At 48.3% G+C, this 144,179-nt stretch overlaps 1 protein-coding gene and 1 pseudogene across 9 annotated transcripts; both read right to left on the bottom strand.

The window, feature by feature from the left end:
- Positions 1 to 48,116: 48,116 nt before the first annotated feature.
- LOC128845001 (U6 spliceosomal RNA) lies at positions 48,117 to 48,217 on the bottom strand (annotated as a pseudogene).
- Positions 48,218 to 57,766: 9,549 nt separating this feature from the next.
- TLE3 (TLE family member 3, transcriptional corepressor) lies at positions 57,767 to 103,948 on the bottom strand. 9 transcript variants are annotated; one of them, XM_054041645.1, is made up of 20 exons: positions 103,220 to 103,948; positions 102,809 to 102,909; positions 102,104 to 102,167; positions 100,897 to 100,941; positions 86,584 to 86,646; positions 85,879 to 85,983; positions 74,389 to 74,593; positions 71,426 to 71,442; positions 68,408 to 68,527; positions 68,061 to 68,111; positions 67,209 to 67,361; positions 66,656 to 66,788; positions 65,980 to 66,170; positions 64,895 to 64,971; positions 64,081 to 64,330; positions 63,626 to 63,873; positions 62,757 to 62,904; positions 59,715 to 59,865; positions 58,755 to 58,831; positions 57,767 to 58,207 (listed from the first exon to the last, which is right to left on the bottom strand). In XM_054041645.1, exons 1-20 carry the CDS (start codon positions 103,241 to 103,243, stop codon positions 58,100 to 58,102), a joined length of 2,331 nt encoding a protein of 776 aa, XP_053897620.1. In that variant the 5' UTR covers positions 103,244 to 103,948; the 3' UTR covers positions 57,767 to 58,099. The 9 variants fall into 9 exon arrangements, with proteins under 9 accessions (XP_053897620.1, XP_053897622.1, XP_053897621.1 ...); XM_054041647.1 differs by having other exon boundaries at positions 65,995 to 66,170; XM_054041646.1 differs by having other exon boundaries at positions 74,389 to 74,590.
- Positions 103,949 to 144,179: the final 40,231 nt, after the last annotated feature.

Below are 144,179 nucleotides of genomic sequence, written 5' to 3'. Positions count from 1 at the left end.
TCTCCACCCTCCCAGGAAAAATCTCCAGGGCAGAGTGTGAACTATTTATTTTGAAAATGCTTTCCCATTACCGACATGCTCAGAAATAAATCTTTCAATGTAGAGACATATTTTTTCCCTCATTCCTCCTCCGCTTTGGATCTGTCCCCATGAAAACATTTTGTACTTTGCACATACTGTGTCAGATCTTCAGCTGGTATAAATTGACAGAGCTCCATTGAAGTCCAGGATTAGGCCAAAATGTTCATAGTTTCATAGCATTTAAGGCCAGAATGGATCATTAGATCATCTAGTCTGACCGCCTGTATAACACAGGCCATTAAACACCACCCCGCACCACCACCAAGCCCAACTACTAGAAGAGTTACAGCCCTCAGGAAACTAAATTCAGCAAGCAGAAGAGACTGGGGGGCACTGGTGCCCAAGACCCCTGCCCTGAATATGGTGATCAGTTTGACCCTGAGCAAGAACCAGTCAGGTATCTAAAACAGAGGCTGTTCAGTACCAAAGCACTTTTCCACCCCAACCAGTATCCTGCCTGTAGACATGGCAAATCTCTCCTGCTTCAAAGGACAGCAAAAACAAACCAACAAAAATACAATTTTGCATCCGGAAAAAAAATCCTTTCTGACCCCTTCCGGCAACTGGCTGAAGCCTTGAAGCATGAGATTAGATTACAGTAATTATCGTAATAGTTGGTAACTCAAGTTATACTCCTAAACCCATATTTACATAAAAATGGCCAGACATACTGAGTACTTGCAGTCAGTGGTTCAAAGCTTCTGTCTGCGATCTGCATGCCAGTCAAGGAGTTCCAGGGTATGGGGACCACTGTTCTGCATGTAAATGCCAGTGTATGTTGACAGCAATGCTTGTGAAGCCATATTTATTTTACATTTATTCCATGTGAATCACAATGGCGTGAACCTCTTTATCTTTGCAGGCCTTGTTCAATCTGCTAAGAGAGAAGATGATTTTCTAGCACTAATTTTAAAAAATACCCCCGGCGCTCACTGGTACCACCAAGCCCTTTGTTGTTCCTCACGTAGGCTCTGATCCAAACCTAATGAAGTCTTTCCACTGACTTCAATGGACTTTGACTCAGACCTTTACAACCAAATCCCACACAGCGTTACACATGTGCTTACCTTTGCACACAGTCACCCCAATGGCATTATGCACAGGTCATTAAGTTGAGCATGTGCATAAGTCGGGGCAGGATTGGAGCTTCACATTGCAAAGTTAGAACTACATTTTGTTTCCTTCTGTGAAGTGGTCCCCGTTAAACACTGAGACATTCTTGGCCATCCCACCTAATTAATTTTGGTTTGTGTTGGGGTTTTTAACAGCAAAGCCCTTTTGGTCACATTAGTCAACTGTAGGCTTGAAATATAACTCCTGAGTTCAAAGGTTACAGGCACATAATTCCTCCGTGCATTTTAGGATCTGGTCCAGCAGGAAGGAGCAGCTCTCAACCCCGACTTTAAATTATTTCAGGGGATGGATTATTACCTCTTTTGTACATTGCAAATTTGAGGTTGTTTTTATTTTGAGGGATTAGTCATCATTTGTAAGGGGAACATAAAGGGTCAGTCATAATAATGTGGGTTTGAATTAAACTCCTAAACTTCAAACCCCTAAGCCTAATAAGATTAGAATGTGCATACCTCAATACCACATTAAAAGGTCATGTTCTCTGCCTAGAATACTCCAGCCACATGCACTTCAACACATTCTGGTGGCATCCTGGGTGAACTTCCAATCACACCATATTAAATTGGATATTAATGAAAATTTCCAAGGGATGTTTATATTAATTCCAGAGGAGAAGCACAAGACACACCTCAGACCAGAATCCAAGTTTTTTTTTTTTACTTAACTATTCACAGCTTTTTTGTATTTGAAACTGGGCAAACCATATTCTGCTTTAAAGAATACAAACTAGCACTGCAGTGACTTGTTGGGGGAAAGAAAGACTCTTTAGGGATTAAATTCCCCCCCATGCAACCGGCTTGCACAATTTATGCCCTACTTTGAAGGCTTAAGTGAGGCCTTGTGCTGACTCTCTTGCTTAGAAATTATTGCACACTGACATATTTACCTGGGAAGGGCCCAGGTTTGTTACCACTCTGTGTTCGCTAAGGCATTGGCTTAAACAAGAGTTCTGCACATGGGGCAACATCGGCACTGGGCCCTGAGCTTGAAATGCTATCTAAGCCTGGAAGCTACCAAGGTTTTTTATACTAATAATGCTTTTCCATAGCACCTTTTATAATTTGGGATCCTAAAGTGGTTCACAATCTTTATACATGCAGTTTTGCCACTAAAATGCAGCCATCTATGGTGTGGATGCCATCAATAACAGAGGCGGGAGATGGGAATTTGGGTCAAGGACATTGGAGCGAATACTTTCTTTTTAATGTTCACTGAGCACACTGGTCCTCATTATTAAGGTTTCTAGTGGATCTCATCTTATCTACCAGAGATGGCTGACAGGCTGACTTGCTCGTGACAAGATTTATTTATTTGTATCCTTCATTTTTCCAGTTTCCACAAGGTGCTGAGCTCCATCTTCCAAGGCACCAACACAATCCGTTTTAAAACACATGTGTTAATAATTTCTGTTTACACAGTGTCAGAAGGTGACACATCAAGGACCTCCAGCTAGAAAAATCACTTGAGTAACTAGATGAGTCTTTGCAGGTTAGCACATTCAACCTTGTCAGACCCAAGGCTGAAGGAATTTCCAGAGTTGACCTTTCCAGTGCTCGCCCAGTGTCATAGCCTTGAGATGAGTAAATGTAGGGTTTATAATCTCAAGTAACCTCAAATCTAGGGTGAAGCACAAAGCGAGATTCGGTCTCAAGGTTCCACACATGGATTTACTGATAAAAAACAAGACCTTCAACTTCACCTGAAAAATCACTGGAAGGCCATGCACACTTGAAAGCATAGGTGTAAAATGCTTTCTGCATGAAACCCTCTGATATTAATGGACCATTGGCAGAGAATCCTTGTACCAGTGCTGCATGATGCATTTCCTCACTTTGGACAAGTAGGCACAGTAAAGTAATTCTAGTTTTGTCCTTGTGCCACTGTCCCACGTATGCACCCAAGCTCCAAAATTATCCTCAAATCCTATATGAAAGGTATCTCCACTCAACACTGTTGAATGCTTTCTCTTGCCACTGTGCAAGGACCTCATTTTTCCTAATTGCTTTTGGGGTTGAAGACAGGTTTCTCATTTTTCCTAATTGCTTTTGGGGTTGAAGACAGGTTTCTCATGTTTACAAATATAAATCATCATAGATGAACCCCAGTTGACCGTGTATCCAAGATGGTAAATATCCTTCTGGGTTCCTGACCAGAAAGTGTTGAGCAGCCACTCTCTGAAAATCGTGTCCCTTTAAGTGGTCTCAAGTTGGACCCCAAAATCACTAGTCACTTTAAAAACTCTCAGTCACATCTTTGGGATTTTCTGATTCCTCCTCAATCCATGTATGTGAACAATCCCATTTACATAACTGCACTCCGTCAAGGTAAAATTTAGGCTTAATCCCCAGATAATATTTTTTTTTATTTAATTTAACCTATATTCAAAGGCAGCACAGGAATTCATCAGCTATGTTTTTTCTTCCTGTCAACTAGATTAAGCAGATTAGTGTGCTGCAAATCTGATATAAAAGATTTCTTTTAAAGGCATTGATGGATCTCAATGCATAATGAGCTCAGTGTCCAGGCCTGCTTCACAGAGATATTTGACTATGAAACAATTTAAATGGCTGCTACTTAAAAATCATTTAAAAAGCTTACTCCAATGTACTGCAAAAAAAAAAAACAGAACAATAAACAAACCAAACATAATACCTCTGGGGAAAAATCCCCATAATACCTCTGGGGAAAAATCTGAAGTTCTGCCTACAGGAAGAAGAAACATTTTAAATTGCTATCTAGTCATACCTGAGTGCACAAGATTTTTTAGCTGCTAGTTTACATACATTTGCAGCAAGAGGGGCTGTATTCGATGCAGAGAGCCAAGAATTTGTGTCTTATTTCTGTGAGACAAAACAAATGTTATGAAAGTGTTTTCATGCACAGTCTGTGACTTGCCAAATGGTCCAGAAGGGAAGAGACAAAACTAAACTATTCCTGCTCTAGGCAGGCAGGAAAACATAACAAATACAAAAGGCATCTTTTTAAGCAAAGTACATAGAGGTGGATTCCCTCTTCAAGAAAATTAAGAGTGTCACTTGCAATCAAGATCAACACCAGGCATTAGCCATGGCTGGAGCAGTGAGAGTTTCTCTTGCTGTAAGAGACCCACTGAGGCGAGACTCATGTGAATAAGCAGGACTGGAAAGGTTAAAAACTAAAGCTGAAGGGCTAAGAAAGTGGTTATGCTGCTGGAGAATAATTCTTGAGTAAACAGAACTTGATACGGTTGCTCTTCCTAACTGCTCCCTTTGACGTCTTCCTCGCCTGGTGTTGCTATCTCTTTGATGTCACCTCCTATGTTTGGAACAGCTTCCACTTTCCCTGTGCAAAGAACCATTGCTTCCTTCCTTCCTTCAAATGCCTCCTTGGAACCCATTTCTTTTGCAGAGCTCTTCAGAGCTGACCTTATCTCACACAATGTCCCTGCACTTGTCTCCTTGCCTGAAATATTGTCCAGAGTATTATATTTATCTCTTTGAAACTGTGAACATTTTGGAGCCAGGACCATGTCTTTGTATGTGTTCAGTACAGTTCCATTCAGCTTCCTGGTGCTATATGGGAAATAATAATATTAATGGGGTGGGTGTTCCACTGCTTTTTGCTGCGTGAAATCAGAACTTTCATCTGTGTGCTATAGCCCCTACACTGCTTAATGCTAATTAAGATTCTCCTTGAACACAAAGAGCAGCCTGTGCTTTTGGAGCAGAAAGGTTTGAGTTCTATCCCCAATGACACTGTGAAATTTCAGGTGGCCAGAAGACTGACCAGTAAGTCCTATATGGACAGTGGATTTGGCACAAAACTATCACTGCTTTTCTTACGTTTGAACTTGCTGAGAGAGTACATAAAAGAGGCACGTGTGCGCGTGCGCGCACACACACACACACACACGAGACAGAGTGTTCAGCCTCTGTGTTTGCTACTAGCACTCAACAGTGCTGGGAAATATTGACATTGAGCACTGGAAGCATATGCAATTGATCATTTCCATCTCAAATTTGCAGGTAAAAAAAATGTTTCGTCTAAGGTACTGGCATGCAACAACAAGAACAAAAAACTACACAGAGTGCCCTCCCTTCTCCAACATACTCTCCTGCCACTCCTGGGTGCAGTCCCCTCTCCAGCATGTACATTTACACACCGGAACAGGGTGTGCCCAGACCAAGTGTGGAATGCTGCACATCAGTCCCAACGTGGCATCCAGGAGGCATTTCTTGCTCACAACAATGTCATAGCAGCGCCAATGTCTTGAAGTCTGGGAGCATGCGAGACCTGCTCGCTCTGAATAATACTAGACAGGCACTAATGGTTCCCCTGCCAGGCCTGCCTCCAAGGGGGGTTGTGAGGAGAATTCACTCCTATTTGGAATGGACTTTTGGAACCTTGGCTGAAAGGTGCTGTTGAAGAGCAAAGCATTACCATCATTGGGAGAGCTGAGAGACCTTTTGGTTTCTTTACCTGTTGTAAGTACTTCTCTGACCCACTTCATGATATTTAATGGCTTTATCCTCACAGCCCCCCGACCTCCTGTGAGACAGGACAGGGCTATTATGTCCATTGTACACAGGGGAAACTGAGGCCCAGAGACACTAAGTGACTTGCTCAAGGTCACACACGGGGAGTCTGTGGCAGAGCAAGAACTGAGCTCTGGTCTCCCAAACACCAGGCTAGCGCCCTCGTCACTGGACCATCCTTCCTCTCTTCCTTTTGCTTAACTCCATAGCTGGAGGACACCACTGCTGTGCCCACCCTTTTCTTGCTGTTTCCCCATCCCTCTTTCACTGGTTCAGTGTGAGGTCCATTTCCCTCCGTGGCCAGGTTCTCTGCGACAGGAAGGGCTTCCTGTGCCCGGGAGTAATAGAGCACAATAGGCAAGCCGCTGGTGAGTCCCCTTTGTACCATTTACGACGTGTTCGGATTTCCTGTGTTATACTTGGCAGAGGGGAGAGGATGCTTTGTAGTGCTTGCCTGCTCTGCCCGCTCCCAGGTGAGGCTTTGCACACCAGCTGCTAGGAAATGCCGGCGCATGAAAATATGTTTTGTGGACTTGGTGCGCGTGCATTCCTAGGAGTGCATCAGACAGAAAGCGGCCAGCAGTGTGATTTAACAAAGCCTTTCCGGATATCTGCCTTTATGGCAACTGCCCGACTGGGGGCTATTAAGCACTTTCAGAGTAATTTTTAAAGGCTGCTGTACTTCCGCTCTGGCATTCAAAAGACCTGACTCTCCACGAGGGACGCTGAACGCACACATGAGGATGAAGGTAAGAGCTTAGAGTCTGCACGAAACAACTGGCTGCAACTCAGCAAAGCTTCCCAACCGGGGCATCCTTAAACGCATGGATAAGAACAAGCCAAAGAAGGTGGAAGGAGCAGCCATTGTTGCAATGTTTGGGGCCTGTCTGTTCCCTCCCCACCCTCTCGCCCCCGCCCACAATGGCCTTCCTGCCCTGTAAACATACGTCACCCCCTGTCTGTATTATGTGAGCAGTGCTGTGAACGCCAACCCTCCTGCGCACTTCAAACCCAATGAAATCAACAAAGGGGTTAAAGGCCCTTTCCGAGCCCTCTTTGTTTTGGGTCTCTGCAACATGGAATGTGGTGCAGCACCAAACAGACTAATTTTTTCGGTCTCTGACTTAAATCTTAAAACTCCAGAAACAAATGTGGACTTTGTATAAAGGCAAACCAAAACACGCTGCTAAGTAGTACTTTGGCAGAGTGTGAAGGGAGTGGGGCTGTTCTAAGGTATCTCCTCCTGGGAATATGGTTGGAAATGTAATCTCCGGGGCAAAGTAAAGATCAGCTCCTTGGAAGAATCTTTATGAGACGGAGATGAAAGTCATGGATGGTTGAGCAGATTCCGGAGAGGAGCAGAGCGCCGTTCTTTCCCTCATTCCCCCAGCCACACACAGATCCAAGCAAGTGAAAAACAATCATTTGACCCGTTTTTGGTGCAATGGGCAAATCCATGACAGTGCATGCAAATTCATTGCCTATGCAAACCCCCACATGGGTGCACAGGGGCATTCCTGGAAACAGATCAGGAAGATGCACACAATTATGTCTGCATGTGCATTTTTGGAAACATGCGCTTCCTCTGACCAGTTCTGTGGCAGGCCCAGGAGTGGTTTTGCATCACGGCTGCAGAATAGCGACGTTCTCCCTTTCTGTTTATGGTTCCTTTGTTGAACAGGTGTCCATTCTAGCCTCTCTTTTAGCTAAGTCTGAAACTAAGCTAGCCAGGAACCTTCAAGACATTCCAGTCTTTGAAGACACCTCCAGCCAGCAGAAACACAATGAAGAGCACACACTGCAGTGTAGGGCATATTTTGTTTTAAAACACTTTTCTGCAGTGCCTAGGAAGAAGCATCATTAACAACACTTTGCATCGCCAAAGAGCATGGGATCTCAACCAGAGGGTCACGACCCCAGGAAAGTTGTGTATAGATCCGAAGGAGAAGAGATCAGCCTAACGTTCCTAAGGTTCCTGAAACATTTTCCTTTTCTAACATGAATGGAACCATTGCCATCGAGTAACCTGCACTAACTGAAATTCACTCACTAGGCAGCCAAGGTTTTGCAGGAAGATTGAGCTGAACAAGAAGAATAGGTCACTCTGGACACAGTCCGCTTGGATTTTTGTGATACCTCCAGGGCTTGCCAACGACTTCAGTGCATTTAAGTGATTGTATCTCTTCTTCCTCATGGGCAGGAAAAAAGCCTCTACCCTGGGTACAAGACCCTGATATAGTACATCAGAGGCTGGTTCACGTTTGGTATCCAGTAACATGCTGTCTGTTCCAGAAGCCATGGTAAGTCTGGTGGTCAAGAAGTCCTGACAAAGGGCATCTGCAGATTTTTAATTGACAAATGTCTTTGTTCCCCAAAATATAACTTACTGTACAGTGAGATTTAGGCTCCATTATTCATCATGAGAGATGACCCCGAACCAAACTCCAGATCTCACACTGAGCAAGCAGGTCTAAAGGCCTACCTCTTCTGCTTTCCAACTGAGGCCACGTGGGTTGGCTGAGTCTTGTGGCAGGAAACCAAGTGCCCGATGACAGGGGGAGGACTCTGCCTGGGGGAAAGGAGAAAAGCCCTTCCCCAAAAGTTCCCATATGCCTTGGCAGAGGCAAGCGGAGGAAACCCTCAAATGTCCTGGAGTCATCGTGAACAGCTTGTGGGCTGTGTTCACCAGCTGCACACATAGCTCCTTCTCATTGTTGTCAATAGGAGTTGCTTTGTATCGCTGGGAAGTTGATTAGCTCCCCAGCACACTGTCTTAACAGGGAAATAACTGGAAGAGTAATTAAATGTTTAGAAGAAATGAGACAACAGAGAAGGAAAAGCATCTGCAAGGTTAAAGCCTGTCTGCTTCTTCACTCTAGCTTTACCCTTTGGAATTCAGCCATTTTCACTACGGTGGTGATCAGCGTTCGTTTCTCTACGTTACCCACAGATAATGCGATCACACGCCTGGGGGCCCAGGCAGCTTGTGTCCAATGTCTTCCGGTAAGCGCTCATCATCACGCCACGGCATCCGCTGCTGCATGTTGCGTCGTGGCAGCAAGGAGATCGGGTTCTGGTCCGGCTAAAGCCTGCGTCCGTGTGCACAATGGAGATGGCGGAGGATGCGGCATGCGAGTGGTGTCCAGTCAGCCAGCTGCAGCACTGTAGATGGGCAGGGCCCGATTAGCATGCTGTGCCCATACAGGAAACACCGTTCGGCATGTGACTGGCCTGCAGCCCTGCAAAGTCAGCGTTGCTTGGTGGGAAAATGGCAGGGGATGATAGGAGATGATAAAACCGAGGACCGCAGGGCAGTGGACAGCTGGCATTCCTGGTGGAGTGGTAGCTGCGTCCATGACAGGATCATTGGGCATGCTGCCTACTGGTTTTAAAGGGGAAATGTGAAGGGAAGAAAAGTTGCCTTGTGCCCGTTCCCATGTAGTGATGGATAAAGGAGGCCTGGAAAGGGCTGGTTACAGTGTTAAAAGCGTTTTTCTTCTTGTTTTTTTATTATCAGTTGAGGACTTGTGTGCCTGGGAAGACCCGCTGGTGACTGGACAATGAGGGGAGGCGACCGAGCAATGAAGAGAGAGGACTCCAAGCCAAATGGAGCCCAGCCAGCCAGATGCCATCTCTAAGCCCTGCCTTGGGGGACCTCAGGATCATATTTTGATCATCTGCAAAATGCAACGTGTGTGGCCCTCTCATTTTGCTGCCTCAGGTAGATGGTGTTTGGTTTGTAGGTGGCGCTTTGAAGAGAACTCCCCGGTTCCAGGCCTGCTTTGTAACCCCCCAGCTACAAGGCGGGTGGGAGGGGCTCGCTAGAGCTGGAGAGAGTGTGGGCTGAGCAAGTCTGCAGGAGGAGTGCTAGGAGCAGCTGAGCCCAGGTAGGAAGACTGAGCTGAACGTTGGCACGGTATTAATGATTTCTCCATTAGCAAGGCCGTACTTCAGCAGTGGTGATAACCCAGACTCTGGGGGGAAGCCTCTAGCCCCTCCTGGGAGCTGGTTCTGTGTGGGGAACAGGGAGTATGCACAAAGACTTTGTCCCTTCCAGAAGTACAGTGATGGGGAGACAGGAGATTTGCAGAGACCACAGGGTCTGGGCTTACCGAGGTGCACTGGCCAGAAGAGGCTTATTACTCTGAGCACTCCAGGCTACCATATGGAATGAGGGCCAGGAGAGGGTGACCTGGTTTGGATAAAATAATGTAATAATTACAGTTAGTAATAATCAGCCCCAAACCTGAACATTCACTGATTATAGGAGCTGAACCTGTTTTGAATTTCAAACATTTTGTAGAGTTTAATTTTTGAGATTTGTGCGTCCAGCCGAGTCAGGAAGCAGAAGCGTGAGGCAAAGACCATCACTGTGATAAGTGCCACCTGGCTGCAAGTGGGATGCCCCAAGAACCTCACGGAACAGCCAGTTCTTGAGGGATTTCCAGGCACAAAGGGTTCAGATGCAGTTCAGAGAAGTCTCCGCACATTCGGGTGCTTCTCTGACACTCTGGAGATTCGCCCACCCCTGAGCACCTTCCCAGCACAGCGGCGACTGTGTTAACCAGCATCCCACTGTCACTGATACATAACTGTGATATAGGGCATCTGTCAAGAAAGGCCAAGCAATCTCTGGGACTCGCAAAGGATTCAGCAAAGGTGGAAAGTTATTTTTTTAAAAGAACTATTCAAAGGGAAAACCCTTCTCCTTTGGCCCCTTTGGCTTGATTTCCTGAGTAATTTATGTACAGCACAATCTATTAAATAATTGCAGTCCAGCACTATTCCCTTCCCCTTATTTAATAGCCTAATAAAAGGAATTTAAAATCTGCTTCCCTTGAAGCTACGTCAAAGCTCCCGTTTTAACAAGGCAACCTTCAAGGGACTGTATCTTGGAATCCTACCAGATGTCAACAGACCTAACGTTGGTTTTAATCGATGCCTCTGGACAGCCCTTGCTCTCTAGACTAGTTCTTACTCACAGGAGGAGTCGCACTGATGATAACATGTGAAGATGTATTTGTGGGATTGGGTCCTATGGCCCAGATCCCAAAAGGTGTCGAGGCGCCTAATGCCCTTTTAGGAGCTGGGCCTATGTGCTTGCATTACATCACATTTGTTGGTGCCAAGAGCAAATCAGACACAGACTAGAATAATTTGTGTCGATTTCATGGCCTTTGCAATTCCGAGCTTCCCTTGGGATGGCGCTATTTCTCCAACATGCTACTTGTGGTGTCCACCCCCTCATGACTCAGACCTGTTATTTAAAACAGCAATCCCCGGTGAGAGGGACAGAGCTAATTCTGCTAGCTTGCTGACCCACATTTAGTGGGATAATGAATGTTGCATTCCTGTAGGACCTGTCCTAATATTAAAATGATGCCATCCTTCTGTTGATTGCCATTTTGGAGCTGTCAGTCCAGTCCTTCCCTCCTGTCACCAAAGGAAAGCAGTTACTTTTAAAGGAGACGTGTTTGCCTGAAACACACAACTTTGCAGCAAGTGTTGGTCTTGCTGAAAAAAGGTTACGTGAGTGCTGCTGACTCACTGAGGCAGGTGGCTGTTTCTCCAAACCAGCTCTAAGGGAGGTAGCAGAGGCTGTCTAGGGGAGTGAAGAACTAGGGTGTGGGTTGAGCAATATAAGAGAGGAACTCTAGGCGCAACCAAGCCTAGGGAGAAGGTGTGAGCTGAACTTTGATATACTACTGTTAATTACTTTGTTAATAAAACCAAATGCCATGAAGGCGGAGAACTTTAAATCAACGCTGTGCGGGAACTTTGTTGAAGAACCCCTTTAGCAAAGGCTCCTGCTCGCAGTAAGGCCTTTCTTTCCTGCTGCCTGACTCAGACTTGGGTAAATGAAGTCTAGTTGTTAGGCTAGCAGGAAAGGGCCCTTATTCTTTCTCCGTGATAACAGGGACACACGCTGGTCTAATCTCCTCGGACTGCAAAGAGCTCCAGAACAGTGTTTACAAAAGTTTACCGTCATTTATTCTGCTGTGCATCAAAGAGTACATGCTGCAATTTATTCCGCTGGGTCAAATCTATTACCAAAACAGCTTGCCCTAAACACGACAGTGTATGTGAACCTAGAAGTGGGGGCTGACTAATTTTTGATTTGCAAACTCAAACTGATTACCCTGATAATCAATGACTTCCTTCCCTTTCATGCTCAGGATATATTTTTTTAAAGGACGCGTCCATTTCATTTTCATTTTAGCTTAGATTCCCCCAAGGAATTTATAGCCTCTCTCTACTTTTATTGTTGATACAGATCTTTATCTGCCCTGGACTTATAACTGACATTTAAATTACACTGCAAACAATGAATCAATATTTATGGATTACTGGGCCAATACATTTGCCAAACGAGTTGTTATGGGATTCTGTCTCCCGGCAAACAGGGCAATGAGGTCAAGGTCAAGGCTTTGTCTAATGAGGAATAGGAACAGACAACAACTGCCAGCCTGATATTGACTGTTTAATAGGAATGCATTCATGTTAGTCATTTAGTTTAACATATTGAGCTCCTTGTTGATTTTCTCATTCTTATTTTCCCACTGGTAATCATTCAGAATTTGAGACAAAAAGCATGTTTTTCCCCTTCCACAACCACCCAGAAAATCACTGGTATTTATTAAGAAGCAGAAAAAGGACAGTTTTTCCCCATCCCCTCTCTCTCTCTCTCTCTCTCTCTCTCTCTCACACACACACACACACACACACACACACACACACACACACACACAGCTGTTCACAATATAAGTTATGGAGAATAAATATGAATAACTGTTCCCAAGTGGTGTTTATCAGTCAACACTGTCCGTAAATTTAACCTGAAGAAGAGCACTGTGTAAGATTGAATGCTTGTCTCTCTCACCAACAGAAGTCGTGCCAATAAAAGATATTTCCTCACCCACCTTTTCTCTCTAACAAATTTACCCTACAGTTCAGAAAACAAGACAAGCAATCTCTTCTACCTAGATTGCTACAGACATGTCCTGGCTTTGGAATACTCAGATTTCAAATGTTTGTTTGTGTAGTTGCTCTCATCAGCTGAAATCAGATGTCAAGCTGGCAAAAGAGCACTTGATTATCTTTTTCTGTCCCGCCTCTTGCCTAATCGTTCAGCATGTTTGTTCAGAGGTGGCTGCTGATCTTACATCAGCAATAGCAACAGGGCTGATAATTAGTAGTTTGAGCTTTTTATCTGAGGATCTCAAAGCATTTCGCATCAAATAGTTCATGTGAGGTAGGGAATTGCTATTCTCGCTGTCTCGATGGCGAAACTGAAGTACGGTGAGGTTAAGGATCTGAGTTTCAGAATTAGGCAAGTGCAATTATGTGTGCAAAAATGTGAGTTTAATAGTGTGCTTAATTTTCTGATGTAATTTCTGCACACACTCATCCAAATCAGGTAATTGCACATCTAGCCATATATTTGCATTTGCAATTACCCAATTTACTTGTACAATCATAGTAACTAAACACATAACTCAGGTGTGTAATTATATGCACATTTTTTACTCAAAATTATGTGTGTCTGATTTTAAAAATCAGGCAATCGATGACTTACCCAAGGGTGGCTCCCAGACTTTGCTGGGGCTAGGACACAGATCCCCTGGTATTTACTTCTGTACCCAGGGCCGGCTCCAGGCACCAGCTTGGCAAGCAGGTGCTTGGGGCGGCCACTCCGGAGAGGGGCGGCAGATCCAGCTATTTGGCGGCAATTCGGCGGACAGTCCCTCACTCCTGCTTGGAGCAAAGGACCTCCCGCCGAATTGCTGCCGCAGATCGCGATCGGGATCGCGGCATTTTTTTTTTTTTTCTTTTGGCTGCCTGGGGCGGCAAAAACCCTGGAGCCGGCCCTGTCTGTACCTAAACACAAATACCATTTTTTCTCCCACACAGTGTGCGCTTTTATGTGTACATAGGTATATAGATAAGCCAATGGCAAAAGATACAGATAAACCCCCAGAATTTTGGATGCTTGTCCAAACCACATGAGGATGAAAATCTCATGTAAACAAGGCTCCCACAAAATGTACAGTACCTCTTATGTCCAGTCATGGTGGAAGAAAAATGGTATCTTGACAGAACAAGGAGTAAAGGTCTCAAGTTGCAGTGGGGGAGGTTTAGGCTGGATATTAGGAAAAACTTTTTCACTAGGAGGGTGGTGAAACACTGGAATGGGTTACCTAGGGAGGTGGTGGAATCTCCATCCTTTGAGGTTTTTAAGGTCAGGCTTGACAAAGCCCTGGCTGGGATGATTTAGTTGGGGATTGGTCCTGCTTTGAGCAGGGGGGGTGGACTAGATACCTCCTGAGGTCCCTTCCAACCCTGATATTCTCTGATTCTAAGCTTGAGTCCAGTAAAAAAAAAAAAAAAAAAAAAAAAAGCAGAAGCAGCAAAATGATGGGGCAGGGGAAACCTACCTACAATTAGTTTTAAAATCTGAACAATCAGCTACGTTGGGGAAAGGTTCTGTTTGGATCTACTGCACTCAGCACCAGGTGGCCCATACGTAGAATCCCCAGCCTGTAACTAAACAAACTTGTCCTGGTTTACAAGGGTGTTTTTACAAATCTATCCCAACATTAGCCTTGCCTGGTCTCCTACAGCCAAATGCAAGAGCTTAGTTCAAAGAGGGCAACAGATGTAATAAAATGAAAATGGGGGTTTCAGTTTCATGACACTCCTTTAAAAAGATGTGTTTATCCCGCTTGTTAAATGCCAGATGAAAAAGTTTAAGGCCTAAATTAGTTTTGCCCTATCCCATTCATTTATTTACATTATAATAATCCACTGCCTGTGAATTGTGTCAATTATTCTTTCCTCTTGGCAAGCCAAGAATTCTTTGTTCTTCCCTGGTTTACAAAAGTGAAATATAGGTGAGGTTTAGGACCTTTTAATCCTCCTATGTAATTATTGCTCCCTACAGACACCGCAGCATTTTACAATTGCTGTGTGGAGCTGCTAGGCTCAGATTAGGCCTCAAAGTCCCTTCACTTCATCAAAGGTTTCCTTATCTAACCAAGGCAGCAAAACAACAAACGCTCCCCACGTCTCAGCGGACCCAGTGTTTATTGACCACCGCTGAAATAAATAAATTTCCTTTAGACAAACCTGCAAAGGACTGGAAATGTCCCCGAGAATTCTGGGTTTGGCAGTCATGTGGGTGGGAATTTTTGAGCGCATTACGGGGGTGCTTTTGAAGTGCTTTTTCCACATTTTACGAGCCCAAATGAGGATGAAACTAAAATGACATGAAGAAATAATCCTTCATTCAGCCCTGAAAGGATTATTCTAATTACTTTGATTATTAAAGATCAGACAGATTTTTTTCAGCATATGAGCATAAGTAAACCCAACCAGAAATACAGATCCTCACTGGGAATTGAAGAACGTCTTAAGTAAACAGAGGGAACAAATGAGCTCTGTGACAGATATACAAGGCTTCTGTCTACAGCCTTAATCAGACAGGCCTACCCCTGGTTTACTGGAGGGTAGGCTTTTGTGAAAGCTTGAATAGGGGCTAAATATCCCTTGAAATCAGAACTCTTTGGCTTCATGAGTGTATAGGCCATATAGTCTTGCTCTTTTCAGATGCAAATGCAAGTGGTTTTCTTCTTTATCTCTGTAGTAAGATGCTGGTGTCAAGCTGGGCCTAGATGAATAAAACGGAGAATTTATGCTTTATTGAGATCTACTTTTTTTTCCCACTAAGCCTCATTCCTCACTGCCTCTCTCTGCAGAAAAAAAAGAAGCACAGATGGTCTCTTCTGACCTGCTATTTATCATTCCAGCAAAAGCTTAGTCAGTATAACGCTCCACAGCAATTCATTGAAGGACTCTGTTTGTTTCTGCTGATGAGGACTGTTAATTTGCACAGCAGTCTCATTAGGCCTAAACCACCAATTAATTTCTTTTGTTCTCATTAAATGGCTGATTCCTAAACATTTCTGCAGCAACAATGGACTGCTCAAAGCTGCAATTCAGCCACCCTTCATCTATTGGCCGAGTATAGATTGCTGTGTAGCAGGTAATTCTTCTGAAGAGCGCTCCAGAGGGCCAGTTGGTAACAATGGTTTCAGTTAATTTTCTCAGGCCCAATCCAAGCATGCAAAACAGTTCATTAAATACATACATCTTGCCAGCAAACAAATAGCTAAGCCGAGAAACAAGTGTTCTTGAGTCCTTTAGGTTGCAATCACCCAGGCTTGGGGTGAACAGGAGTAGAATCAAGAAGCCCTTTTCTAACAGACAAGGAGACCAAAACAAAGGATTTTTCCAATCATTTCAACATGTCTAAAATGAGGGGGTTTTGTCTCTGCTCCATTATGGGTTTGTCTGATTATGGTGCATGCGGGCCAAGAAGATCTTGTGGTTTGTATTTTCCAGCTTAGTCACACAATTTGCAGCCACTGTGAAGAGTCCTTGACTGTCTCTTAGCGATTTAGTGCATGAAGGTGTCGGTTTTTGTCTGACAGTGATGCTAGGGCAACTATTTAACCTCATTTGACATTCCTACAGTTCAGGCTTTCTTCCGAGGGTAAAATACCCAAGGTGAGGCTACAAACCAGCTTCCCAAGGAAAGAATTAAATCAAAATCCACACAACCAAGCTAACCTCAGTGCAACCATCTTACATCAAAAACTACATTGCAATCAAACTGCTTTCTAGAGTATTATTTTCTCTCGCCATACATTGCTAGAATTCATTTTCATAAGAGATTTGGAGGTGGCTTGGAAAAGACTAGCTTGGTCTTATACAGCACTTCCGTAGGTCTCAATGTGCTTTACAAAGGAAGTCAGTATCATTATCCCCATTTTACAGATGGGAAAACTGAGGCACAGAGCGGGGAAGTGACTTGCCCAAGGTCATCCAATGAAGCAGGGGCAGAGCTGGAAATTGAAACTGGATCTCCTGAGTCCCAGTCCAGTGCTTGTTTTAGGCTGTTTGGGCTTTGCACGCGCGTGTGTGTGGGGGGGACACTATGAGGAGCATGCATGAAATGCAGGTAATAATTGTATCTGGTTTGCTACAAACAATGATCTCTTGCAATGTAGTATAAATATGTTCTCCTCTTTTCTATGTCCACTTTTGTTCCTTTCCCAGGAGTTAAGAGAGCAGGGACTCAGCACTAGAAAGAAGAAAGAAAGAAACAGAAATCCTGCCCCTCTCTGCCAGCTCATCACTTGGCTGGATTGTCGCCCCATGACATTTTGGATGCAGCCACTGAACTTTTTCCCATCCGCCGCAGATTATTTTTTTTACTAGTGTTAATGCCCAAGGCTTGCTAGACTACCGTTAACAGCTCAAACCAGGTTAAAATTAGCCAGGTCAGAACATTTCACTCTACACAGCTTTCTCACGGGGAGACCATGGCTGTATTGCCCCTGCAGCTAGCTGGAGTGTGGTTCCCAGTGACAGCTGGTAGGAGTACTTACTGCTTTGAGAACCCTGCCAGGCTGCTGAGAGCTGAAAGGTGTTGGTCTTGCTCCCATTGAAGTCAATGATAAGACTCCCATTGGCTTCAATAGTGTAGGATGCAGTTTAACCACTTGGAGGAGGGTTTCTTTGTCTGATGGGTGTGGCCATTACTGGCAGCATCCCCAGCTCTTTCCTAGCGCTGGGAATTGAGTGCTCAGTTAATCCCAGCTGTGGACAGTGGGTCCCACTATCATCCTACTCCTTGCATTCCATGTCCATTGGAATGTATATGCAGAATAAACCCGCGCTCCGTTTGTGCCCCTGATGCTGTAATATATAAAGTAATAATCATCTTCCCCACTTCCCTTACAGGGGTAGGTTATTTATGCCTGTTACACAGCGTAGGTCGCTGTTATTTGGCGTCAGACTGCACCTTCAACGGGTGGGAGCGGCACGAGCACCAGCTACCTCTGAGGTTGGCATCTGGTCCTTCGCATTTCCCGGCTCCGTTCAGATTGCACATAGCCCATCTTTGATGAATGCTGTAAAGGTACAAAAGTTCAAGCATGAAAAGTCCATGGAAGAGGGGGAAAAAACTCATTAAAATGCAAATCTCTTTTACAAAGTCATTTTGTGATTCAGCCCTGTGAGCCGAGTTTCTTCTGCCTTGACCCAAATGAACCTCACTGGGCAGCTGACGGTGACTAGAAAACATCCACTGCCTCCGTCTCTTCCTGGGCCTGTCAGAAGAGAGACCTAAAGGGCAGCCTGCCCTGGGAGAGAACCCAGCTCAATTAGATCTCATTTTTCCAGGTGCTAAGAGCACTTACCATCATGCTATGACCTGCCAATATTTAGTTGAGCTGCATAGCTTTTATTTTCTCTTTGAGTGTCGGGTGTGAATTTACCTCAGCAGGCTTCTCTGAGCTTTCTCCCTATTTAACAAGGTCTCTTCTTTAGGGACTCTTATGCCAGGTCACGTAGGTCCTACCCAGAAATGAAGGGTTGTCTTGAATGCATCAATTCCCAGTGATTTCACGGGCACTTGAATGTCCAGCTTTAAGACAAGAAATCAAAATACGCATTCATGTCAAAGGATGTGTTACAGTTCAGGCTCCTATGGAGTGCCTGTGAAGAACGGACATGCACTCACGGCCAAAGTTTGGCATGAGCTATCAACGGAGGTCTGAGATGTGCATCCCCAACACTGAAGTAGCACATGCTGCTTGCAAATAAGACACGGTGTTTTGGACAATTGCTGCAGAACCCTGTAATACTTTGCCATATGGATGGGAAGGTTCTGATCAGGGAAGAGATAACTCTCAAATGTCTTGAACAACAACATTTTGAGAGGAGGTTGGAGGAGCCAGACCAGAGGTAAATGACACAGAATATGTAGCATACTTCTGATAACACTCTAGCTGATGCTGCTAACTGTGGCCTTTTGTATTTTGAAAAGCCAGGAGGAGTTAATGTCCTCTCTTACCATTTGATTTCAGGAGAAATTAGTTGGCTCCTTAAAAGCTGCAATTATTGTAAGAAATCTCACTTGATTGCAATTGTTTGCTAAGCTCCTGCATTTGACACTTTCCCTGATTTGGGTGGAGTCCAGCTGAAGTGTTTTATTATGCACAATACCAATTACTTCTAGCAAAGTGGATCATTCCCTTTTAAGGCTGTGTCTATACCAGGGGTAGGCAACCTATGGCAGGGGTGCCAAAGGCGGCATGCGAGCTGATTTTCAGTGGCACTCACACTGCCCGGGTCCTGGCCATTGGTCTGGGGGGCTCTGCATTTTAATTTAATTTTAAATGAAGCTTCTTAAACATTTTAAAAACCTTATTTACTTTACATACAACAATAGTTTAGTTATATATTATAGATTTATAGAAAGAGACCTTCTAAAAACATTAAAATGTATTGCTGGCATGTGAACCCTTAAATTAGAGTAAATAAATGAAGACTCGGCACACCACTTCTGAAAGGTTGCCGACCCCTGGTCTATACTATGTCATTTACAGTGGCACAGACGCTCTAAGCTGACGGGAACGAGCTCGGCTTAATAACGCCAGTCCCCACGAGCAGCGAGAGCTACGTCTGTGGGAGAAACTCTCCCACCAACACAGCATTGTCCACACTGGCGCTTAGGCCGGTGTGACTTATGTCTCTCAAAGGGGGTGGATTATTCACACTCCTGAGCAATGTAAATGATACCAAAGTAATTTGTACGTAGACATAGTGATAATTTACCAACCTCAACGCAGGCCCTTCCACTCTGATTGAACCCTGTTGAGTCGGGGAGACATAAATGGGTAACATTTCCATCCGTTACTGCACCTGACACCGAAGGTAGGAAGCTGATGGGAGGAAGGCTGGGAAGGCAGAGGGAAGAGGGAAGAACTGTCTGGGTTCAAGGGAGGGTGTTGAGAGGCAGAGCAACAGAAGTGAGTGGGGAGGGAAGCTGACCCTATTTAAAATGGCTGCCACCATGAGCTTAGCAGCCATTTTAAATATCTGCTATTCCCATGTCTAGTGCAATTACAAACCTGCCAAGTTTACCAGGTATGCCGAGAGACTGGGTCCAGGGAAATGACATGTCCCTAGTTCTCCCCATCAGTAGCTAGAATCATTGAGTCATAGATTTTTAAGGCCAGAAGAGACCATATGATCATCTAGTCTGACCTCCTGCAAAACACAGGTCATAACATCTCCTTCACCCTATGATCCCTGTATCCAACCCGGTAACTGCAGCTCGAACTAGAGCATCTCTTTCAGAAAAACAACAAGGAGTCCGGTGGCACCTTAAAGACTAACAGATTTATTTGGGCATAAGCTTTTGTGGGTAAAAAACCTCACTTCTTCAGATGCATGTCTTTCAGAAAGACATCCCACCTCCATTTAAAAACTCCAAGTGATGGGGAATCTACCGCATTCCTTGCTAAACTGCTCCAGTGGTCACTGTGAAATTTGTCCACAGCTGAAATGAAGAGGCGTTAATATCCCATCAGAGAGGTCATTAGCTATAGCAACAATCCTTTTCCACAGAGTGACTCAGAGGGAAGCTCATGTTCTCGGATGGAAGTATTTCATGAAAGAAAAAGACAAACACTCTGCAGTGCTGATCATGTTCTGAGTCATGCACTGCAATTACCTACCACAATGATGGGACATAATGAGTTTACAACCCAACGGAAGGTAAAGCGCATTTCATTATAATAAAAAAACCCAGCTGTTTATTTCAACATGTTGTATGTAGTGTTGTTGTAGCCATGTCGGTCCCAGGATATTAGAGAGACAAGGTGAGGTGATACCTTTTATTGGGCCAACTTCTGTTGATGAGAGAGACATGCTTTCGAACTTACACTGAGCTCTTCTTCAGGCCTGGGAAAGGTACCGAGTGCCACAGCTCAATACAAGCTCTAACAGATAGTTTAGGGGAAGTCTTCTTGGTAGTCCATCGATCCGATGATGACAAATCTGTGCAAAGCATCAGTTGTTGGTCTTATGGTGTGCCCTCTGATGGCTATACAAGCCAATGCTAGATGAACACATTTTGCTGCAGATGGTGCATGGGAGATTCGCGATCAGTGGATTGTGCGCTGCTGATGCTCTGTGATGTCGTTCGCGTGCCTCTTGTAGACACTGGTAAGTAGTTAGCACATATTCTAAGGGGCCATTCAAGGTGAAGTTAACACGCCTGTAATCATAGAACAAAAAGAAGGGTTAGTGGGTTACAGATTGTTATAATGAGCCATAAATCCGGTGTCTTTATTAAGACCATGATTTTTAGTGTCTAGCTAAGTTATTAATTGAATCTGTTAGAGCTGTGACACTCAGAGTACCTTTCCCAGACCTGAAGAGCAGGGCTGTGTAAGCGCGAAAGCTTGTCTCGCTCCCCTGCAGAAGTTGGTCCAATAGAAGATATTACCTCACCCACCTTATCTGGCTAATTTATTTCAGCAGTGATTTTTGGGAGGGGTGGATGGAGAAGACTTATCAATGAATACATCCATAAGTATAATTATATGTTTGTTGTGGTCAATTTGTTTGCTGTACTAAATAAATGTAAAAAGAGCGAGGAGTACTTTTGATTACACAGTTGGGAGGAGGGTGCTCTAGGAAAAGCTAGACGGGGATGGGACGGTAGATAAGTAGATACGTACATTCAAAGGAACTGCTTACACCCACATCCTGAAAATACTTCTGCATACCTTTCTTTCTGCAAGAACCCCCATTGACTTCAGCGTTTGGTCATGTAAATATAGTTAAGCATGTGTGCAAGGGTACGTCTGTACTACCTGCCGGATCGGCGGGTAGTAATCGATCTATCGGGGATCCCCGAATCGACGCCCGTACTCCACCTCGGCAGGAGGAGTAAGCGGAGTCGACGGGGGAGCCGTGGCAGTCGACTCGCCGCCGTGAGGACGGCCAGGTAAGTCGAACTAAGATACTTTGCTGAAGTTGCGTATCTTAGTTCGAACCCCCCCGCTAGTGTAGCGCAGGCCCAAGTGTTTGCAGGATTGGGGCCCATAGGCTGGAAGGTAGGGATGGCTACCTCAATAATGAATAACACCGATGGACCTAAGGCACTGAATGCAGATCTGAACTTCGCCAAACACACGCTGGGGTGTTTGAATCCTACGTTTTGACTCAGGCCTGTTCTGAACAGGCTGGAACATTATCGCAGCGGAGGCACACGCCAGACCAAAGCAATTAACCTTTCTGATGTAGCTGTAGCCGCCTGTGGGACTCTATTAGCACTCAGCTAAGAGCTGTGGGTAAATATACAGCCAGGCAATAACCCAAGCCTAAGGAAAGCAATATCTGGCCTCTCCCCCTACTAGCAGTGTGGAGCCTAGGTGACCTCCAGTGCACGGTTATGATATAAACATGGGTTACGGCTTAGGCCTCCAGCCACTGCCTTGCCAGGGGGTTGGGGGAATTGCCTAATGATTAAAAAGGAGTTGATGATGCTCAATAACAATTGCTTATTGTTTCTGTTGGATTTGTTAGGATTTATGGTGTCATAGTGGCCTGACAACATAAGCAAACGGCTACTAAAGAGCATACCAACAATGAGTACCCAGCTGCAAAAGAAAGGACCGTCAGTTCACTGGAAATGAATGACAAAAAACAATCCTACAATTCAGTAGAGATAACCAAACAAGATTTACATGTTCTTTGGTGCCTCTCTGGCTCCTTCCAGAGACAGAGAAAGATGATTCCCTAAACAAAACCAAACAAGAGGGAGAGAGACACACACACACAGGAAATATGTATGGGGGGAGAGGGGGCCTGGTTCTTATACTGGTGTAAGCCAAGAGTAACTCCACTAATGTCAGTGCCTTTACACCAGTGTGAAACTGGTGTGAGATCAGAATCAGGTTTGAAAAGAGAGATTTGCAAAGGCACCATCACCAGGGATGACGCCAAGGGGTGGCAAGAGGGGGTTCTCCCCCACCCCCTTCCAAATGTATCCTGCTATCCCTTCTGCTACCCCAGCTGACATTATTTATCCCCATTCTGTAAAGTACTGCATGCCCTCGTGCCCCCAAACTAGTCTAGCGTCACCAATCATACAACATTCTTGTGGCAATGACAGCAAATGCTTACATGGAAAAATAATATCAGAGATGTATTTAATGCGCCTGTCTTTTAACACAGTTTAGCAGATGGAAGTAAGAAGGCGGAGCCAGTAGCATGTGACCATCTGGCTCGGCAGACTCCTCCGTGCTATAGGATATTTCGGTGAGGAGGCGTGTAATTCTATTGGCTGGTGGAGTCTAGATGTTTCCTCCTCTCCATGAAGCCTGGTCTTGTTTTAGGGCCCAATTGGGGAGGTAGTGATGATTTTTAAATCCAGACTGGATTGTTTTTTAAAAGAGCTATGCTAGGATTTAGTTTGGGGAAGTTCTATGGTCTGTGTTACACAGGAGGTCAGATGACATCAGTGGGGGCTCAAACGTATTTGATCATGTCCCCCCTTCTTTGTGTCTGTAGTCATTTGTGCCCCGCCCCTTTCCCGCTCCCACCACGCAAGTGCATATATTATCGCCCAGCTCTGATGGCAGAGTGGGGAGCGGTGGCTGATGGCCAGACACCCAGTTCTGAGGGCAGCGCCGCTGCCAGCAGCAGCACAAAGGTAAAGGTGGTGTGGTGTGGTATTGCCATCCTTACTTCGCCGCTGCTGCTGCTGGCGGCGACGCTGCCTTCAGAGCTGGGTGCCCGCCCAGCAGCCACTGTTCTCTTAAAGCCTCTCATGCCCCCCAGAATACATTCTGACCCCTCCCCTGGTGGGGGAGCACCCCTCAGTTTGAGAACCCCGGAACTAGATGATCCCCCAGTGTCCCTTCTGGCCTTGGAACCTATGAATCCTCTGAGGTGCAGCCATTCCTCTAAAGAACCTGACATCAATAGACGCAAAGGCTACTCAGCTCAAGATGGACAGCAGGGCTGACTGTCGAACCACCAGCAGAAAGTCCCAAGGCTAGCCATTCTCTGAGAGCGAAAATGGCGTCAGTGAAACTATGTTGTGGAAACAATTAAATCTGGCCTACATCCCAGGGGCAGACCCAGGCCAATCAATCAGAACTACAGTTACAATTGCGTGCAGTTTTTAAAAGGAGACAGTCACTGAATTTACAGCAAGCGTTACTTACACGGGATTAAGTGCGATTTACATTTGTCTCTATTACATGGAAGAACTGCATAATGACCCTTGAAAAGGCCCCTTGTTGGGCCACAACACCATCCCTTCCATGTAGTTCCTGCACCTAATGAAGACAAATGAATGTTGGCGCAATCTGTTCAAGCAATTGCTACCGTGAATTTGGGGGCTGGGCTTGTGACTCGCTTTGAAAATGTACATTAACCCTTTATTTAGAGTGCAGCTGTCATATAGAAAATACAGTTCTTTGATGACTCCACTGGCGTTACTGGAGAATCCCAAAGCGCCTAAGGGTTTGATTCTGATCACAGTTGTTAGTATTTAGATTACTGCAGCACATAATGGCTCCATGGTGCTAGGCGCTGTACAAACCTGGAACAAAATGATGGTCTCTGCCCCAAAGACTTTACAAGGCAAGTATAAGAAAAGAGACAACATCTGGCTGCAGACAGCCTGATGGGGAGCCCAAGGAAACAATGAGCGGCTCTTGGTCAGCAGGACAGGCCGGCTCAGCACACCAGGGCCTGGTCACAAGGGTTTTTTGGTAGGCATCCTGGCACAGATGAGTTTTATGGAGGGATTTGAAAGAGGCCCGTGAGGTGTCTTTGTGGCTGTGTATGGGGAGTACCTCACATGTGTGAGGGGCCACGTGGGAGACAGCAGGGAGGTTCTTGCTTGTTTACCAAGTGGGGGACGGAGGCTGACATCCTGTGCTGAACGGCGCTCAGAGTCTCTCAATCCAGCGTGAGAGACAATAGGGAGGGTGGAGATTTCTGCTGGTTTTACATTAGTGGACCACACCTGTGATGGCGTCACACCTAATTTACACCGAAGTCAAATTAGGCTGTGTCAGCCGGCTATTGGAGGGCTGAGGCTGGATTTCCAGGCGGCGGTGGGGGTGCTGAGCACGTCTGAAAATCAAGTCAATAGTTCCTTAGAATCAGGTTCAATGACCTAATGCAGCTAGATTCAGTAGCAGTGGCCAGGAGAGATACTAGTGTAACACAATAGAAGTAAACACATGGGGGTTCTCATTAGTATCCTGCCCTGTGACTGCAAACACAGGTAAGATAGCACATGCCGGGCAGGGTCCCCATATAACTGTATGGGGAAGAAACAGAGCAGCAGAATTTTCCCTTCGACATTCTGGGGTCTACTCAAAGACCCATCGACGCAAAGCTGAACTCTGCCCAAAGACTGAAGGCCAGTCTCAGCCCTAAGATGCATGTGCAGTTATGCGCCCCCTTGATTTCAGTGGGCCTTGTTGGCATGCCCAGAATTTAGTGCCAAGTCTCGCCGCCTCCTTCTGCCGAAGCATACAAAGAAAATGACACTAGAAAAATGCTAACGCTGAGCCCTATTAAATCAGAAACAAACCATCTGCTTGCGTGTATCTATGCAGAGTGGAGAACTGCCACATATGCTCCCAGCACTATATAAATAACCAATTGGTGCAGTAAACCCACCCACACTGACTGGTTTCCTCCAGGCATCTTTTCTGCAGCTCCCCCTTGTCTTCTCTCTTCCAAAGCTCAGGAGGGCCACTGCAGTCCCAGGGACATTTGCCTGCTCCTCCCAACCCCAGCACAGGAGCAGAGGGCCAGGCTGGTGCACGGTCAGTGTGTTTCTAGCACGGCCTCTTGCGCTTCACTCTGAAAACATGGTTTGGCTGAAAGCGGTCAGCTGATTGTCCAGCACAGCTCTCCCAGAGGCCATGCTAGCAACACCGACAATGGGCAAGGGGTTGTGGAGGAAAAGCTGTGGGCCCCGCACGGCTCAGTGGCCATCGTTTGAGAAACGTTCTGGGAGGGGCAAACCAAGGTCAGGGGACAAGTGCTCCTCTTCCCCCCTAGTGCCCGCTGCCCCGGTAGCCAGGCACCATGGCCAAGCCGATGGCTTGCTGCTTGATGCTTGGGTAACTACTGTGCGTTGTCTCTGTGCCACACCCTGCTGACTCGTTGTATTGCAACCAATAGGAGTGCAGGATGCAAATGAGCGGAGGGATCACTTTACGATGGGCTTGTCTTCGCTGCACTTTTGTAATGGCCAATTAACGATTGCGTCTCACCAAGCAATTCCCAAAGGCCCATCGCCTTCGGGCAGATCGAGCACCCTGCAGCCGTCCTTAAAACGGTCTGGCTTGGCTGCTTAGCAATCTTAGTGCACCACCAACGTGCTTGGTGACTCTGTAATGCCCAGCCACGTAGCAGCATTCCCTTGGGAAACGCACTTGGTAGCTCATTGGCTTCCAGTCTAATACTATGTTGGTGCCAAGCAAGGCAATTAACAATTAATTTTTGCCAGTTAACTCAAGGTACTTAACACGCTTGTATAGGGTGGTGTGAATGCCACACACGTGTTCTGGGTTCTTTACCCTATGGCTCAGTCTGATTGGTACTCAAGGAATCTGGAGGGCAAAAGTCTAGTGAAAACGTTTGGTGCATGTGTTTTCTTAGGTTGTTTTATGTCCCAGCCATCACTGCATGCTATTCCTGTAGGTTTATGAATATTCAACACTGTACCCAGGAGGGGATTGCCCAGTTCTGCCGAGCACACACAAAAAGTGCTGCTACACTTTAGCTCGGGCAAGACTAAGGAGTTGGCCCCCTCCTTTTTATTGTCCTGGTATCTGGAACACTGGCTATCTAGACTGATGCTATCTAGGCTGTGTAGCTCCCAGAATGCAGTTCTGTGCAACCTTTTATTGAAAGTATTAGGCAGGTGATAAAAATGTCATTGAAGATTTGCTCATGTTTTCTAAACTGTCATTAAAAATTTATAGTCAGGACAAACTGTAGGGGGGAAAAAAACCTCATGATTTAAAGCAAGTATCTCCATAAATTAAAGAGTTTTGCTTTTTGAGGGTGGTCCATACGACTGTTTGCCAAAGCGCTGGGTGTTCAAAGAGTGAAGATCACAAGGTTAAGTGTTAGGAAAAGACGACACAAGGAATGTGTTTAAGAACTCGGGGCAGACGGCGAAGCAGTTTTCTTGCCTCTGCCCCTGTGTCTGCAAAGTCATCTGCAGTGGAACTGTGCTGGGTGGGTGGTGGATGTGCTGGTTAACCCGAGCTGGCTCCACTGGGATACAGAGCAATGGTTTTGAGCTGAGGAATTTTCAAGTTCCTGTGCAGATAAAAATCACTTAGCTTGGCAGCTGTGTGGGTGCAGGACGGTGTCACAAAGGCACAACCAGGGGGGAGGTTGTCAAGCCTACTACGGCCCCTTTGCTCCACAGTTTAGGCAAAAATGGTGGTGCGTGGCTGGCAGAGCAACACGATAGCATGCCCAGCCTTGTCTCTGACAGGGGTCAGGGCGGAGGAAAAGGGGCAACAGGACAGGGATCTACTGTCTGTGTGTTTTCTGTGGCTCACCAAGCGCTCCGGTGGGTGCCATACAATGAAGACTGCTACCCATCCTTCCATACTGATTGTCTGACTCCAGCCCGGTAGGAGATAGTGGGAGCCATATTTGGAGAAAGGCGCAGGACTAAGCAATGGCCTTGTCACTGAGGGCACAACCAACATTAACTTTAATATACTGGGCAAATCTGGCCCCATACAAGACCAGTGGAGTTACAGCTGCTTCCACTGTGGCTGAGTTTTGTCCATTGGGCTAATTCCTCAACACTCAACTATCAGGTCGGGTTCCTTAGGGCTAGTGGATTCTAGTCCTGGCTCTTCCATTGGCCTACTGGGTGAGTCACGTTCCTGCTCTGTGCCTCAGTTTCCCCATATGTCAAATGGGGTTCATGATACTGATCGCCTTTGTAAAGTGCTTTGAGCTCTCCTAATGAAAAGCACTCTATAAGCACTAGCTCTTATCAACACTTCTCTGGCACACAAGCCTGAGAGGAACATTTATTGGATACACAGCATTGACGTCGTTATGTTGCTTTCAGTTGCTGCAGCCCTTTGGAAGGTATGTTACCCATCACTCATGTGGAAGGAACATTCAAATAAAGGATAAGAATCAATATGTGCAACTGCAAAGAATAAAGCTTAAAAAAAAAAAATGTTGTTAAACTGCTGTAAATTTTCTCTTCTACTTTTTTCTCTGTTACGTTTCAATCCCCTGAATTCCCTTCTGCCGTGTTATGCCTGAAAACACGAAATAAAGTGAGCAAAACATGCGTTGCGAGGTGCTGGATCTTGGACCAATGGTAAGCCATGATTCCTGCCTCTTTCTGGTGAGCCTTCCTCTGGTTAGTGGCTGCTGATGGGAGAAGTTAATTGATTAAAACATCCAGCAAAAGGGACTGAGTGAAGAACTATCGATGCTGAGTGCAAATTGATGCATTATGGCACCTCTGCTTGGGAGTGGGGGCAGGAAGAGAAAAGCCAGTGGAGTGTTAGCGGCTAGTGAGACCAAGAGAACTCTGCAAAGAAAATGGGGGGGGGGGTTCAAAATATTTTTTCCTTATGGAATTTATACTGGCGGGGGGGAGGAATTTCCCATGAATTTCTCACTCTCTGGAAGCCCCTGATACTCAAACATTAGAGATCGTACTTTGTCCTGCTTCTAGGAAATAACCTAAAACCCGCAGTAGCCAAGAGCTCACAGGTTGCTGGGAATTAGACCCCCCAACTGCTTTGTGTTCTATCCTAAAATCAAGACCCTCTTCCCTGGCCCTCTTCTCCCCCCGGTTTTTTCAATGTGTTCTAGATTTGGCAAAACAAGTTCTTCATTCAAGTTCTCCAAAGTACATGGCGAAGGCAGGAAATTGCCCTTCGCAGAGTCCCGCCACTGGGCATTAGCAATGCAGCGTTCAGGGTCACTGGCTAGGCTGGTGGTGAAGGTCCATTTCGATTTTGCTCAGAAGCAGCAGTAAGTCAGTCATTGACTGGATGAAACTTTTTACTAAGTGAGCTTTATTTTCTGCACTAGATCAGGCAATGCCTGTCCAGTATGCAGCAAACATTTAATCGCCGCTCTAATGTCCCCAATGCATTACCCTCAGGGTGCTTAATCTTGTTGATTATGTATATTTCCCAATACACACACACATTCTGGGTTGCCTTTACATCTCTGTCTGCTCTGCTCCTCCGCATTCATGCTGAGTGCGGCTAATGAAAGGAATGGCCACGCTGTTCACTCCTGTTCGTAATTTTTCTTTTATAAAGAGAACTGTAGTGAAAAGAAATACGACCCTACAGCCTCTAGCACGTACATTTCAACCCAGCTCCTACTACACTGCAATCTAACCAGCGCTGGGGTACATTGGTATGAGAACCCTCACTGGGGGTTGTTGGAAGAGTAAGCCAATGAGCATAAGCAGCTAGTGAATGCTAATATAGCTTTTGAATAAGACTTAAAACCAAGGTCATGTGCAGTTTTCAGAGAATGCCTGGTCATTTTCACTAGACCAGGGATAAAAAGAACAGGAGTACTTGTGGCACCTTAGAGACTAACAAATTTATTAGAGCATAAGCTTTCATGGGCTACAGCCCACTTCTTCGGATGCATAACTTCTTAGACCAGGGATGTTAGCCCTGGTGTCTTCCTGGCCAGATTCCACCCTGCCTACTTACAATTCCCCCAAAGTTTACATTGTATATTGAACACCTGACCTAAAAGGGTTTTGTATTTCTGGTGTGCGTGGCAAAAGAGCATTCTACCCCAGAAGTGGGTGCACTTCAGATACGGCCAGAGTGATTTTGATTCGAGCTTCAAATAGAACCGCCAATCGAACCCCATTGCAAACTTTTCTAAGGGGGAAGGGTGGGCAAAGTAGATGTACATCTGCCTCTGTGGTGGGGTCTCTGGATTAGAGTCAAAACTATCATGGCTCTGGCTTCCGATCCATTTTGGATCAAGCACAAGGGGCTGGAAGTCTGGCAGGGCCAACTGCTGTCCTGAGAGTATCTTGAACTCTCTTATAGGCTAAGCTAGGTCGAGCCAGTTCCAGGTACCAGGCAAAGCTGTCGTCGTAATAGCACGTATTTGTCCGTCCAAGAGCTACTAGGCACAGAGAGGTGCCTAGAAGCTGCTTCTGCAGCTGTTTCGATGTCTCCCCTACGTTTTGAAGAGCCTCGTCTTTGTTTCATGAAAGTTACGCCTGGTGTTCAGGGATCCAGTGGTGCCCTCCTTAGAGCACAGCCTCGCTTGCAACACGCCCACGTCTCACATGCGCCATTCCCGTTAACTGACACACACAGCTCGAAGAGGAACAGAATCCTTGTGTCTCATTGCCCAGTGCAGGGCAATCTTTCATTAGGTTACTTGACTGTGTCCTTCTATCATGGCTGAAGGGCGAACGGCTCCTCGGACCCCCTTTCACACCCTCTCAGGCCTGGCTTCCTGCACCGCCTTCTGGGTGCAACCGCTTGGCCCAACCACTCTTCGACTGGGCCTCTGGGCTGCAGCTGCCTGTGTCTCAGTGCGTTAGTGTGACAGGCCAGTGGCGTGTGGTACCTGTGAGCCCTTTGGCTCTGGGGGCCTGTGTCCAGCGGCTGATTAACGTGACTCAGAAACACTGCTTTCCAAACAAAGCATTATCAAGTCCGTCCCCCACAGGTAGCGCTAAGGGTTAAACACCAACAGGCCTCTAGGCCTGGGTCTGTCTTACACCTTCCTCTCTGCAGGCCAGCTTTCGTAAGCGCCCCAGAGCCCCGTTAACCCCCAGCTCCATCTGGGAGAAGCAGGCTGTCCTGCTCCTTAGCCCGCTCTCTGTCTGCATGTCCTCTCGCCAAACGGGCCCCCCCTCTCCTTTTCTAGGCCCTGCCATCCTTTGGTGAGTTAGCGTTCCCTTTGCTCGCATCACAGCCTTGGGGCCTCTTTGTGGCCTGTTGTGTTTGCCTCTTTGTTGGGCTGGCTCAAGGGTTTGGGTTCCTTAACACCGTTCACACTACAGTAGGTGACCCACCATAACCATACGCAGAGGCGTGCCCCATCGTCAGCACAAATAATCCAGCAAGTTCCCAGTTCTTCACACCTTCATGGACCTGAGAAGGTAAGTGCGCTGTGCTCGGCCTAGATACAGGCTGTTGTTATTTAAAGCAGCACGGAGAAACCTTCCGATGGGTTTGAGAAATCGAATCCCAGGTGTCAAGAGAGCCTGAAGCCAGGGTCTTCCCCAAGTCTGCGGGGTGAGCGAGAGGGGTTGGGCTGGTCGGAGCTGCACAGCTGAAGACGAGCACTAGGCGGACGAGGCGAGAGCTGTGCGCGTGCTGGGACGTGTCAGAGACAGAGAGTGAGTAGAGGTCAGGGAGGAAAACCAACAACCACCAGCCCCTAAAAGAGAAATGGGGGGGAGCCTTTTCAAGAGCTCCCAGGTGACCTAGGAGCGAAACTCCCTTTGGTAAGCAATGAGGCTTGTGCTCCTAAGTCCCCTGGGCCCTTTTGAAAATCCCAATCAACCTCTTTTCCTTAAGAAAAGCTCTGTGGGGGGGGGAGGGAGGGGGGGGAGGGCCGGGGGCAGAGGAGACAGCATCCCCCTGATGGTATTGCCTTTTGAAACCATTGGTTTCCAGGGAAGAACTGGTTTTTAGGTGATGCTCACTTACTATTTGCAGCAGTTTGTCGAGCATTGCCTTAGAGACACAGATACGATGCATCTTTAAGCCCTGAGCCAGCAGACAAGCATGCCTTGGCCATCTCACCTGGTGTTTCAACTGTGTCCATGGAAACAACCCCTTTATTCCTGCGCTTTTTGCTTTTCCCCTTCCAATTGAAGGGAGTCTGTTCTTCGTGGCCCTCTGCATGCACTCATTACCCACTTCCCTGCAAGAGCCGGGGCGGTTTTTTAATTCTGCTGAGTGACACCAGGACGGCATGTTCAGCAGAGTGAATCCAACCAAGGAGTCCTTTACAAGAATACTGCACAGCACAATGGAGCCAGCAGCTAATAAAACCTGACTCTGCCTTTGGCCTCATTGTAACACATGCTGTAGTAAACAGAGAGCATTAAAAAAAAACCCCTACGTTAATGCGAAGGGAGACAATTGCACACGGGATTAGCCATAAACTGCACAGAACGTCTCGTATCCAGGTAACATCAAGGGTAAACTCTGGCAGAGTCCAGCACAGCGGTGTGGAGAGCACATCTTCAGCCAGAGAGCGTCACTCCAAAGCCCACTGGAGTCAATGCATGGCAAGCCTCCCATTGACATCAGTGGGCTGAAGATCTGGGCCTAATTGCTGTGTTGCTCATAGGCCCAAATCAAACTTCATTGGGCTCCCCTCACATGCTGGAAGTTAAGTAGGTGCTTGTGAACCCCGCTGAACTGGGGAGTGTACGGCTCATCTGAATAGTGCCCACCGTCTATCCGCCCATGGCTTGCTGCAGTGAAACTGGGAGGACGGGGAGCATATTGCACGAGTGTTGGTGGTTTCCTGTGGCAGACAAAAATGAGCTTGATGTTTGCCGTCGCATCTATTTGAAAATGCAAAAGCCCACGCTGGCATGTGTAGAGCAGATATTCCTGTGCCTCATTACCCATTTTCCTTCTGGTCCAGGCAAATGCAGGACTTTGGAAAACGTTGGCCCTAAGCCTTTCCCTACCAACTTACCCAGCTTTCGGTGGGCTCTGTGTGATGGCTCGTACAAGGAAAAGCACTGTGCACACCCAGGCAGGCATGCCGCGATGCTCCACACACCACAGATGCTGACGCTGGGGAAATGAGTGACCTCCGTTCCTATTAAAATCACGGCTGCAGCCTTCAGAAAAGATTGGCTTATGAAGATCATTACATTGAAAACAGCAGCTATGAGCGGATGTTAAATCAGGGAGCTGGACGCCTTCAGCCCTGGCTCTGCGTACTCCTAGCCAATTCCTAGGTAACATGGCACCATGGTATTCTAGCGTCTAAAGGCGTCTCCCGCTCCTGGCTCTCCTGACCCCCCAACACCCGCATTCAGCGGCACTGCCGTTTGCCCACTGCTGCAGCCTTCCCCTTTGCAAGCGATCGCAGGCGAACGAGCAGTGCAGGGGCTCTGCACCACTCCTGCTTTTATCTTGGCTGTGATATTACATTTTATGCTTTGACCTTTCAGGCTTTGATCTTTATCTTTCTTTGAAATTCTGTGTGTGTTTTTTTTAGCAACATATTGACTTTTTAAATTTCTTAGCCTACCAGAGCCCAAGTTGAAAGCAGTCAGTGCCTTCACGGTTTATTCAAAGGTAATAGGAGGGCATAAATAATCCAAGTGTGCTGCGGCAGGCTGTCCTTACAAGGTGAAGACAGCGGCTTAGAGGCCGGCTTTCATTGTGCTTGATGGACAGCCATCGTGTTCACTTACACCCATCCCCCCTCCTTCCTTCTACCCGAAGAGACGCTCGAGTCACCCTTCCTTTGAACGTTTATACCTTTTCATCTATTTTTAATAGCCACGCTATCAGGGAGATATTAGCTGCATGAATTTAAATAGCATCTGTGAACAAGGAGCTCTCCCGGGTTGTGCAGCCAGTGCCCCTCGTTGCACTCGGATAACCAATATGAGACGCAGATTGATCATGGCTAGCTGGGAAAGTGCCACTAGCCAAATGGATTCCTTTGAGGGGAAATCGGCCTGAGGAGACGTGTTGCTGAGACACACTTTTTTGGTTCCACGTTATACTGTATTACAGGGGTAGGCAACCTATGGCACACGTGCCGAGCTGATTTTCAGTGGCACTCACACTGCCTGGGTCCTGGCCACTGGTCCGGGGGACTCTGCATTTTAATTTAATTTTGAGTGAAGCTTCTTAAACATTTTTAAAACCTTATTTACTTGACATACAACAATAGTTTAGTTATATATTATAGACTTGTAGAACGAGACCTTCTAAAACGTTAACATGTATGACTGGCACGCGAAACCTTAAATCAGAGTGAATAAATGAAGACTCGCACACCACTTCTGAAAGGTTGCTGACCCCTGCTGTATTATTTGCATTACAATAGCACCTACAGGCCACAGCTGAAAACAGGGCCCCAGTGTGCTAGGCGCTGTACATACTCATAGTGAGCCATAGTTCTTGCCCCAAAGAGGTAAGCAGACAAACCAGAAGGAGGAGAAACAGCAGCATAGAGAAGTGACTTGCCCATTGGGGCAAAGACAGCGAGAGACCCCAGACCTGCCAAGCCCCACTGCAGTGTGTTATCCACAGACCACGCCGCTTGTCCACAGGCTACCGCCTTGGTAACGCATGGATGGATTTTCCATGTTCTTGCCGTTCCAAGTCAGCCCATTGGTGGCTCAGGGCTAGACAGTGTCGTTTAGCCATTGCCCCCGGCGATGGCCTGCTGGGAGGTTTTCTGTGCGATGCCTCCAGGATCTGTACACTCACTACTGCCCCCCCACCTCCCCTACGTGGGGCTCAGCTTCCTGCCCCGTGCCTAGCCAGCCAGCCCTGCTGCGGGCTTGTGGATGAGGGGGCAACCATGGCCCCCATCGTGTCTTTGATGGGGGAGTCACAAAGCTTTTCAGGTGCCTAACTCTCACAGAGTGCAATGGGCGTTAGGCACCTAAACCCCTTTGTGAATCCCATCATTGCAATTCTCCCTGGCCTGTCCATGGGCTGGGCAAAGAGGGGCAGCGCCTTGCAGTCTTCCCCCAGGCCACGCACTTGGGCCAGGCCCCGCAGAGCAGCTAGTGGGGGCAAGACACGGTCGCTCATCCCGGCACTTGTTGTGTTTAGTTACCAGTGGAACCAAATTCCCACTAGGCGCCAGGCCCAGCCCATTATAACAGGGCCTGCAGGGCCCACACAAGCTCAGGCCCCTCTGCTCTGCCTTCGCTTCACTCAGGCTGAGTGTACGTAGGGCCCCACCTTGCCTATTTCCTCCTATGGCCCCATTTCAGGAGAGCATGTGCTTAACTTCATGCTTATGCTTAACTCCCACTGAAGTCAATGAGACTAAGCCCTGAGGGTTACAATGAAGCACACGCCTACGTACCTTGCTGAGTCAGGGCCTAACACCTAACCTGTATTCTGGCTACTGCCTCCAATGGGCGCTTGGTCAGAGGCTGGAAGGTGAGAGTAAAAGTGAGCGGGGCCATCAGCATCTGGCCCAGAGGGGAGAGAAGGGGCCCTTGATCCAAACCCGGCCTCACCCCTCCAAACTTGGAGCAGGTTCAGCCCGAAATCTCATGGCTCTGGTGCCGAGCAGGAATCGGGATGGCTTAGCGACAGCTCACAAGCGTTCATGTCTGAAGGCACAAGGACTCTGGCGTCCCCCGCAGCAGGGCTTGCAGTGAGCGGCCGAGCCGGATGGTAGCTTTTGTAGGCCTGGCACCTTGGCACTAACGCCCTCTGTATGTTCCTTGGGCATGCTGGGGGCAGTTGCCCCTGCGCTTATGCAGGGTTTTATCCAGCGTGCGAGCAGTGAGTGCCCCGCAAGAGTCTGCAGCTGCCCTAGGAACAGGTAAATCTGTAGAACTTTGGTTCTGCAGCCTGGGTGCAAAGTGCCTTAGTGCTCAGAAGTGAGCAAAACAGAGGGGCCCAGTCTTAGTCCTAAATACCCCACAGAAACCCTGCTAAAATGCCAGCAAACCTACACATTTGCACTCTCCCTCTCCCCCGCTGAGGACGTACACCACCTGTCTTTTTTCTAAGCCAGAATAGGGGCATGTAACAGCACTGGAAGAAGTTGTAAGGGCCCCATGCAATGATCAGGGCCCAGTTGTGTCAGGTGCTGTACATAGAAATAACCAACAAGATGAAGTTGGCCCCAGAGCGCTCACAAGCTAGGTGTCACACAAGACACAACAGACGACAAACAGCATGTGTGCATGGCGGCAGGGCGGGTAGGGAGGCTAAGGGCACAAAATACAGCATTAAGCCGACGCCCCCAGCTCATCACATATCTAACCTGTAATAAACACACCCCTCACCGCTGCTCCTTGATGTCCCGTGCTACTGTTGTGCTTTATCTTGCTGGGGCTCCTGCCACAGACCCAGGATTTAAACATACCCTCAGCTGTAGGAAAATGTGTTCTGGTTCGCTCGGAAATCGTTTCTTAGCACAAACCCATCGGCCACTTAAATGTGCAGAGTTCCACAGTCACTTAAACGCACCAGCCACTTAACCACACAGTGTATTGCCCACTATTAGATTGCGGTAACGAGCCGTCATCAATAACAGCCAGTCGCTCTGGCTCTGGAGGTAGGCTAGGCAGCGGAATAATATATTTCTCTACAAGTGAGGGGTAAGGCCATAAGTCCAAGTGAGCATTAATGGATTACACCCCTGCAAGCCAGTGCCTGGTCTATTTATACAGCAAAAATTGGGATAATAAAACAGCTCTTAGTGTCAAAATGTAATTAAACCACTTCCATATGCCTTGAGCTCAGCACAGTTGCTGTGTGCGGCCATAAAGCATTTTAAAACTGCTGGGCCATTGGCTTGGGTGCTGTGGCGCAGACAGCGTCTGTGGGGCTGGGAGGGTGACGCGCTCAGCTCACAGATTAACTGTGCCGTCTTTCCTCGTATAAACACACGGCCAAATTCCTCGCCCACGTACACGCCCGCTTGTACCCTCACCGCCGCGGTGCAGGGCAGCATGCGGTGCACTAGCTCTGCAGTTATACATAATGGGCATCGACCGAGCCCGGGCACTGGCGGCTTTACGCCACCTTTGCTCCCTCCTGAGCGTTGGCTGCGCTGGGGGGCTGGAAGGGACCCGCCTAACTTAGCCCTCTCAGTTCCAGCAGCTGCGCAGTGCTGCATGCTATGGCCCCACCAATGACAGGTCCTTGCCCAGGCCCATTGAGAGACATTTGGGGGCCTGGCCCATCATGTTCGCTGGTGCCCTCCCCCGCTCCCAGGTCACTGTAACTGCACAGAAATAACAGCCTTTGAGGGCAGCCCGGAGTTTGGGGCCACACTACAAGTCCCCCGTCCCCCCCCCGCCCCTGATCAGCCCCACGGCCATAACCCTTCCTTTCACACACCCACTGCAGCATGAGCACCTCCGCAGCGGTGCCTGCACCAGCGGGAACCTCGCCAGCCCCCCTCAGGGCTTTTAGGGGCCCTGTAAGCCACTCTGCTCCTGTGACAGGGTGTGAGGGGCCTAGGGCTGGGCACAGGGTGAGGGCCACACCCCACGGCCTCACACAGCTAAGGAACTGCTCTTGTTGCACAGCGGGGTGAGTGGGTCACCTGGGTCACTCCCCTTTGTACTCGTTGCATGCAGCTTCTGCTATTTGGGGGGTGCCATAAAGCCGCAGCACCTGCAGGCCAGGGAGCACACGCGCAGCTCAGGGCTCGTTACACAAGGCCAGGGTCCAGCGGGGGGCGGGGGGGGTGCAGAGAAAAGGTTGGCTCCAGGAGCCATGTTGAGCCAGCTGCAGTGGGATGGCTCCACAGGGCTAGAGTGTGTGTATTGGGGGGGAATTTCTGGGGGCGCCCCTGTCTGGAGGCTGGGGGTTGGCAAGATTGGGTCTGAGCTCTGCTACAGACGTTGGTCGCAGACATCCTAAGCAAAGGTGTGACCATGGTTAATTTACCTTCCAGGACTTTCGAGGAGCTGGGGGAGACGTCAGTTATTGTGTCTGAGGGGAAAGTGAGCGAGCGTGAGGCACTCTCAGCTGCGCATGTGCGTGGTCTCACCAAAGCCACGTGTGGGTCACGGGCTTGCTTCTGCTAGAGAGGCAAGGACTTCAGGCCGGTTAGCCTGCCCTGCAGCCTTCGTTAGCTGCACCCTGCTCAGCTCTGGGTGCAGAGCGGCGGGGTAAGACACGCTAGTCGCTAATTGCTAGGTTTAAGTACAAGACGTGACGTTAATTGATATTTTTAGCATGGCGCTCAGGGGGGCGTGCAATGAACCTCCACCACATGCTGCCGTGAACGTGCAGTGTTGGGTTTGGCTGCATGTACAGCAATACTGCACTGCACTGCGCCACTGTCGCGCCGTAATGGAGCCGCTTCTTACATCAGTGGAGGGGGGTTTCCACCTCGCCGAGAGGAATTCTGCCAGCAATGTAACTGCATCTAAAGCGGGGGTTAGGTCAACTTAACTATGGCGCTCGGGGCACAACATTTTCCCCAGCACCGAGCGATGGAGCTAGACTGAGTACAGTTTGATGTGTAGCCCAGGCCTCAGAGTACGACCCTTTCAATAGACTCGTGTTTAGTACTTGCATTGGATAAATGCACTATTAATTAACCTCTCAGCAGATGCTGTCAAATTGACATGCATGAAATCCAATTATCAGCCAAGGTAGTTCTTTATTAGCATGCTGCCTTGCTTAGGCTCTTAAATGTGTCTTACAGTAGCGTTAGGGTTGGTCTCAACAGTACAGCAGCAGAGATGTGGGACATTACTGTCAAAGGCAACAGGGAAAATCCTCTGGGGATATGGCTTCACTACCCGCCGGATCGGCGGGCAGTGATCGATCCAACGGGGATCAATTTAGCACGTCTAGCCTAGACGCGATAAATCGACCCCCGAGCGCTCTCCCATTGACTCCTGTACTCCCGCGCCACGAGAGGGCAGGTGGAGTTGACGGGGGAGCGGCAGCAGTCAACTCACTGCGGTGAAGACACCACGGTGAGTAGGTCTAAGTACGTTGACTTCAGCTACGTTATTCACATAGCTGAAGTTGCGTAACACGGATCGATCCCCCCCTACAGTGTAGACCAGGGCTGGGAGTGTTACCATCTTTGCTCTTCTCCTTCAAACATTAATTCACCATCCATACCACTTGTGGGTCTGACACCCACCACCACCACCACTTTCTCACGCCTTTAAGAGCCTTCAGCATCTCTTCCATGGCAGATCTGCCTTCACTATGGCTCATCAGGTCTCAGAGACGGCTCTAGTCCCCAGAACCCATCTAAGTCAGACCCGCCCCATTTTCAATACGCTTGACTGCGTTACGTTTAACACGAGAGAGGATGTGCATGAGGAGCAGTGGACAGCTGGGGCTCTAGTCTGGAGTAATTAAGTTAGACTATTTCCCTGAAAACCACACGCTAATGAGCTAGAGTTGTGTTTCTCCTCTTCGTGCTTCCCATGATAGATGCAAGTAGCTAATGCGCTACTTGGGTAATGAGCTAGATTTAAAAAGACAGAGTGGTTATACATGTGCGAGAAGCATGACATTCTTATGCCAGAGACTTTGCAAGTCAACATAGGCCAAACGCCATGGCTTAAACACTGTGGGGCCATTGTGCAGAGTGACTCAGGCTTGGTGACTGTGGCAGTGTTGTGTATTCCTTCGACGCTCAACTACTTCATTCTCAAAACTCAGTCAGGTACACGGAGACTTGTGGACTCCATTTACAGCAGCACAGACTAGTTTTCACTCAGCCTTGATGGAGAGAGTGTTATGTTCCTGTCACCTTTGCTGGGAAATTAACCCATTAGGGAAACGAACCAGCACTGTCAGCCAACCCTGAAAACCTCTCTCCTGATGGTGTTATTCCACCGGCGAGAGCTGAGTGGCACGATAGGGGCCAAAAGGATTTTTCAGAAAAGGCTGAAGCCTTTTTCTCAGGAGCACCGCCAGCTTTTTTGCCACCCTAGGCAGCAGAAGGTCCCACCCCCAAAATACCGCCCCTGACAGAGGGGGGGAAGGTCCCACCCCTGAAATACCACCAATGACTGGGGTGGCCGAAGAGCTGGCCACCGGGGTCGCCACCTCCCCAAATATTAGCACCCTAGGCGACTGCCTAGGTCGCCTAATGGGTTGCGCCGGCCCTGATTTTTATTCAAGTGATCTCGGTGTACAATTTGTAACACTCTTACCACCAAGAGCCAGCCAGGACTGTGTGTAAAGTAGGCTTTGTGGGTGTAGACACAATGCTAGCTTCCCCACACAATTTAGTTAACACACTTTGTTATTGAGTTGCAGCTCTGAGCAGCAGCATTCCCAGATGCTGACTCTACCCTTGGGGAAGGAAACAGTTGGGAAAGAGTGGGAGGAGAGGCCCTACGTTTTTCCTTGGTTTAGGGTTAGTTGGAAAAAAAATAATGGACATTGGTTGATCAGTTTCAGTAATGATTACACAGTCATGTGCACAGCTATCTACTAGGAACTGTGCCGGCATCAGAATAAGGAAACCAAGGAAACCCAGGTACTCTTTGTCGCATATTCCTAAAAGTGTTTCCTAAGCTCATAGTGGCAGGGTCAAAGCACCCTGATCCCGCACTCCCACACTATTCTAAATTAGTATAGAAAATGACTAAAGGCAACGCCATCAAAAAGAAACGCTGAGAGGGATTTTCTGTGCATTGGCCACTAGGCTTAAATTTGTTCGAGAAACGATGGCAAGGCACAAGGACACATGCCTGATATTGATGGCAGCTTACTGGTGCCCAACACACGTGAGGAATGGTGCGCGGTAAGTTTAGTCTAATGGAAACAGTGCGGCTAACTGGCCACAAGAACCAGAATGCCCAGAGGTTATCTGTTGCCTAAATGACAGTCAGGCCCTCAACATCCAGAAACCACGTCTAACCCATTAACTGGTGTCATTTGAACTTTTGCACCCTGTTCTTACCCTCTTTCCTTCCTCTCCACTGTCTTCCAACCTGTGCACACTGCCAGGGTAGAATAGCAGGGGTGTGTCTTCTAACACAGCCAGATTAGGAGATCATTGTCTGTTTGAGTGACTAGTGACTACATGTCAAAATGGGGCCAGACGATTTGAAATAAAAAATAATGAGGTTCCAAAGTACAAATTCAAGCTATTAAATACCTGTCCTTTCCAGGCAAAAGCCCCTGAATTTTAGAATGCAGAGGGAGATTTTTCAAAGACACAAATGAGTGTTAGACACCTCATGCCCACTGAATGTCAGGGTGAGACCTTCCCCCGTAAATCATAAGAACAAGACAAAAGTAATGTGGGTTTCATGATCCTTGCTGTCATTATTAACCAAACTGCTGTTAATTTTGTGCACTCACCGTTCCTGCAACAAATGGGTTATAGGCCACTTTCTCAGCTGGGTCTCTGCTCATCTTCCACTCAAGAATGGGGCTATATGCTACCCAGCTTTTATGCTGACATCTGCCAGGGGGGTTTACAGGTACAAATTCTAACACTTGTGCATGCAGAAGTGATGGAAGTGTCCAAGGGGACAGCCACTGCACCTGCAAGACGTGGATGCATGTAGGATACGTATAGTTTTGTGTGGGCTGGAAAGTTACACCTTCAGCCATAGGAACAATACAAAAAATGGACTTTTGCACAACAAGAAATGCAAACGAAATCCAGCTTTGGTGAACTCCAGTCAGCTAAGCCCTATGCAAACAAACACCCGCTCACCTTCAGCTACATGAAAACACAATCCAAGTTCCCGTAAACCAAACACACTGTGAATTGCAAACTTAGTCAAAGCAAACACCGTCAGAACAGGCTCTTACACGGTCAACAAAGTGAGCACACTCCACGCATCGCCAAGGATGAAAACTTGGGCAATCCTGCGCTGAACGCTCTGAAACAGATTAAACAACGCAGCCGTGAAACGGCTACTAGTGGGAAAAGGATTGGAGGAAAGCAGAAGATACCCAAGTAAAACATACTGTTAGAAGCCTGCCTGAGCCTGAGGCGATGTCTACACTTAAAATGCTACAGCTGCAGCACTTCAGAGTAGACGCTTGCTTCAGCGAAAAATTCACCCCCCAGCCCCCAAGAGATGTAGTTAAGCTAAACTAATCCCCGGTTTAGCCAGTACTAGGTGAACAGAAGAATTTTTCTGTCAACCTAGCTACCGTCTCTTGGGGCGGTAGAGGACCTACGCTGATCGGAGAACCCCTCCCCTTGGCATACGTAGCATCTACACTGAAGCACTACCGTGGTCCAGTTGTGCCATTGTTGTGTTTTAAGTGTAGACGTTGCCTGAGTGAGCACTGAACCAGTGTGATGTTAGAGGGAACTGTACTGGGTAGAGACTGGCCAAGGGGCAATTTGTAGGACAGATGTAAACCACAGGTCCTGACTGCTTGGGCTCACTAAAATGCTAGATTACATGTCACAAGAGGGCCTTGGCTATGCTTGGTGTCTTCCAATTCCAACATGGGGACTGAAATTCACCTGTGATGTGTTTAAGCTGTTGTATGCCACATCAGAGGGGGCTGCTGTCTAGTGGTGGGTGAAATGTCTGAGCGCCTGCTAGAAAGAAGTAACAATGAGCTTCATGGTCTCCGCGCCTCTGGCTTTTCAGCTCCCAATTTACTCCAGAGGGCGAGCAGCATTTTGATAATTTTATCATACTCCTTCGCTGCGCCCAGTGTTGAGGAGGAGTGAGATTTCAAACACACCTAATGGGACTTTCAAGGGGACATGAGATCTTAGGGTACATCTCCACAGGAACTAGACACCCACGGCTGGCCCATGCCAACTGACTCGGGCTGTTTCACTGCTGTGTAGACTTCCGGGTGGAGCCCAGGCTCTAGGACCCTGTGAGGTGGGAGCTGGAGCCTGGACGTCTACACAGCAATGAAAGAGCCCCGCAGCCCAAGCACCAGGCCACAAGCCCAAGTCAGCTGGCACAGCTCAGCGGTGGGCATCTAGTTACTGTGTAGACGCAGCCTTAGGCACTTTTGAAATGTGTACCTGTAAACTCAGGCATGTGACCAGCTAGGATGGCACCTCTCAGCAGAACACACCAGCGAGGGGGCAAGTAGAGCTGGAAGAGAGCCAAGCCCATTGAATGAATAAACTATGTGCATTGGGATTTCAAGGGCTTGACTGGGTAGGAGTGGGACAAGACGGCATTTATCGAGGCCAGAGAACAGGATGGTGCAGTAACTGAGATGCGAGATGATGAAAACTTGGATGAGTTTTAGTTGTGTGGATGGTCAGGAAAGACCATATCATGGCAAGGTTATGCACAAAGAATCAGCAAGATTTAGACATAGCATGGATGTGAGGCCCTAGAGAGGTCTGAGGTGATGCCCAGGTTGTGCCTGGGGGACAAGCAGGATGATGGTGTTGCCCACGGTAATCGAGAAAGGAGGTAGCAGCAGGGGTCTGGAGAGTTTAACCATGTTGAACTTTAGCTGGTGGTGTTGGAGCGACGGGGCCGAGGTTTTAGTTTGGTCAGAATGAGGTGGGTCTGGAGTACAGAGCTGTGAGTGGTCAGCACAGCGGTGGTAGCTGAATGTGTGTTTGCAGATAAGCTTATCCAGGGATAAGATGTGGAGGGAGAAAAGAAGGGGACCAACGGCAGAGCCCTGTGGACCTCCACAGAAGGGGTCTGGAGAAGAAGCCTCCAGGGGACACGCCGAAGGAAGGAGCCGCAGTAGGGGGCAAACCAGGAGAGGAGAGCCACAGAAGCTCAGGGCGGAGAAGATTTCCAGAAGAACGTGGTCAATCAAAGGTGGCTGATGGGTCAAGGAGGTCGAGGGTGCAGTGCTGGTTCTAAGCTTTGGCTAGGAAGAGGGCATTAATGACCTCGGGGAGAGCAGGTTCAGAGGTGTGCGAGGGGTGGCATGGGAGCAGAGGAGCCCCATATGGTGACTGTAGACAGCATGTTCAGTGAGCATAGAGCTGACAGGGAGCTGGGGTGGTAGCTGGCGAGGCAAGGGGGTGAAGGGTGGGCTTTTAAGATGGGAGCGATTAGAGCATCTTTGTGTGGGGAGGGGAAGAGCCAGAGGAGGGAGCGATTAAGGAGAAGAGCAAGGGAAGGGATGACAGTGGGCACGAGGCAGACCAGGAGATGGAACGGGATGGGGACATTGAGGCAGGTGGTGGGGACAGAGCAGATGAGCAACTTCTGCATGTGTGACAGGAGCCAAGGCGAGCGTTGTAGAAGGGGAAGGAAAGGGAGGCGAGCCGCAGGGGAGGGGGACGTATTTATAGGGATAGTTTTGCCGATAATTCAATGTTAGCACCAGTATAGCCAGCTGGGGTGTGGAATCCAAGACTCCTGCCCAGTTCCCCACTCATGAGACAACCCGGCCTTTTTCATTACAGTACCTACCTTGGCTTTACAAAGAGAATTGGGATTTTCCATGGACCAAACCATCCACTCTATGGACCAGCCCATCGAGCCCAATATTCTGCTCTAGACTATGGCCAAGAGCTGCTGCTGCAGAAGAAAGTGAAAAGGGCCCAACGATGCACCGACCCTCCTCCCACCCTCCCAAACACCCCTCCCCGTCCCACTTTTTGGCACGCCTCTGTGCCTTACATAACTGATAAAGAGCTTACTGTGGGCTTGATGCTCCATATGGTCTTTTTCTTGTGCATATAATCACAGGGCTAGTGGAGCCTCAGGGTTTGATTAGTTAAGTCAGCAAAACAATCAACAGCTTCTGGGTGTTCTCCTAAACTGCTCCTCTCACTAGAGCTATTTTTAGCTGTGTTTAGGTTGGCAAGTGTTTGACCATTTTCAGTTTCAGTTGTGTGCAAGCATGAGCGAGTCGTGTTATCAGCTCGCCCATCACAAACCCAGGGTGTGGAGGGTTTTGCATTTTGACTTTTATGTGCAACAATAAAAACTTGCATCGTAGCAGAACGTTGGCTGGTCAGAATTAGACACTTGAATGCCGAAGGGTTGTTTCATCTCCGCTCAAGAGCAATAATGACTCTGTTTTTTACAAGACGAATTGGTGACCAGCCAACTTCCTCTGGGGCAATTCCTGTGTCGTGTTGAGCCCGCTGGAATTTACCTTTTAAAAAAAATAAAGGCGGGGGGAGGGGAGTAATAGTCAAACAGCCCCATTCATTACAACATGCTCGTTAGTGCAGAGAGAGAACCAAATTGTTCATCAAAAAAAAGCGCTCACTTTTTTTTCTAAGCCAACCACAGCCTAAAAGAAATATTAGCTGCATACAAGCACATCCTCTTCTAAAAGCCCAGAAGAGTGATGGACGCTCTCGAAGAACAGGGCTCAAGATCTAGCTTAAAACAAGAATTAATACAATCTCAGCCTCTGCCCCCAAAATGAAAACCCCCCCTGAGTGTGTGTAGTGACTGTGCTCATCTCTCTCACGTCCGCTCTCCAGCGCCGCTGCGTGTGTGTAGTCACTGTGCTCATCTCTCTCACGTCCGCTCTCCAGCGCCGCTGCGTGTGTGTAGTCACTGTGCTCATCTCTCTCACGTCCGCTCTCCAGCGCCGCTGCGTGTGTGTAGTCACTGTGCTCATCTCTCTCACGTCCGCTCTCCAGCGCCGCTGCGTGTGTGTAGTCACTGTGCTCATCTCTCTCACGTCCGCTCTCCAGCGCCGCTGCGTGTGTGTAGTCACTGTGCTCATCTCTCTCACGTCCGCTCTCCAGCGCCGCTGCGTGTGTGTAGTCACTGTGCTCATCTCTCTCACGTCCGCTCTCCAGCGCCGCTGCGTGTGTGTAGTCACTGTGCTCATCTCTCTCACGTCCGCTCTCCAGCGCTGCTGTGTGGCCCACCAATTGTCGTTCAGAGTTAGCCACAGCGGCCCGGGAACCTGGCGAAAGCACAGGGCAGGGACTCGAAATGGCTGGGTTTTGAGGGAAATTGCTATTGAAAGGCTCGATGGCCAGCGAGGGTCTCGCTTTAACCAGTGCTGAATGGGGGAACCCCTGCCACGTTAGGGGCATTAGCAGCGTGTGCAGAGAAGTTAGGGGTAGCGGGGGGGAGCCCCATGGCACGGGTAGCACTGGTTTAACAGCTCATCCATCCGCCAGTGGGGTGCTGGCTCATGCGCTTGTAAGGGGGTTGGGCACAGTGTATTAAGGACTAGAGTCATAGCAGGACTTCGGTGTCTAATGACCACGTCAGGTGCCGGAATCCCAGAGGCAGGCCCCAATGGGATTCACAAAGGTCTGCTCAGCTACCACTGAACCCTGACTACGCCTAAACTCTCTCAGCGCCTACGTGCTTGCAGTGAAATTCCCAAGGCCCATACGTTTCTTCCTGTGCCCGCATGCAGTGCCGCCCCACGCCGGGCAGCCAGACGCCCAAGGCCTGGAGTGATTCGCGAACTAGGGGAAGAGATTTCAGAGTAGCAGCCGTGTTAGTCTGTATCTGCAAAAAGAACAGGAGTACTTGTGGCACCTTAGAGACTAACAAATTTATTAGAGCATAAGCTTTCGTGGACTACAGCCCACTTCTTCGGATGCATATAGAGTGAAATATATATTGCGGAGCTATATATACACACACACACACACAGAGCATGAACAGGTGGGAGTTGTCTTACAGGGGAAGAGAGAGGTGCTCCTTCGCCAAACTCGCCGACAGGGCCCACACTCAGACCTCGCCTGCCAGCTTGGGCCCCAGCCAGGGGAGCGGGCAGCGGAGGGGGACCTCCCTCAGGTGAGGGCCCAAGCCCCTGGGCTGTGGCAAATGCTACAGTGGCTGCCTCGGCCTGGCCAGTTGAAGCCGCTCTGCTGAGGATAGTAAATAAATAAAAGTCATGGAGCAGGGGGACTGTATCCTGGGTCTCCCCCACCCAGCTGAGTGTGCAGATGACCAGGCTGCAGCTTGTGCGGGCTCTCTGGCACCATGGCGCTCTCTGTATTTCTCCAGGGTGGAACAGCTTCAACGGGCGACTGAGGCAGCCCCTGCAGAATATCCCATAGCCCACTGGTTGCAGCACCGTTCCACTCCCTTCTCTCCCGGAGGGGGAGGGATTTGAACCAGGGCTCTCCCCATCCCAGGCGAGTGCCCGAACCACTGGGCTACAAGTTAGGATGGAGCTCCATAGACTTCCTCCCCTTCCAGAGTTCTTGCTCAAACAGCCTAGGTGCCGAATGCCAAGCGAGGGGTTGCATCCGAGAATCCTAACTAGAGGGAGGCGCCTGGATCAGCACACACCCCTCAGCTTGGCACCTCCCGTTGGCTAGCCTAGGTGGCCCCTTGCCTGGTATGCTGGCTGTGCAGAACTCCCAGCATTTCAAGTGGCTACAGCAGGATGCAACTGATCACCACCAGTCCCTGTGGAGCCATCCCCGCTGCACCCAGCAGCTCCACCGCCGTGTGTGCACTACGCTCCGCCTTGGCCTTCCAGCAGGCTCCCCTGCAGGCACTGAGCATGCTCAGGAACGCTGAAGTCGCTGCTGTCCTTAACTCTGCCCGTGCCACGCCAGGTTGATTTGTGAATCTAGTCCCTTCCACCTCCAGCATCTCTGCCAAATTCCTTCTTTGCTGATGGGTTTTTCCAACAACGCACAAAGCATCACTAGCGGCAGGACTCATGTGGCAAGGGAAATGAAACTGCCCAGAAATAGCACTGGTATGAAATTAATAAATACTGAAGAGATAAGCCTGACAGCTTCATTACTTGACTTTGGCTGTCCACCCATTATTAAAAGGTGGGATTTCACTCGCAGGGAGGCATAGTGCTTGATGCTCTTTGGTAAGGAAGCTGTGTGCCCTCGGAGTGCTTGTCCTGGGAAGAACAGAGATCACAGACCCATCCCAGGAGAAGGATGCCAATCACGTAGGACTCCTTAGAGGAGGCACAGCTCCCTCTCTCTGTGTCAGTGGGGGGATGATTTCTGAAGGCATCCGCATATGTGGCAAAACCAGGACCCACATTAGGAAAACTGCAAACTAGCAAATCTTGGAAAATGCAAAGAAATCAAGGCAGGCATATTAATGGTAGATCTCAAATTCTAATAGCCAATAGAAGGCAGTGAATGGGGGCCCAGCCCTGCAAAGAGGGGGTTACTTACCTGTAACGTGGGCAGGAGGCACAGAGCTTGAATCCTGGTGTCTTCTGCATAATCCAGATACTAGTGTGGGTAATTGGGTTGGGAGGTGGGGGCAGAAAACAGATTCCCCCAAAGTCCAAATCCTACAAAAACTCCTACTAAAAATGAAAACTACGTAAGAAACAGTCGAATAAAACCAAACTCTATACAATTTCTAAAACTTTTTTCTTTTAAGTGTGTCAGAGACAAAAGGACACTAGTCATTCCAACTCGGACCATGCGGCGGAGAGAAGGAACTGGAGAAGCAGTCCGTCTTCCCTGCCGTTTAGCTCCTCGGACAAAACCCTGACGTGAGGCAAGGGCATGTGCACGGACCAACAGTCACGGCTCCCTTCAAATCCTCCAGCTCGGGCCACATAGTGCGCATGTGTAACCCCTCAGTGGAGTACAACAGAGACCGGAGACCCTTTCCTTACATTAGCAGGCCTTCGTCACATTACCACTCCGATTTCCCTCTGTGGCACCAGCGGTAGCCATCCTGAAAGCCCTAATATAGGCAAGGCTTCTGCAGCCATTTTTAACGCCATAGCGAATAAATATATGGAGATATACCTATCTCATAGAGCTGGAAGGGGCCCCGAAAGGTCCAGCCCCCTGCCTTCACTAGCAGGACCAAGTACTGATTTTGCCCCAGATCCCTAGGTGGCCCCCTCAAGGATTGAACTCACAACCCTGGGTTTAGCAGGCCAATGCTCAAACCACTGAGCTATCCCTCCCCCCTAAAATACGGAAGGCTTCACAAATTTGCGTGTTATCCTTGCGCAGGGGCCATGCTAATCTTCTCTGTATCATTCCAATTGACTTGCTCTGAACAGGTTTATTGGACGCCATGTTGAAAGTAGCTGCAGGAGCCTTGTCTCTGCTAGGGCATTCATCATTGCGCATGCTGACGCAACAGCGGGGACATTTTAAAAAAAATCTCCCGAGTGTCGATAAGCCCTGAGGAGTCACTGAGCTTAGTGCCCTAAACAAGAAAATGCGCCATCAATTCAGTGGACTTGGGCGGCACACCATGAGCCTGCACTCGGATGGCGTCTAGGACTCTTAGCGAGCTGTCAGTGGGGGCTGCCCCCAGGAGAGACCCTGCCTCGCTACCCACCTTTCTTTCTAAACTTGTTCCAGAATGCTACTCGAGGCTGCTAGTGATCCACTTCAGCTGGATGTTCTAGCCGCAGACCCACCATCCCACAGCTGGTTCGGCAACCATCCTGCACGTTATGCAGCTAGTTTTGATTGGTTCCTCACCACCTGTAGGGCAGGTCAGAGAATGGTAGACACAGGCCATTAAGGCTACAGCGTCATTAATTCAACCATGTCTCCATGCAGAGTTTTTCACTGGAGAACATCTCACCGTTGACCAACTACGAGCTAGAACTGTACTGGTAGGAGCTAGCGTCCCCGACGCCAGGCGCAGAGTTTTTTGGACCTTCACACGGATGCTGGACAAGACAAGCTTCTCCAACTCAACTGCAGTCTAGCCATGAGGCGTTTATGCCTCTTCAGCACAATGCAACTTGAAAGATGTAGGGCATACATTTTATGTAGTCTGATCTGCTGCATAACATAGGCCATGGAAACTCTCCCATTGATTCCTGCACCACGCTCACAAGTTCTGCTTGAGCTAGCACAGATCCTTTCAATACTCAGCAGCGTTTTTAATAGAGGCAGGTACAGTACATGCTGGCACTTGTAGGTCATGGTGGCTTCCTACAACTCCCAGGCTGCAGATAGCCTTTATTTGTTCTTGGCTGAGTTATAAACAGTTCAGCAGGTACTGGAGATGGCTTGGGTAATCAGTGAACTGAACGGCTTGTGAATTGAAAGAACATAGTTTTCTAGTTCAGAAAACTCCTTGCCAACTACTGTACTTGCTCCATGTAGCTAAGAAAAAAAGAGAAAAACTTTTAATGTGTGGCATTATAGTATGTGGTTTTACTGTTTCAGGTGATGCAACATGTCCTCTTGTAACATGAGAATTCAGTGAAAATGTGTAGCTAACAAAAGCAACTTGAATACTAGAGCCAATGCAGTATTCACTAACAAGGAGCTTTCAGCACCAGCACATGGTCATTAAACTTGAAATCAAGTCCGATTATAAACTAACGTGGGGGGGGGGGGGGAAATACTACAACCTGAGGACCACAGCCCAACAATTTCAGTTTGTAAAACCTGAAACGGTATAGATGATGTCAACCCAAGCCACATGAGAGGATAGTTGGAATGAAACCCAGGAGATTAAAATAAACAAGTGCATCCACACACACAGCTGCATTGCTGCATGGCAAAATTGTGCAAGTATGAGGAATGTCCGGTGTGGCAGAATTGCCGAAAACACAGTGATATTTGAGAGCCAATCAGACACTGTCCACGGAGAAGGGTGGCCTCAGATGGTCCTTTCCCTTTTTATTTGTTTCCTAGAAAAAAAAATATTTTCCAAAAGACGTGGAGACCTTAGTAATACCAAGAGCTTCAAAAATAAACTAGCGATTTGAGATGTCCCATTGGAGACTTCGTTAAAGGCCCCAATTTTCAAAGGGTGGGTGCTTAGCACTTTCTCAAAATCAGGGCCTTTAAAGTACATCTAGTTGGGCACCTAAAACTGAGGCATGCTAAAAACACAAGTCGCTTTTGAAAAACTCAGCGATGGTCAGGGCTTAGACCGGGCCAGGTCAGCGACCTGGCACTTAGTTTTGAAGGTCTCATCGGTCTCCAGAATCTGAGCTTTCATTAAAAACACACGGCAAAGTCTAGCCCTTACGGTTCACAGAGAGAACCTTGACAATGTGAAATGAGTGTAAACTTGCCTGCCTGCATTTGCAGAGAGCCTGACGCAATAGCTCTGAAAAGATGAATTGCCCCATGTGTCTCCAGGGAGGTTAACTCAGATGCCATTGATGATAGTTTAAAATGTGGACATTTAAATTATTTCATGGCTGATCACAGCATGAAAGGGGAGGGAGGATCACGGATTGCACAAGCTACTCTGAGTGGAGCTATTCATGGATGATTTTTAGGGAAGGGCCACTTGTTTTTAGCCCCCTCTCCCATCCGAACCATGCAGCCGAAAGGCCAGATGGGAGGAACAGAGCGCGGGAAACATCTGAGCCCCAAGGGGAAGCCAATGCCAGCAGGGCTCCTAGGTCCCTCTGAGGGGGCGATATTCCTGCTGAGCTCAGGGCTTCCCTGTCTTCCAAACAGCCAGGCCAGCCACACAATCTGCTGAGCGTGGCAGCTTGGTTTTGCACTGCAAATTGATGGCACTTAGCTCGGGGCTGGAACTTGGGTGAGTACCACCAATTCCCTCCCCGCCCCCATAACCCTGGCCAGGGCTTTTATTTTTTCCAGCCAGAGGAAAGCCCCCTCTAAAACACTTGCAGAGGCTGCAGTGATATGAGAAATGCAGACATACTCCTCAATGCCATTAAAAATTCATCTTCAACAGGCAGCATTTGGGCAGAGGTATATTTAGAAGGTATTAGGAGGTATCCATGTGCATTAGTCAGAGTCACCTGTTAAAAGGCCAACAATCTGCCAGGCCTAGCTGTGCATAAACTGTCCCAGGGATGATTTAAAGGCGATGCAGCGAAAACGTACTTGCAGCCAGTTGTTGATTCTATTGCTTTGGGACGGGTGAAACACCCGCTATAGAAGAGTCAAACAAGACAGTCTTCATGGGGGGGGGTGGGGGAGGAAGGGGCGCTTGTATAAAAATACAAATACATTTACATTTATCAATTGCTGCTAATAGTTTTCAGCAGGCAAAGCAAGCTGCAGGTTTTTGGAGGGATTAAGCCAAATTTATTATCTAGTAGTGCAATTTTCCACCGGGATCCGGTGAAGCACTAGCTCTTGGGACCGGAGAGATGATAAACATCGAACGGCAGACACTGCGAGGACTGTTTTATCTATGCCATTTGAAGTGATGACACCCTTCAACCAAATAAACAAAGCAACGAGGAGGGGCATGTTGTTAAATGAAGTGTCTAACGAACAGAATCCTCCCCGCCACATCCCAGACAATGGTAATGCACAATCATTCATTATAACTCAATTACAGTAATTAAAACTGGTGGGATGCAGCGGCAGAACAGATGAAGGGAGTAGTGCCAACAAAATTTACACTCCGTGTCATCAGCTAGAGATAACAACAGCTGATGGCGTCCCGCGCCTCCTCGTGCCATCTGTTCCGAGCGCCCGGGATGAGAGACTGGCATTAGGTGCCACAGCAACTGAGCGTATGGTGGATAAAAAGGGCTTTCATAACTTCCAGACATGGCAACAGCCGGAGTGGAGACAATAAGCAAACACTCACCCAGACTGCAGCGGTACCTGGCCTGCCCGACGTTCGGCTGCTTGCATTCTGAGCGAGGAGCTGCTGGAGTCTATAAAGGTTGCTTCCCGCTCGCTGAATACGCCCCCACGCCGAAGAGAGGCAGGGAAGCTGGCCCCGGCAGGGCAATAGGAGCAGGAACTTTCCTGCAGGATGCCAGCTTGAGTCCAGCCCAGCGCAGACAGAGCTGTCACTGGCTGATGCCCATTGGGTAGCGGATGCAAAACGAATTGGGGGAGGGTCTGAATCCAATCCCTGCCAGACAGACGCCCACCCCTGGTTGAGCAGCTGGGCCCTGAAGCCAGCCCTATTCCTGACATTCAGGGGCACCCTGCTTGGTGCTAATGCGCTGGAGAAGGTGCTGCCCAACACTAGCTCCCCCACGGGAGGTGACGCTGGTGCTAACTGAACAGGAGGATGAAACTAAAGGTACCCCCCTCAAGAGGTCCCTTGGAGGTCAAGGCTGAGCTACACTGGTGGGGTCTCCGGCTGCCTGGTCTGGGCCTCGCTGGCAAGCAGAATTGAAGCTGCCAGCATCACATATCTGTCTCATAACATAAGAGCCAGGGGTCACCAAATGAAATTAACAGACAGCAGGTTTAAAACAAACAAAAGGAAGTATTTCTTCACACAACACACCGTCAACCTGTGGAACTCCTTGCCAGAGGATATTGTGAAGGCCAAGACTATCTAGTTCTTTTTTGAACCCTGTTATAAGTTCATGGAGGATAGGTCCATCAATGGCTATTAGTCAGGATAGGCAGGGATGGTGTCCCTAGCCTCTGTCTGTCAGAAGCTGGGAATGGACAACAGGGGATGGATCACTTGATGATTCCCTGCTCTGTTCAGTCCCTCTGGGGCACCTGGCATTGGCCACTGTCGGAAGACAGGATACTGGGCTAGATGGACCATTGGTCTGACCCAGTATGGCTGTTCTTATGTTCCCTCTCTTTGCAGAGCCCTTACGCGAGAGAGAGAGAGAGAGAGAGAGAGAGAGAGAGAGACTGCTGCTGCTTTCATGAGAGGATGGCACGGATGAAGAGCAGATGAAGATAATGAAAACAATTATTGTTCACCAAATATAGCCTGAGCGTGCCTAGACCTGGTAGCATTGGGCCTGGCTTTTCCCGCTGCTCCAGCAAACACTTGTTCAGCTTAGTTAACAGCCAGAGGCCGGCATGGGACTTCTGAAAGACAGAACAGATGACTTTGCAGCATCCCATCAAGCAGCAGTGCAGAAAACCTGTGGAAAATCAAGCTGTATGCCCTCTCTCCAGCGGGGCGGCACAGCTCCCTCCCTGCCAGGGAACACAACCACAATAAACACCACACAGGGAACATAACAGGACACAACTAAATCCATCAGGCCAATTGAATACGTCACCAGTCAAGAGGCCATGGACGCAAGGTTTTTCCTGATAAATCCCCAGGCACAAAAAGTGCAAAGAGGAGCTGAAATAGAAACAAAAGGCAGGGAGTCGATCGATCCTGAGGAACAGATTCCTCGCTGGCCCGAGTGTTTTCAGGTACATTTCCTTGAATTCCCCTGGAAACGTGACGCTTTTTTGACAATTATTTACTTTGCTTCGTATACGGGGGCTGCTTGAACCAGAGAGTGTTAAACAAATAGCAGTTGCTACAGATGACCTTTGAAATCAAAGCATAAAGCTTCCCCAACGAAGCACCTCACCAAAACAAAGACCAAAAATGCTGCAAGTCTAATTCAGCAGCCTGGGATGGCTCTCCCTTGAAATAAGCTATTCTTTTAAACTCAGGTATTTAGAGCAACCCCCAGACTGGAGTAACTGACAAATAGGACATGCTAGGCTTCCACGTGGTCAAACCATTTGCTAAGCTGCCAAGCGAAGTAGCAACGGCTTCTCTTTACTCTACGGTATTTTATAGCAACATCAGTCCAAAGCGGAACTAAAAGCATCTTTACAAGCCCTTATTAATATGCAAGATAAGAAATTAGTGCAGACAGCTTGGAAAGCGATGAGAAAGCCCAGCTCATGAAGAGGGCCTTGCTGGTAGAGGGAAAGTGGAATTAGCTTATTCAAAAATTTATCACCTTCTCTAGTCAGTGCTTTTTGAAAGGTTACAGTCGAGCCAAATTAATTATAAAGGCCAACACATTGCTGGAAGTTGTTGAAAGGAGAACATCACAATACGCATACATCATCATCAACAATAGTGCAACGTAGGCTTGGTCCTTTGTACTAGTCCAGTGAGTTGGGTTGTTACTAAACACATTTTTATGCCTTTGCGTTAAATTCTTCCAAAGTTTACAACAAAGAATTTCTGGTGATTTTTGTGTCGTTTAATGGCCCCATGTGTAAGTGCCTCATTCCATTCAGCTTAAAATCAGATTTAATGCACTCATAACCATTTACTGCTGTACATTATCGGAAACCCAAGCCGCTAGAGTGCTGCTCCAGCTTTTTATTTCTCCCTCCCAGCAGGCTCTGTCATGTTCAATACATCACTGGGGAAACCCCTGTAGGATGTTACATATGTCCTAGTTCAAGAAAAGTGCTTTATCTCTGTCAGGGGTTGCCTGTTCTGAAAGCAATGGAACACTAGACATTTGCATCAAATAATTTCCACAGAGGAGACCAACTTATCCCCACCCCTCTGAGAAATAAGAATTCGGTTGCACGCCTACAGACCCCAAAGACTTTCTCCTCCCCGCAAATGGCACAGAGCATTGCATTACTCCATTTGTCAATGGAAGCAGCAGCCTCACTCACCGCCCGGACAGAACGTGTGGGGTGCAGCAGGTATTTATGTATCAAAGGGGCAGAGTAGTGTCTGTTTGCCCATGTGCTAGGCCACAGAACCAACCAACCAAAATTAAATTACCAACTTAATTCTACATCCATAGGATGTGTGTGAAGACCAAGGTCATCCCGTGGTTGATCAGTGCAGAACTGGGGCAAGATGATTCTAAGGAGAAACTTGCCCCAAGAACTTTGAAATATCCAGATTTTCTGTATTAATTTTTGTTCAACTTTAAAGGCAAACTCTAGTAGGTGGCCAATTCTCCATCAATCTCTTGAAGCAGGTACCATCGTATTGCCAATACTAGCAGCGGTTGTGATCATCTTCCTAGGTTACTTCTTTAGTCTCTTCATCCGGGGAGTGGGAACTCTGTACAGAACAGATGTTTTCCAAAATAAGACAGAGTTTAAAAAAAATAAAATAATAATAATAATAATGTGGAGGAGGAAATCCCATCCCCACATCTATTGGATTACAGCACGCAGCCAGCTTCAAGGCCTGGCTCTAGTGTTCTCATGACTTGTTTGGAATCATCTGTCACAGGAAAAGGACAAGGTAAAATGCTGGCAGAGGTACTTTGGAGTCTTGAACGTATTCTGCTGTTGGTTTGTCTTTACCGGTGACTTCAGCAGTCACGTACATATCGAAACACTGAACAGTCACACCCATTACCCACCAGCCACATGCTCTAAACTGCTACTCTACAGTGGCAACAGGGATATAGCATCAAGAGCAGGAGAAGGAGCAACTACAACCCGAGGCACTGTGTACGATCAGGAGCTGGCCTGGGGGATTGGCCCTTTGATCTCTGCTTCCTCACTTTCCCTTCAAGTCCCGCTTCCCAGCCACTGTGCTCACGACGGGAGACAGAACAACGCAGCCGGTCCCCAGCGCACATTCATCTCGGCGTCCCTGAGCCAAAGTTCTTCAACATCAATGCAGACTCCCAACGACTTCAAGGGGTGTGGATCAGGCCCGAGCTTCGCAGCAGCGGCCCAGCCTGTGGCCATGGTGAGTAGGAAACGGAGTTACCGACCTTAGGTTTCATCCCTCCACCAGCCGACGGGCCAGGCTCACCACCCGTAAGAACAACAATGGCCGTTTTGTTTGTTTGTTTTTATTAACAACTCAGTGCAGGTTTTCAGAGCGCAAATGGTTTATAGACACTTGGTTTTCAGTTGAGCTTCATTACATTTAATTTTTATTCTCTCTCTACTTTTTTTTTTTTTTTTACAAAAACAGTTGTAGTTATTAACAGCTGTACATATTCTGCTACATACTTTGGTGTAAAGTTGAGACAGTGTGACTTAGTAACCCTCCGCCTACTTAGTTACACCCAGTTTATCTTTTTTTTTTTTATTATTTAAAAAGCACCAACTTGCAAACAACCATTTTGGGACATTAGCTTGTGGTGTTATTAAAGTGGGAATTTTCACTCAAAGTTCAAAACCCTCTAACCCTTTCCAACTCATTCCAAGCTGGTTGTAAAGTGTGGCTTGTACACTGAAAAGTGACTCTAAATATGGCATTCTCTGGCTCTGTGTTCATTGTTTCTCAATGGATTAATTCACATGGGGGACTGAGAGTCAAGCTGGGTTCATTAGCACTCTCACATTATCACCAGTAATAATGATCCTGCAACTGGAACTTACAAAAATCATTCCGCGGATGATGAGCAGGCCATAAAAGAATCCGTCTCCTTCTGCTATCACACTGCGGAACAATACAAGTGAACAGAAAAGAGTAAAAATGTGTAGCCATTAAAAATAAGCAGATCTGGCTCTCATAGAAAGCAGATTCACTGAACATGGTGCCATCTTTACATAGTCATTTTTCTGCACATAACTGCACTTCAAAAAACCATTCTCTTTTTTAAAAGATGCTTTTTTACTTAAGAGCTTTTTGTGACAGTGCATAACAAATCAAAATTCACACTTTTTTGCATGACAGGCAAGTTTCTTGGAATCAGAGGTGCATCACTACTACTAAGTCTCCTGGGGTGCATACTTTTTGCCTTTGAAATTTCCCTTGTTTTTGTTCTGGGGGGAAAAAAGTCCAATCTTAAAATGTGAGACTTTGGGGAAAAAATTCCTATGAAGTTTACTTTCACCCCCAAATCTATATTCTCCCCCGCCCCAAACCAATAGCTACTGCTGGAGGGTACTGCTGACTACTTGCAATTCAGACGTGATGCTGAATGGACGTCCAAGAACAGAAAGTTAAAGAATATCTCCAACTTCATTGTCCGTTTCTTCTTTTGTACTATCGCTTTCAAACAGGTAGTTTTCACCGTAACCCTAATTATTTTTGACCAGATTAAAATCAAAAATTAAAAAATAATCCATAAAAATGTAGTATAAAAATTCTCTTCCATATGCTACAATACAGGGTGAGCACTTCTGCTACACAAATACTTTTATTTCCTGTTGATTTATTTAACCTTTTAGTACAAAATGTTGATACACCGGCCTGTGTGGGGATGGGTTTTCCTCCGATGGAACCAATATACCAAAAGTGACAAGACCATAAAGCCACGGACCCCTACCAGAGACAGCCCCTCGCCCCCACCTCACACAAACCCTACTTGTTAGTAAACTTTGTTTAAAAAAAGAATTGTATTTTAAAGGTTATCCATTCTAATTCTTGACTTTCATTTGAATACAAAACACATAAGTTGCTACTCTCTTTCGCGGCTCCCTGAGCTGAATTTTACTAGGTTTTCTTTGAAATTATTCCTCATCATTTATGTCCGAAGATCAAGAAGGGCTTGAGCAGAAGTGTCTTAGAAAATGGACTTCCTGTTTTCTTCAAACATATGAGCACAAAAATCCATAGAAAAATGTGATTGTTTTGCCGATGTCACATCAGTAGCTGAAGGTCTGACCAATTTCACTTCAGTCCATACAGTGTTCAAACATTTGACTAACACACTGAACAATTCACATGTACGACAGTAGGAACAACTTTCACCAGTGGACATCTCTGCTCAATCTGGTTACAAGCTGCAGGTCAAAGTAGTATCTCAAATGGATACTTTGGGGGGGGGGGGGGGGGGGGGAGGGAATTGCCACCACCAAACCCATCAGTGGAATACAATTACAGCAGACAAAAAGAAAATAAAAAATAAAAAATACACAACTAGTGTACCAGGAGGATTAACCTCACCCTTTCAGTTCTATTCACTAGTCCGTTATTTACATTTTTCACAAGTCTTCTATAGAGCGCAAAAAAAAAAAAAAAAAGTCACAATAAAAAATAAGTCCTTTATAGTGCCACCAAAGCGCAGACAAAAGAACAACAACAAAAACCCTAAAACCAAAACAAAACCTGTTTAGGGCTTCAATGTGTGCCGTATTCACAGACCTCCAAATACATCCAGATATGCCACGGCTTAAAATAAAAATTGCTGAAACGCATCAGTCCATGTACATTACTCGGAGTCCATGAAGATCCACATTACACAGCCTGGCAGGAAACGCTCTCAATGCATGGCTGCTCTCCTTTCCTTTTCCTACATCCTTCAGAATTTTGCCATTGTCTTGTCAGACTCGAGCCTAATATTCAGAGTTGACAGCCCTGTTAAAATCCTTGTTTAATAGATGACCTCATAGACTGTGGCCTTCTTGTCACCAGAGCCTGTAACAATGTATTTGTCATCTGCTGAAATGTCACAACTTAAGACAGAGGAGGATTCTTTCGACTGGAAAAGGGGGGAAAAAAAAACAAAACAGAAAAATCAGTTCACATTCTAGATCTTCCACTTTCAACTGCAGCTGACTAAGGAGAAAAGCTTCTTTGTGATGAGACAGTTACTGTTATTTACATGCAAAACAGTGATAAATTTAAAGTTGCGGATGCACCAAAATACACTTTTCTGTCAAGTTCCTTTCAGCCACATTCACTATCAGTCATTTTTAGCCAGTGGGTTCTCCTCCCAGCTCCACACGTTTTCTGTGAGACACTGACAGGACGGCTTGCAGACATCCCTGGCCTCACTGCAGAAGAGCGGGATGTTACATCTGCCCCTCTTCCTGCGGTAGGTGATCCCCGTTTTTAGTTTCTGTACCTTCCGAACTACACAGACAATGGTGTTAGCCCCGTGCTTGGAGACCCGAGGTCACTCTCAAACCCGGCTCGTTGCAGAGCAGCATTTAATGTTGCTCTGCGGCTGTAATGGCTCTCCCCATTGCACGGCTGGTACAAGAGGGACAGACGTTCGAAAGGCCCAAGCAAGAGCGCCCTCTTACCTGGAATATGCTTGCTCCATATGGCGTTCTCCAGGCATTGAGAAGATTATCTTTTCCTGTACTCACAAACCATTTACCTAAAACACACAAAGCACGGCGTCAGTTCCCCCACATCAGGGCAGGTCAGACACAAAAGCTGCAACTTATATTGTGTAGGTTAGTTTCACAATGGGAACATTATTCCAACGGTGGGGCTTTTCTGAGCCAAGCCTCTGTCAGCTCCCAAGCAGGAGATTATTAGTGACTGTGAAATCAATGCATGCACGGTAGGGAAGGTCACGCACTGCCCCTCTCCATTTCTGAGCTGAGCACACATATAGGAACAATTCCTACCAATGAAAAGGTCTGGCAGAATCCTGGCAAGTGACACTACGTTTCCTTGTATTTGCTATCTACATATGTACCAGCGTGGGATTATAGAACAGAAAAGGCCATTTTATTATCATTAGTACCTTTTAATCAACCGCCTTGATAAAGTTACCACCACCATTTGCTGGCCTTGTCACTTCAGAAGGCAACTGGCTTGTCTTTGAGGATAGCAGCAAACTGAGGTAGCTTAAAATGTGCAATTTTTAGTTAGACGATTCACCACTCCTAAGCCTTGGCTTCCAATCAGTGCATTTTCCCTCTGCTTTGGTTAACGAATTAATGTGTGGGCAGGACTTTGATTCACACAGTTTTCAGTGATATTGCTTAGCACGTCACACCTTCAGTCCAGTTGAGCAGGGAGGTTGTTTTACAATTGGAACCTACAATTTAACCATCCTCCTTACAAATCCTATTGGAAGTCATTTACACATGGACCAAATGTATACAATCTCTTATGGAAGTGCTCAGGATAGTGGTTCAGAGAGGTCCCAATTCAGCAGGGGCTTACCCACATGCCCAACTTTGAACACACAAGCAGCCCTGTTAAAGTCAATGGGGCCAGAGCTCTTAACTAAGCCAGAGGTCACTTACCACAGTAGGCAAATTTCAGAGAAAGGACGCAGCTCTCATGCAGGTGAAGCTGGTATTTATCCGGTTTGGTGTGGTGCAACACCTCGACGTTACTGCTCTCCATGCCCACCGCAAGCCATTCACCGGTGGGGCAGTAACCCAGCGAGAAGATCTAAAGGGATATTCAAACAGTCTTAGAACGGTCGTTCATCTCCTCACCAGCCAATCAGCTTCCTGGATTTGCCCAACCTTCCGCAACCCACCCTGCTACAGACACAGTTTTTGCAAAGCAAAAAGGGACCGGACTCACAGGCTGTGCTGGAGACCACCAGGGTGTTCATTTCCCCAGAGCGCAGCCATGGTAGGCTCAGATGCATGGCATGCTTCTCGACCTGGCCCATGCAGCAGGCCGCAACCATGCTGGGGTCGCTGTCACAACAAGGAAGTAGCTGAGACAGCTACTCGGATGCTCACATCACAACTGGCACCAATCAGCTAGGGCCCAAACTCACGCCATCAACTGTCCCACAGCTTTTAGTCATCGCAGACCTCACCCAGATTTAAACAAGCGATCTCGAGGCAAAGATTTCTGTAGCTGGAGCTCCCTAGTCCCCTAAGAATGCCTCTCCTTGGTTGCTGAAGTGAGTCTTTTCCTCCTGACTGAGTACTGCCCTGTATATGACTAGTCCTAAACTAACAACAACAGAAATAACTGCTCACTTTGGGGCTGGCAGCAACACAAGTCCGGTTCCATACAATGAATTTCCCCACCCCAGAAGAGTACACATTTCCATCACCACCCAAAGCTAAAAATTCTTTGAGCCCTGGTCACAGGGAGTCCAGGAGCAGTAATTGCTGAGGAAAACTGTGTACATAACATATAAATTGATCTACTTAAATGAAAGGGGGGGGGGGGGGAAATCAATGGAGAATTATCCAGGAAACCACAGGCCCTTTCTCCCATACCCCTATGCACACTCAGAATCTTAGTAACCAGGAACTAAACACTGATTATCCTGTTTTTCCTAACTTAAGCTTCAGTGCAATTAAATACAAGACTAAGCGTCTGCCACTGCTGGATTTGCCATGGCTTCTGCAGCCAGGCGTTACTGACTCCAGCTCTGTTGAAAGCCGAGGATCAATACAAAAGGCACATCATGAAACAGGAACTTTTTATTTAAACACACACAGATTTGTTCAGAGGGAGATTCTGGTACCTCTGTCGATGGAGCTGGAGTGGGTCAGGAGCACGGTTTCCCTGGAATGGCAGAAAATTCCCTGCTCTTCATTTATAGTCTTGTGCTATTCCAAGTTCCAGTAGAACTGAATAAAAATTAGGGCCTCTATGCGCTCTCCTATACTGGGGGGCACACATGCCCTGGGTTGATATTAAATGTGTGTCTGGCTACTACAACTGACAGCAAGATCGACGACTCAAAACAAAAGTGGTTTGGTGAGTTTGGAAGGATTCTGCTTCAATCACCTAAGCTACTGACATTTCCAGTCCAACAAAACCAGGACCCACGTGAACAAACGACAAGAGATTTTCTTCTTTTGAATCTAGCACTGTAGCCTCAAATGCAACCTGCTCCAGGGACAGGTTTCCAGCCAGAGTATTTATGGAGGTGGACAGAATGCGTCTTTCCAGCATTTCCCAACCTAGGAAAACTCTGCCTGGAAAGCAGCAAGATTAACTGGGGTCTAAGTCCTGCCTGTTCATGGCCTGGAAACCACAGCAGCACTGACTGCATGGCATCAGGCTGGCCAGATTCCCAATGCCAAGCGTTAATACAGTGGGAACTCCTGACAGACAGTGCCTGAGGCTTAGCAGCTGAGACTCTCTCTCATTCAGCAGAACAGTCAGAAATGCATTGTTTCTATTCCCTTATCAGGCACTTACAAGTTTAACTAGCGATATGGGGTCTGGGGGAACTGATGTGCAGTGACAATAGCCGCCCAGCCTCAGGTATTTGGAGTAAGCCTCCGACTACTGGGCGTTCAGTTAAATAGAAACTGGAAATCCCATAGGAAGTTGGGAATTCATATCACTTACAGCAGCAGCAGACCTGGTTAATCCAGCAGGGGTTTGCTTACCATTAAGACAACAGCATTTACCAACAGTAAGATCTGAGGTACCAGTTTACCCCTAAAAAGGTAATCCAATGAAATTAACAGGCAGCATGTTTAGAGCAAACAAAAGGAAGTGCTTCTTCACCCAACGCACAGTCAACCTGTGGAACTCCTTGCCAAGAGAGTGGCAAAGGCCAAAAGTATAAGAGGATTAAAAAAAGAATTAGATAAGTTCATGGAGGATAGATCCATCAATGGTTATTAGCCAAGATAGTCAGGGACACAACTCCATGCTCTGGGTGTCCCTAAACCTCTGACTGCTAGAAGCTGGGACTGGACAGCAGGGAATGGATCATCCAATAAATTGCCCAGTTCTGTTCATTCCCCCGAAGCATCTGGCACCTGACATTGTCATAGACAGGGTACCGCGCTAGATGGACCACTGGTCCGACCCAGTGTGACCAGTCTCATGTTCCAAACTATGGCAATTGTTGGCACCTGTTGACAAATGCTGGCTTCTTAACGGCAACCACTGCTCATGTCACTGACTTATTGACAAAGGAATGACCGCGGTGTTTAATTTAGACATCGCTAGTCTGTACACTAACAAGGAAAAGCATCATTCCCCTCCCACCCACAGCCCACTAGGGATACAAATCTTCAAGCAGCGCAGTCGGGTCTGCCCCACCTTTGTAAGACACCCAAGGTGCCAGAATTGTGGCACCCTCCCATTTAGATTGAGAAGAATATTAAGATGCACCCTGCCAGTTGCCACGGAGACCCTTGAATGACATTTCAACACAGAAGAGAATCAGCCACAAACTCCAGCCAAATACTGGTGATACCAGATAACCTTAAACCCACTGGTTAGCGCATAGCCCACCCTGCTCCGGTATCAGTGCCGAAGGAAAGAAACACCCCATTCATCAGAATCCACAACAAGATGAATTTTGCAATAGCCCGGTATCAGGCTGTCAGAAACCCAGTGCTTACCTGGGAAGTGAAGTCGTGCTGCTGGAGCTGTCTTCCTTCCCTAAGGTCCCAGGAACGCACCGTGTTGTCCAGACCTCCTGTCCATAATTTTGTACCATCATGCGAGATATCTATGCAGCTTGCGCCATCTGTGTGGCCTTGGAATTGCCTGAGAAACAAAAATCCAACACACAAGAGGAAGGGCTTTAGAAACCTCAACCAAACACAGTTGTGTCTCTCTCAACACTTGTGTTGCTTTGCGTTACATTCAGGGATCAACAACAACCCATCAGTATCTGTACAGTCGCTCCAAGGCCAAAACAGTTGCTGATAAGGAAGCTGGATGCCATGTTTATACAAAAGAAAATTGTGCGTGTGAGACGATACAATCTAACAAATGAAGTTGCACAAGTTCCAGTCTGTTCTACAGGCCGAGTACTGGCAGGGACTTAACGGGGGAACGAAGTAGTCGTTCTTTCCCCAGCTCTTCCCACAAAAGCAACCTCTCCCATCTCTCAGAGCTAATGTTTCAGGCTCGGACACCTCCACCGGTTTGCCCTCAGTTCCCATTTTTAAGGTTTCGTAGCAGCTAGAAACTCATTTTTCTTTTTCAGTAAAGCTGAGACTTGAGAACAAGAAGGAAGCTTGAGAGAGATTCCAGTGGACACTGGCGCAGTTTGAGCTCTGATCACTACTTATATATTGCCCCCATAACCTAAACTAACACTATTTCCTTTCACGTGCTGCCAGACTTTCTGCCATCTGTCTTCTTAAACAATTCAAGAGTGTCCAAAAATTAATGTTTCGGTATGAAAAGCACAGAATTCCAAACACCAACCTCACATAGTTTCACACTGGTGTCTTGGCAACATCCATTTCTAAAGACTCACCTAACCAGCGTTTGGTTGTGGAGATCCCACACAGCAATATTGCCGTCGCTGCAACAGGAGAAGCAGACTTTTGCATCAGGACTGATTGCCAGAGCGTAGCATGCTGGGGCAGAGGAGGTCAATTCAGCCTTGATCCTTGGTGTCGGGGATGCCAGGTCCCAGATCGTAAGCGTACTCGCTTCCCCTCCCACAATCAGGGTGCGGCCGTCGGGGAGGAGTTTGCAGGAACGGATGTAGTTGTCTCTGTTCTGCAGGAATAAGTGATGGCGCTACGGTTACTGGGAGGTTCTTGTCCAACGCGTCTTGTAACAGGCATAGGAGAAAGTAAGTGACATTCTTTCTGCATGGTCAGCATGAGCAAGCTCACGATGGTTCGAAGCTAGTCAGACCGGATCAGGTTAGCAAGAGCACAGACACACACTCGCACCCATGGACATATTCCGTCTGCAACTTACCAAACAATCCAGCTGCGAAATGGGACTCTTACTGCCTGGCTGGCTGATATCCCATATCTTCACACATCCCTTTCCTCCGGTGTACACGTGTCTGGTTGGATTGCTAATGGTCACAGCACATACCACCTCCCCGTGACTTAGTGTGTTGATCTGCCGAGCGTGCCTTGGGATGCCGGGGCCAGCCAGGGCGTCATGAGGGAATGGGACCGGCTGCATCTGCCCATCAGCACTTACGTGAAACGAGTAGGCTCTGTAGGGGGAGGACAAAGGCAAGGGGGGGCGGGGGAGAGGGATTAGGCCAGGAGAGAGGTTTGCACACATGGCACAGAACCCACAGTCATCATGTAGTTGCTTGACTTCTCTGACATCTGGGCTGTGCGCCACATAGCACGGCAGGACAGACAGCAAGGTCAGACTCCCTTTCCCAGGGAGCACATCCGTCAGTCACTGACTTCCGCGGGGATGTTGAGGGCGCTAAGGAGGCCAGAGTGGATGATCACAATGGTCCCTTCTGGCCTGGGAATCTCTGATGGCCTCTGCAGCTCTGAAAACGGTCCAACTGGGTGCCCTGTGCGCCCAGTGACGTGACTGCCTGCAAACCCGGGGACAAGGCATCGAGCACTTTGGAAGAAGCCACGTATCTTTCGCACCAAGGCCAGGCTGTGCTGATTCTGACCGGGGGTAAGGAGGGGGGAAAACGGGACAATGGGCGCATAGAGGAGTAAAGCAGCATGAAAGTGGTGGCGAGGGGAGGGAGCAAACGCCCCGAGTCACCTAACCATAACACAGCATAGGAAGAGAAACGGTGGCTTACGGCTTCCCGCCGGGTATGGACGCAAGGCTTGTGGGGAGACCGGGGCCCCTCATGGGCGGATGCGGGTCAAAGCCGACCTGTAAAACAGACAGCAACGGCCTCAGATGCTGGCTACTGAATGAAACGCCCCCGCTTCTTACATACACCAGCAGCGATACTGAGCCAACTCCCACGTGGCATTGGAGTGTGTGGAAGGGAACAGAGGAGCTGGGGCTTTCCCCGGCTTTTCGCATTTCACATCACTCCTCATGCCCTTAGGACAGCTGATTAACAATAATAATTCCACACATATTTCCCCCCCTCCCGCCACCCCCCACCAGAAATGGGAAGCTACTGCCAGGATTACCTAGGGTCTGGGGATCTGCAGGACTAGAGTGGAAATCCAGTGGGAACAGGTGCTCCCCAATGTCCTGCTGCTTCCAGATGGGCAAGGAACCCCAGGGCCAAAGCCAAGGTCCTTTCTCCATGTCCTGATCAGCCCATACTCAGGCAAGCTCCCAACAAGCCTCCAGGAGAGCATGGCTCCAGACTGGTTATAAGTGGGCAGGGACCCCAGGATCTGGCCCCACGAAAACAGACCCTCCTAGCATTGTTTGAAACCTCGGCACCTGATCGCAAGCGAATGATGCTGAGATCAAGACACATGCTCGGATTTACACACCCCTGCAAACAGGTGCCGGGGCTGGTCCCCAGGGGTGCGGTCCCGCTAACTCCAGTTCAGACAGAGGCTTCTCTCCCGGTGCCCGCAGACCCCCGGACAGCACATTTAGTCCCAGCATTGAGGTTTGCTGGGTTTACATTGCAGGCGTTGGCACTGAAGCCAGGCTGTTCTCCGAAAGCCCATTAGAGGAGCAGAACCAAAGGCAGCTGTTTGAAAGCATCTGGCTTCATAGCAATGACTCACTCCACCATCTCCTCCGCCGCCCTCCCCTCTCTCTCTAGTTGTATGATGCTGACCGGGTGGGAGCCCAGAGCTGACTGTTCACTCCCTACGGGGAGAGCCCAGAGCTCAGCACACCAGCAGCTCTAGGGAAGACCCCCCCCCCCCCAGCGTGACCAAAGAAGGAGCTAAAAGTTCTACGTACAGCTCCAAAGCTCACCATTGGCGATCGGCCATAGGCGGCGGCAGCAGCGGCGCTCATCTGGGGCGGGATGTTGTGGAGCCCGGCGTAGGCCCCCGGGCTCGTCAGAGAGCCGTTCATTTCATGGTGTCCCATCATGGCGAAGGGAGCCGCATAGGGGCCAGTGATGGAGATGGGGGTCCTCAGGGCAGACGCTGGAGAGGAGGAAATTGGCGATCACTAGATTCACCTACCAGGCACCTGGGAAAGTTGTAGCCTGCTAAACTACATCCACAATACTCGAGTCCTTGGGGCTTCCACCCACCCACCCGTGCTCCTGTCTCCCCGGAAACGGGCAGGGACAGGGTGGCTCTAACGGGATGAATGTTAAGTCACAAACTAGCAGCGTGTGGTGGGTGAAGAGCTGGGGAGCTCCACTGCCAGAGGAAGGGCTCTGCCACGCTTGGCTCCAGCCTCCCCAGCACGTTTTGGTGACGTGGCAGCACAAGGCCGCTGTTTTGACGCCACGGCAACAGAGACTACAATGCGGCTGACTCGGTATCGCTGCCATAAACCATCGAACTCTCTGGCATTTAGCATGTAGGAGGCCCCAGTCAGAGTCAGGGCTGCACTGCACTAGCAATCACAGAGCAAATCCTGGCCTCTCCCCCAAAGAGCCAACCACTCTAGGAGCACATACCCAATGGGTCCATGCCCGCTGGTTTGCCCGGCATAGACCGAAGGCCTGGAGTGGTACTCGTCCCAGGAGTTGGGGCTTCGTTCCTTGGCGTCGGAGTGTTTGATTTGAGCCCAGGCGTGGATGATTTGTCGTTCTGGCCAGAAAGAAAAAAACCCAAGAAGAGATGTGGCTTAGTGATTAGCACAAAGAGACCCCTCTCCTTTCACTGCGTCTTGCTGCCCTGCCTTCAGTGCAGGAGGAGCTCCTCACGGAAAGGTGCGTGCCAGGCTCGAGCTCACTGACTGGAGGCGAAATCCAGGGAGGACAAGGCAGCGTGTCGTCATCACGGAGTTCACAGGGTCACGTGAAAGGCCGGTCTCTCGGGACGATGACACGCTGCCTTGTCCTCACTGGGGTTTCGCCTCAAGCCAGCGAGCTCGAGCGCACCTTTCCCTTGGGAAGACATGGCCGAGAGGTTTAGACACCACATGACCAGCCTCCTTCCAAAGGTAGAGGCAGCCCCAGCCCTCCCCGCAGCCCCTGGCTGCCGCATACTGGGCACTAATCCACCTACATGGCCCAGGTCTTTAGTCTTCGAGGACGGCGTACTGCTGGACGAGGCGACGGAGGCAGGGCTGTTTGGAGCATCTTTCTTCAGCCCTCGGGTTTTGTCTATCCCGTTCTCAGGCGGCGAGTGGGCTGGGCTGACACGGGGTGTAGCTGGATCCTAAAGACAAGACGGCATTTAGCACCTGCCCAGTGGCAGAGGAGGGGGAAAGCTTTCAAGTACCCGCTTGTCACTGTTTTCAAAGCGCAGGAGGGCCATGGCCATGCTGACCACACAATTCTTTGTTTCACATGCTGTCGTTGCACTCAGATACAGCGGAAAGAGCCTGAGTTTAAGGTAGCCCAAAGAGAGAGCGTTTAAACTAAAGGGGGAAATGGACTGGCTGCGGGAGGGGACACAGCTCCTTTCACTTCTGGGCTTTAGTTCAAAGCCGATATCAAAGCAGTAGCCCATGTGAAAAGAGCTAGGGTAGGAGGGGCCTCAACACAACGCATAGCGACTGGGCGTCCGCACCACAGACGCATTGACAAGTCTGACTGATCAGCGCCTCATCAGGGCTAAGCCAGGACAGGCCTACGAACAGGGCAGCCTTCTCCAGCTCAGGACTGGGCCTACCCCCGCCACAGCTATCCCTGGCCTGTGGGGATACAGTACTCGGGTCTCAATATGGTCACTCTTGGAAAGAAAAAGGAGGCAGAGAAAGGCCAGGCCAGGCCTCCTGGCACCAGACCGTGCATTGTGATGGAGATTTAGGGCCTGCATACCAAATCTGGTGCCTCAATCCAAACTCTCCCCCTCAAAAGTCAGCTTTAAATCAGAGCAAAAGCAGCAGCCTTGCAAAACGACACCCACACTCACCTCATTGGAGACGTCGACCACCAGGTCATCGCTCTTGTCACCGTCGCTGTCCTGAAACACACAGCAAGTCACGCTACTGCGAGAGGAGCAGACTCTGCCAACCCAGAAGTCAGGGGTAGCATTTTCAAAAGGGATTCTGGAGCCTAGAGCTCATTCAAAGTCAACTGGACTTCGGTGCTTTTGAAAACTGTAGCCAAGACGACTATAAAGAAGTCCCTAACAGAAGGAGCTCTCTTATCCCGCACTACGAGATTGTTTCCCCCGTGTTACACCATCTGGCTGGAACGCCTCGTTTTCAGACACACACAAGTGTTAAGTGAATACCAAGAAAAGCTCTTCTGACTTACATAGCGGCTCATGCTGTCCTTCTCCTCCGCTTTCCGCTTTTTGGCGTCGATGCTGTAGTCTGTAGAACTCCTGTGTTTCTCACTAGCTCTCAGGCTGTCTGATGGCGAGACAGAATTATTCTGGAATCAGAAAAAAAATCCAGGAAGATGTTCAGCTCCACATTAAATGGGTTATCACAATCTGAAGTGATTTCAGAAGTGGCAGCTTTTAAAACAGCTAAAACTTTCTTTGAACAGGGGTGAGTCTTAAAGGCAGACCTTTGACCTCCATGGCCAAGGACCTGCCCGTTTGAGTGCCCTTCTCCTCAGGCCATGCTGCACCAACAGAGGGGCTTGCTCCTGCCCCCATCCCCTCCCCAGGTCAGAAGAGGTGGGCACTACAGCTTTCTCCACTTGGGAACCCACTCTGGCTCTGACGCTATGCAGACTTTGGCAGGTGAGCAGCCCGGCTAGCCCTGACCATCCGACACTACTGAGCTCTACACAGAGAGCAAGACAACGAAGCCTGAAGCCGCGCCATGACATTGACTGTAGGGTAGGACTACGGACCGTTGTTTTGAGCTTTTCAATGACCAGGGCCCCGATCCTGCAAACAGCTCCATGTGGTCAGACCCTGACCTGCATGGAGCCCCTTGGACATGAGCAGGGCTTTGTGAGGGGCACGAGGGTTGGTCAGTGCAGAGCACAGCTTTGTGGCATAGCTTGCTGAGTTTCGAGTGCATTTAAAATTGTTCATGGGAGGGAGGGGATGTTAACATCCTTATTTAAAATTTAAAAAGAAAAATGGCAGTCGTATTTCTCCAAGGCAGCTTCTGCAGTTGATTGCAGGTGGTAAGAAGTTAAAAAAGAGAGAGAGAGAGAGAGAGAGAGAGAGAGAGAGAGCGAGCGCGCGAGCGCACTCACCAAAACTAGCCAGTACTTGGGAATTCATTTCTGCTAACATGCAAGTACGTGAATAACTTTCCTCTGGCTAGTAGCCCCACTGAAGTCCTCACACTCAATTATGTGCACGAGGTTACTGACTTGCTAAAGGGTTTGCAGTGTCCTACTGATGAAGTTATGCATTCTGGGTGAAAGTCTGGTCCCCATTAGTGGCAGAATTCTCATAGAATTCAATGGAGCCAGGATTTCATCTGCTGGGTTTATTAGAAGGCAAACTGCAAAAAAAGTCAACACGCTGCACTGGAACTGTTTTACATCAATTGCAACTGGACCACGTTGGGAACCGACCTCTGCCAAGCCACAAGCTATGCAGAAAAGATTTTTAAAACAAACATTGACATGATGTCAATATGTTCACGTGGTCAGGTTGGTGGGCTTTTTGTTTTGTTTTTCCTCTAAGCAACAGCATCCGATCTCAGAAAACATCACTCAATACGTCTGCGATTCCAACAAGGCCTCTTGCAGGCCAAGTGTTAGCTCAGAGCAAAAATGGCAGAGCGAAGCCGCCTTCGGAGAGCAGAATTTAGCCTGGAAAAAAACGGCTACTTAGCCTTAACTACAGCAGTGCCAACTGGGGATGTTCTCATAGAGCCGCAATTCAATTAGTTTCTACAAGCTGCAGCAGAAATTACCATCATTTCATTTCTTAGAGGAGTGCCTGCCACCCCATGCTACATAGAAATGTTTTTAAGCTCCTCTGCTTCCTTTTCTTTGGTGTCTGAAAAGGAGAACTAAAGCAGTTCATGTTTCTCCTCAGTACCCAATAAGCAGCTTTGGATAACACCAGGGCCTTTCTTCTCAGGCAGTCATGCTGAAAAAGCTCGCAGCTACCAGAGAATCATGTCAAGCATTTAGAGGCATCGATCCATTCAGCTGTTTCTTGGCGCACTGCCAAGAAACTAAATATTTTTTATTGCTCAGGCTAGGAAATATGAATGAAGCTAGTTTTGCTTATAGTTCATATTAAATCCCCAACGGGAACATTTTCCCAATTCCAAAGAAAAAGGAGCCCAAACATTTTTATCTTTCGTACAAAACCCTCCCTGACCGCTCCCTACAACCTTAACAAGCAACTTAATGATGGGCAATCCCTCCCTTCAGCCCCCCTTAAACGGCACTTTTATTTCCATCTGCATTTGACTCTCAAAAGGCCCATTTGTGGTCTCTGCACTGTGAAAGTCGGCTATGCACGGATGACAGGAAATCAGTGCAAAGTGAAGACTCAACTGTTTTTTGTCCTGCCAGCTTTTCTTTTAAACAGAAAGCATTGTGTACCTTGGGATAAGGCCCAAAGCAAGGGCGGGGGGTGGGAGAGAGAAAGGAGGGGATAGAATTAAAGAGGACTGAGGATGGGGGTGGACTGTTCTTTAACCAAAAAAATAAGTGAGGCAGCAGGTTTGTTGGTTTTGCATGGGCAGAAACTCTCTCTCTGGAATCATCTTCCCTTTTTCTTGCCAAACACCAGAGTGTCTTCTAAGATGCAACCAAGTCAAAACAAGAATTAAACAAAAAGCTGCTAGAGGCAACAATTGCCCACAACCATTACTATTTAGATGGTTAGTTAACTGCTTGACCTTCCAAGTCCTACTTAACACAATGTAATAGCCAAAGCCATCCCAACAGATTAGATGACCCAAGATAATAGAACAGTGATCAGGAATAAAATAGCTTTCCTAATCGCTGAAGGAGTTTTATGCCTACAGACTTGACTGCACTCATTCACAAAGCTTATTCAATTGAAACAGAATCTTAAAGCTGTGCGGCAATCAAAAAGATTTAAACCAAATCTCATAACTGGCATACAGAAAGCGTACTGGCCAGACAATGTGCATTTGCTGAATGTTTACTTCAGCAGAATCGAAGCGGAACATAGTCAGAGTCAAACAAAAAATTCTATTTTAGTTAGCACCACCCATATGATTGGGGGGGGGGGGGTGTCCAACAGAGATCACTCGAGAGTCTAAACCCGGAAGTCTGCTTTTAAAAACAATAGATAAATTAAAAAAGCACAGCGATCAGAAACCAAGATAAAAAAAGAAAAAGAAAAAAAAAGAAAAAGAACATAACAGAACTTACTGCATTTGAGTCTCGCTCTGTTAGGAATGAGGCCCGTGTCAGAGGTAAGGTCCCAGCCAAGATAAGGAGAAGACAGAAAAATAAAACAAGTTCAAATAAGTCTTAACAGAAAATAAACCTCGCAGTTCCTCATCACGTTGAGACTTCTGGCTTAATTCAATCAAACCATTTCTGGCTCTTTTCATTTTAAATTAGTTTCTCTTGCCCAATCACACCCCCCCAATATCCCCCCCCCCCTTTTTTTTTGTCTAAGTGAATTATATGGCAAAATAAACAGTGTCTAAAGGGAAATGCATTGAAATACAAAGAGAAATGGCAGGAACTAAACTATTTACACACGGTAAGTCATAAATCCAGGAGGAGAAGATACTGAACATCCAGACTCATCCTCTTTGTAGAATTACAAAGATAAGTGTTGCCACTTTAAAGGGATGTGGTCAGAGGTTTAGTCATTAATTTATACATAAATAGTCCCTTTCTCCCCCTAGATCGCCTGACAATTTAAACTCATGTAGAAAAAATGAATGTAATTTGATAATAACTTTCAAGAATTTTTTCCTGAAGCTTTCACAGGGAAAAAATACCCACGACAATGAAACCTCCTAGGTTAGTAGAAGCACAAGATAACTATTCTAAAAGTTGATACATCTAGGGGGAAGAGACCTGAGACCGTGACATATTAATAGAGAGCAGAGACGCGTGGAACTCCTCCAGCACTGTACTGGTTTGTACTTGACTTGATGCCACCATTTTTTGTTCTACAAAGATTCTCTTATTATCTCTAGTGATTAAAAAAAATGACTTTGGCAGGGAGCATTGTTTATTTCCAGACGAGTGCAAGTTTCCAAGCAGATTTCTTGCAATTAGAGAGAGACTGTGCGGTTTCATATGACTCATTAAGCCCTGGCAGCCATTTTTAAGCAATAACTCTTGCTGTGTCCAGATCCAGATATAAACCTTGTTGGAATGTTTTCTCACTGCCACCTCAATGACCCTGTAAGGATCTCGTCAGGAGGACACCTGCAAAGCATCTGAGTGCATACAGTGTAGCTGTTTCGGATCCTCAAATAGAGAACACAATTAGGACTAGATCCCACAAATGGAGTGAGAGGCTCTGATTTTAGGAAAGGCATCCACTAAGCCTCCAATAATAGGCCTGCATATAAACTTACGGACACAAATCAGACTATCAGCAGGGGCAAATCAGGCAGCATAAGGTCAATCTGCTACAAAAGCTGGTCACCAAACCATGCTCCCTATTACACATGGGCAAAGAAAACGGCTCAGGGCCCAAAAAAAATTAACACTTTTTTTTTTAAATTGGAAATAACTCCAATAAATTGCTCCAAACATGAACTCAGGATTTGGCTAGTATGTGCTGTCATTGTCGTTAGCAGGTGAACTGCAGAGAATGTTCTACACCAGCCAGCCAGGCTGACTTGGGGGCTCACACTGGAAATATCCAGACTCCCTGAAAACACTAGTCCCCACAGAGTCCACTTGACATTGGCTTAGCGCAGGGGTAGTCAATAGGCAGAGCGTGGGCCAAACCCGGATCGCCAGACGCTTTTGAACAGATCCCCAAATCTTTTTATTTACTTCTTATTGTTTTGTTGTTTTTTGACTGTTCTCTGGAGTCTGGACCTGGGCAAAACTAATTAGCCCCCCCCCCCCCCGGCTTAGCACCTTTGGGACGAGACCTCAGGAACAGAGTCTCCAGCTCTGGGCAGAGGACCAAGCTCAGGGCCCTTTATGTAACAAATGGGGTAGCCCTGATGTCCCAGCTAAAAATTTCTGGGGCTGGCTTGGCTTATCCCCAAGGGGTATTAGTCACCCTATAAAATTTACCCTCACTTCTATTTTCCAGCATAAAGGCAGTCAGTATACAAATCAAAGACTGACTTTTCCAACCTGTTGTTACTCCGCTACAAAGTATATAGCTACCATGAAGCTATACTAACTCTGAGTTCGCCAGGTAAGTACCTTTTTAATATAACTGCAGGGCTAGAGTTTCTTTTCCCATTATCCTTTGGGAGACAAAAATAACAAAACCATCTTTGCGGTGTTGTTTTTTTTTTTTTTTTTTTTTTTTTTTAAACCACACATATGGGATGCAGCAAACTCCCCATGGGGCAAATGGTCGCTCTGACATATGCAGCACGATGCATGGTGGGTGCTAGTCTATTTTTAATTGGCGTTCAACTTCTCCACCCAACCCACTCACCGGGAGAGCCTAGTGCCTGCTGCTGAACTCTGGGGAGCAGACACGCTCTCTGCAATTCACCCTTAGTCTGCACGTGCTGCCAATCCAGTTCTGCATCGGAAACGTTCAGCGGTCAGGAAAACAAATTAGTGCATCCCAGTGCACGTTCTCCTCCAACACATTTTTAAGTGCAGCCTCGCTCTGTTCTATTTTTTCTGTCCAGATCCGTTATAGCCAGGACCCAACCCTGGGGGAAAAGGACCAGGGACCACCTGGAAGCAGCTTTGCTCCACACAAGCACATCAGAGGGTTAATGAACAAACCCTCAGCCTCTACCCCCTAGTTTGCCTAGATAGCCAGGTCAGAACCGCCACTACAAGGCACAGGTGGAACAGAAGAGATGGTCCATTGCTTCCCCTACGCAGGGGGATCCCATCAGTGCAAAGACCAACCGGCTGCACCTCAGAAGCCAAGCAAGTCCCCTAGGGTGGGAAGCTATGGAGATCTCTGGAGAGTGCGGTGAGATGAGCAGTCTCCGCGCTAGGAGGCTCTGGCCGCTGCTGCTTCGGCACCTCCTGCAGGAGCAGAGGGTGCCCCAGGGTTCGGTCCCTGGTTGTCAAAGGAGTCACAGAAGCCCCTCAGTGCTTTTGCCGTAGTGTCGCCCGGCAGAGGCATAGGAGCGTTTCTGAAGAGCCCCGAGGGGCAAAGATGAAGAGAGAGGGAGACGAGAATATGTATCTTTAAGGCCTTTTGTTCTCACCTCGGTGATCCAGGTCGTGATGGTTTTTCTCATCTTTAACGGCCAAGTGGGCTTGGCTCCCGAGGGCCCCGAGAGCCAGCAGTCCTGAGCTACTCCCCGTGACGGGAGGGATTCCTGGCGGCTGAAGGCCTGAAGGGTGAGGAGGCAGCTGTACCGGGGGGCCGTGAGCAGCATGGGAGAGGTGCTGGGCCTGGAGCTGCTGCTGCTGCAATAAAATCAGCGGTAAGCAATTGATGGGAAACAGCAGGTCATGCAGATATTAAATGGTCATGTGACATTGGGAGGCGGCACTGGAAGGGGCGGAGCCTGCTTCATGCACTCAGAATATTATGGGGGGGGGGAAGATATTAAACTGGCTTAAACACCATATTCCTCTGTCTGCAAGGAGAATCCATGTTAGGAAGAGTCAGACTAACGGGAGGGAGGCACAGACACAGGGCAGAGCTTATAACTGCAGCCCTCTGAGCCAGGGAGAAATAGCGCAGGTGTTTGAAAGACACCGTCACTTGGGGGCTCCATTTCATTCCCGGCAATCCACGTTACTGAGAGGCATTTCCGAGACGTAAGCAGAACCGGGAGGGGAGGGAGAGAAATACACCCAGCACATCAACTCTGAGGCTTGTTTTTGCCAGATGTTAAAACTGACGCGATCGGGGAAGAAAGGAAAAGCATCCAGCTATCCTTTCCCGCTGCCTCTGAAGGCAGTTCCTGCTTGTTGGCTGGGGAGTCATTTTAAGGCATTTGGCAGTAAAAAGAAAAAACAGGTTAGAAAGTCTTTTTGCACTTGTCCTAGAGTATTCTAGCCAGTACAGCGATACTCAGACTGAGGGGCACGACCCGCACGTGGCTCTTTAATGTGTCTCCTGCGGCTCTTTTGTGCCATCTGCTATAAAACACCGTGTGATTTAAATATTAACCCATCAGGATGCTTTTGTTTTAATTATTGATACGTATATCATGTTGTTTAAATAGGACTAGATAGTTCTATAGTAAATGAAACAATGAATTCCCACGACGGTGGCTCTTTTGGGTAATGTTGATCACTAATTTGGTTCCTCAAACCCTGAGGTCTGAGTATCGCTGAGCTAGTTCAAGCGCCCAGACTTCCCCATGGAACAGAGCCACTGTTATGAGCTTTGCATATAGCAAGGAAGAGCCACCGTTCCCCTAAACACCCCCCCCCAAAACAGCGACATTTCTAGTGTCCAGATTCATTGCAACTCTACCCATTCCCTGAAACAAACAGGCCAATTCAGCCCTGGCTAAGTGCTGTCTCCACCACGGCAGCACATGGGGAAGCTGGCTTGGGGGTGGGTTACGGATCTGTTTTTTGCTAACTCTGTTTAGCAACAGAAAGGAGAACATGCTACTTCTTACTGGAAGGGTCACACCCCCGGGGGTAACTCCTGGCAGGCTGCATCTCTGCAGCTTGTCAAGCCGCTCTGCTGACAAGGCATCAGTTACCACCCGATAAGGAGAGTGCAGCAGAGAAAGGAAAAAGCAGCCAGGTGGGTGGATGGGGGCGGGGAGCCAGGCAGCGGCCCTTCAGGGTTTGCCTTAGTGCTGAATCCGGCTTGCCCGCTGTGACGCTCCAGGTAACTGCCCCGGTTTGGAGAGGACATTGCTGCCAGCGGTCTGCAGTTTGTTTTCCTTGGCTCCCTGTAGACAGACACCTCCCACCCCTCCAACTCAGGGCCCCCACCTGCCATTGCAACACCACCAAGTCGCAGAGTTCAGACGCCCCTTTGCCAGCCCTGACGCAGGCTCTGCAGCCAGGTGGCCTGAACTTGCCAACGCCACACCCTGAGCAAGGTCAGCTCACAAGGCAGGCGGATCAGACAGCGCGAGCTGCATCCCCAAGCCCTGCCTGACACCCGCCCCAGCAGGGAGCCACTTGGCCTTGGCAGCATCTCCTCTCCCCCCAGAGCAGCACAGGGGGAGCACCGCAGCTGCTGCCAGTCTAACCCCGCCGCCCTCTCCCCGCCAGAGCCGCAGCCCAGCCTGCGGACGGGAGGCAGAGGAGCCATTCGCATGCAGGACGAAAGGCGTTCCAAGCTCACTTGGCTTTAAGGAACACGAAGCGCCTGCAGGCGTGACTGGGAGCTCAGCGGACAAGCAGGGGCAGGCCTGGCCAGGGCGCAGCAGGAAGTGGGGCTGGTCATCCAGGAAGCATTACTTCCCCCGCTCCCTGAGCAGCAGGGTGCTGGAGGCGCTGCCACCAGAGGGACCAGCGCTTGGATGGGGGCAGGCGGCCACAGCTTGGCCGATACAGGCTGCTCGGAGAGTCACTCCAAGAGAGAGCGGAGGTGTGCAATCCGGCTTCTCCAGCCACAGTGCCAAATCAGGACCCTGGCGCTTTCCTGCCAGGGGAGCGAGGGGAACCCACTGTGTTCCCATGGCGAGTCGCAGCACCGGGGGCACAGAGCTCCCTGGCACCGTTATTTCCCCTCCCACGGGGGCATCGGTCGCGGACAGAACCAGCGCAAAGGGGGAAGCGATCTGCACCGGGGTAGGCCTGGCAACGTTCACTTCCCCTGTAACTAAGGGCAGGCAGGGCAAACTACGCCCAAGCCACAACTCGGCCCTGGGTGTGCCGCCCCGGCCCTGTGCCTACGCGCTCCTCCTTTGCTCAGGCCTCTTATCGCTCCCGTCAATACACGGTAATTGTGCTCAGCTGGGGGAGAGGGTCCATCTACCCCGGTCCTGTTGCAGATGGGGGAGGGTGGAAATGGGGTGAGATTTTACCCGCAGGTTTGGGGTGGGGGGAACAAAGGGCCTGTGCACGCTACAGCGATGGGCTAGTAATGAGTTCGTTACACTCCCGAGCCGCGTCCTCACAGCACAACCACGTCTCGTGGCCACACCCCTCAGGCCGCTGGTGGGGGCGCTCTGGGCAGCGGTCCCATCGTGCATCAGCAGGCAACAGAGACAGGGGAAGTGCACACAGCGCTGCACCAACAGCTCTCAGGCATGACCCAGCAGGAGGAAATAAGACTGGCCAAACCACAGCCCAGGTCAGGGTGCTGTCACCAGCCGGAGAGCTTTACTGCTTACAGGAAGACGCCCACACACCAGCCTGGGCTACTAGCAAGAGTGACACATGATTCGCCGACAGGGTTACTGACCATACTGCATGTCACGGTGAGGGGCAGCCAGACACAATTCAGAGGCTACAGCGGACGCATGTTTCTCTGCTCTTTCTTGTTCTGTGTTTGGAAAGTCACTAGCCCACCTGTCCAGGCAGGTGCCATTCCAGGGGTGGGAACAGTTAGCTTCTTCCAGCCAAAAAGGAGCTAAACAACAACGTGGCCGGGGGAAGAAGTTTTCCCACTGCCTAAATTTCTGTTTAAAATACCAGGTGGCTTCAAGGGAGAGGAGGTGGAACCCCAGGGAGTGCTTGGCTGAGGATTTTCCCTCTGTTTTATTTTAACGCGCCCCAAGCGGACTTTTGCAAGTGCCTGTCACAAGGGCACGCGCTGCCTGAGCTTGGACCCTCAGCCTCGGCCTGCTGCTGGGTGCTGGAGAGCACGGCCGTGCATCAGCAACACGCCGTGTCTAGAAACTCTCCCTGTGGGGCAGGTGAATACCAGCACTGGGGAAAGGCCTGGGTGATTGTGGAGAAGCATTCAAGCCTTTTGATGTTTATCCAAATCCCTTTGAAGCGACCACTTCCTCAGCTCAACACCTCCCTTTGACCCTCCCTGCTGCAGCAGAAAAGCCACAATTCCCTGCTTTGACATCCTGCACCCAACTGAGGCAGAACCCACTGCAAGGTCTAATCGATCCGGCTTTCTGCTGGGGCCTGTTCCAGCCACGCTTCCCAGAATGGCTCAGAGCACACAAGAATTTCGGTGAGGCAGAGACCGTCAGGCCTGATCTGGACACAAGGTACTCAACGAAAGGAGGACCTGAATATTCATGTATCCCTGAAGACAGGGGCAGAGAGAGGGTGTCCATCTCCTACCCTTGCAGGAGGTCCCAGTTTCAGTATGGAGAACAGCCACAGACTTGGGCCTCTCTCAGAAGCAGATCCCAGGTGCGGTTGAATGAAAAGCCTAAGGCATCTGATAGGCACCCATTTCCCCCAGGGATGGCTGCGGGGACCACTCCATTGCATGGCCAAGGACCCACAGGCCAGTGCTGGAAATGAAGTTGCGGGGCCAATTTCTGCTCTGCTGCTAGGCAAAGAACTGCAGAAACTCCTCTGAAGTCAGTGGCTTGCTTTGAGTTTATGTTGGTCCATGTACTACATAACGTAAGGAAACGCGAGGAATTTGGCTTATGCCAACAGCTGGGGCACTCCTAGTTGTGCAGTTCTGAGCTCAGCTCTGCTGGGGGCCCGTGAATGATGGGGTTGTTTTATCCTTGCACCGCATTGTCCATTCACACAGGGGTTTGGCTCTAGTCTGAATTGCCTGCTTCCCTCTCCTGTATTTATTTGGGCCATTTTAAGCACATAAGTTATTTACTCTAAGGCAGTAACTCCCTGAAAGGAGCCATTAGACCATGTTGTGTCAACAGCGAAAGTATGTGGAGGGATAGTGGCTGCCGTCAGGGCCCTTTGCTACCTTAAGGATCTGAGCTTGTTGCAAGTACTCTCCTTTTGGGTCTCCAGAATTCACTGATGGCAGAGTTACATGCTGGGTTAGCCTGTCCCCAGACACTGCCTGCAGGGAACCCAGAGCTGCAGATCCCTGTTACAGCCTTCTACAGGGTGCAACATGCCCCTCACCCCGTCCTAGCCCAGCTCTGCGAGGCATGACCTCACCCTGCCGTCTGGCCTGGAGTCCCCTGCTCTTTCACAAGCACTAGGACAGAGGTTCTGCTGAGCACAAAGGCGTGAAGACACTTGGGGCGGGACTGCGGGAAAGCTCCTCGAACCCAGTCTTGTTTGCATCTGCGCCGCCTCCCCCAGAAATGCAGAGAGTTGAATTGTTAGGCCCTGATCCCACCACATGTTGACCAAGGTCAGCTCCCCCAGAGGCCAGCAAGTGGTGAGGGAGCTCAGCACATGACCCTTTGGGCTGACTAACCCTCTCCCCCCCGCCCTGGAGGAAGTGCCGTTCCCGCCCCTTTCACCATGGTCATTTCCCATAAAGATGATCCATCCTAAGGAGTTTCCAAAACTAGTGACCTGCCAACATGTGCAGCTTAGCTCGTCTAGGCCACCGTGCGGAATTAGCATGGAGCGGAGGCTAGGATCGAGGGACAGATGCATCTTTCAACAGCTGCGAGAGGCCCAGGGCTCAGTGGAAATGGGGAAGCCCAGAGGCGATGCAGAGCAAAGGGACAGGATGGGGGCCAGGGGAAGCATGACTGTGCGGGTGCCCTGGTGCACCTGATGGGTTTCTCCACAGAAAGCTTTCGGTTTCTAACACTCTCAGCAGGGCACGTTTCACAAAAGGGGAAATCCCCACCGGGGATGCAACTTCCCGACCAGGGCTGCGATTTGAAAGCTAGCACTGTTTATTGCTTCAGAGTGAAGTGTAGGTTTGAAACACGGCCTATACCGGAAACTTAACTTCTCAGCCATGCAAGAGGCCAACCTAGTCCTTCAAAAGTAGTTTCACTCTCAAAGTTCGCACCTCCCTACGTGCTTTGGTAGTGGAAGGGGAGGGGAAAGGGTGTGGGGATTACAGATGGCTTGATCCTACACCCACTGACTTCAGTGGCATCGGCTTTAAAGGGGATAGGCTTGAAGCCAGGCTGCAGGAGACCCGAAGCTACACATCTGCAATTTATAGTCCTTGGCCCCGTCTGTTGCTGGCACTGCAGAATTGTCAACAAGAGGACGGCGGTGGCGAGGACAATGCTGTGCAAACAGGAAAGAAACTTCCCACTCTGCCTCCCAGGAGATAAAAGCAGGCAGCAGTTTATGCGGTGGTTGCGACTGGTCACACTGCCCATGATGTTAGCCAAAACTAACTCATCGCACTGGGAACCAAAGACCAGGCACCTTTGGAATCACCGCCTGTGGAAACGGGAGGGAGGTGTTTGGTCACCGAGCGCAGCCTCCTGCCTCTGCAGCATGGCTCCGGGCTGGGCATTCACTAGGGTTTGGTCCAGTGGAGTTGGAGATGTGCTGAGCGATGGCACCCCCCACCACTTCCTTCAGCAGATTATCCCACTGACTAGCCGTTCTTAGCATCATCCTATTATTCTTAGCTACACCCTCTTGAATCATTGCTTTGCTTGCAGAAATCCGGACTCCCTTCCAATACCTGCAGGCTGTTATGCTGGCCCCCTCAGCATATTTAACGCCGTCGTTTTGACTGACGAGGGACTGACTGACAAAGATGAACCATAATTGGCTACCCCAATCAATGAAGCTCTTTAAACCCAAACCGTCACATGCCCTCCATTCTCCACAAACCCACCTCCTCTTGAGCCAGGCCAACATGGCCCATTTTGGGTGAGTATTGTGGGCTGGGGGTTTATCGTGAAGCACTCACCTATAAAGAATGACTTAAGTGAATCCATAGGTGCCAACTTCCTCTCTACCCAGGGGGTGTTCAACCCCCCCCTTCCCCCCCCCACACACACACTCACCCCCCAGGCCTCCCCCACACTCTAACACTCTACCCCTTCCCCCAAGGCCACCCCCCCCTCCCCAGAGCATGCCCATCCCTGCTCTGCCTCCTGCGTGCCACAGAACAGCTTGCCTGCAGTGGGCAGGAGGCGCTGGAAGGGGTGGGGAGAAGTTGATCAGCAGGGCTACTGGTGTGACGGGGAGGGGGAGGCGCTGGGGAGAGGGGGAGCTTGACTGCTGGTGGGTGCTAAGCACCTGCTAATTTTTTTCCCCCATGGGTGCTCCAAGGTTGGAGTACCCATGGAGTCGGTGCCGGTCAGTGCCTCTAGTTGGGATTATTTGTACTTCTATCTGACTTAGGGTTTCGGATAGCACCCATCTCTGTAGTATCTAGGCACTTCATGAGATGAAATTTTCTTGTAGTATTTATAAGACTCAACTTCCTTGCAGAGAGATTATGCACAACACAGCTGACTACTGACAAAAGAGGGGAAAACATTTCTAATGAGCTCTCCATCTGAATGTGTTTTATGTTTCTCTGTTATACTAGCAAGGGGTTTTCTTCTCTTTTTTTAAATACTTGCTGATAAATGTAGTAGACAAGAGAATAAGATGTGGGGTTTTTCTCCTGTTTTATTTGAAATTGTCCCCAAAGCTTCTCTGCTTTTGGAAAAAAGCGACAATTTTTAAAAAATGTTCTTGAAAGTTACTCCCTGCCCACATGGCTGGCGTGAGCCTGGTGAGAGAAGCCATGCTGAAGTCTATTTCCAACACAGCAGCAGTGTCCGAGTGTGCGTGCTGAGGTTAGCCATTCAGTGGTCCTACCCAAGCTTTGACATTAGCACCTTAGGTGCGAGTGTAGGGCACTAGCAGGAGACATCACACCTTTGCCTTCAGCGACAGTACAGCAGTGCTAGTGTGCATTAGCAGGGCTGTGGTTGAAATGGTGACACCCAGCTAGTGTGACTGTGGCTTTCACTACACTGTGAAGTGTGCCCCGGTGCAGCTTGTGCATCACACGGCCTGTACCCCAGACAGGGAGGTTAGAAAAGAATGGCTGGAATGACCATCACTGCAGTAAGGTGGGCATTGGAAACAGAGAGAGAGGTCTTCCACACCCAATGGTAAACACCAGCACAGAGTAATTAGGAAGGTAAAACAAGGGGCGGGCCTCTCTTGTGTACTGGGCCTTTCACCCTAGGGACAGGCTGATGATTTTATTCCTGGCGACTATTAGCACCTAGGCCGAAAACTTCCAAAAACAGAAGTTTGGAATTTAGCATGGCTGTTGGAGCTCATACATCTCATTTAAATCCTAATCCCAAACAAAAAGAAGTTTGCTGGAGATGCACAGACACAAAGATGTTTTCCTTCTGGGGTCTTAACAAATATGGTTAAGCTATGAGGAGGTTACAATTTACAAGGGAGTCTGGCAAGGAGTATCTTGTATGTAGACTGTTTTTAATTGGATTATGTACATCATGCTTCATGCCTTTGTTAACCGATTTAATGGTTCACCACTTAAGTTCACCACTTGCGTTACATTTAGTAAAGTAGTCTAATCATTTCCAGAGCTAGAACCAAATCGAGGGCTCGATTTCACAGAAGCCTGGAGCAGGAGAACTGTAAGACAATGACCTAGATGCATAAAATTAACAGTTCTTGACCTCAGAAAGGGGGGTGGGGAGGGGGCGGCAAGAGAAGAGGTTTTAATGATCTGCCGCATCTTCATACTTGTCAATTTTGTTTACAGCAGCTGAACTAAAATGCTGATTCCTTCACTAGCTTATAAAGACAAGTTCCTGATGTTTATAAATAAAGTCCTACTTGCATACTATAGCAAACTTGTTTCTCCATAAATAAATTTCTTTAAAGCATCTGTCAAGTTTAGTAGGCATCAAATTTGGTATCCCCTCCCCCCCCTTCCCTCAATCTGTTGGCACAGGCCATGTTACTTTCTAGGTATGGGGTTTTATGTACACGCACCCCCGCCCCAAAAGTCAGCACAAGCAACCCTGCCCCACACAAACAGCCCTACAGCAATAAGCTGGGGGTATGCACAAAATGGAGAGACAAAGACACCAACTCTCCGCTTCGTGTTTCTGAAGGAGCTCTGAGGCGGCGAATGACACACTAGCTGGCTCCTTTCCACGCTGAGCAGTTCGAGACCCTTGTCCCAGGGACTCTAGAGCAGGGCTCGATCAAGGGAAGGGCTGGCTTCCCCCCACTGGGCACGGCCCCCCGTTAGAAAGGCCAGGGTGCCCTTTTCCAACAGCCTTTTACGCTTGGACTGCCCGTTGCCCTCCAGAATCACCCGAGTCCTCCAAGTGTCACAGTCAGCACCCCTGGAGAGGCAGGCTCGTTCCTTCCAAAGCGGCAGTATTGCTCTGCGGCTCGCTGCTAATGGGCATGAAAATGCAGCGGGAATTACATGAGCCAGTCGGCCCCTCCGAGATTGGGGTGATCCCCTCCCCCCTCTGCAACGCCTCGTTAGCCAGAGGTCACTACCAAGCAGATCTGCCACATCACAGTGCGTATCCACTAAGCCATCGGGGGCAGGCCACGCACTGCATTAATGCCGAACCCTCTCTCCTCTCGCACGATCAAAGCTTATGGTGATCTCTTGCTGTCTTTCTGACAGCAGCCACTTTTGGGTTCCTTCCTTGACAAGATAAAAACGCTTCACTGGATTAGCTTTTATCCTTTGCAAGTGTGCAGTCAAGCACGGCCCCCAAGCTAACGCACTGCGCGACTGCCCATAATTCCTGCCTTGTGAAAATGTGTCAGGCAAAACGATTAAATGGCTGCCTGCTTAACGATGGGACGACAGTTGCATTCACTCTGATCCGAGGAAGCAATTACCTAGGAAATGGGGGTCACAGGCCCCTCTCATTTACCTTAATTGAATTCCAATATCTGCCTCAAGCTGCCTTGACCTGCCGTGTAGCCTCCTAAACACTACTTAAAAGAAGCTAATCAAAGCAACCATCTCCATTTTCACACTTGCACTACTGAGCCCCAAGATCACCCTGCGCACCGGCCAGAGAGCAGAGCAAGAGAGCACGACTCCAGTGCGCTGGCACCAGAAATGCCAAGAACGGGAAGGCAGCAGCAAGACAGAGGACACAGCAGGCTCATCTCTTTAAAAGTCATCTTAAAACCCTAATTTCAGAGGAGCTAAGTTTGTGAACGACATGGCAAATTGCCTGCATTGCCCTGTGCCATCGGCGGCCAAGGCACAAACGCCACTGCAAAACATTAAACACACTTGAGAGCGAGACACCCATGCCAAACAACCAAGACACATTCTTGAGTCTGTCAAAGCGTTTCCATGTGTCCCTGCACATGTAATTCAAACTTGGCCCCCACAAGGGGTAACGTCAAGGAGTCCGAGCCAAAGCTTTGATCTACCTTAGAGATTTTGGGGGCCAAATACATAGTTAAAACCATCAATCCAGACTCTGTTTTGAGAGCCACTGTTTTCCTGGGGGACACACCAATTATTGAGAGTCCCACATTGACAGTTCACAAGACAACAACGATGAGGCTATTACCAGGGAAGAGAAGCCAGGTTTGCCTCTGCTCCATTAAGAACAATGGACAGAACTGAGTGCTGACAGAACGGAGATGACAAAGTAGTTCGGGGAAGTTTCTTTTAGCTTAAGAGGGCACCATGAATAATTACTTTTAAAAAAGTATTAGAGTTTATTCTTTGAAAATCAGACTTCTAACTGACTCCATGGTTGTGTGCATCTAGCTCCAATAGACACAAGGGCTCTGTCTACAGATGGGAATGGAATAGTAGTACTCAACTACTGCCCATTCTGTTAAAAAACAACAAAGAGTCTGGTGGCACCTTAAAGACTAACAGATTTATTTGGGCATAAGCTTTCGTGAGTAAAAACCTCACTTCTTCGGATGCATAGAGTGAAAGCTTTCACTCTATGCATCCGAAGAAGTGAGGTTTTTACTCACGAAAGCTTATGCCCAAATAAATCTGTTAGTCTTTAAGGTGCCACCAGACTCTTTGTTGTTTTTGTAGATACAGACTAACACGGCTACCCCCTGATACTTGCCCATTCTGTTGGGATTTTGAGTAAATACCTGAAGTACATCAAATGTAAGGCCTATTTCGAGGCCGGATCAAGCAGAACAATTGGCAAAGGTAATTCTATCACTGCTAGAAACAATTAAAACCATTGCAGTGTTCAACTTTTGGGATCTTAGTGATAAACACCCGGAACATTTACATGAGTAACTTAATGCATGGAACACCAAGTCAATCATATTTACGGCACATTTCACATAAACAATACAACAGAGATATACCTGATCTCAGGTGGCCAGAAGAAGGGCTAACACATCCAGACCAATTAAAAGAATAAAAAACAATCAAGAACAGCCCCAAATCTCAGAAAGGTTTAGCTAGTTTCCCATATTGTGCTTAAATATAGATTTTTTTACAAAAATTTTGCATTTTGACTGATCTCAGTAATTTGATCTGTAGCAGCAACATTATCACCAGCTGCTAAAAGGAGAAATCAGTCCCTTTCCCCATGGCTGATGAGGCTTTGAAAGAAGAGTAAAAAGTGAAGCACTAAGAACAGATGTTTTCATCACATTGGCAGCACCTCACACCGTTTAAACCCACCTCTAAAGTCAGTTACAACACTTAGAGCGTGCACTGCAGGAGTGCTCAAAGACCTCGTTTAGGATCGGGGCCTCACTGCACTGGGTTACAGACACATGGTCCATGCCCTGAATCCGTTTTCTGATTCCAAGACCTACTTGATCAAACTGGGAATTTCAATTTGTAATGTGCAGCCCTCTGGCAGTGACTAAGGTTCAGAGAAACATTCCTGATTGTCAGTATATTTGCAAGCTGCCATTCTTCAAAGCCAGCTAAGTGCAGGGTTGTCTCTGGTCATGGTAAATGATAGGAATAAAAGGGGTATACACACGGTGAGAGGCAGATTTGGAAGTCCACGTACCCCGATGATAGCATTCAGCTCTGTCATTGTCACTTGCTTGGCACGCTCAACAGCCTGGGCAACCTGCTGTTGGTGCTAAGGGAACAAAATTTCAAAGGCACATTAGAATAAGGAATGTTTCCAAACAGAGAATGTAAAGAGAGATCAAAGAAAGCCTGGACAGCCAAGTCAAGGGGCAAAGGCATCAGCAAGCTGCCATCACTTTACTTGGTGAGTTTGCTCATGAAAATGAGGCGCTAAGGACCAATTGGATTCAGTTCCCTCTGAAATCAACAGAAGAGACTCTCTGGCTCCACTGGGAGTTGCATTGGCCCAAAAAGCTTTGAGCAGTACACAGAGCTGGACACTATGCAAGTTTCCTTTTACTGCTCTGACAATGCACATGCATTGTCTGCCGTGTCTGCATCCGTGGCCTCTGTTAAACAGAAGCGGACTGTCTTGCCACATTGTGATTGCGCATATTGCAAAACTAACTGTTAAACAAGTCCAAGACCTTTTCCACTTGTGCCATGAGTAAGAATTTGAACCCGAGTCTAAAGACTTGTAGCACGAGTGGGTCACATCTAGCATAACCTCTCCTTGGCCCAAGATGACTTTCCAAATTGTTCTCATCAATATCAGCACTATGTGAACAGAAGACAATCATACAACAACAATACACATCCATTCCCTTACCTCTTGTGACAGAAAAGGCATGATTTGAGCTAGAATTGTATTCAATCTTTTAGCAATCTCGGTCTAAAAAAAAGGAAAAGAAAAGACCTCATTTAGTTTAGTCAAAAATCACCTTGTGCGGACGTCAGAAACATTAAAGCATTTAGAAACAATCAAAGCAAGACTTTTCAGAATAAAAAAAATTTCATCCCCAAAACCAACCATTTTCCCCCCTTTCCTCCCCCCTTCCATAGATCACGTCACATAAGGAACAAATTTTAAAGAGGCATCAAGAGCACAAATATATACCTTCTCTAAATCTTTCATGCCAGGTGCATGGAGGAAATAAATGATGATTTATTGATTTGGCAAATTTTGAATTCCCTTCCTTGACAAGAGCTAAAAGATGCAAAACAAGATTGGGATAAACTGAACCAGTTTCATGTCTGTCTGTATTTTTTACCACAATGGTCTCAAGAAAAAATAATCTAAATGGTTAAAATACTGATGTTATCCAAATTAGCAAGGAAGCATGTGAAAAATTTTATTAGCCTAACGTGTCAGTTTCATATCAATCTCCCTGCAGCTGCTGCAAGGACATTGTGGTTATGCTGGCAGATCACTTAAGCGACAGCAACATCCACAGGTTTATGGAACCCAGTCACACAGACACTTAAATAAGCTAGGTTGTAAAGTAGCACAAAGACCAACTTGGTTTTATTCACACTTTAGCAATTAAGCCTCATCCCAGCATGGAGTTGTGATCCTTGTCCATTTATCTAGGCATCTAACAAAGCATCTAATCACCATGGCATTTCTCAACTCAAATCGACATTCTCCACTCATCTGTTCATTTTAGGTTATAACTTTGTTTGAAAGGGAACTTTAAAAGATCACTGTTGCGTTCAGATAGCTTATCTACAATTCCAAAGTGGAGGTGGCTTTGAGCTATGCAGATTAACATAATTCTGAAGAACAGGAGTACTTGTGGCACCTTAGAGACTAACAAACTTATAATAAATAACTTAATAAATTTGTTAGTCTCTAAGGTGCCACAAGTACTCCTGTTCTTTTTGCGGATACAGACTAACACGGCTGCTACTCTGAAACCTGTCATAATTCTGAAGATTTATCTAAACATTTCTGCAGTTTTTGAAGAAATTTGCTTACGACAGTTCATGTCTTTCAAAGGTAAAATGAATTCTGCATTCTCAGCTCAGATCTGCATATGACAGCCTGTTGAGATCACATTGCATTCACGCTACTTATTTCCAAGTTTTACAGGCTTTCTTTAATTAAAGAAAAGCTTTACATACAAACCCTGCACAGGTAGTTAGTCAATGGTGAACCTTAGGTAGTGCTGTGAACAACCAACATTTTACCCTGATCTCAACTTTCATCCACAATGTTTTTTAAAGTCATTCTAGTTAATTCTGCAGCACTTGCATCACATTCAAGAACTTTAACCCGAAACCATTTGCACCTGTCAGCTGACCACATAACTCAGAAGTTTAATAATAATGTTCTCCACTGTCAAATTGTGGTTTTTGCAACATCTCTGTTGAGTAAAATGTTTTAGGTTAAGTGAAAACCTAGATTTCATATGAGTCAGCAGTTCATATTTTAAACTTAAATATTATAGACCTGACTCTTCACTAAAACCCCTGTACACCACTCTACCATTGAAAGAGGACCTTAAAGTGAGAGTGAATGTAATGTACATCCACATTTGGCAGTGATCCACATTTGGCAGTGTAAAGGAGCCTTAAGCACTGGGTCTTGGAATAGCTGAGAAGTAGGCCGTAGACTCAGTTTAAGACACAGATAACAGATTTTAAGCTCTCCAGAAAGGAGAAATCCTAGCTATAGGGCAGTCCAATGCCAAGTGAAGGAGTTATGGAACAGAAAGTAAATCAAATGTTGCATTAGCTTTCCAAAGTTATGTGCCTGTACCAAGCACAGCTTTTGGGTCTCACACTTTGGGCCCTGGTGTGAGGGAGAAATGATAGACTACTTAACTACCACCGGATCTTGTGTGATCATAAGGCTGCACGGAAGAGACGCCAAAGCCCTATATCAGAATAGTTGCAGCGTCACATTAAAGGTGTTTCAAGAAAGTAGGTTTTGCCACGACAGCTTCAGTCCAGGGGAAAAAGTTACAGGTAAAATTTTCAAAAAGATCTAACTTCCATTTTCAATAGCGACTCAGACACTTGGAATCCTCAGCTCTTCGTGAGAAACCAATGGGACTTCGTCCTTTTTGAAATCTGTATTCATGAGCAACATGCCAGTCGTAGGGATGTGTGGCGGGCCAGTCAAGCACTCACGTATTAAGAGGAGGAGCACATTATAAATGCCCAGGCAGAGGATCACCCACGTATTTAGGCACTGAAAATACATCAGCATTAGACCCACCCACCAGGCATGTGGCCTGCTCTGAAACAGCGGGGAAGAGCCAGTGCTCTGCCACAGCCACAACACAGCCCTGAGGAAGAGTCGTCGTCTCCTTTCCCTAGTCCACCCACCCAACTTTTACACCAGGCACAGCTGAAGGCGCCATCCTTTCTGTTGACTGAATGGGATTCCATTCACAGGAGGGTGACGGACATGAGATCACTTTCCCTGATCCGGCTGCCCGCCTCTGCAGCGAGCCCAGTGCCTGCTGGCCAAGGGAGCTTACAGTAATGCAAACTGATGTCAGTCAGTCACACATACTATAGCATCACTATGCCAAAAGACATTAGCATTCAAACCCAAAGGGGGCGTGAGAGTTCTCCAAACAACTGCTCTTTTTAAGACTGGAAGGGGGGGGGGGGCAGCCCTGTATTCCAAGGGTTAATATCAACAGCCTTGCCCACTAAGACAGCTGTTAAAACAGCTTTTGATCCAACTTAAACACGCTCTGAACATCAGTAAGAATCCAAGAAATACGGCTTCAACAATGGAGGCTGGTCGAAAGCACACTGGAACACGATCAAACATTTAAAAATTCCTTTTGATAATTCAGAGCCGCTTGTTATCAATAAAACAGAAATGATTAATGAGGTCAACCTGCATCTCCCCCTCCCCGCCACCCTCTTCTCAGCAAGCTGCTACATTAGCAACAAGATGGCCAGAAAATACCTCCCCTGTTAGAAAGCAACATGAAGGCAAACAGGAATCTGTTTTCCAGAAAACTCACCATCCCCCCTGAAACTGCACTGTACCTTCCATCTAGCAAACGCTTTTCTAGAGCACTCAGTCATGTAGTATCTAAGCACTTAAAATAGCAGTTTAACAACATAACTGCTAGATTGGATCAGGCCAATAGTCCATCTCGCCCCATATCCGATCTCCAAGAGTGCCCAGCACCGGAGCTTCCAAAGGAGTACATGGAACAGGGCAATTTTGGAGAGATCCACCAGTTTTACCCTTCCGGCTCCTGGCAGTCACCCCGAGCATGGGGTTACATCCCTGACCATTTTGGCTAACAGCCACTGATGGACCTATCCTCCAGAAACTTATCTAGCTCTTTTTAACCCAGTTATACTTTGTGCCATCGTAAGTCCCAAGGCAGTGAGTTCCACAGGTTAGTTGTGCCTTGTGTGCAGAAACACTTCCTCTTATTTGTATTAAACCTGCTGCCTATTCATTGCATCGGGTGACCCCTGGTTCTTGTATTGTGGGAAGGGGTAAACAACACTTCTCTATTCACTTTCTCCACACGAGTCACGATTTTATAACCCTCTATCATATCGCCTTAATCGTCTCTTTTCTCAACTGATCAGCCCTAGTCTTTTTAGTCTCTCCTCCTGTGGAAGCTATTCCATGCCCTTGCTCATTTCTGTTGCCCTTCTCTGAAGCTTTTCCAATTTCACTATATCCTTTTTATGATTGGGCAAGCAGAAATTGACACAGTATTCAAGGTGTGGGTGGCATTGTGGTATTTTCTGTCTTCTTTTCTATCCCTTTCCTAATAGTTCCTAACATTTTATTAGCCTTTTTGATCACTGCTGTGCACTGGGCTGAAGTTTGCAGAGAACTACCAAGGATGACACCAAGAGTTTTGTCTTGGGTGGTAAGAGCTACTTTAGACCCCCATCATTTTTTTTAATTTATATATCTATATAGATATATATAGCTGGAATTGTGTTTTCCAACGTGCATTACTTTGCACTTAACACTGAATTTCATCTGCCATATTCTTGCCCAGTCACCCACTTTTGTGAGATCCCTTTGTAAGTCTTCACAATCAGCTTTGGACTTAACTATCTTGAATCATTTTGTATCATCTGCAAACTTTGCCACTTCACTGTTATTCCCTTTACCAGATCATTAAGGAATATGTTGAACAGCACAGGTCCCAGTACAGATCTTTCAGGGACCCTGTGTTTACCTCTTTCCATTGTGAAAACTGACCATTTATTCCCACCCTTTGCTTCCTATCTTTTAACCAGTCACTGATCCATGACAGGACCTTCCCTCTTATCCCATGAAGGCTTACTTTGCTCAAGAGCCATTGGCTAGAAACCTTGTCAAAGGCTTTCTGAAAATCCAAGTACACTCGATCCCCTGGATCACCCTTGTCCACATGCTTGTTGGCATCTTCAAAGACTTCTACTAGATTGGTGATTAGAGTTTATAGCTTCACAACAATATTAAAGGGGGAAATATATTTGAATTCTGGGCTCCCTCATTTTTTAACATACTTTGAACAGAGATATTTCAGTTAAACAACTTCCAAAATATTACTTATGGGGAAGAAAAAAAAACGACAACCCCCACACACAAAGTAGTTGGGCAACAATTTTACAGATGAAGGCAATGGTTTGCAGGAATCATTAGGACAGGCCATTGCTAGTTAAGTTGCTGCACCCAGAGTCTGAGTAAAATCAAAGAAGATTATTACAGCAGGCAGATGTTTAGAGAGACTCGTGTCATTTTAACATAGGTCCTTCTTTCCTTTCCAAAGAGCCAGGAAGTTCACTATATACCCCATGACTGCTGGTGAAATTGTCTCAAGGAGAAGTTCTTACAAACCATTGTTCCCCGCCCCCATGCAAATAATTTTACTAACACTGTTCTCCCCTCCCCCTTCAAAAAAGTCAACCTTTTTTTGGCATCACCATTGTATACTTCCAAATCCACAGTGACATTTCTGAAAAGCCTTACTGATTGGATTGCACCCTATGCTTTTACTAGCTCTTTCAGAGGTCTTCACTGCTCCTTGGCTCTTTGTTTTGAATCATAAACCTCTTGAAGTTACTACATTCTGAAGCACGTACATACAAGTACATTACCAATGGCTTGACAACACATTGTCTAGCAGTCTGTCCACTGAAGTTTCCAACATTGTCAGTTCTATTGTTATCTATTTGTATTACAATTGCCCTAGGCACTGCACAAACCCAACAGACAGTCCCTGCCCCAAAGAGGTTCTGTATCTACTGAACTTTTAAATGTGTAAGCACCTGTTGACTAATTGACTAATCTGAAATAACTTTGCACCTTTCACCCAAAGATTCCCCAGCACTTTGCAAACATTGAGCCTTGCACCATCCTGATGGGGAGGGAGATTATGGCCAGTTTACAGACGGTAAAGGGAGTCTCGGAAGTGTAAGCAATTAGTCCAAAGCAAGAAAACTATCCAAAGACAGAGCTGCGACTAGAACTCGTTAAGTCTTGGCTCTCCATCCCCTCCCCTCTAACTAACCTGCTCCATCTTCCCTAGCTGTTGGTTATCTTTGTTCTTGTTACAAAAGCGATGCCAGGACAAGGTTCATATGTTAGAACCTCAGAGTTACGAAGACCTCAGGAATGGAGGTTGCTCGTAACTGCGAAATGTTCGTAACTCTGAACAAAAGTTCTTTCAAAAGTTTGTAACTCAACATTGACTTAATGCAGCTTTGAAACTTTACTACGCAGAAGAAAAATGCCACTTTCCCTTTTTATTAGTAGTTTATGTTTAATCCAGTACTGTACTGTATTTGCATTTTTTGTGTCTCCGCTACGGCCTGATTGCATACTCCCGGTTCCAAAGGAGGGGTGTGGTTGACTGGTCAGTTCGTAACTTTGAGGTGTACTGTATGCTGTGTTCAGCGCAGTACGCAGAAGAGTGACATTAACAGTGAGCTGACATTTTACACTCTTCTGGGCAGCCTCTCCATTGCCCTGTGTTGCACTCCGTGGGGTTCAATCAGAAAGGGAGCGCATGTTTTACTTTGCGGCGGCGGTCGTACTGTGGATAACAACCGTGGGGCCTTGCAGCAAGGTTTCCGCTTAGATCACAAATTGCTATGTGATGGGTAAGCCTCTTTAAAGACCCTTTTAGCATTGGCCTATTGATCAAATTATACATAAACTACAACTCCATTAAATATTTATGTCTTCGAATGAAGCATATTGTACTCTTCCTGAAACGAGCACTAGATGTATTGCTCTTTTCGGTGGGATTACTTCTCGGGGGCAGGTCCGGTTTTGTTTTTCCTGGCCCTAACAAATCCTATAGCCCAGGGTCCTCATTTGACATGGACCCAACTGTTCACTGCAGGCGGGAAGAGATACCTCTCTGGTCATATGCCGGTAGTGTTACTGCAAGGTCATCTCTGTGCAAAATAAAGAGCCCTTCACAGTTTCACCCAATTCTCAAAGAGGGCATTGTATAGGAGAAAGAAGGAGACGCTTGCTTTCACTCAGAGCTACTTCAGAGATGGTTTTGTTTTGGCTATTACCAGTACTTTAAAAATCAAGTTTTGCTTAAACTTCCAGCAAGGATTTGGGAACCAAACTTAGGTTCTGTTTTTTTTTTTTTTAAAAAAAAAAAGGACAATTTCCTTGTGGAATTTAGAAAGGAAAAAAAAACACAAGAAAACTAGTATCTGTAGAAATGTTCTGTTTACGACTGCTAGGTTTCCTGTTAACCTAAGATTCCATAATCTTTAAATATTTGTTCACTTTAATTTTGCAGTTCCCAAGCATATTAAACGCTGTTTGTCCCCATTCATGTTGAATAGGGGTCTAAAGGGGAGCACTGGCTGGCCTAGAACAGGGTAAGGTTTCATGCATTACACCTTCCCAGTATCACTACCCATTCATCAACTCCCCTCCAAAGCAACGGAGCCCTCCCCCGAGTGCCACCGGGCAATTCCTGCCAAGAAAAATCTCAATTCATCTCCGTTAGATTGCCATGGCAACCTCAACAACCTAATCCCCTCAGAACATTATGCAAATTACGCCTTTGCTTGACCGCAACAGGCTGTAAAACCATATTACCCATGCCAAGGCAGGTCATTACGATGAGTTTTCGGGCTGCCAATCTGATCGGCTCCACAAATTAACGCTGGATAAAAAGGACCTGGGTTTTTGCAGGGCAGGTGGGCGTGGTTGGGGGAGAGTGGGGGAGGAAAGAGAGACAGACATGTCAGCTGCTAAAGAGTCTTGAGTCACAGCAAGTCTAAGACACTTTGTCAGGGCAGCTCTCCCCGGCTTCTACGCCTGACTGCAGCTTCATGGCCTTCCATACAGCCCTTTTGTTAGAAAAAGATATGGGGGGTTGGTTAACCAGTGTGCCAACAAAGTTAGCAGGACTCACAGAGAAAGAGATTGTCTTGATTTTCAGCCCACAGTAGTACTTGCCTGCAGTCACATGACCTTGGGCTGTGGTCGCACTAGCTAAGACAGGCTCTGGAGGGCCTGATCTGATCTTCGTTGGGAGACCTCAGACAGCGCAGCCAAAGTGGCGTGGGTTGTGCGCTTTCCAGAGGTATCCATCCAGGACCTGACCGCATGTGGTCGTTTCATAGCCCATTGCGTTTTCCATTCAGACCAGTTCCTAGTTTGGGTAGTTAAAGTCAGTCCAAAAAAAAAAAAAAAAAAAAAAAAAAAGCCACCTTCCTCTGCAGTCTTGACTGGAGCTGTTATTCTTCACTTCTGAGAACGCCAGCTCAGCATTGCGGAGCGACAGCTGCGTTTCAGCCACAGATGAGTGATCGCTACGTGTGCAGGGCCAGAGTCACTGCTGGGGTAAAGAGGCCCAGCCCCACCGCGGCTTGCGCCAGCGGCGAGTCTGAGCCATGCTCCACAGCACTTTGCTTTGCTGGTGCAGGCGAGAGAGACGCGACTGGAGGTGGGGGAAGCATAGTCAGATAATCTTCTGCAACCCTGTAGCCACTGCAGCCTGGGCTAAGGTGAAGCTTTTACACGGTGCCCAGTTACCAAAAGGATCAGGGCAACGCAAAGGGGAGTTTAAGCCTCACCCCGGGATCCAGCACACATTTACAGGAACCACACAGAACTCCATCCAGCTGACCCCGAATCACATCCTCCAAGAGCCTGCAGCAGGGGGAGGCAGGCCGGACACTGGCGCGGCTACCCGCGGAGTGAGTTTTTTGGGGTGCAATCCAGACGCCAGGTTCACCGCAAGTCATTGCTGCCCTTGCACAGAAAGGCTGGGGCCCAAGCTCTACTCTCCCCCTTTCCGGGGACAGAAGCTTGAGGGAGGGGGCACCACGCTGATACACGGTTCCCAAGAGAAGAGGAGTGCAGGCCTTGAGCCACTACGTCCTTCACAGCACGGAGGCTGGGCTCCTTCCTCTCCAGGCCCCTCTCCTTAGGGGACATACCCCTGCCACTCCTCGAACCAGCCACCAGCTCCCACGTAGCCTGGCTCTAGGGGGAGAGGGAGCAGAGGAGGATGGGGCCCAGTGCTGCCAGAGGAGGGGAGAGCCTCTGTGTGCAGCCGAGCCCTGCGGAGCCTCATCTGACTTGAGGGAGACGAAGCAGAAGGAGGGGCTGGGAGCAGAAGGGGGAAATGTGGACATGGAAGTTCACATGGGGCTGTTCTGTAAAATGCCAGAGACAAATCCAAACTGCTTGTTAAAAAAGGGCAAGGAGACAGGCAAGTCTTGAATCTTAATGAATTCTCCCCAGCCCTACACAAGTCCCGTCTCTGGTTTGGGGTTCTAGTCAGGGCAGGGGTTGCTGGAGCCGCGAAGGAAGGAGAACATTTGCACAAGTTATAAATCCTGCCCCATCAAGAACACAGCCAGCCCTGCTATCAGTATGCTTTAGCCTCAGGGGCGGTTACAGTCGCCCGCTCTGAACAGAACAGCTATTCCCGCTGGGCTACCAGAACCCACAGCACTCTAGGACACAGACAGGCCATAACAGTGAAAATAGTTTGGAGAGAGCAGGGTCTGATGCTACTGCATTAAGGGATTTTAACCCTGCACAGCAGCAATTGCTCTTGGTTTCAGACACATCAATCTACTGCTCCACCTTCAGAAATGGACACGACAGAGTGAAGTTTAAAAAATACGAATCACTTTATCATAGGAAATACGTGGAACTCGATTTGAAACACTGAAGGTCTCCCATAAACTGAATTAAGAGGCAAACTAAAAAACTCAAAAGCCAAAACTGGCTGAGGACAAACGATGTCATGGGCTGTGGAGTATTGCAATGTCTGTGCAGCTGCATTTCTAACGGTCTAACCTTGCGCCGGCTTGACCACCCACAGATACCCACTTGAAATCTTAGAGTACAGCCTGCGTCAGTACATAGAACGTCAGAGCACCCCACGACACACCTTCAAAGCCAACCACGGCTACAACCCAAACAACTGCAGTGCAACTGGCTTGTCAACTGGCATGTAAACAGTCACAGCACCAAGTCAATTAGCCTCAATTTTCTGTAAGAATATAACAGGTTAGCAACACGCAGCCAGTGAAGGCACCCAAGCCAGGCCGTTCCAACATCACAGCCGACTCTCCTCCAGAACAGACAACATCACTTCGCATCTTATGGCAAAAACTCTGACTGGAAAGGGATAGGATTTAGGATACTATAAATACTGGATCAAATTCATCCTTGGGGTGGGTATGTCTGCTGCTGTCAATGGAGTTGCCCCGGGGAGGAGCACGCCGCGTGGAATTTTGATACTTAAATAAAGAGTTATGAAAAGCAGCTAACGTGCATGCCCAGTAGCCATTTTTCAAACCTGTGTTCAAGTACGTTCAGAACACTCCACCCTAGCAAGCACCTGAATGCATTACTCCATATATCTGAGTGTGCAGCACCTCCTGTACATTGATGGGAGGCACTTTAAGCCTAAATCACTGTAAGGAGGTTCAAACAGGTCTGCCAAAAATAAGCTCTTTTGGCTCGAGTTTGGCAAAGGAATAAAAACCAAATTCTTATCTTGTACACCAAAGGTCCCTCACTGAATTCAATAGGGGCTGTGGGGGGAGGTCATATGTACAACTGAGGGCAGAATTCAGTCCATTTTCTTTTATCAGTCACAATTTTGCCAAAATATTCGCTTTTTCCATAGCCGATTTCAACCTGGTGTTTAAACGCTCAACTCCACGGATTACTAGGGTAGTCTCTCACGATATGCTCTACTGGCCACGCGGTAACATGGCCCCGAAGCTATTCAGCGACTAACAAAAAAAAGGGAGACAAAAAGATATGCACATGAAAAGACAAAGTCTTACTAAATGATCTTTCAAACTCCCATCTAAACTTGGAGGTTCTCCGGTTTAAGGGTAGCCAAGTTTTTACCTTTATTGAAAGGAAAGGTGTAGCTTAACAAACACTCTCAATTACCCATAACGTACCATTCAGATTGGTCTGATTTTATATCATTTGCTTTGGTAATCAGGGATTTTTGTTGCTATCTGTGCCCTCCCACCCCATGAAACCTTCATCAAAAAAGGGAGGGGTGAATAAATACTGCCCGCGAAGCACTAGAGGCATTTGTTGAAACCAGGATATTGTCTCTTTAAGCACATGAAAATAAGGTCCTTAAGCAGTGTGGTTCTCACTCTGGTACACAATTATGGGTACTTTCAGCTGTCTAGCACTATTTCAAGTGCTCTCTCCAAACAGGCTGTCAATGGCATGTTGAAAGCTATTTGCGGCTGCTATCATTATTAGCAAAGTGGAGAGCTTCACTGATGAGAATTAAATCAGGGAGGGGGTGTGGAGGGGCGAGCCACAACCAGCAACAGCAGAAGGCAAACAAGGCTACTTTAGGGAATAAAGTTCAGAACAGGTATCTTTTGATCTGCTGCCAGGATTCCTGACATTAATACAGAAAACAACAGGAGTTAAAGGTGGGAATTCATGAGCCAGCTGTCACTAAGGGTTAAAATAGCTGGAAACGATTTGTTTCTACCTTAAGATGTCAGAAAGTATCATAATAAGCAGTTACTTGGCTTCTCAAGTGTTTAACGAGTTATTATCTGGCACGCCTTGCTAACAAGAATGATAAAGTATACCCTGTTCTTGGAATATTCCAGAAGAAGCAGGATTCTCTCATGAAAGTGTCAATATGGTTTAAATGTGTTCCAAGGCCAAAGTTTTAGTTTAACTCTAAAAACAAGAAATCCTTATGTGCTGAGCTCTTAGCCATCAAAACTAGAAACTAGCAGTATTCACCACAAGGGGTTTTGTCTCCCAACACATGATTAGTTGCTTTTCTGGATTATTCAATTAGATTATTTCATCCAAATCTTTCTAGATGATAAAAAGCAAAATAGGACCAATAAATGGATGCAATGCAAAAATCGACGTTGGAAAGAAGAAAAGCCTCAAAAAAACTGTCTAGGCAGCAAATATATATTTAAATACTATGCAGATAAAACTTGTATTTAAGAAGACTGAATTTGGGTAACATAGCACTTACCACAAAAGATTGTGGCAGATACTAGGAGTAATTCCCTGAATCATATGCAATAGAGTGAGTTGTCACTTCATACATAATTCCTCGGATATAGCCTATGGAGTCATTCATGAAATCACCTTTATTCTTACTTCTCTTTGTGATTTGGTAAAGAGAAAAAACACACACACTTTTAATATTCAATGTAGAAGAGATAATCTGTTATATAAGCCTACAGACAGGCAATCCCCTTTTGCTTAAAGATGAAGTATCCATCAGTGTTTGTCTCAGGCAGATGTAATCACAAGCAGTCAAGTCTGGAGGGCAGGACACTGCATGAATAATTCAAGCACTCCAGTCTACTTGATTGTGTGCAGATAAACACAAGTCAACCGCTAAACAGGTCAGCTGATAAACTTGTTTGTTCAGGACTAGCCACCCTCAGACAGATGCACCCAGGACCCACACTGCAATTAGTGTAGGATTTATTTTGTAAAGCCCTTGCAGTTAGGAAGAGTGGCAAACCCTTTTAGATTATACTTGCTCTTCTCTCCTGAGTTCTCATGCCCTCCCTCCCCGTTGTCGTCTTTGCTCATTTCACCCAATTCTGAGATTCAGAAAACAGACTATACCTTCATTTCAGCTGCTAAGACAGGGATGGTGGCTCTGTTTTTCTGCAGCATCAAGCACACCATTGGCAATCAAACAACAAAAACAGCTTCACCTCAGAGAGCCTCCCCAATTCTAATATAAGGTACTCCACATACCGCACCAGTGACGATGAAAGCAGCCAGGAAAGGTTCCACTCAGGAACCATTTGAAGAATATTCTTATTTAGTCCTTTAAAATGGTGGAATGCAAGACAGGGAACACCAGATCCACCCAGGCTATCCTGTTAGGGTTTGGTGTTTTTGAACAGTGCCCCAAGATGTAAACACTTGTACATAACTAACATTGTTGCACTGGAATAGCACCACTATGCAAAATTCCACCAAAGGGAAGAGGGTCTTTTACACTCTCACAAAAACTGTCACACAGCTCGCAATGTTACAGAAAAGGGTAGTCTAGTAACATACACCAACTCCACCCTACTGCTCTGCCACTAGGCATTTTAAAGAGAATCGCCAGGATGAACACCTCAGAGTTTGCCTCACTAAACGCTGCTCAAGAAGGTACATTTCATTTTATGTCACTGCATACGTCACAGATTTCCAAAAAGAGGAAAAGAATTCTAGCGTAAGTTGTAGGGGTAAAACATATCCTATAATAAAAGCAGCACATTTTGTTTTGTTCTACGTCCCTAAACGTATTCTAATAAAATTGTTCAGGGTCTATTGCCCTCTTGTCAGAGGCATACAACTCCCATTAGCAATGGGATATAACTGCACCAAAAGGTGCCTATCACCCAAAGAGATCAACGTGGAAACCCCTTTCCTTGCAGGTCTCTCTGGCTTTATCAAGCCAGAAAATGCTATAGGTTCTCCCAAAGCACCCAACCACTAAGTCAATCTGAACAATCTCACAGGTCTTTGCATTTCCCCCTACACAGGTCACTATCCAAACAAGAGGACACTTAGCTATACTAGCTAATCTTCATGCATTCATCTGTGAGAAAGCTATAAACTATCAAAACAGGCCTGTAATCCTAGGCAATGATCCTGTCAGAGGGGAAGCAGCAAAAGGAAAAAAAGTATGGATAGTCAGCATGGGAAGAAATCTTGCAAGACTAAACACAATGTTAATTATTTGTGTCACTGTTTAAATAATTATATATACCTAGCAAGTCTGTATGAACTGAAGAGGAGAAAAGATATCAATAATAAGGCACATAGCACTGTGTATTTAAATAACATGTATTGAATCTAGTCTGCTAGCAGTACCTTGTTATTTAGGAGAGTGTCAATACGATTTACATTGCTAGTAACAAAAACACTGAGTCAAATTGGTTTGATTCATGAATTGCAAAGATGATGTCACCTTATATCTATCTTAAGTTCTTAGAACTACTTTTAAAACCAATAAGCAGCAGCAACACAAATAATCAGGTCTAATCTCAATAATAACTTCATTCCTTTAAGTTTTACCATCCTGTGCCCAGCCTTTAGGCTCTTTAGCTTTAATCTTATCAAGGTAGCACATCACATTCTGCAACAGTCCTTCATGTTTTCCCTTTAGGCAAATTATACATTACAGCAGACAAAAGTTGAAAACATTTCTTCACCTTCCAGATGTAGGATGTAAAACATGGCGTTGAGCCACATTGCAGTGGCTGCTAAAATCCTACAAGACAATTTGTTCTGAAGTCATACATTCCAGTGCTGTATTAATTAGAAGTATGACCTTAAAGAATGCTGAGTTGCACCAACAATCAAATCTGTATTAATTAGCTGTGTTTTTCATCTTTAATCATATACACAAGATGGACTAATCCAGGTTTGCATCTCATACAAGAAGTTCACAGCATTACTTTCATCTCTCCTTGTAAATAATTAAAAACAATCTGAACTCTTCCCTAACATATACAAAAAATGTTGGACTTCCATCAACTCAAGTTCATATACACACTCATGGTCAACAGCTCCACACTGGGTGTAACACCAACAATTTGAGCAGTGAGCTTTTATTTATCAAAACCAAGAGTTCATTTTCATGGTTCAGGGAAGGGAGACAGGATATGGAAGAGAATCACTCACCTGTTTGTGCATTTCAATATTCAAACCATATGACATTTCGTAGTACTGAAAAAAGAAAAAGAAAAAAGATTTTTTCATTGATTTTGCATAAGACCATTATCAGGAAAGCCTCTTGGGCAGAACTGTGCTTAAAGCATATTAGACAAGGAAATTTTAAATCATAAGTAATAGCTACATGCATGTAGGGTTTAACAGACACATTTAACAAGAGAATACTCCTTTTTCCGTTCATCTTCTCTCCAGAAGCTAGTTAGAAGAAACAGAACAGCAGCCTAGCCTTTCCCCAGAGCTGTATGTGACCAGTATGTATGAATAGAAAAGTTAATATGCTGCAGTTTAGCAAACATCTTAGACTTTTTCCTTTAAAAGTTCTTTCTGCACTTTGTCTTTTGGAGTCAGGGAATGGGCCTGTACTCTTTCCACATGCTTCGAAAATGAAGGCTGGTCACGCTAAATTGATTAGAAATACAAATCAAAAGAATCACCTCACCTATTGCCCCTGTAATGCAACTAGAGTGAAAAGATTTCTGTAGCAACAAAAGAATCCACTTTCCTCAAAGCAACTGGGAGAGAGGATGTTGTAACAGGCCTTCTCTGGCCTCAGGCAAAACAAGGAGCAGTCTGACCCCTGTCTCCTAACATCAGAAGTTAGTTCAAACACTCCAGGGTCAGCAAGTTGCAAAATGCGTTCTTACAGGGGGCTGAAGTTTTAACTAGGCAAGGATACAAACATGGACTCTTGTGATAAAGAGTCAGCAGGACTCCTGCCTCTAAATGCTTCAAAATCCTCTTTGAGGGTGTCAGGCGAGAGGGTTAACAGGAGACTTGTATTAGGTTTCCAATCTTTTTAAGTCTGCTGTCCTCAGGCACAAGTCAGATATTTGGTAAATAGAAAGGGAGGACACAAGATGATCAGCGCTTGTCAAAACAGGGCAGGAAGACTGGTCACTAAAAGTATTGTTTCTCTCCTTAGAGGATGGTTCACAACCAGTCAGCCAGATAACATTGAAAGGACAGCTGTAATGTTTAGAGATAGGAACCATCCAGCCCCAAGCAAGCCACAGAAGGAAGGCAACTTGTTCTGAAGGGGCAATATTCATTTTAAGGGTCTCGCATCACCACCACCCCCTGCCTGGCCCATTTAACTGCTCCATTATCAGCGAATGCCATGTGCAGCCTGATGCAAAATCTGATTAAAGTCTCTTACCATAACATAATGGCGCTGCATTTCTGTCTTTTCGTTCGCAAGCTTATCATACTCCACTTTAAGACTAAGAGGATAAAACAGAATAAATATATGTTTAAGATCCCGCAGTGATGAAGTGACAAGTCAAGTGGGGGAGGGGAGGGAAGAGACACCATCTTGAGTAATACTTCTTAGAAACACACCACCCGAGATCAGTAGGTGATTTTTGTTTTTGTTTTTAAATAGCTCCTGAAATTTACCCCTTAGTACTCCCAGGTTTCCGCTCAATCAATGGCAGGCTAGCAGAAGTCTTGCAAGCTAGAAAGATGGGAAATTTCAGCAGAGTAAGGGGTAATTATTTTTCTGGGTGATTTCTCATGGCAAAGCAGGAACCTTGTGGGGGGTGGAGGGGTTCTTGGAATGGATCAGAAGGGGGACCCCCTAGCGACAAATAAAGGCTCCAGCCAGCAGGGACTTGGAGGGGTTACTAGAGCATTTCCGATGAGCCCAGGAGGCACAGGGTTAAAAACTGGGGCAGTTCCGAAATGACAAACAGGGAGGAACAAAAGGAGCCCGGGCTGGCGATTGATGCTCGTCCACACAGAGCCATAAATTGTTCTTCTAAAGACATTTTAATACATGCTCTAGTGTGCACTTAAAATCGGTCATTAAACATTTAACCTTTGTTAGGCAGGGGAGGGAGGCCGGCAGACCAGAGAGAGTTACCTGTGATACTGGGCTTGCAAAAACTGGAATTCATCCTTAATCCGATCGCAGGATTCAGCCACCGTGAATTTGAAGCCCGGCTGCCCAGGCTGGTGGGGAGCCTAGGGGGACACACAGACGCACCGGGAAGAAAACAAGCCGTTTACAGACCGGGAGGAGACACCCCTCCCCCAAATGACCAGGCTCCAGCTGGGGTCTGAGATCCCCCCCACCCACCCACCCCTGAAGTTTCCCCGGCTGGATCGCCTTTCCCTGGTTGGAGACGCGGAGCCGGGGGCTCGCGCCGGTCCCAGGGGAGCACGAGCACCAGGCGATGCACGGGCAGATTGACACCCCCCGCCCTTCCCCCACCCCCACGGAAAGATCCCGGGTGGGGGAGCAGGGAAACGCCCGCGGGCCGCGAGGACTTACCGGGTGCCTGCCTTGGGGGTACATCGCAGGAGATCACCGGCCACCAGGTCACCCCCCCACCGGCCCCAAGCGGCGTCTGCTCTCAGGCGAGCCCGGCCACGAAGCTGCCCCGCGGGGGCCAAAACTGGAACAAAGGAAGGAGCGGAGTCCCGGGCGGGGCGAGCTCGGGGCGCCTAGCAGGCGGGCAGGCTCGCCGGCCCCGGGCGCAGGAGCCGGGCTCCCCTCGGGCGAAAGACGCACATGGCGGGGGGCGCGGGGCAGCGGCCGCTCCGGGGCATCCTGCTCGCCCGCCCCTCCCTGCTTCCCGCGGGGGTCTGCGGGCTCCGGCCCCCGGCGGGGCGACCCGGGCTCCGCCGCTCCTCGGGGCTGCAGCCCGCCGCTCTCCGCCCGGTCCAGCCCCGCTGCTCGCCGCCGAGCACAGCCCCAATCCCGCTGGGGGGCAAAGCCAGGCGCCTTCCCGGGCTCCGCTCGGGCGCTGCTGCGGCTCCTCTCCCGGGCGTCCGGTCAGCGCCTCGCCGGCCCCATAACTCCGCTGCCCAGCAGGGCTCCTGGCCGGCGGGTTCAAGCCGCGGGGACGCCCGGCCGCCGGGAGCCGGAGCGCGGCGGCGAACACATGCTCCGGAGGAGCGGCTGCTGCTGGATCCCCCCTGCTCCGCTCGGCTCGGCTCGCGCGCCCCGGGACCCCGGCGATGCCACCCACCGTCTCCGCGGGCAGAGCACGAGGGGCCGAGCCGCCGCGCGAGAGCGCTCCAAAGAGGGACTGAAGGGTAACAAAAAGGAGCCCAGCGTCCCCGGGCCGGACCAATGGCAGCGCGGGGAGCCCACGTGGGGCGGGGCGGCTCGGCCGGCGAATGGGCGCCGGCAGCGGGAACGTCACAATGCCATCTTGTGTCGGCAAGGCGCCCTCGGCCCGGCCCCGCTGCTGGGGGCTGGGGCGGGCGCGCGGGGCTTCCTCGGGGAGCGCGCGCGCGCGCGCGCCAGGGCTCGCTGGGGAGCGCCACACCTCTCTCCCCCCCCCTCCTCGGCTGCACCCGGGGCCACCCCTGGGACCCGAATAACGGGGGGAGGGGGAGAGAGCCCCGGGCTGGCTTGGCCTTGGCCATTCGCTCTGCAGCTCGCAAGCCGCCCCCGGTGCACCGAGCAAATGCTGCAGCCCAACCATCGCCCTGGGGGCAGCCGCTCTGCCCCTGGCCCCGACGCCCCACCTGCAACGCAGCAGCCCGGGGAGGGGGTTTGCTTTGCCAGGGGTCTGCGGCGCCCCTTAGGGCCTGGGAGCGGGCAAGCCCCCAGCCCCAGAGCTCTAGGTTGGGAGGGAGCGGTGTGAACGAGCCCCGGAGAGAGGCGTGTAGCGGGGCAATCGAGCCAAGGGCAGCGCTCGGCCACGTTCACGGGTTGAAGATTTAATACTCATCAAATAACCGGGACAAGCCCAAGAAGAGGGGGGCAGGCCAATCCCCCCCCACCCCCCAGAAAGGCAGCCGGGGAATCCCAGAATGGCTTTCCTGCCTTCCCCCCGAAACGAGGAGACACGCAAACATCCCCTCGGGGGGGCCTTCCTGCGGGCGGAGGCTGAGACACTCGTGTGAAGGGGAACGGCCCCTTCTGCGGCGATCGCGACCTGCTTCCCCGCATCGTCCTCCCCTCGGCTCCTTTCGAGTCTGAGCCGCGGTCAGGACGAGCCCGGGTAACGTCACGCCAGTGACACACTCGCCCGACCGGACTGGACTCTCCCTGGGCGTACAGGCCGTACAAAGCCGGGTTTAGTGGAACGGAGGGGGGGGGGGCTGAGCCGTTCAATCCAACCAGACACCGGCCGCACAGATTCCCACGGCAAAGGGGTTTATCTGCAGCAGCCTTTCCACGCCCCGGGTTTGCAAACTCCACTTTCCAGCCTCTCTCCCTTCCTAGGCCTGTTAGGATAAAGCAGCAGAAAGCGCCTGACTCTGCACAGCAGGGACGGTGCCCCCCCCCCTTGTCTCCCTCCCGGGGTCCCCCAAAGGCGACAGGGCGATGCCCGGAAAGTCCGCCCGGCTGATGGGAGCCCTCCGGAGTGGGGAAGAGGCGAGGCGGCCCGGGTGGGTCTGGCCAGCCGTCGGGAGCGCTCTGGGGACGGGCTGTGGCCAGCTCGCCCCGCCGCAAGGCCTGGAGAGGGGAAGGCGCTGGGGGTCTGGTCACTTTCCCAGCCCGGGGCGCTGGCCCCTGGCTCCCCCGGGGAATAACCCGCCCCGTGGGGCCGGCGACGGGCCAAGCCCCCCACCCCGCCCGCTGTTCTTGCTGGGAAAGCCGGGGTGAGCTCCGCCAGCAGCACCCCGGCCTGGCCCGGCCCTTCCCACGCGCGGAACCGGGGGTTCGGCTCTGGCCCCGCAGGGAAACACGCGGGGCGAGGTCCTGCCCACGCGAGAATGAGCGGGGAGGGGGGGGATCCTGCACCTGCCCGGGAGGGGGGGGCAAGCCAGGCAGGGCTCAGGGCAGCCCCCGGCTTGCAGGGCTCGCCCGCATGGCTCAGCCGGCCCCTGCACCCAGGTCCCGCACATGCACCCCCACCTCCGCGCCCGGGCAGCGGCTATTAGCACAAAATGGCTCCTCGCGCCCCACGTCACAGACACAACCCGCCCTGCCTTTCCCCCCACGTGGGGCCCGCACCGCGCCGCCACCCCCCTCTTCAAGAAGCAACCTTCCATCAAATAGATCCACCCGACCAATCGGCGAGGGGCAGAGCCGGCTGCCTTCTGTCCATTGGCGGAGGCCGCCCGGGCTGCCACTCCAGCGCCGGGCTTGTCAGTCAAAGCCACGCGGGTGCCGAGCGCTGACAAACGCCGCCGCTTCTCAGCCTCCCGCTTGCAAATACTGCTTGGAATGGCTGCTTAATTAGCTTTGAATGGCTTTTCCTTCCAGCTCAAACAATCTGTCACTACCATGCGGGGAAAAGGAGCCATGCATAAAAAAGTAAGCAGAGGCTAAATATCAATTTGATTTTGTGTATCAAAGGAATATTTTATTTTTCTCCCTAGTAATGAAACGTATCAATTTAAATAATAAAAGGGAAAAGCACAAAAAGAAAAGTCGCGCGCACACCTAGGAAACAGGCCCCCTCGCCCCCCTGCCACAATGCAGATGTCTCCCCTGCAACATCTGGGGGGGGGGAGGTAGGGATAGGATGACCAGACAGCGAGTGTGAAAAAGCAGGGGGGGGGGGTAATAGGAGCCTATATAAGAAGAAGACCCAAAAATCAGGACTGTCCCTATAAAATCGGGACATCTGGTCACCCTATTTAGGGATCTGGTTGAAGGGGGGGGCGTGCCAGACCCCGACGCCGAGGAGGTTGTTGGCCTGTGGTTACAGGGTCCGGGCCCGGTTGCCATTTCCCAGCCCCAGAAAGGAGGGAGGAGAAGACCAGGCCCCCCCGGTGCAGGTTTCTCGCCGTCAAGGTGCAGTTCGGGCCTCTCGCCGCGGGAGCGGGGGCCGCGGTGTTTGCACGGGGGAAGCTGGCTCGTCCTTCCCAGCCTGCAGGAGACAAGGGAATCCCAAAGCCCAGGCCAGCCCCCTTCCTCCCCGCCCCCCGACTGCAGCCCTTCAGCGTGGGGGTCAGCACGGGGCCCCCCTCGGGCCAAGAGCCTCGCATCAGGCCCAGGGCGGGAGCAGACCCCTGGTTGCAAACACAAACACCCCATGGCAAACACAGCCCTGGTTGCAAACACAAACACCCCATGGCGAACACAGCCCTGGTTGCAAACACAAACATCCCATGGCGAACACAGCCCGGCTGGGGCAAGCCCCGGACACGGTGGGGAACATGCATCAACCGGACAATGAGTTCCCAAAGGCCAAACGTCCCGGCCTCCACCTCTCATTGGCTGCCTCGCCACTGTTTATGTTACGAAACGTGTCAGGGTCATTTGCTACTGGAGCGCGGACTTTTCATTGGCCGCTCCATGGAGCACCTTGGAGTCCGCCCCACGTGGGAGCGGAGTTCCTGGCACAACCTAAAAAAAAAAAAAAAAAAATCATCAACCCAGTCACCGAAGCGGGAAGGAAAGTCCGGACTGGAGTCCCCGGGAGCGGGAGCAGCAGCAGCCTTGCAAGGCAGCCACCTGCTGCCTGTGGTTTATCTCGGGGTTGTCACTCTAACTTCCCTCACGCTTAGGATTTGCAGCTAGGGTGACCAGATGTCCCGATTTTCTAGGGACAGTGCCGCTATTTGGGGCTTCGTCTTCTATAGGCGCCTGTTACCCCCCCACCCACACTCCTCTTTGGTCAGCCTATTTGCAGCCAAGCCCAGGACAAGTGAGGCAGGAGCTCTGACTGTCCTGGTTGGCTTTGGCTGGAAAGATTTGTATTGGGGACTGGTATCAGCATCACAAGCACAGACCACCTTGAGCTTAAAAGGAGCAACTTCGCTGGCCGGTAGCAGTAGTAGGGTGTTACCCTCTAGGGGAGGAGCCAGCAAGAGGAGCATGGAACATACTTTGCCAGTGTTGCACAAGATCTCTGAAAATCAGTGCACTTTCCTTTTATTGAGGTGCCTCACTTTAGGTTTGAAAATACTGGCCTCAAACTCTTTGTGCCTCAGTTTCTCCATTCCAAACTGAGGCGATTTTCTCTCGCTTACAGAGGGCAGGACAAGCATTTTGAAAGCCTCATCAGGAAATTGCTATGGAAGGGCCAGGCCTCGAGAATTATGTATTGAGATCATTATTGTGGGGATTGTTTATGCCTCTGCTAAGTCTGGCATTGTGCACTCTGCAGTTTGTGTGCTGTGCGCTGCTCCGCATCCGAGATGGGACTGCATTTCGCCTGTGCTTATCGGCCTTATTGTCAGAACCAGCCGACATTCCAAGTGAAGTCAATAGGTGCTCAGCACCTCTGAAAAATCAGCTCCATCATGCATGGCCTAGTGCTGTAAACATTGTGCACATGAGTAGATCACGAGGGAACTACTCGTCCGAGCAAAGCTGTATTGGTGTTTGAAGGACTGTGCCCATAGGCTCCAATCCTGTAGTTTGACTGATGCAGGCAGATCCTTTCAGATAAAACATGCTATGTAAATTATTATAAAATTAAAAAAAATATAGACCTCGGCCCAGTGACTGGTGCAGTTGGTACTCACCTTTCCAGTAAGTTAATTTTGCATCTATAGAAGTTTGTGGCACCTATTTAGGCAAGAAACTTGATATGCATCTTGGGCCTGGATTCATTACATTTGTACTAAGGAGAGAACATTACTGCACTGAAATGATACCCAAGGGCCTGATCCTACCAAGTAGTTACTCCCATGCATTTGCTTACTCCCGCTTGTTGTCTCTCTGAAGCAAGTATACGTATAGTAAATGCTTTCAGGATTGGGCCCTAAGACAGTAGTAAACCAAGTATGTCGGTGCTTCCACTTATGTTACTCCACGCTCATAAACCAAAGCAGGCAGTCAATACTACCTTAAGATATTAGCGAGTCAAGGTGGGTGAGGAACTATCTTTTATTGGACCAACTTCGGTTGGGGAGAGGGACAAGCTTTCAAGAGCTCTGTGGAAGCTCAAAAGCTTGTCTCTCTCACCACCGGAAGTTGGTCCCAATAAAAGATAGTTCCTCACCCACCTTGGCTTTCTAATATCCTGGGACCAACACGGCTACCACAACACTGCAATCAACAATCGTACAGTGTTAGAATAGTGTCTGATCAATGCTAGGTGAGAATATTACCAAGCAAAGATGGCAAGAGTTGAAACCCACCCCCAGCAGTGACATATTTTGTCGTTGGTAATGCAGAAGTACTGGGGGCTCTCCTGAAGTGTTCAGATCAGCCCAGAGGAAAAACTACCCTTAGCCACATTCAATATTCCCCAGGCTTCTGCAAAAGATGCTGACCAAGACCAGCTTGCTTCAGAAAGCTGGAGACGCTTCCCGGCTGCCTGGCAAAGGAAGTAATGATTTATGATAAATCCCCAAATAATTGCACTTTGTCCTCAGTGCTTGCTTTGGGTTTGCACGTTTGTTAATTTTTCACTAATAGGAAAGGTTAATTGATCTTACAGCAGGCAGCTCACGGTAGTGCTGTATCTACAGCTACTCCGGAAGGGTCCCTTTGTTTTGCTGAACTCAGTGGGACTGAATATCCAGCGTGTTTCAGTCCTTTGGGCTGGGTCCAGCAGAGTCCGTGAGAGCCTGCTGACCAGCCACGCTTCCCACTGATTTTGGCTGGAGTTGGGAGCATCCTCCACCTTGCTGAAAACAGGTGAACTAGAGTAAAGTGGCTGAGCTTTCACGGAGCCTGATTCTGCTCTGACTTTTGAAGACAGTTTGATTTTTGGTATTGACACTGGTGAGATCGGATCAGGCTCTTCGCTGAGAATCAAACATCTAGTTGATGTTTGAAGTAGGAAGGCTAGCTTACTAATCGAAGGCCTGGAGCCCACAAACAGTTATGCATATAGCAGTGGAACCGTGGGAGCAGATAGGTGCTTGCAGGATCAGGGCCTAAAGTGCAATCATATTATTATTTGTATTCCTGTATCCTGGACCAGGGCGCCATTGTGCGGGGTGCTCTGCGAACACAGAACCAAAGGACAGGCTCTGCCCCCAAAGAGGTAACACGCTAGGTAGCTTTCCCTGTGTCCCTGTCCTAGCATCAGGAGATCATATATAGTACTTGGACATCAGGTCACTTTCATATAGGTGCGTATGATCAGGCCCTGATCTTGCAAAGTGGACCCAGTGATTTTAGTGGGGTTCAGTGTAGCTGTAAGGTCTACTTGCCTGGGTCGGCTTATGGGATTGGGGCCTAAATGTGGGTTTAGACGGATGATTTTAGGAACTCAGGATTGAAAGTTTTGGCCTTAATCTCTCTGTGCTTCAGTATCCCACTCTGTAAAACAAGGGTGTTATTTCCCAGTTCCTACGGATATCGGGAGGCATAATTGATTGACGAGCTAGTCTTTTTAGGAAAAGGGGGAAAAGGAAAAGGAAAAGGAAAAGCATCCCCCCCCCTCCACCTTTTTAGGGTGGGAAACGAGATGTTTTTGCATTGAAAGTTAGTTATCGCTGGCTTAACACATTACACAAACCGTTCCATGGTATTTACATAGCAATTCTGGTTTTTATTTAATGATTTCCCTAAAATGATTATAATTTTCATCACTTTCTCATTTCATCTTAGCTCCAGTCCTGTTGAGATGCGGTAAAGTGACCGAGAATGTCTGTTGCTAATTGATACTTAGCACACTAGCGCCGTACTGAAATAGCAGATTTTTGATTGTAGGTTTTTAAAATTTACCTGGTTCAAAAAAAGCCATTGGAGAGGGAAGGAAGTGTTCTGGTTCACATGGATTTAAAAGTCTATTTAAATGGATGCTTTCACATCCTCATTATAAATCAGCCTTTCCCCCCACCACTTTCCCGGTAAGTTATTTTTCTTTTTCTGTGTAGTGTTTTCATGTGACTAGACAGAAAGTTAGCATGAAAAGAAAATCTCACATTTTTAACTGACTGTGTTGTGTGTGTTAGATGGCAGCTTTCAAAACAATAACAATAAAAATAACAGTTTTAACTTTCACTTTTTCTGCCTAAAGGCACCCCAACGTTCTCTCCTGTGCCAAACAAAGTGACATGGATTCTGGGAGGGAATCCTACACCCAGGAAATAAGAGGATGATAATGTGTATTGTACTGTCAACTTGTTTCTAGTTTCTTCTGGGCTATGAGACTCCTTCCATTTCAGATTAGTAGTAACATACTGTTTCCCTTAAGCCTGAAAGCTCCTGGGTTATTGCAAAGTCAAGCTCTGAGGGTTGCAATATGAAACAAACGTGATTAGCCCACATAATGTGAACAAGCGTGACTGGAGCATGGGAAGTCGCATCTTCCGTTCTTAAGTCTACACAAACAGTGCTGAACCCGGAGAAGAGTAAGGCGTCTGAGAAGTTCCCCCACCCCCATCTTTTGTGACAGTGTGTAAACACTCCTGACGTTGAAGGAAAAAACAAAACCAGCAATAAAACAACCCCAACTAGCTCTCTGCAGAGCGTACTGTTCCTGGAGGGTTCTGAGAGGTTTTTCTTCGGTTGAGTCAAGCAAGAGGTAGCGGATGCCGGCCGGGATGAGGTTCTGAAGATACTCAGGGAACTGACAAAGGTAAGAATGGCATCTGAAGGCCAAGGCAGAGTGCAAAGAGAGGTTCAAGGGATCTCCAAGGGGAGTGCTTACGAAAGAGCAAGACTTGCCGGGCACACAAGTAGGTGAAGATTCTGTTTCAGCTGGACGTTGATCTCAGTAGAGAGAGTGAACAGGTAGGATGTGGCACAGGGTCTAGACGTCTGAGATAAAAATTCAGCCTTTAAATAGCTGAAGCCCATGGCGTGCCAAGACTCAGAGTCTGACTCTCACCTGGTCAAGTGGACGTTGTTACGCTCTTCCATACACAGAGAAGAACCAGCCCAAATGGCTTATTTTGGATTAAATAAACTGCAAACGCACAATGAAGAGCAAACGTGACGTCTCCCTGGGACGGCAAAGCATGCGCCAGATCGGTCACAAAATGGCAGCCAGGAAGATGCTGTGGTAATGTAAAGGCACAGCACTCGGAAAACAACGGCAGAACAGTTACAAGCTCCACACACCACCGATGTCGGTGTCGGGAGATGGAGATACGGGGGGGTCACTCAGTGCTTTTTAGACTCTGGAGAGCTGCGTCCGTACAAGTAGAGGGCATGTGACTGTCTGTCAGCCTGTGATTTTGCATAATTGCTGATCTGGTGCTTGACGCTCAGCCGTGTCCCAAGTTCGGATTGAAGCACGTTGTGAGAGCTGGGGAGAGGGTGTTTGCTCAGCTCCCATCTAGCCTGTACCTACAACCGGTGCACCAGAGAGAGCTTTACAGAGCTCAGGAAGGAACAAAGACAGAAAAAATGATGGTCCGAACGTGAGGGCCAGGATCACAGGAGTAACTGCAGAAAAAAAGCACCTAACCAATTGCCTGCACTCATGCAGCCTTCAGGAGTGAGTCACTTCAATCAAGGAAAAGCCAGCACGTTCCAGTCATACAACGGCCTGATGTTAAACCAGAAAAGCAAGCTATGTTCTGCCTGGCCCTTCCAGGCACGCGCAGACAGTGGGTAAGAGCTGTTATTTATGCCCCTATACTGGCCCCTCCCCAAAGAGGGCGGCCTTCACACATCCTGCTCTCCAGGGGTTCTTTGTCCCTGCACAAGTCTTGTCTACACATACAGCGCCGCTGTAGCGCTTAGTGAAGACGCTACTTGCTCCAACAGGAGAGCTTCTCCCATCAGCGTGGGAACTCCACTTCCCCGAGAGGCGGGAGCTGTGTGGATGGGAGAAGCCGTCCAAATGGTATTGTGCTGTCTACACCAGGAGTTTGGTCGGTATAACTGCGGTGTAGTTATACGGCCACATAAGTCTGTAGTGTAGACCAAGCCTTCGATTACTCTCAAACAAGTGGGCTGACACCCAGAGCCATCCACAGCTGCTGTGCACCGGCATCCTCTCCTATTACTTCTGTTCTCTGAAGCAGCAATGTGTATTTAGGATTTTTGCAGGGGCCGCTGGGCAGACCGAGTAAGGGTCAAGGCAACACTCGGTGCACTGTTCTCGTGACAAATGGAGAGCACGAGCAGTTTTTCCCACGGGCAAACGGCCTTTGCATCGTGAAAACATTTGGCGGCGACAGGAGTGCAGTAGCTGCTCCGGCAGGTGCTTTCACCCAACGGGACACCGACCACCACCTCGTAGGCAAGACACCTACTCAACTCCGGATCCTTCACAAAGCCCTGCTGAAATCGTTCCCTGGGGCGGCTGAGTCTTGGCAACAGGACATTTCAAATTCACCGCTGGTGTGGAATGAAAGCCCTGGTCACTGCAGTTTGTAAGACTCCCGAGGGAGAGTTTGGAAAGCCCCCCAACCAAAGAATGGAGAACCAAAAGTGTAAGGGCCAGATCCCCAGCTCGTCCACCTCAACATAGCTCCATGCAGGCCCTGCTGGAGCCATGCTGAATTACACCAGCTGAGGGGCTGGCCCAGACACTATACTTCCGGTGTAAACCTGGTACTCCATGGGCTGTATTGTCCAGTTCCTAGCTTACTCTAGCACAGCGTTGAAAGTTTTGTTATTTTGCACTAGTTGTACTAGCCTTCAGATTCGTGTTTATTCCCGCCATCCCTAAATAAGCCAGGTAAGAGTCAAACCACAGCTCCAGCAGATCGAGTTGATTTGAGCCAAGAGAGGCTGGGAAACGGTTTAATAGAGCCATAGAATCCAAGGCCAGAAGGGACCATTGTGATCATCTAGTCTGACCTCCTGTGTAACACAGGCCCGGGAACTGCCCCACACTAATCCCTAGAGCCGAGCGTTTATAGAAACATCCCATCTTCATTTAAAAATGGTCAGTGATGGAGAATCCACCACGGCCCTTGGTAAGTTGTTCCAATCGTTAATTACGCTCATTGTTAAAAGCCCTATAGAAGTCTCAATACATAAATATCTATTATACATACACACAGACAAAGTGGGTGAGGTAATATCTTCCCTCTGGAGCTCAAGAGCTTTTGTCTCTTTCACCAACAGAAGTTGTCCAATAAAAGATGTTACCTCACCCACCTTGTCTCTCCACTATCCTGGGGCAAACACCGCAACAACACTGCAAACAATGCAGGGGCGCGCACACACACACTAATCTGAGTCAAGTTACTGAGTCAGTTCTGTTCCCCATCTCATTTCCTGACCTGCTTTAATAGGTTAGCTCACTAAACATAAAAGCCGCGTTCATTGTATGCAACTGTGTGCACACAGCCACCACATAAGGTAGCTTTATCGTTGACAAGTAATTCCCAGCCCCAGTCAATAGTACGTGTTTACATTAAAGGTGACACTATCTGCCCTTCCCAGAGGGCAAGACCCTGCCTGCCAAATTTCCTTTAGCTTTCAAGTTTATCTAAACAAGGATTTCAGAGCTGGGAAGGCAGGGGAAAGCATACTAATAAGGGACAATGGAGGAGAGCTAAGAAAGCTATCAATCAAAGCAAGTTTATTTTGCTTTGTTTTGAAGTTGAATTTTATCAGCTCTTGGTGGTAAAGCTTTACAGCCTCACAGCAGCGAAAGTACAATCCTGTCCGTTCTTCATGCACTAAAATCCCCGTGGGAGCTCAGCAGAAGCCCTGCGTGCAGGACTGGGCCCAGAATTTCCAAGAGCCTTTTCTTCCGTGTTTGCTTTATTGGTATTTTGAAAACTGAAGAACAAGCCTGGAAAAAACAAACAAACCAACCCCAAAGCACTCCAGCTTGCTGTATAAATCTGGGGTTTTCAATGCAGAGTGAACAGACCCCTTTAGAGTTTAAAGACAATAAAAGAGAAGCAATCCACCTAATATTTTCCCATTTCCCTACCTACTAATAATGCTCCACTCTTATGTAGCACTTTAGTAATAATACCTTAGATTGCTGACTTAGCAGGAAGAATCCTATACTGATTTATGGACCACCGCTCTGCTTCAGCAAGGAACTTATGCATGTGCCTCACCTGAAATGCAGTGGGATTTACCTGAGTAAAGTTAGCCCCATGCATAAGGATCTTGCTGAATCCAGGCCCATAGCTGCAGCACTTGCCCATTGCAGGGATGCAGCCGACTCTGGGGTAGAACATGGCAGCCATTCTTCACAAGTAACACTATACAACCATTTTCAGCAGGGGAGGTGAACATCATCTTCCAAAACTACAGGGCTTACCCTGAACTGCAAGACATCAGGGAACATGGAGAGCAATTACAGCTGAAAACCGGGAAAGCATCCCAAACAAATCTGTTATAATTAACAGCTAGAAGAATAACACCAGTAATACCATTAACAGCTTCAAAAGCCATTTGCAACATAATGTCTATAATTAGACAATATACAGCAAAGACTGAGCTGAGCTATTCACTCTGAAACGAACCGCAGGTGATCGCTGGCCCTCGGAAGAGCAGCCCAGTCCCGTCCCTAGAGAAGCGCTCAGGTTGACTGTCTGGCCGGGTTTACACGCTGCGCATGAGCTAATGGAATGTAGCTCAAACAATTGTTACCCAGAACCACACAAACATTTGGCAAAAGGTTCACTGCAGCTATAAATGAGATCCAGGAAAGTGAATGAAAGCTAACACTTCACGGTCAACAGTTTGAAAACAAGACAATGATGCTGGAACGCATGTGTCCCATATAGATCCGTCCCAATGCAGAGTCCAGCCGAAGTCAATCAATTTCAGACAGCATCTGAGTCACTGCGTACCACACCACTGAGATTTTCCGGTGCAACTTCCCTCTTTACTTTCAGGGAATGCTGAAGTCTCCGATTGGGACTGAAAAGTAAATCTAGTGCATCCAAATTCCAGATGCAGCCTTGCAGGATATGAGCACCAATGAACCTGATCTCCGCTTGGAGTCTAGCAAGACTTTCCTCTTTCTCAGCGCTCCAAGCGCTGCAGCAACAACAACCAAAACCATTTATGAGAAAGCTTTGTCCAGGAAGTGTTGCTCTTTGGACTTAGGTGTAGTCATGATATTTGAACTCACATGTGTACTGTAATGCCTCTCAGCTGAGGATTTCCAAGTACTTACCAAACAATTCAGCCTCGCAATGTGGCCATGAGGGAGGGGATGTATTATTACACCTGGCATTTCATAGATGCGTAAAATGACGTGGGGTTTAAAGAGCTTGTTCAGAATCCCCATGTGAGTCAATGGCAGAGGATGGGGACAAAATCCAGGAATCTTGGCTCCCAGTACTCGACTAACTGTGGCCATGAGGTTCCATTTGAACTTCCTCAGCACAATTCCATTTGTCCTTCACTGTATCTTTTCATAGTTCCTAGATCTCTATATCTAAAGATACCCAGTACGCACCGTCATGCACGGTGGAAGGCCCACTCTTTAATGTCATGGGTATCGTAAGACAGGGGCACAGGATCGAACGCTGAGAGCACAGACAGGGGAGTCAAGAGATCTAGATTCTATTCCTGGCTCAGCCTGAGACTTGGACAAGTCATTTAGCCCAGCCTTTTCAAGAGCAGTCCCTTATCTTTAGGGCCCAACTTGAGACACCCGAAAAGACAAGTCTCACCTGCCCATTGTGTCCGGGAGGCTGGGGGTGGGGAATAACAATATCCCCCTGCCTCCCACGGTGCTGGGAAGCTTGCTTTGTTAGCATTGTACAGTGCCTAGGCATCTGCAGTTGGGAGGCACCATCCCGGTGGAAAGCCAGAGTATTTACAATGGCCCGGTGGATGGGGAGGGGCGGCTGCCTACACACATTTGGAACTGATTGCTATGCCCATGTCTTGCACATGCTGGGTTTTTGTTGCAGCTGTTGTTTTAGAAAAAGGATGTAGAATTCTCAAACGTACAAATAGTTTTGATGCGGTTGATTGAAAACAATCCAGCAGTCACCTCCTACAGTGCATGAAACGAAGGTTTTGTTTTTAAACAGGGTCTGGGGATATCTTGTCAGTACATGACTCACTTCAGCCCCTTGAGAACTTTTGTAAGAGCAAACTTCTCTCCTGCAGCTGCAGCCGGCTAGGGAAGGGACGCGTGGAGGCTTTGAAGCTTCTCTGGGGGCATCGCATGGCAAGCCAATGTAGGCCTACAGAGGTGTCTGGTGGGAGCAAGGCTTTAGTGGGAGAAGTATCCACTGGAAGGCCCAGGATGTGTACACAGGGCGGGAGGTAAGCTGCGGTTCTCAGCCACAAGGTTAAGATCCATGGAGACAGAGAGGGCCCTCTGCAGTGTCACTGGGCTTGCGGCTCCCAGGCCTTTCCACCACTCTGAGGGCACAGATCCCAAGCTTCATTTTCTCAGCCGCGTAGCATGTTGTGCACACACCCGTTGGCTTTACGCGCCTCTCTGAGCATGGAGTCATGTGCTCCGTCGGCAGCAGGCAGATTTCAGTCTGGCTGCAGCACCAGGGTAAAAAAAGATGACGCTGTTCCCCACCCAGGAGAATGCATGCTCCCTGGCAGATTGGGCACTTTGGTGGGGGGTAAGGTCCAGAATTTATCAGGGAGGAGTATCTTGGTGGATGTAAATTCAAGGAAAATAAGCTACTACGGTGGGCTTTCAAGAGAGCAGTGGGTACAAAGGGCTCTGAGGAGCTAGGCTTAAAGCATCCTGAGCCCAACCATGTTTCTGCTTCAAGATGCTGGACTTCCCTTGAGCTGAAAAACTAAACTCCTTAAACTGAGAGAACCTTCTGCAGTCTCCTCCAACAACGAGAGAGAAAGGAAGAAAAGAAAACTGGCAGGAGCTGGCGCTACAAACACCCCAGTGCTCCCCATTTTGATGGCACACAGAGCTAGATTTCCTTTGTTTCTAGCAGAAATGGAGTTCATTGCATTTGAAATGCCCACACACTTAAGGAAATGGCAGTAATGGCAATATACTATACACAGCAAGAAACTGCATTCAGGAAGAAAGTGAGATGCTGTTCCTATTGTGTTATAACAAATCAAAAACAGCCCTCTCCTACCCCTCCTCCCCTGGAGTTATCAGAGTTGGTTGCAAGAGGAGACACATTCCTCATGAACTTTTTGCTAAGGGCCAGGGGTAAATCCTGGACTTGAAGTCAAAGGCAAAACTCCTGTTGACATCAGCAGAGCTAGCATCCACCCCAGATCCTAATGGAATCAGTTGCTCCCACTGAAGCCATTGGGGATAATCATGTGATAATTGCTCACCAATGGGAGTTAAGGGTTCACATTCTGACTCTCAGGTTCCACCACCTTCATTCCCATCGGGTACTTGCTTCTGGCTGTTGTCCTATTGATTTCCACCGGAGCCAGGGCAGCAGAATCTGCCCCTCCCTGCAATGGCATTCGCTAAAGAGGAGTAGAAAGTTCCCATTGAAAAGGCGACCAGGCTGCAACAGTGTGTTATACTCCCAGTAAGTTCAGAGCGCTAAAGGGATGCGCTGCAACAAATAACGAGCCACGGGAGCTGGCTCCTGTCCAAAATACCAGTGGAACTCAGAGCTGCACCAAGAGAGAGGATGAGGGATTAGCATGGACGCGCATGCAAAATGGAGACCAGGGACTGAGAGAATTCTCTTAAAGAGAGAGGAAAAATCACCCCACTCCTAGTATTTCAGGGGACAGTGGGTTCCTTTCCTTTAAAAAAAATTCACCCTCTAGGGAAGTGCCAGAGGGAGAAGGGCTGGCGCAGGGAATGTAAGTTCTAGGGTCTGATTCTTATTTATATCATGGCCCCTTTACACCACTGCGTCACCACCAAGGGACCTGAAAGCTGGAGTAAATCACATTAGACCTGTTTTAAGGCCCTTTGACGCTGCCAAATAAAGGGGCCTTCTGCTCTACCTTTACTCAGCACCCACTGTTCCTCAGTCCCTCGAGTGGTCCCTTCGGGCAGGGTTCGTTGTACATCCACTCATGAAGGTCACTCGGTTGTGGCTGGGATCTTGCTGATAGAAAGACATGTGGGCTGGGCCCTGGCAGTCTTTACGCCAGGTGAAGTCAGTGGGAGTTTGCTTGTAAAAGAACTGGGTCACTGGGGCCTTCTGTGGCGATGCCAACCACAAACATTGCATGGCAAATTCCTCTTCAACTCTGAGACTAGCTCAGGCTGATTAACCACGCCATAGCAACTTCCTCTGGCACTCCAGTTTGGGAGGCTCTTTTGTATGCATATGATGTCTTAAAGCAAATGATCGTGGCATGGAAGGTGTAAGAGGTCTGTTGAGCACACACACAATACCTGTATTACCAGGCTTTTCAATACACATATTTCCTGGGCACCAGCGTTATCATAGATGAATTCTAGAGCAGATTTAGCCGTTTTTTCCATGCTAGCCTCCTATTCATATAATAGGTCAAAGTGACCTTGAAGAAGCCATAATGGTCCATCAAATTGCATACAAGTTAGTGACAGGAGATTTTACACTCTTCTGCTAAGGATTCCCCCTGCCCCCCAGTTTTGTCTTTTTAAATTGCCCTGGAACAGAAAGCTGAATTTTATAGGTATGAATTTTCTAAGTACCTGGCAAAGAAATTATACCTTTTAAAACATGTGTTAAGTGAAAATCGGTCACTTCTGCCTGCATTTTATTGGCAATTAGAGTTACTTTATTTAGGGCCAGATCATGCCCTACATGAGAAAAAGCTTACAGAGAGGACTCGGAATCCTGTAAGGTTTTGCAATTGAATGCATGAACATTTTTCTGCATTGACCTCAATCTCTGCTTTAAATAAAAAGGGCTTTAAAAGCTTAACGCAAAGAGACGTTTTGACTGACTCACACCACCAAACAGCAGCAACTACATGATGGAGTACTGCTGGCAGGAACTGTCTCTCTCCACCCTGGCACCATTTTTACCCATGACATGGCATTATTGCAAGTTTGTTCAGCCGTGCATAGTAATGTATATCATGTGGGATACCAAAGGAAGACTTTAGTGGATCATGCTCTTCTGCTGACCTTTCTTGGTCTTATGCTTCAATGTCCAAAATATTTTATTTGTATCACATAAGCTACAGATCTTTTAGATAACCTCAGGTCATAACCTATTCACCATGCTTGTATATTACAATCCCTTTCCTCTACCATTTGGCTGTCTCCATTTTAAGCTCCTCAGGGTAAGGCTTGTCTACTAGGCAACAGATAGCATGGCCCAGTGGACAGAAAACTAGACTGGGACTCAGGAGACCTGGTTCTAGTCTTGGTTCTGTCCCTGCTCTGCTGGGTGACCTTGGGCAAGTCACTTCCCCGTCTGTGGGTATGGCTACACAGCCAATGTTAAATTTAATGTCACGGCTCCAGCGCTGGGAGAGAGGTCTCCCAGCACTGTAAGAAAATCACCTTTGCGAGGGGAATAGCTACCAGCTGAGCGAAGAAAGTTTCAGCGCTGTAAGTGGCAGTGTAGACATGGGCTGTGCCTCAGTTTCCCCATCTGAGAAATGGGGATTTTGTGAGGTGCTATTGACGAAAAGCACTATAAAAGAGCTAGATATTATAACGATAGCTCTGTTTGTCCCCAGCATAATGGGGCCAATTGGTTGGTCATTACAGAATATAAATAATAATGAGTAGGGTGTGTAGAGAAAACAGTGCATTAGCCAGAGACATCTGTAACGGGAGGGATCATGGTGTACTGCTGACTTGGTACTTGCTGACAATCTTTTTATGCAAAAAGAACAGGAGTACTTGTGGCACCTTAGAGACTAACATCGTGGGACGTAGCCCACGAAAGCTTATGCTGAAATAAGTGTGTTAGTCTCTAAGGTGCCACAAGGACTCCGGTTCTTTTTGCAGATACAGACTAACACGGCTGCTGCTCTGAAATCTTTTTACGGCAATCTGTTAGCATGCTGGTCCACTCTGTTCAGGGTACAGAGACTGTGGATTCCTAGAGCTGCTTAGATACATTATATAGCTCTCTTCCCGCCCCCACCCAAGTACTAACTGGGAATAAATTATTTGGAAACCTACTATTTCACCAGAACAGCCATTCAAGTAGCCTAATACACACATTAGAGTCTATTTGCACTTAAAAGAAGTGGGAGGTATTAAATCAGCCTCTGGCCAGATAGTCATTGTATAAACAAGAGCTGTTAACTCCTACTTGATAGCAGGGATAGCAAGAGAAAAGAAAACAACCCTACGGTATCATGACCAGCCTGACACAACAGGTTTTAGGTTGGGCGGGGGGAGCCAGAGTTCATGACTGTCTGGGCTGGTGTTTGGTTATGTTGCACCAGGGACTTTCCGTATCAGTCTCTCTCTCTCTCTGCAAAGATGAACTGGCGGGCCTGCTTTGCTGCCTGAATTCAGAGATGCTTTCAGACCCATTTAATAGTCATTTAAAATACCTTTGACCAGGGACAGCAGAGGGGGTTGAGAATGCAGAGTGCGGGAGGAGACCGCACTAGCTTTTCTCTTCATGGGACCAGGTTTGACTGCCTGGCTCCTGGCTCCAGTCACAGAAGGAAAGGGTTGGAGGCCTCAGTCTTGCCTGTGAAAGACATTTGCCCACCAATAAAGCCCAGCAGATCATGTGGCCAAATGATCTGGCTGTTCAGGAGAGGCCCTGGGCTGCCAGATCCTGAGTTACCAACCTGGCAACGCTACCTCCCAGCTCCAGCAAAGCCTTCCTGGCCCTGGCTAGCACTGACTCCCCACCACTCCTATGCACACGAGTGAGAGTCCCCGTATTCCCCGACTGGGCCGGGCTTTCAAGTCGGGCTGCGTCTGCCCTATTTGCACAGGAACCCAGAAGTATTTGAAGCTGGGATCCCAGATTGTTTATAATAGAATCATAGAATCTCAGGGTTGGAAGGTCCCTCAGGGGGTCATCTAGTCTAACCCCCAGACAGATTTTTGCCTCAGATCCCTAAATGGCCCCCTCATGGATTGAACTTACAACCCTGGGTTTAGCAGGCCAATGCTCAAACCACTGAGCTATCCCTTCCCCCCAACCTTTAAAACCTTGGTGGCTCATGGGCTAGGTGGCACTCGAAGCAACACCACTACCACCGGTGCAACAGGTTTTACACTGGTGGAGTTACATCAGAGTAGCAAAGCCAGTGGCAAAATCTCTGCTGTCGATAAGGCCACTGTCGGGGTTTTACACCAGGTAGCACAAGGAAACACCGATGATCTGATTCTTCCCTTGCTTGGGCCTTGTCTTTGGTGTTGGCTCTGTTGGAAAGCAGGCCGAGGCTCGCCAAGGGTTATCTGGGATTCCAGAGCAGTAACATCTCACACATAAGTATCCCACAGAGAGAGAACTGAGCTCCCCAGCTCTGCCCACAGGCCTTCGGGCCACGATGAAAGGATTACTGTGACTTGTTAGGAGACGATGGGACAGGGCCTTAGATACAGTCAAATCACACAGGGTGCAGGGTTGGGCCGGGGGCAGGGGTGTGTGTGCATACAAAAGCTGGTCTTTACACTCCTCTAATTCAGCTATAGCTGTGTGCAGGGCCCGGTCCACTAAATCAACTTAGAGCAGCTGCAGGGCTGCTCCAGCATGTGGCGGCTGCTAACAGCCCCCGGGGCTCACGTTGCAGCCAGACCTCACCGTCATGCACGGGTATGCAGGCTATGCGTCTTTTCCTGCTGTGCCAGCAACAGAAGGGAGAGTCACGTTAGAGCCCCAACATCGCCTTACACCCAAAGACCTCCCTGAAGCTGGCTATTGCTGGCGCTAAGCCCAGGCTGTGCTGATGGTTGGGTGCAAAGCAGCTGCACCGCGTGGGTTAATGCGTCCACCTCACAGAATATCGCTCACTGGCATCTGGCATAGTGTGGCGGCCCCCGGCCAGCACTGCAGTGGGAATCCACGGGAATAACAACGGAGCGGCTCAGGCTGCATGGGGCAGCGCTCTGCTGTTGTGAAGGTTGATGCTAAGGATAAAGAATACTGGATTGTTTCCCCACCTCCGGCCCCCAGACAGTATTTCTAGCAGCCATAGTCTGCTCACTCCGGTGCAAGCCCGTGTGTTAATGAAACATATGAGTCATGGAGAGCATAAGAAACTGTTTTCAGTTGACTTCACTCACCACTTCCTTTCCTCATATTCATCTCTCCCAGCAGCCCACTTATCTTCCCTTTGGAGCCGTGCCCACCATGACTCTCCCCTGATAGGGCCCTATCTCCAACAGGCTCAAGTATTCAGCACCACGATTGCTTCTGAGCTTGCCCACTCACTTCGTCAAGCACGCACAAGTTGTTCTCTGTGGCTAATCAAATGTCAAAACCACCTACCCCTGTGATTTGGAGAGCTCTGAAACAGGAAGACTGTTACCACTGACACAGGCGAGCAGCACACAATCGTCTGGGTTTACGACTGCAGAGCTGGTGTCAGTAATATTTCAGTATTGGTTGAAACTCCACAAGTGTTTGTCCGGTAACAACTATTTTGCGGTCTCTTTTTATAGGAATGATGACTGTTCAAATCCCTGGCAGTGAGGGCATTGCTTTTCCACAGCCAAGGCTTCTCTCTCTTCTCAGGCAACCGTGGATTCTCTCTCTGCTGCTGATGAACACTAGAGGGCATTGCAAAACGTTTGGGGGGAAGGGGGATCACTGACTGCTCCAATAATGCAAGGGTTATTTTTACTGTGTCACTAATCAGTGACTTGAAAAGTAAACCTCTGAAGATTCTGCACCCGGAATTCTGCACCCGGCGCCAAGTTGGCTGGAAAGATGAGGAAAGCCCCTCTCAGGCAGCTAGCATTATTGGAAACTCCACTCGGAAAGGTAAACAAAGGGCTGGGCTTCCCCGAGAAGTCTGGCTAGCAAAATTGTAGTGTAGAGACAAGGCCTTAGGGTAGAGAAGGTAGTATGAACTCAGTCAGTTACTGTAATGGCCTATCTTGATGATCACTACAAACGTTTTTTCTCTTAACTAATTAGCCTCTTAGAGTTGGTAGGACAACTCCCACCTTTTCCTGTTCTCTGCATGTGTATATATCTCCTCACTATTTGTTCCATTCTATGCATCCGAAGAAGTGGGCTGTAGCCCATGAAAGCTTATGCTCAAATAAATGTGTTAGTCTCTACGGTGCCACAAGTTCTCCTGTTCTAGTTACTGGATAGTTTCTCATTCTTCCCTCTTTATGCAGGAAAAACAGTTAAAGGCTCCAATCCTGCAACTGGTCAGAAGGTGGAACTGAAATCAGTTCATGAGGGCAGAGAGCCACCTGCATGGATCCACTTGCAGGGGCTCCAATCTGTGTTTACAGGTCAGCTTCCCTTTCTTCCGATGGCTCTAACCACACCTGCCAGAGATCCTCTCTCTCTCCCCTCCATGCTAAAGCAACCCTGAGCAACGTCTGCAAAGGATCCCAATTAGTCAGGCCAGACTCACTAATCTCTCACAGTGTGATAGACCACTCACATCCACCAGACGGCTGACATTTATACAGAGGGCTCTAGTTGGGTATTTTTAATTGCCTTGCCAGGTCTAAAGTTTGGGGACTAACGAATTCAATGTGCAAACAAACCATTAACATACATTCTCTTCTCACCCCCAGCATTAAGCAGGGATTACTTGGGCACAGGTGGAAGGGACACACTCAAACTTATTTATATATAAAAAGAAACTAATTTAAAAAACGTCAGTTTCCTGATTGTTTCCCCCCTCCCGCGGCACTCGCCACAGCAAATCCTGGGGCTTGTTACAGGGAGGAGGATTTGGTCCTTGGAAGGGGGCGTGGGCTGAGTACAGAACGGGACAGGACGCCCATGAGGTCCCTTGTCTCCAGGACACCGGTCAACTGACTTCAATACTCTGCCTTTGTTTTGGGGCTAGTACCTACCTTCCCGCACAGGGGAGCTGGAGGTGTCATTAACATTTACCAGAAAGCTCTCTGAAGAGGTGAAGGGCCAATTGGCTGAAATAAGAGATACTGGGCTCACTTTCCAGATGTGCCCAACATCTGCCAGGTACAGCTGAGTGTAACCTACAAAGAAGTCGTGTGCAGCTCTCCAGTCCTGGGACCCTCTGGCCATTGGTGGACCAGCCGTGCTCTGGTCATGCCATCTGTCACCCAGGAGTGTCCCCTAGTCTGAGGATTCGGGAAGGGGATGGTTGGAGACAGTTTCAGCAGCTGCCTGACACCCAGTGATCCCCTCATGGTGGGAGAATGTCCCTCTGGAGAGATCCGGCCCCGTTGTCCCAGGGGAGGGGCATGACAGAACCCAAGCCAGGCCCAGGCCTGACAGCCGTGTTCCCACTTTGTTATATTGACCAAACCTTATACGAGAGCCATTCCTGGGGAATGTTTTTCCGCAGAAAATTGGGTTCTCGACAAGATGACGTGTTTCGTGACCAGGGTCTGCTTTCTGTGAAAAACTGAGACATTTCGTCAGAGAAACAAAAACCGAAGAGCTGGCGGATGAAAATGTTCAGGGTTTGGAGGTTTTTTTATGAAAAGTCAAAATGTTCCCACAGAGAACCCCTGCTTTCGAAACAGCTCTGTTGTATCTGTCGGAGCTCAGAAATACCCCCTGATGGCTCCCACGGGGCCTGGGACAGGGGTGCGGTCTCTTGCTGGGGTCTGCTGATGGAATTCAGTTGTTCCTTGGCCACTGCTCCCAGGGTTTCTAGTTATCAATTCATTGTTCTTCTTTCCAGGTACTGCAGGGCCGGGGCCAAGCTGCCAGTGTTGGCTCTTATTTAGTGGCTTCCTCAAGTTACAGGGCCGCAAGCCACTTCACTTCTGGCACCCATGCCCCCAATAAGCACTTTAGGAAGATCTCCCGCTTGCCAGGTAAGCTGATGGGATCTTCCTGCACCTACCATAGTTACTATTTTCAACCTCCAAGGAAAGGATGCAAACCCAACCTCTAGTGCACCAAGAGCAGCGGGCCTGGCAGGCTGGCCTCCAGCATCATGGCTTATCTCAGCTGAAAGCTAAACTCAAGCTGCTCGCTAAAGCCACCAGGGGAAAAGAGAACTTTCCCACTACTTGTGCCCTCTTCCCAGCACATCTTAAAACCTCTGGAAGGATACACAGCCCAAAAGAGGTATGTGGGCTTCTGTTGCTGGTTTTGAAATCTAAGCAGTTCACTCTTCAAAAGCATTGAATCAAATGTAAAGAGTGCGCAACACATCAATCTCCTGCAGCAGGAAGTATCAATTCCTGTTGTCTGCTGTCAGCAAAGCCATTTATGAAGATTCAAGCAAACCATACATACTTTGCGACAATAAACAGATGGAGCCGCAACCCTCCCTAAAATGTCTGTGGTCGGAGAGATCAAAGCACCTGCCTGGCTTCATTTGCTAAATGAAAGGAGAAGCATCAGTGTGAGGAGTCTAGTGTCTGTTTAGTGAGAACTTGTCAGTTGGAGGAAACGGCCTTTGAAGGGTTAAATTCCATCCTTAGCAGTTGGGGTCGAAGAGCTGAGTTCTAGGCTGAGCCTATGTGACCGTGAGACTGTTACCTAATCATCCTGCCTCAGTTTCTGTGTTTGTTTAAGATGGAATGTTAGGAGCACTTAGGAAAGGGATAGAAAAGAAGACAGAAAATATCATAATTCAACTATATGCATCCAGAGTGCGCCCACAGCTTGTGTACTGCGTGCAGTTCTGGTTGCCCCGTCTCAGAAAGGATATAGTGGAACTGGAAGAGGTTCAGAGAAGGGCAACAAAGATGCTCAAGGGAATGGAACAACTTCCGTGCAAGGAGAGACTAAAAAAATTAGAGCTGGTCAGTTTAGAAAAGAGACGATTAAGGGAGGATATGATAGAGGGCTATAAAATCATGACCGGTGTGGGGAAAGTGACTAGGGAAGTCTTATTTACCCTTTCCCACAATACAAAAACCAGGGGTTCACCCCACAAAAGTAATGGGGCAGCAGTTTTAATACAAACTAGAGGAAACGCTTATTCACACAACACACAATTAACATATGGGACTCATTGCCAGGGAATGTTGTGATGGCCCAAAGTATAACTGGGTTGGAAAAAGAATTAGATACGTTCCTGGAGGATAGGTTCCTCAATAGCTATTAGCCAAGGTGGTCAGGGATGTAACTGCATGCTTGGGGTGACCCTAATTTTCTGACTGCCAGAAGGGGAAGACGGGTACTGGTCACTGTCAAAGACAGGCTACTGGGCTAGAGGGACCATTGATCATCACATTCATCTGCCTCACAGGGGCCTAATTCATGAGCAATTCAAATAAGAATCTCAAAGGACTTTGCCAACATTAATCGACTTGGATCTGTGAACATTTTTAACCAGAGGGAACTCATTGTCCTTTCGCCTTTTGCATTTAATACCCTGCCCAGACTTCAATGCAATCGCTGATGTAAGGGTTCCAAATAAAGACCCAGTTGACGCTCTACAGCCCAGCAAACTGTATGAAACGCTTTCATATCAGACACGCAGGGACTTAATTTAAGCCTGAGACAAGGAGAATGTTGTCAGTTTGCTTTTAAAAAAATGAATAGACTTGACTGTTTGACCACCACTCGTGAGAGAATGCCACAGTCTCCCTGTACATTTGGCAAGAGGTCTGACACTTGTCAACTTTAGTTTATAACTGAAGACAACAAGCAAGCTTTCCTGAGAAGAATGATGCATGTGTGTTTAGGTGTTTGTGCTCGGAAGAATGCGTGGCAACAAGAGATCAAGCAAATACTTGGGGTCACTGGATCGTGAAGGGCTTTAGATGTTCACCGGGAAGTTTTAAAAGCAGGTTAACCCTTTATAGGGAGCCAATCCATTGCCCGGAGCAGGGGCGAGATATGACCTTGTGGTTTTGTGAACAGCAGCAGCGTTATTGTGGAAGTTTGAACCAGCTGAAGCCTTTACAATACATGACCAGGAAGGCCCCCGAACATGGGATTTAAACAGTCAGTGCTGTGGAACGTATCTGATCAACCTGTGCCCAAGCAAACTAGTGACCATCAGAGATGGGCAGGTTTAGGTCTGAACATAAGAATGGCCATACTGGGTCAGACCACACGTCCATCTAGCCTAGTATCCTGTCTTCCAACAGTGGCCAATGCCAGACAGGGCCGGTGCAAGGAAGTTTCGCGCCTTCCACCTTGCACCTCCCTTCCCCCAAGCCCTGCGGCAGCTCCCCGCCCCCCCTCCACCCTGAGGCACCCCCCCTTCAAAGAAGGATGTCTTTGAATGGGTGTACAGCCCAGTGATGACTAGTTCTTGCAGTCTGGAAACAACCGCTTCTTACTTCTCTGAACAAATTCAGAGGCTTGGCCCACACTCTTCACCTAATTTTGAAGATAAGCCTCCAGTTCAGGGTTCCCATGACAAGTCCCAGTTCACAGGGATTTTCATGTCAGCCACGCACAACTGCAAGGGGCCAGACCTGGCATACAATGTCCCAACACAGGAGTGAGTTTCTCTCTTTCTGTTAGTTAAAGAAATCAAGTCACCCACATTTACTGAGCACAAGCCAGAAGCCGGTGTGCCAGACATGGGTGAGCATGTGCAGTTCTTTTAATCCAAAGTTGCTTTGCTTAAAAAACAAACCAACCCCACCACCACCACGTCAGCCCGCAATGTGAATTAAGGCTACGGGCTCATCCACACAGGGAAATGAACCGGAATAGTTATTGTGGAAGAGCTTATTTCTCAATAGCTATTCTGGTCAATTACCCCACGTTGACAAGCCCTTAGAACAGGCTGGATGAGTCCAATGGCTTTCACTAAGGCTCACTCCTCACTTGCCTGAGGGGTCCATGACCTCCATCTCCTCCCCCTCTGCAGACTGCCGATTGCCCACTCATCTCAGCCACCATTCCTGCAGCCCTACACAAGCCACTCAGGGCTGCACGTGGGTTTCTTTCCACTTCACCGGATCTGTCCTCTTTCTCCCTTCACTGCCAGCCTAAGGGAGCCCTCAGGAGGAGCTGGCAGCACGTACGTTTAATCTGGGACGCAGCCAGGGCAGGAGGGTGGTTCTGAGCAGGGGCGAGGCAACATAGAACGTGGTCCACCCCGGAGCGCTACTCGTCCTCTTTCCAGCAGCCTCCTGCCACCCCCAAATCCTGTCCATTAGCCAGTGCCCTGGGGACATACGCCCAATGATTAGCCAGGTCCCCAAAGCCAGGTCCCCAAAGCCCTTCTGTCTTCTCTAGGAAAGAGTTTAAAACCAGAAAATGTTGATTACAAATTTCACTTAGAGCACAGGCAGGCAGGGGCCAACCTGAACGTCTTAGTGCTTAGGGCCCCCAAGGGCTTTGGGGCCAACAAGGAATGAAGAGCCTGGCAAGGAACCTGTGAGATGGCCCTGACCAAACCACTAACACCGCACTAGCTGAATCCTCATGAAATCATCTCCCGCTCTGAAATGCCTGTGGTTGCATCTCCTGTCATTAGCTTGGACCCGTTCCAAGAGGCCTCTCCAGGGAGCACTCTGGGTGTTTCCAAGCGCAGCCAGGAGACATGTATGTAACTTACCTCCACTTCCACGGGAGGGCGCTCCCTTTTCCCTGCTCAGATGATGGCAAATCTCTGACTGAAGCCCACAGCCGGGAGGCTATTCCCATTGATGCTGACAGTTCAAGTTGATGTCCAGCCTTAGCTTTGCTGTGGTCCAGGTCACCACCGAATACGGGTTTGGTCATCTCCACCTAGTGCCTAACGAATGCTTGTCTGCATCACTGTGCAGTCTGACCCAGCGGGGCGGGGCGGCTCTACGCAGCAGCCGTCCCAGGCTGGGGAAGATAAGGGTGATGCAGGCTAGATGTGACATGCAGTGGCAAGGTGTGGCTTTCCAGGTTGCCTGATGGTGCTGTTGCCATCGTTAATAAAACCGAGCATTGGAGCGCTTTTTCATCCAGCAACGGAAGAGCTCTTTACAGGTCAGGGCAGGTCAGGTGAGCAAGGCGCAGAACCCCCATTCCCTAACCACCAGCCTGAGGTGCAGCCGTGCGCGCACTGACACGTTTGAAAAAGAGGAGTCCAGCTGGGATTCCTCGATCTAAGGCTATAGCTACGCTAGCGCTTTTGTTGGTAAAACTTTTGTTGGTCAGAGGTGTGAAAAACAACCCCTCCCCCCAGATTGACATAAGTTTCACCGACAGAGGCTCTCCCGCCAGCAAAGAGCAGCTACACAGGAGACCTGACAGCGGCACAGCTGTGCGGTCTGCAGTGTAGACGCAGCCTAAGGCATATGGGCCAGGGCCAGCGGAGGAAGCACGTGCCTGGGGCAGCACATGCTAAGGGGCGGCATTTGGTCCATTCTTGGGACGGCACAGTCCGGGCGGCTTTTTTTTTTTTTTTGGCAGTTCGGGTGGCGGCAATCTGAGCGGCTATTTTTTTGGGGCGGGGGGCGGCAAAAACGGTAGAGTCGGCCCTGACATGGCCACATTGCTGCAGTATCTGGGCACCTCACAGTCTTTAATGCATTTAGCCTCACAATACCCCTGTGAGTTGGAGCAGTGTTTATCATCCCCAGAGAAGGAAACGGAGGCACAGAGATGCTAAGTGACTTGCAAAGAGTCTGTGGTGTAGCAGAGACTTGAACCGGGGTCTCCCAAGTGGTACTATAACCACTGGACTGGCCTTCTTGACATAATGTGTGGAACCTAATATGTTCCAGTATTGGTGCTAGAACTAAGCAACTGAGACACCTGCCGAGCCTCCAGCTGCAGAAAACAGGTGCATCACGTCTCCCTCTCTTATCCACCCCATCACCGCCTCCTTGACCTACAGAGCCCTGTGGGGCAGCATTTGGGGAGAAGGCCATTGCTCTTCTCAGGTGCTTTGGCCCCCGACTTTGACCCACGTGTCTATCCTCTCTGCACCAGGTAGTCCAGGACAGCCTACGGCTCAAAAAGCAATAGTTATGTTTGCACCTCAATTAGCCTCAAAAATGGTGGCTAGGAGTGCGAAGGATTTTCGGCCTGAAGGCCAACTGTCTGTTCTGGAGAGACAAGGTGGGCAAGCTAATATCTGTTATTGGGCCAACTTCTGTTGGGGAGAGAGACAAGCTTTCAGGCTGCACAGGGGCTCTTCTGAAGGTCTGGGAAAGGTACTCAGAGCGTCACAGATAAATACAAGGGGGAAGAGACAGTTTATTCTGAGTAGTTAGCCCATATTCTATCTAAGAGACCATTCAAGGTGAAGTGGCCCGTTAATTTTCTGTTCTCTACCTAAACTCCCACATATAGACTGGCTAGACCAGATTTTCTTCCTGTTCACTGTATGTTATTGGGCAGAAATTCACCCTCACGCAGCTGGTCTGGTACAAGGGCCAGGAACCACTTAAGTCCCACTTCAGCCCATAGGGCTGAACCTCTTAAATGGTTCCAGGGCCTTGGGAGACTTATTTACTTTTTGGATATTGGCCGGGAGCTTCTGCCATCCTCTCCCCCAGGAAATCATCGACTTACTTGGAGCCTGGAATGAGTTTTTCCACAATACATTTTGAAACAGCAGATTACTTGTGCAGGCCTTAAAAATGTCTTTTTAACCAAAGCAACAATGCCTGTGCATTCAGGCTGTCTACACCACAGCAGGCATCTTGCCAGCCCTCTCTCCTCGTGGAGTATAGTTTAAATAGGTGGCAGAGGTGAGCATTTTAACAATCACGTCAATTACTGTAACCTTTTATGTATGTTAGTATCTTTTTTTTTTTTTTAAAGGGCTCATCATTCCTAAAAATAGCTCCAAATCATTAGTTACATTTAATTGACGGTGCTTGGAATGCAACCTCCACAACACACAAACCAAATGGAAAATGACATACCATCAAATTAATGCTCCCAAACCATGATAAATGACTGGTTAGATGATTAATGCTTCTATTTCTTGGTTTAAGCGAGAATGATGCAGCTTGGGTCTAGCATTTATCTGCGTTATCTGTAAAAGGTCACTAGTGTCCTTGAAATAAATAGGAATATTACCCTAGCATTATGCCTCTAAATATGCTGCAGCCGCCAGCATCTGCTGAAACCTCAGTTCCCACATCTCTTCAAGACGAGCGAGAAAGGTGCTGAAAGCAGGAACGTTACAAGGCCCCATCAAACGGAATGACTAACTAGGAGAACGCAGGAGATCAAAATGCTGCCTTAGCTGCATCCCAGGCCTCAGTCAGCACACAACGCAGCTCAGTTCCTTCATTACCACAGGTAAAAGCAATAATGACCCACACCGAGGTCTCTTTTGGCTCCATTATTATTGACGTCTCAGGCTGTCTCCGAAAATCATTCCCTGATGATACGTCTGTGGAAATTGGTTGTCAGACCAATAATTTATTGGATTGGATTTTTGACATCTGAGAGAACTCATTTCTACACTGACTATTATATTAAATTGTTAAAAGGCATTTCTTTAATAGTTTCAGAATATAAACTTTTAATGGGCTTTAGTCGGCTTGCTGCTCCTCACCTTGAAATGGCTCAAATTCTCTTTTAGGTTCAAAGTATTCTGGCTCAAAAGACACCCCACGTCATTAGAGATAATTGACTCTGTGTGTGTGTGTGTGTTCAAAGGAGGCCAAGCAATCAATGAGCGCAGAAACTGAACAGCCCCGTTCCCACCTGTGCCAAGAGTGGATTGCACAGGTACGGGTCCTGCGGACCTGGAGGGAGCTTGGCTCTTCTCTTTTACAAAGAAGATTTTCCCTTTTCTGAAGGGGAATATGTAAATACAGATGTACCCAGAGCAGATTAAAGTAGTTCTTGGTGATGCCATGCTCATTGATGATTAAACCTACAAAGCAAGATCAATGAGGTATGCAAAACATCCTGCATTCACCTGTGCGGCCCAGGGTTTTGGTAGCTGGTTCCAACAAGAGCTGCTGCGTGGAGATTAAAGTCTCTCTTGTTTAGCAGCAGGGAAAATGCAAATGTTCTTCAAACAAGCTGTTAATTGTTAAGCCACATTATTTAAAGGTAATAATCACCGGAACACCTTGTACTGCTCAGCTGAGAGACCAAAAGTTCTCTCCGGTCACAGACTCCAGAAAGAGAAGGATGGGTCTTGTTTACAGCCTCTGTCAAATGAAAAATATTTGGCACAGAAGTGGGGCCCGGGGAAAGAAAGGAGGTGATGGAAGCGTGAAACAAGGGGTTAGCCGGAAATGGCACTGGCCCCCCTGCTTTTCCTGCTCACCTCCATTGCTTCAGACCTCCTCGCAGGAGCTGAAAAACAACATGTCCTCCTTGGCCAGTCTTGTCAAGTGCTGAGCCATCGGTTTCTGCTGGCGCAAGGGCCAATGCTGTTGGCTTGGCCACCTGCTGGTGGGTTCCTTGACTAATGGCATCCTGATGAGGAGGAGAGTGTTCTTGGCTAATTATTACTGGAGCATGGAGGAGCAGAGTGTGCTCTGCCCTCATGTTATGCTGTGACACACACTTGCAAAATGTAGACTGAGATCCAGATCAGGATCCACATTTTCTTAACATTCAAAGGTTTTTGGCTCTGGGGTTTTGGTTTGGGCCCAGCTCTAGTGGTGAAATGAATAATCACACGAGGAAGAAAGAGCGAAAAAGGAGTATTGACAGTCCTTGCAAAACCAGCAAGAACCAAACCATACACTGGCTTCATAAACTCTGAAATGAGGTTATTCCCCCCAGAACAGTCTTTTGAACAATGGCTTTCCATTTTAATTTTCAGGAAATATAATCCTGTCCCAGGAAAACCATACAAAGCTTCAGCATGTGAATTTGGAGGTTCCCCAACTCTCATGAACCGTTGTGGGCCTGGAGAATGTACCAAGCTTTTTGAGTTCATGCTTATATTCCTGGCAACAAAAACACTTTCTTCCAGATTTTGGAGGCCTTTGAGAGTGGCCTGCTATAAAAAGATCCCTGTGCACGTTTAAATCACCTCCTGTAATTCTGACTCCCTGGCCCATATTTCTTTTAATTATTGTCATAAATGTTTTATTCTTAGACCACTTTCATAGTTTTCTGCAGCTTAAAGGGCTTTTTCTTAAATACATGCTTTCCTGTTGGTTGTAGAGCTGCAGTCTTATAGCCGGAGCCCAAAGCAAACCCCAATAGCCAAGTGCCCCCCCCCCCCCCCCACCTCCGCCCCACTCCCTTATCCCAGAACCCAGGGGAGGTTCTGACCCAGATGCATGTCCAGATCTGAACTCTGGCACCTGAGCTCATCTCAGACAGAGAGAGCCAAGGCCCCAATCCAGCAAAGCATGCCCCCAGCGTTGATCACGAGTAGACCCTTCACGAAGAGACATGCAATGGGCAAGGCTTTGCTCTCCGTTAGCTCAGTGTAAGTCCGGAAGAACGCAGATAAAGTCAGTGGCATTACCTTGATTTATAGAGGCATAAGTAAGAGCAGGAGGGGGCCTAATGAATTTGGGGGCCTCAAGTTCCCAGTTGATGTATCTATCCGGCAGAACAAACTGGGCGGTGGCACATCAGGACTGGCACCTTTTATGGCCCCAAGGGCCATGGGGAATTAGCTAGCCTTTCGCACAGGCAGGGTGACAGAGGCTTGTGCTGTCACTGCCGTGCTGTACCTATACAGCGGGGAGATAAGGTCCTTCAGTGCCCAGTCCAGCACTTCACACACGTACGTACACACCCAGCTAAATTCAGAGTATTTCTCCACGTGCTCCCTCTTGCCAAGTTCTTGGGCACACCCAGCCCTGCTCTGCACCCGTTCAGGGACTCCCGGCTCCCCTGACGCTCCTTCACTCGGGTGCCCGTTTGAAACACACCGCCTCTCTCCTCCTGCCCTGAATCGACTCGGGACACAGCCTCATGGCGAAGGCCCATTGGGCTCCAGCGCAGCTTTGGTCATTCTTCCTGGTGGAGATGGGCGTGTTCCCCTTCGTTCTACCCCTCTCAGCGTGGGGGGGCGGGTGGATTAGGTGGGGGGGCAGGTTGTCTTTATTTCAGCCATTGCTGCATATAAAAGCAGAACCCACACTAGCACGGTCGGTCTCTCTGTCCCCCTCTAGTGGCTAGACTACGTCTCGAGGCTGTTAACTGCCACCACGCTCAAGGACTTGGTCCTTCAGCTCATTTGGTAGAAGTCTGTGCTTCCTGATCAGAGGTACTGAGGCCAGTCCCCATGGACATCATTACCGTGGAGATGTCAGCAATTAAGTGCAGAGACATTCCTCCTTCTCCAGATTCACACACATGCCGGAGGCAAACTCCTCTGTAAAACACTGACTAGGGAAAGCAAAAAGCCAATGCTTGGTAACTCATTCAGCGCTGTCTGTCAACGACACATAATTGGGAACACCTTCCCACAGGGCACAGTGTCTAGAAGACAGTCACCCCTCAGTGCTGGGATTGCTATTGATATGGGCTTGGTCAGTGCTGTGGCCGTGTTAGTGCTACCAAACGTGAGACCCGGCTTCAAGCCTTGCCTTGGCCATCAGTGGCAGGAAGTGCCGTGGAGCCAGCGAGTCGCGAGTCCCTCGGCAACAACAGGGATGCTGCATGGTTGAGTAGGAGCCTCGTTAATGGAGTTCTGAAGGGAGCAGAAAGACAACCCTGCTGTTCGGAGTGGGATGTGAAGTGATCTGTATGCAGTGAGAAGGGGAAGGAATATGGCGTGTGCGTGTATAAAATAAGGCCTTCTGACTAGACTCAGGTTTAGCCCACATCCCGGTTGCTGGGGGCCCAGCTTCCGAACCCCATCATGCTCCCCTTCTCATGCACTGGAGTACAATCTGTGAAAAAAATAAACTTGGCAAGATTGTAATTAAGCTTATGAACAAGAGAACATGTCTGTGTTACGGGCTTGGGAAATGCAGTAGGCCAGTATCAGGCCTAAGCCTTTCTTCTTTCCTGTCCCTCAGCTGTCCTCTCTGCTGGGATACAGAACAGAGTTTAATCTTTTCAAGGCTTTGATCTAGCTCTCTCTCTTATACAGAGTGCAGGCCGAGAGACCCAGTGACACAAAGTCATTCAAGGAAAAATATCTACTAACTCTCTCTCTGTATATAAATACATAACAGTGTACTTAAAACCCACAAAACAATTGCGCGTGTTGTCAATGTAACTCTTTGAAGATAACACTTTCCGGGTGCTCTCCCCAAGCGTTAGTACTTCTTACTGTCACAAGTTCAGTCCAAGCTATAATTATGCGTGCACACATGTGTACAATCCCCTAGTGCTCTTCTCTGGGGATTTCCCCTTCCCAATCCCTAAGGAATGGGGTGAAACCCTCTGTAGGTCATGCCAGCTCCTTAAAGGTGAAAAACAAGGGATAATCCCGCTGTCTCCTTCAAACTCCCCTTAAGTCTTTGCAACAACAGTCTGCAATTTGCTCAGCTTGCAGAAAGTGTAGTCTGCTTCTCCAGCGAGGTGAAGGAGCCTGCGGTTTAGATCCAACAGAACAGGCAAAGTCCCTGGAACACAACCCTTAAGCAGACTTTTCTGGGCCTGTCGCTGCTCCACCATGGAGTTCTTCAATCTGGCTCCTCCTCCTCCTATTTATAAACTCCTCCTCCTCCCCTCCAGGTCCCAGAGTGACTGGGTGTGTCCTGGCAGGCTGCTTGCCCACAATGGAAATAATCTAAGTATTGTCAAACACCTAGACCGTGCCACACCCATTTTTGGGGTGATTCTGGCCCATCCAGCTGAGTGCCCCCGCTCAGCTCTGCCAGGTCTGCAGGCAGGCAGAGCCCTCCAAAATAAAACCAAGAGCTATGTATCCTGCCCACCATTTCTTCCCTTATTCACAGTGCTAAATGCTGCAGTCCAAGGATGTGGGCTACATAGGCATCTCCTGAGTCTCCCAGTGCCCTGACGGCTGCCTAAGCAGAGGCCTTAGAAAAAAGGGTTATATATTGTCAAACTGGGGTGGGACCAATTGCCTCATACCCTTTCTCTGGGAAGGCCCAAGTCTGTGGGATAAAGCACCGCTCACCCCAAACATTCAAAGATCACGAGGCAGGCCTCAAAGAACCACGAAGGGGGCTTCAAATCATGAGTTTTTAACAATTGTAAATGTTGGGTTCGTTTTATTTGTCTTCTGGTTCCTGAGCCCCTGGGACACACCTGGGTCGGGTTTTCAAGCTTTTCTCCCTAATTATGAAGGCTAGAAACTTACTGGGGTTTTTAAAATGAAAGTTGAGAGTCTCATGTATTCACATGACTCCTGGAGTAGGGGCTAGCAGAAAATCACCCAAATAGCGGGATCAACTTGTGAGAGTTGGCCACACTGAGCAAGGGGGTCTGCTGGTGTCGGCATGATGTGTGTATAACGCTGCTGAAGAGCTATCAAACCAGGTGGGCTGCAGATTGCTACCACTGCCTCTTGCTGATCATTGTCCCCTGCCATTAGCTTTCCCATGTCATGTATGTTCCGTTTGTTTCGTTCCTGCTTTAAGATACACTGATGAAAAAAGCTAAGAGCTGGGCATCATTATCACTATTATTCTGTACATCTCACTGTACCACAGGCTTTGTGCATTTGGATGTCAGTCTGGGTTGGCCTGCTCTAGAACAATGGTTGTTTCAAATGGCTAAGAGAGACGTCATGAAAACACAGGTGCTCACCTGTCAAGCCGCTCTTCCTCCAAAACTCATTGTGCTGCCAGCTTCTTGCTAAAATCATACTTGGTTCCTAATATCCGCTCGTCATTTTGGATGCTCTTGGACAACGCTCTATAATTCTCTTGTATTTTCTTTTCAGTTCAACCACACAAGGCCCATTGTATCTGGTTAAAAAGAAAAAAGTGGCAATCCGAGTCTTGTATTAAATCGGCTCAAGTCCTGTTCCCAAGCAGTTTATTGTTAGCACAATCATTCTGATTTTCTTATTGACTCATCATACATCCTGTATAATGCCCAGGATGACACCACATTTCACAGGCTGGAAAGTCCCTAAATACGTGGCTTAGAAAGTCAGAAAGCAGAGCTGACGGCTCAGGGGATCAATGATGCTATCTATAAAAAGTCCTTTACTTCTAGGGTGACGGCTCAAATTCTACCTTGATTGGAGGGGACTGAACGCTTGTCACTCTCGGATGCTGGAAATGACTCTGGTGGACACACACATTTTAGCAAAGCGGTTAAGAACGGGAGCAAACTTGGATCAGGCCCTTAACACTGAAGCTGGACATGTGGCAGATTTCACAAAGTAGCACAAAAGCTGTTTCATCAATAGTAAACGTAGCTGGGTATTTGGGTTACCCTGACCTTAGAAGACCCTTTTGCTGAAAGGCAGATATAAATTGCCATTCGCAGAGTGGCAGTAAACAACCAAATCCCCGTGACGCCCGTGTCATGTCCAGAACATCACACGGCTGCATGTCCCTGTATCGTGTACTTGCATCATCTGCAAGACTTTTAATAAGAGCACAGAATTCCACTTCCAGCCAAGATCCTTGGGTCAGCTTTTCAACCCATATTTTCCTTTTTGGGTTGTTCCCCCTATTTCAAGTATTCTGGGGGGTGTCTGGCTTTGATTAACACATGCTACAAGCACAGTCTGGAAAACCCTTACGTTCACCCACAAGCCTGACTGGGCTTGAGGCAGGAATCACTGGATGAAATCCTCCCGCCCGTGCCATGCAGATCAGCTCAGATGATCGCAATGGCCCCTTCTGCCTTAAAACAGATGCCTCTCCGTTGGCCGAGTCCCCTCCCATATCTGCAGAGGCAAGTGTTTGTACGTGTGTTGTCTGGTTGGATTTGGGTAGAGGGCGAACGTTTGAGCTGTGATGCTTCAGGGACCCGCAGCTTTTCAAAGGGCTTGCATAGTGCCAGGAGGTGCAGTAAGAAAACACGACTACTTCTCTGTCGGGTAACTGTTGTTCAGTGAGGTGTATTCCCCGTAGGTGTGTGCGCCCAGTGCACCGAAGCTGGAGAACTTAGCCTAGCAACACCTATAGGGGCGGCACTTGCGCCCTGTGGCCCTCCCCCCTCCCCAGGCCACATAAGGGCAGTGCCGCCTCGACCCCCTCAGTTCCCTTCACCCCGAACGTTAGGAGAACAGCCTCCGCTGCAGAGGGGATGGAAGGTGGGTTGTGGAATACACGTCCGCATCACAGCTCAAAGAACAGCTACAGCACGGGTAAGGAACCGTTTTTTCGTCGTCGAGTGGATGCAGCCGTGTATTCCATGTCGGTGCCTCCCAAGAAGCACGAGCAGGAGCTGGGGCTCAGAATCTATTGCCTGGGCTACACTAGCAGGAGGGTTCGAACTAAGATACTCAACTCGAAGTATCTTAGTTTGACTTACCTGGCCGTCCTCACGGTGGCAAGTCGACCGCCGCGGCTCCCCCGTCGACTCCACTTACTCCTCCTGCCAAGGTGGAGTACGGGCGTCAATTTGGGGATCGATTTATCGTGTCTAGATGAGACGCGATAAATCGATCCCCGATACATCGAACACCCAATCCAGCGGGTAGTATAGACGTACCCTATGTAAACAAGGACTGCAGGATTGCCGTCCCAAAGTTCGCCTCGCGAGCTGGATGCAGTGGCAATCGCACAGTGGGTTGTGAACGTACGTACAAAGGACCAAGAGGCTGCCCTGCAAATGTCCAGTGGCAATGCCATCGACGTTGTCAGAGCCCTCGTGGAATGAGTTCGCGCCTTTGAAGGGGCGCAGTCTGAGCTGCCTCGTACGCCGTCACGACGCAGGAAGTTACCCTCCTGGAGATCGTCTGTGAAGAGGCTGCTCGCCCCTTCGTTCAGTCCTCATCTGAAACACACAAATGAGAGGAAAGTGGAAAGGGTTAGTCCTACCCCGGCAAACAGCCAAAGATGGCCTGACATCCAGCATGTGGAGATGCTGCTCATCTGGGCTTGGTTGCGGCTTAGAGGAGAACATGGGTAGATATGTAGCTTGGGTCAAATGAAGCTGAGAAACCACTTCAGAGAAAAGCTTAGCCACCGGGTTCCTTGTCTTTGGCAAATGGCGTGGAAGGAGGTTATTTTCCATTCTGATGTTCTGCAGCAAACCATTCATTCCATCGCTCTGTCCACTCGAGATCTCAGAGCCCCTTTGTTTCATTAACACCTTACCACAGTCCTGGGGGTAGGAAAATATTATCCCCCTGCAACCACAGAGAAAACCAAGGCACAGAAAAGGCTCAAGCCAACATTTTCCAGCATGGGCATCTAGAGTTAGAATCCACATTTAGACGCCCTGTGAAGAGTGGCCAGATTTGGCAGCGCTGTGGAGCGCCCCCTGAACTCAAACATGGACCTTAGAATGCTCCACAGCTCTGAAATAAATCAGGCCCCTCATCTCAGTGCCTCACGATGGACCAAGGGCCTCACTTTGGGCACCCAGTTTTGGAAAGTGTGGCTTAGACGATTGTCCATGGTCAGGAACAGATCCCTTTCTGCTGGCTCCCCGGGCCGCGATTCGATCCCCATGTCTTCTGCCCCGCTTTCGGGACTTGGATTCATGTCGGAGCAATCAGCAGACGAGCCCAGTGGCCTGGTCTCCCACACTGTTGTCTTCTAATTTAATACTTGGCTCTTGCTCAATGTTCCTCGAAACACAACTGCCGTACCAAGAGAGTGCTGCTCAGCTGCAGAGAAAGCGGGCCTGGCTGCCGAGGAGACGGGCCCGGGCTGGTTCACCTGGGGGTCTTTCCCCACAAATCTTCTTGTTACGTTGCAAGTACTAGATCAGCCTTGGCTGGTTCTCCTGAGAGGACAGGCTACCGCTGCCTCGCAGGCATTGACACTCACCCTGCGGCTGGCGTTTCGCACACCACGCGGACGGGCAGTCAGCCTGTGACACAGAGTCCAAGCACAGGCATTTGTGCTCTGAGTCACTCCGCAGGGACTGGCACGTGAAGTCACTTAGCAGGGACACCTGCTGGCATGTGAAATAGCAATAACTGAAATATCCCAAAGGGAGTCTAATCCAGTCCCTCTCAGACTAGGCTGCCGGTGTTCCCTTTGCTGTCCCCGAAGGTATCTGTGCCTTAGCTCCCAGCTCCTCTCCCGATTTTCCTCCTGAAGTTCGTACGCAGTCCTGATTCCGGTCGACGTCACTGGGAGTTTTGCCTGAGTAAAGACGCAGTGTTCACCAAAGACCAGGAAAGTGACTGTACAGTCACCTGACGCGCTGCCCCGAAAGACGATGGGCTGTGCAGAAGTTCTTGCTTAAGCACCAAGCGTTTGGGTAATTTGGGCAGTTGGCCTCAGTCCACTTACCATTCCTATGCTGGTTTTCACTGCCCTCGTCTGGTCTGTTTGAAAGCTCCCCCACTACACCAGCCCTTCTTGACTGGCCAGACTTGGACACTGATAAAGAAGGGAACTCAGACATGGATTTTTGGCCACATTTATGGCTTTTCTGCAGCCTTAAATTTAACCCAAATGGTTTGCGTTTCCAGCCTTTCAGTAACTCAGCTCTACGCAGTTCAGGGGTTACTTTGCCTGTGGGAGCAAAATGATTTTTTCTGGAGGCCTGATACTGATCCAAATACACCTAGGACCAAATTTTCCAACTTTGTGGCCTCTTAGAGTTGCACCGGTAATTTTGCACCCAAGCCAAGACCTGCATTTGCCCCCATAAATCTGGCCACTCTCGGGTTCAGAAGCTCCACAGGTACATGATGTCTGCTGGAGTGGCGGCAGACACTCATGCAGTCACCACTGGAGATACAACTTTAGAGGCCAGGTTAAAAATCGGGCCCTTTATATTAAACCAAAGACTGAAGGGACCCAACCTAAGAAGGAAGACCATTCTGCCCACGCAGTGCACATAAAACAATGTCCTCCTCCCAGACAGGCGATGAGGCGCTGACTAAAACAGGCCCTTTGGAAGTGGATCTGTCCCAGTGTATTGTGTAATCTAGGGAATGGCAGGTCCTGGGTCACAGGGACAACAGAACGTGAGCCGAGATGGCGACTGGAATTTCTAGCCCGGATGAGAAATCAGGCAGCCAAACGCTGCCCATACAAGCTGCAAGCAACTGAAAGACGTGCCAGGGCAGAGAGACCAGCAGAAGAGGTGACAACGCTGGGCATCTGCCCCTTTGAGCGCTCTTAGCGCAAACTGGGGCAGCATATGTCTACAAGGGCATCACCCATGTCCTGGTGTCAAAAGAATGCCATGTGCTTTCAATGACAGGAACCGGAGGTTATTCCCGGCACAGCACGCAGTGGAGAACAGTCACAGACATTGCACAGAGCTCTCTTTCTCCCGCCTCGTTTCTGCGGGAACAAGAAACGCTGCGGGCTCCGAATTGACCATGTTGGTTTCTTGAACAGCGAGGGAGATCTCAGTGGATTTTACAGCCACAAGGTTTCTTTGTCACAGACTAGCCAGGTTGAGAAAAAGCCCTTTGACACTCAGCTCAAGACCATTTTTCGTTTAGTCTCCTTGACGAAAGGCGAGCTTTTGGGCTGCTGAGGCTTTGACAGCTGATCCTGCTCCCACCTGAACCTTTCTCTGACGCTTATCGGATCCCAGCACAGCCAGGAAAATAACAGCATGAGGGTCCCGCAGTTTGTCACGGGGGTTTCCGGGCAACACCGCCACTGAAAATATTCACTCCAGGTGAGCCCATTATTTTAGAGCTGAAAATAACCAAGGAGCGCTGGGAAGCAAAGACATTTTCTCATCTCCTGCAAGACCTGTTCTCATCTGGACCCTCATCTCCCCACGGGCAGAGGGAGTCACATAAGCTGGGAAAATAACAGGATGTTTGCTGAGTGTATTTTTTTTTTGGTGAACAATGGCTTTTCGAAGGAAACAACAGTTTTTCATGGAAAATGTTGATTTCCTTTGAACTTTCTGAAGAAAAAAAATAAATTTTTGGAGTGTTTTGATTCTTGTTTTAAACAAATGCCCCCAAAATGTCCACAGGAGCTTTTGGGAGGTGGGGTGGGGGAATTAAAAACAATATTTCTGTGAAAAAAATTGGCATTTTTTGACCAGCTCTACGTCCCTTTCCCACGGAACCCCCGTCCCCCATCACACTGGGCTCTGCGGGGTGCCAACTCCGCAGGTGTGGATGGGGCTAGAGAGACAGCTGGGCCCTTTCAGGTAACCCCCTACAACAGCCTAAGGCCAAAGGGACTTAGACACGCTTCCCCCTTCATGGTGCAGGTCTGCCCTTCAATAACACCCTAGCGTCTTCTGTATCAGAAGGGCCTCCAAGACCTCCCCCCATTTGCAGACTGTTAGCAAAACCTTGCCCTGAGATGTGTGAGACCAGGGGCTGTGTTGCAGAGCCAGATGGCAACCTACCACTCACCAGGTTGGAGGACTGGCCTCACAAGGGCGCTCTCTGCTGTCCTGGGGCAGGGCCAGGCCCCTGGGATCCCAACACCCGTGCCATAGTGTGGCTGGGACGCTCACTGCTCATCTCAAGGTGCACCGCCGCCTGCCCTGAGTCATCCTACCACGCGCCAGCAGGATGTCCTCTGAGTGGCGCCCAGCAATCGGGATGGGATTGAGTCTGTCATTCATTCTAAGATATGCCCATGGAAGGGCTGATCCTGCTCTCGGTAATAGGACAAATTCCAGAGCAACTCCACTGGCTTCAGCAGAGCGACTGTGGCTCTGCATCTAGCCAGCTGACTTTCCCCATGCACTTAAAGAGACCAGAGCTGTCCCCGTACCTCCTTTCTGGGAAGACTGGAGTTTCGGGACGGGAGGTGCCCATTTAAGCTCTCAGCTCAGCAAAGCCATCAGCATCCTATTGAACTCAATGAGATTTACGGGTGTGCCTAAAGTCAATCACCTGCTTAAGAGCCCTGCTGAACTGGAGCCTAATGGACCCCGAGCAGAGCATCTTTCCCCTGCGATGGTGCAAGCGTATGAAGCAAGCAGCCAGTGCTAGTCACTCCGACTGCAGCACCACTTTTTGCCAGTTTGAGGCTCTTTACTAAACATTTAAAGGAGTTTTCTTTTCCTGCATCAGGCATCTGCAGCCTTCCTTCAAGGAGGAAAGACGTATTAATCAAAGCTTCCCTGAAATTAGACACAAGATTTCGGTTAATCGAGTACAAAGTATTAAATCACCAGCCGAACTACTCGCCTGTTACTTTTGCAAGGAATTACACTTCTATAAAATTAAACAGCATGAATCTTAAAGATTTACACGGTGCTTTTTAAACAGTTTTCAGTATATTTCAATAGTTAATAAAACCAAATGCTGCTTTGTGTAAAAGGCAATAGATTACAATCTAGTGTATTTTACTAGCACTCAGTGTGTTCATCCAACACCTAATACGTTAAAGTTGGAATCTATGAAAAGCACTTTGTGGAGATTACAAGCAGATTTATCACAGATGTGCCTCAACATTATGCTTGGCTTGAACCATTAGACTCCTGGAGTTTAAAGGTTAGACTTTAATGACTTCAAGGAAATCAGTTACTTTTTAAAAAGCTTTCAATACATAACAAAGATACTAATGCCATTTACAAAAATAAGAAAGGTTTTTTTAAGAACCATTCACAGAATGTCTGAGTGGAACACTTTAATGTCTGCTTTTTATAATAATTTGAAAACCCATGTATGCCTAAAATAGCATTTTAGCCCTCATGCAAATTATAACTGGTAATTTACTAGATAAAAGCATTTG

Source organism: Malaclemys terrapin, chromosome 10, assembly GCF_027887155.1.
Source record: "Malaclemys terrapin pileata isolate rMalTer1 chromosome 10, rMalTer1.hap1, whole genome shotgun sequence".
Lineage (NCBI taxonomy): Eukaryota > Metazoa > Chordata > Testudines > Emydidae > Malaclemys > Malaclemys terrapin.
Note: the sequence above shows the minus strand (reverse complement) of the source record. Positions and strands in the feature narration are given on the sequence as shown.

What these genes read in the sequence shown, in the direction of transcription:
- TLE3 (XM_054041645.1), bottom strand. Translation starts at nt 103,243, where the DNA reads ATGTACCCCCAAGGCAGGCACCCG. An exon ending in AGGACAGCATGAGCCGCTAT is followed by an intron (nt 68,112 to 68,407) that starts GTAAGTCAGAAG and finishes TGTGTGTTTCAG; the next exon opens with GACAGCGACGGTGACAAGAG. An exon ending in AGACTAAAGACCTGGGCCAT is followed by an intron (nt 66,789 to 67,208) that starts GTAGGTGGATTA and finishes CTTTCTGGCCAG; the next exon opens with AACGACAAATCATCCACGCC.